The sequence below is a fragment of the Cibotium barometz genome, chromosome 19, assembly GCF_041138505.1.
Source record: "Cibotium barometz isolate CiBa-2024 chromosome 19, ASM4113850v1, whole genome shotgun sequence".
In the NCBI taxonomy this organism is placed as follows: Eukaryota; Viridiplantae; Streptophyta; class Polypodiopsida; order Cyatheales; family Cibotiaceae; genus Cibotium; species Cibotium barometz.
The window spans coordinates 27,963,971-28,077,169 of NC_141064.1; the positions used below are offsets into that span (position 1 = coordinate 27,963,971).

The 113,199-nt window shown below is 41.9% G+C and overlaps 3 protein-coding genes across 10 annotated transcripts; 2 read left to right on the forward strand and 1 right to left on the reverse strand.

The window, feature by feature from the left end:
- Nucleotides 1–21,772: 21,772 nt before the first annotated feature.
- On the reverse strand, nucleotides 21,773–78,103 carry LOC147628407 (protein CYTOSOLIC ABA RECEPTOR KINASE 7-like). 8 transcript variants are annotated; one of them, XM_086813530.1, is made up of 8 exons: nucleotides 77,684–78,103; nucleotides 77,185–77,330; nucleotides 53,070–53,323; nucleotides 52,810–52,936; nucleotides 52,392–52,665; nucleotides 51,677–51,809; nucleotides 51,493–51,579; nucleotides 21,773–22,161 (listed from the first exon to the last, which is right to left on the reverse strand). In XM_086813530.1, the coding sequence occupies exons 2-8, from the start codon at nucleotides 77,273–77,275 to the stop codon at nucleotides 22,033–22,035; spliced, it is 1,095 nt and encodes a 364-aa protein (XP_086669656.1). In that variant the 5' UTR covers nucleotides 77,276–77,330; nucleotides 77,684–78,103; the 3' UTR covers nucleotides 21,773–22,032. The 8 variants fall into 8 exon arrangements, with proteins under 8 accessions (XP_086669656.1, XP_086669655.1, XP_086669652.1 ...); XM_086813529.1 differs by having other exon boundaries at nucleotides 77,185–77,334; nucleotides 77,684–77,826; XM_086813526.1 differs by having other exon boundaries at nucleotides 77,185–77,334; nucleotides 77,596–77,813.
- Nucleotides 34,143–36,598, forward strand: LOC147628408 (uncharacterized). Its single transcript, XM_086813522.1, has one exon. It carries the CDS (start codon nucleotides 34,287–34,289, stop codon nucleotides 36,450–36,452), a length of 2,166 nt encoding a protein of 721 aa, XP_086669648.1. The 5' UTR covers nucleotides 34,143–34,286; the 3' UTR covers nucleotides 36,453–36,598.
- Nucleotides 78,104–97,271: 19,168 nt separating the features above from the next.
- On the forward strand, nucleotides 97,272–101,926 carry LOC147628409 (zinc finger CCCH domain-containing protein 30-like). The gene is made up of 2 exons (XM_086813533.1): nucleotides 97,272–97,554; nucleotides 98,575–101,926. The coding sequence occupies exon 2, from the start codon at nucleotides 98,621–98,623 to the stop codon at nucleotides 100,985–100,987; it is 2,367 nt and encodes a 788-aa protein (XP_086669659.1). The 5' UTR covers nucleotides 97,272–97,554; nucleotides 98,575–98,620; the 3' UTR covers nucleotides 100,988–101,926.
- The last annotated feature ends 11,273 nt before the right edge of the window (nucleotides 101,927–113,199 follow it).

Below are 113,199 nucleotides of genomic sequence, written 5' to 3' on the forward strand. Positions count from 1 at the left end.
TTTTGCCTCCTCTATTTCCCCCATGCCCCTTTAGTTGGGGCCCTACTAGTGGCCCAACAGGGAGGGGACCTACCCTCCTGACCAGATGGCTGGCCAGGAGGGAGAGGGGGTGTTTCCAGCCCTCCCACACCCCTCCTCTCAGAGTCCTACTACAGCAACAGCTATCAGTCCCCCAGAAGTAGGGAGGGAGGTCCCACCCTATCGATCGGCATCGCTTCCTCTCTCTCTCTCCCATGAAAGGGAGAGAGGCCTAGGGTGTGGTAGAGGAAAAGGAAGAGGGAGAGAGGCCTAGGTTGAGGCACAGAGAGAGAGAGAGAGAGAGAGAGAGAGAGAGAGAGAGAGAGGGAGGGAGGGAGGGAGCAGGAAGGGAGGGAGGGATATATATATATATACCTAGATTTGAGAGAGTATTGAATTCAAAAACACAAAGACCACTACAAACCACTATATAATAAGATTACATAACAGATTTAATATTTTTAAAAATTTATATTTAACAAATAAATAATAATTTATAATTAAAATTAAAATAATAATTTCATGAGAGTTATCTATGCATGAGAGTTAATTTATAAGTAAAATAATAAATGCATGAGAGTTATCTATGCATTTAATATCAAATATGCTCATTAAAAACGAACTATGGATTCTCATAACGATGATGACATCAAGTACAATTCTCCCCTTACAATTGTTGAAAGGTGTTTCTATTGTTGTTAGCTATAATATATTATTTTATACTTTTAAAATTTATTTATTTTTCTTTATTTCTTTACTTATTTATTTGAATATGTTCTTTTAAACCTAAATTCATTTTATATTTTTCATTGTGCACTCCTAGGTTCATGTTACTTTACAAATATACACATCTCCTTTTCCTCTCTTTTTTATTTTTGTTTTTGTTTATGAGGTCATATAGTATCTTACAAACACAGATCTCCTTCTCCTCTTTTTTTAAATTTGTGTTTTTTTTAAATTGAGATGGAGAACACAACATTTCACGTTGTTGTGGGGTTTAAAATCTAATCCTATTATTAGGACTATGCAAGGGCATTTTTATATTTATCAAATTAACAATTATGTTAGAATTTTATCTACTCAATCGGGTTTAGTTTTTATAAATCAAACCAAAGGAGGATGGTGTAGATCATCTTATACCAATCCAATCAGTGAGACCTCTTGGAGAGGAACCATATCATATCTTTAATAAGGATATAGCAGTATAATGCCTTATGATTCCATTAGTAGGGGAGTCAAGTGGCAATATAATGTGCACACGAAAGCAACTGATTATTGATCTCATAATAGAAGTATCCTACATTCTCTAAACCATGTATAGACACACCCTATTAGATGAGTGTGGTGAAATACTTACTCTCTAGGGAATCTCATGTAGGTGTTGTTTGCAAAATGATGCTAGCGTGCACACTTATTAAAAAAGTGGATGAGATTCCACAAATTTATAACGATAATATGGTTTTTGAGTTACCTAAGGTGCTTGACCCTTCATCCTTGTTGCCAATGCAAGAAATGGAGCAAGCACACAATGAGCGTTGTTGGGTGAAACCTATGGTTGGAGATTCATGTAAAGTTTCTCAAAATATTCCAAAAGAGTTGTTATGGAGGTTTGTTTAAGTGCGCTTATGCCTTTTGTGAAAGCAGGACTATGAATCGAACACCCAATAGAACATCATGAATTAGTAATCTTTATACCTTAGTTCAATTTCACAAGATTCAACCAATCCAAGCTTCCTACTAGGAGCATAGATATACAATATTCGTATGATCTTAGCATCAATTTAATGCAAAATCATCTTGGTATTAGTGGTATTACCATAACTTTAAGTCAATCTTTGTAAATATGTGGACAATCAGTCTAAAATCTCATCTATCCTAGGAATAGGATATTTATTTTTGATGGTTACTTGATTCAATCCTTGATAATCAATGCATATTCTCAAGGTTCCATCCTTATTTTTTTGAAAAAGTATAAGCACCCCCCCCCATGGGGATACACTCGTTTAAGCAAAGCCTTTCTCTAAAAGTTACCTCAACTTTTCCTTACATTAAATTGCTTCTGGAATGGCCATCTTATATACTCTCCTTGAAGCTGGCTGAGATCTAGGTATTAGCTTTATCTTATGATATACCTCACAAGTTGGGGGAGTTTTGAACAAGATATGTTAGCATACTTAGTTATCCATTCGGGTTTTTTAGTATTTAACTCCTGTCTCTAGGATTTAGCTTAACAGCATAAATTACCTTCTTCTTTCTAAGTCACTTAGTTATCCATTCGGGTTTTTTAGTATTTAACTCCTATCTCTAGGATTTAGCTTAACAGCATAAATTACCTTCTTCTTTCTAAGTCACTTCAATATTTTAAATGCCTTTACAAGTTTTAAGGTATGAGCTCTAGTAAATCCAATCCCTTGCACCTTCTTCCCATGAAGATCCATGAAGGAAATAGTCTCCTTATGTACGTTGGATGGATATGGTTCTCTATCTTGCTTCTATTATAAGATCAAACCTATAGGCAAAAGCATGTGTGACACTATAGTGTACTATTATATGCACGATGACCTGTATATAAATAGACTGATGATACATCATGGGAAAAATTTTCATAAGGTGTAAAGAGGCACATCAAGACAAGCACTGTAAAAGATAAGAATACTTGTGCAAGAGGCAGTGTTGCGGAGGTTGATACACATAGTCCAAGAGGAAGATTCAAATAGATATCACAAAACAATAAGTGTTGCGGAGGTTGCTACACGTAGTCCAAGGAAGATTCAAATGGATATCACAAAACAATAAGTATTGGATGCAGGTGTTAGAAACCATATAAGAGATGGATCAAATATTAGCAACATGGAGTTATCACAATTATTGAAACACATGTATCCCCTGATTCGATGTCAAAGGTAATTTTAACTCCATATACATTTTAATTGCATGATTATGATTCTTGATACGATTTTAAATAAATTTTTAAGTTATCCATTTCTCTTGTAGATTTAGAAGGATGTTACATGCTTCTAAAAATAACGGTGTAGTATAAGTACAGAGTCTAGTATTTTAGATTTGAAGAGATAATGTTCTTTTAAGTTATCCCATGGTAGCTATTTTTATGCCAAGTTGGTGATATGTATTTAAAATATCAATTCCACAATGCATGCCTTATGTTTAGACTTAGTGAACTGTATGAGTCAAATAGGAGACGTTGATTTAAAAAAGGCTTGGGTTTACTTTGATCACATCAGGCATATGCAACGATAGACAACAATGGCTATGCATGTGTATGATCCAAGGTACACTATGATCTTGTAAAACTCATAAAATTTGTTAACTTTCTTACAACTATTATATGATGGACTATACATAAGTTTTACTATGGTATATGATCAATGATGTTGTCGTGCACAAAGGCTTTCCCAAACTAGATTTTTATGGCTTTATGACCAATGATGTAGGAGCTAATTAGAGGGCAGTAAGGACAGTCGACAATAATGTAGGAGCTAATTAGAGGGCAATAAGGACAGTCGACAATAATGGGCCAAAAAATAAATTGGAAGGTCATGAGAGATCATGTCTTTTTCATTGGGAACAAAGCCTAAATATTAATATAGTTCAATATGTAGTGAAGAATTTTGAGGAGAAAACTTATACTTTGTTACATTCATTGATGACTATAGCAATTGATGACTAGCAAGTACACCTAGTCTTACCCTATGAAGAAAAAATAAGAAGTATTTTCTCATTTTCAACACTTTGTTGCTATGGTTGAAAACGAATCTAAGGAATGGCAAGTCCTTAATCACAAAAACACCATGTACATAGTGGCTCAAAAGAGAGATTTATGGGATATAACTACATATATCACTTGTCCACTGTTCCTCGACTACCCCAAGGATGAGTATCCAAAAGATGAAAGAAAAATATATCTACATGCATTACCAAAGAAACAGGCAAGTGATGAGTTGTATTTTAACGATTTGTTGTATATTAGTAAACAAGAAAAATTGCTATATGGGGTTTATATTCTTATATGAAAACAAGCATCAGTTGTGTATATTAAATTGGACATTGTTATTTTATGTGAAGGAAAAATGCCAAGGAGTCAGTCTACAGCTCTTAGAGACAAAGGCAAAGACAAGTTACCTTTGAGTGACGATGAAGAGAAAGAAGATGAGGAAGATGCCAAGGATCAAGACAAAGATGAGGAAGAAGTTGTTGCTAGCAAGTATGAATCAGATGAAGATGGTAGCGACGGTAACCCACCATCTCCCTCTCAGTGCATAACACATGGATCACATATCCCTACTCAGGCAAGAGAAAAAAATTCATGTTTATTTCTCATAGTTGCAATAACATTATTCTAAGTAAGAATGATACTTAATAATATTTTTTTGTAAGAAGTAATGTAGTAGGTGCACAAAGGGGTAAACCTCCTATGGATCCATTGTGAGTGAAGCTACTTTCATCATCCGAAGCCTTTGACACTAATCAAGTTCAAAATCCTAGGTATTCACATGTGAACTTTAGCAGTCGGTCTCTATGTAGAATTATATTATAGTACTGTGTGTGAACACTCTTAGGACCGTCGAGGCACTTTTTTCCTCACTAGGAGGTTTTTTGCCCTGTGCATTTATGAAAAGATGCAGGGGAGAAGAGAGCTTAAGCTCTTGCAAGCACACACACACTCCCAAAACCCTAAAAGATTACACACAAGGTGAGAGGCTGAAAATCTTCTTCTTCTTCACACAACACTCAACACACCATATACAAAGATAAGAGTACACACAATATGAAAAGGTACTCAACCAAATACATACTAGGGTTCTCTATAGTGTGAACCCAACTAAAATGAGCTGGCGCTATAACTCTACCAGTCTCTAGAATGGCTATCACACAGCCTGTCATCCCACTGGCCACATATCACCCATGATCTCACCAACCATGCCAGTGGTGTAAGTGTGGGGCCTATCCCCCAGGCGGATCATCAGTGTCATCACCTCACTAGTAGATGAGCTCAATATCTCAACACTCCCCCTCGAGCTCAACTCCATCTCATGTACACCAAGCAAAGCCCTGAATCTGCGGAGCTTCTCTGTACCCAATGCTTTGGTAAAGATGTCAGCGACCTGATCCTGTGTGCTGACACAAACAAGGTCAACATCTCCTGCCAAAACCTTCTCTCTGAGGAGTGAACCTCTATATGCTTCATGCGAGCATGAAAAACTAGGTTCCTAGCCAACTGTATGCTGCTAATGTTGTCACAAAAAATGACAACTTGTCTATCCCCCACTGATAGACCCAAATCTGCAAGTAGCTTTCTCAACCAAGCTACCTCACATGCTGCCATAGCAGCACCTCTGTATTCGGCCTCTGTACTAGATAGAGCAACCGTAGGCTGCTTCTTGCTGCTCCAAGTCACAGCAGCACTCCCCAAAGAAAACATGAAGCCACTAGTAGATCTTCTATCTGAGATACTACACCAGCCCAATCAGCATCTGTGTACCCATGTACACATATCTCTGTCCCAGTTTCATAAAATAGTCCACAATGCAAAGTAGACCTCACATACCTCAATATGCATCTCAATACATCCAAATGTGGCTTCCAAGGAACCTGCATAAATTGACTCACCAACCCAATAGCATAGCTCAAATCTGGTCTGGTGATCGTCATGTAGATCAAGCTTCCTAGTATGCACCTATACATAGTAGGATCCTCCAAAATCTCTCCTGAATCTGCACTCAACTTGCCATTCTGATCCAATGGCACTGAGATAGGCTTACAGCCTGTCATACCATACTTGGATAACATGTCCAAGCCATACTGTCTCTACAGTAATCCAATACCTGTGGTGACCTAATGACCTCAATGCCCAAGAAATATCTGAGCTCCCCCAGATCATGCATCTCAAACTTCTGTCTAAGCAAGATCTTTACATCAAAGATCTCTGCATCATGGTCCCCCGTAATGATCAGGTCATCTACATAGATGACAACAAGCACAACCCCTCTATCACTGTGTCTCACATATAGTGAGAAATCTGCATTGGCTACATGAAAGCCAATAGTGACAAGATATTCAAAAATATTGTCAGACCATGCTCTTGGTGCTTGTTTTAAGCCATACAAGGCTTTCTTCAACCTGTCAACCTGCAAACATGCTCGCGGTGACTCACACCCTCATAATAACCAGGTGGCTGCAACATATACACCTCTTCCTGCAAATCTCCATGCAAGAATGCATTCTTTACATCTATCTGATGTAAAGACCATTGATTTGACACAGCCACTGCTATCACAACTCTCACTGTTGCCATCTTGGCAACTGGGTTGAAAGTTTCCTCATAATCAATGCCATATGTCTGCGCATATCCTTTGGCTACCAATATAGCCTTGTACCTGCTTATGCTTCCAGCACTGTTATGTTTTACTTTGTACACCCACTTGCATCCAATGGCTTTCTTGCCTTCCGGCAATTGCACTAAATCCCAAGTCTCATTTCCATATAGTGCATCCATCTCCTCATCCATATCTTTCTCCCAACACACATTTCCAATAGCCTCATCAATGCATGTGGGCTCTACAACCTGTACAACTTTTGCCATGTATGCATAGTGATGTGCCACATAACCATCATAGGTAAACCTCTGCACAGGATTCTTCACTCTCCCAGATCTTCGTAGCTTTGCATTCATGGCTTCCATAGCCTTCTTTACACCAGGTATTCTCATAGCTGGTATCCCAAGATCCTCATCAAGGCTCATCTCTGAGTCACTAGACTCTCCATCAACATGAGAATGCCCTACAGAAATGTCAGGCATACTTAGGGGCTCAATCACTTTCTCTTTGCCTTTATTGCAGGACTGGTGTTATGACGCAGCCTGCCACTCCATGGTCTATAAACTGAACCACTAGATGAGGACTCTCCTGGTCCACTCAAAGACTGTGATTGCTGACTTGCATTCTGTGCAACCACATTTCCACTCACATCAGTCCCAACAACTTCTTTTTCAGCAGCATACCATACCAGCTGCTCATCTCATCAAAAACAAATCCCTGCTTACCCTCAACTCACGTGTAGCATGGTCATAACACCTGTATCCCTTTTGCTCAAGGGAATACCCAATAAACACACATTTTTGAGCTTTTGGATCCATCTTAGTTCTCAGCTCATCTGGCACATGCACATATGCAATGCATCCAAAGACTTTCAGATGAGACAAATCAGGTAATCTGCCCCAGTAAACCTCTCCTCTGGAGTTACATCATGTATCGCTGCAGTTGGAGTCTTGTTCATGATGTAAACTGCTGTAGAAATAGCCTCAGCCCAATAGCTATGTGACATATTCTTCTCTCCCATCAATGCTCGCGCAAATGTGCTTGTTTTTCTGCTCATCAGCAACTCCATTTTACTACGGAGTGTATCTGCATGTAAACTGTCTCCAAATACCATTCTTCTTCAAAAATTCAGAGAACTCATTGGAGAAGTACTCTCCCCCTCCATCATCTGACCTTAGGCACTTTACATATTTCCCTGTTTGCTTTTTAACCATAACTCTGAAATTCTGAAATGAGTGAACACCTCACCCTTCTCCTTCATGAAGTATACCCACACTTTCCTTGTGTGGTCCTCAATAAATGTCACATAATACTTGCAGCCTCCCATAGACATGGTCTTTGTAGGACCCCATACATCTGAATGCACAACATCTAGTGCATTTCTGCTCACATTTCTATTACGTGGAAATACATACTTTGTTTGCTTTCCAAATTGGCATGCTTCACATATTTTCTGCATACCTTCAACTTTAAACTTTGACAGCCCTGTCACAATTCCTTTAGTTTACATAGACTTCATTCTCTGCATTCACATGTCCAATTCTTTTATGCCAAATGTCTGTGTGGCTGCAATAATTCTTGAACCATTTGCAAACATCGCAACACTCACTTCAGCCATCTTTACATTCAATGTAAACATTCTGTCCACTTTGTTGCCTTTTGCAACCATTGTCTTTAAAGTCTTCAACATAACAACCATCAGGATTAAACCGAACCTGCAAACCCTGCTCAATCATCTGGCCAACTAAAACCAAATTCTTTGTTATGTTCAGAACATAAAGTACATCTATAAGGTACTTTACTTTGCCATCCTGCATAGACAATGGCACATCTCCAACATGGGCAATTGGATAAGCAGTGTCATCCCCTGTTTCCACAAAACCTGATCTTTCGAGGTTTTTCATCTCCTTGAACCACTCCCCATGACTTGTCATGTGGTTCGAGGCACCTGAATCAACGTACCATACATCATCTTTATGTGCTGCTTCAACATGTTCAGACATGGCATTAACGACATGCTGCATAACAAACAACCTTTCATTATCCTCATTGTTTCTGCTTGAGGATGCATAGTTGTTTTGCTGCAATTTCCCATTTTGCATGTTAGCCTACTTCTTATAACAATCTGCCTGCACATGTCCAGGCTTACCACAATAAAAGTATCCACGTGTATCATTATATTGCCTTTGCCGATTTCCACGACCTCTTTGACTCCCCCTGCCTCTAAATTGGCCTCTTCCACCTGCGTGTTGTTGTTGTTGTTGTGAATTCTGGGACTGTTGTTGCTGCTACTACTAGCCATAATTCTGATTACCTGTTCGGCCACCTCCTTGGTCGCGTCCATGGCCTCCTCTACCTCGTCCTCTTCTTGAACTTGTGTAGAAGGCCTGTTGCTCTGAGCTATTTTTGTTTTGTGAAGACTGTTGGTCTTCACCCAAGCTCTTCTCTTCTATAATTAACATAGACACCAAATCTCTGAAATTGGGAATGTTTTCCTGAGTCTGAATAGACGTTTTGAACGCCTTGTATTGTGGCCCAAGACCACGTAGACAGACTTCCACCTTATCATCAACTTCTACTGAAACGCCAATAGATGCAAGGGATTCCACAATACCCTTGATCTTCAATCCATAGTCATTCACAGACATACTCTTTTTCTCCACAGTATGAAGTTCATTCTTCAACTGTATCTTTCATGCCTTGGTATTCGTTTCATAGAGCTTTACCAAGGTGTCCCACGCCTCCTTGGGGGGGACTTGGCATCCTGTATGTGTCCAATCATGATGTCCTGTATACTGATAGAGAGCCAATACATAACTTTTCTGGCTCCTTGGTTCCAATCCTTGAACTCTTTCACATCTGCAGCAGTCGGATTGATCTCCGGTATCTTCGGTGCCTCCTCATGCTCACCTTCTATGTAGTCCCAGTAACCCTTTCCCATTAAAAAATTTATCAACCTGAACCTCCAAGCATGGAAGTTGTTCTTATCAAGCTTCTCAGCAAACAATCTGGTTTATGCCATCATTTGACATCTTGTGAGACACACAAATTTACCAGAAATAGCACTCTGGTTTGTCCTGCAGCACAAACTGCTGTATTTCTGCAGCGGTACTGTACTACACTCAAATGTCACAACCAGTGACATTAATGTGCATACATACACCCAATGGCAGCTGTTGACCTCCTTGCAGCACACAGAATGTCTGCACAACCAATCTGTCTTCCTGCAGTTCTTAAAACAGGGTTCTATATAGAAATGATGACTTACCCGCAGTGCTCAAAATCACCTGCTTTTTGAAAAACAGAGGTCCTAACGCATCCGAAACACGTTTTTGGTGCAAAAAAATTTATTCGATAGAACACTATACTTGCCCTATAGCTTTACTCCCGCGAAGCAAGCTTCTCAATCAGAGATCGTTTGCTGGTTCCTCCCGCTGACAAGGGTGTAGTCGCCAACACAAATAGGAAAGAGTAGTTAAAGCTCTTACCCTCGTACCGCTTCCTGTGCTTCAGCCCTTAGCATGAATCATGCTCTGATACCATGAAAAGATGCAGGGGAGAAGAGAGCTTGAGCTCTTGCAAGCACACACACAGTCCCAAAACCCTAAAAGAGAACACACAAGGTGAGAGGCTGAAAATCTTCTTCTTCTTCACACAACACTCAACACACAAGGTGAGAGGCTGAAAATCTTCTTCTTCTTCACACAACACTCAACACACCATATACAAAGATAAGAGTACACACAATATGAAAAGCTACTCAACCAAATACATACTAGGGTTCTCTATAGTGTGAACCCTACTAAAATGAGCTGGCGCTATAACTATTTTCTAGAATGGCTGTCACACAGCCTGTCATCCCACTGGCCGCATATCACCCATGATCTCACCAACCATGCCAGTGGTGTAAGTGTGGGGCCTATCTCCCAGGCGGGTCATCAGTGTCCACCGCCTCACTAGATGAGCTCAATATCTCAACAGTTTGTACACCCTCTTATCTACTTATTTTGGGGTGTGTACTTATCTTTTGTATCTAGCACACATTTGTTCATTCTAATCTAGTGAGTTTGTGTGCTCTCAAGCTTCTCTATCTTATGTGTGTGCATTGTTGCAACCCTAACCCTAATTCTAGCAATTGGTATCAGAGCTAGCTTCCTTGACACTTGATCTAGTAGTCTGCCTCTCTCCTCAAGACCTTTTTTTTTGTCTCCAATTGAGATACCCTCTTAGGAGAAGAAGGTATATACTGTAGTATGATGTATACGAAGTATATAAAATTTTTGAGGTCTGTGGTGCAATTTGGATGCGTTTTGGGCACTGCAAGGATTCTGCAGACACTCTAGAGAGGCATAATTTTGGATTGGTTCTGCTCGATTTTGGATGTTTGGGCTATGGAGGAGCAGCAAAGATTTAGTGTGCAACAGCATCTAAAATATCTTCAACAACATCAACCATCGTACTTTTGCCAGTAACACTCTATTTTCTACTCTATGTTATTTTTCATACACTTTGCAGGTGATTCAAATAGTTTTCATACACTTTGCAGGTGATTCAAATAGTTGGCAACCATCCGGGGTTGCATTCAGTGTGAATAGAGAGTACTTGAAGTGTGTTGAAAGATTTTGCATTTGGTAGAACAGTCATGGCTGGCAGTAGTGATGTATTCAACATATTGTCTAATGAGAATAAACTTGATGAGACTAACTACCCATTGTGGTCCTATCTGATAAGGCATGTACTGGTTGCTAAAGGCCTTTGGAATGTGGTCAGTAGTAGTGAAACTCATCCTGTTTCACAACTATCAGTGCAACTAGGTGTTGCAGGTACATCTGAAGTGGAATCTAATACAGATATGGCTCCTCCACATGCACCACCAGTACCTTCCACTATTGCTCAAACAAGATGGGATGGAAGAGATACACAGGCACATGCATTGCTTGCACTTTCTGTGAAAGCAAAGCATTATTCCTCATATTCGGTCATGTAAGACTTTAAAACAGGCATGGGATGCACTTGCTGCATTAAACCAGGTACGCAATGAAGCACGTGTTGCATATCTACACAAACAATTGGAGTCTGAGCACATGAACGAGGGAGATTCAATATAGACAGCTTCTTGACCAAGATCAAAGATTTTAAGAAGTAGCTCGCTAGTGTGGATGAGATATATCTTGATAGTACATTGGTGCCCACAGTTCTTAATGCATTGCCGGATTCTTATCAGAGTTTTGTCTCTATCCTTAGACTCATGATGAAGGGAAATCCAAATGCCCTTATATTTGATGAGCTAGATTCAGTACTCTTGCAAAAAGAGCAAAGCAAAATAGATTTGTTATGCGAGTTGGTAACCAATCTTTTGTTGCCAGTCAGAAAGGCAAAGGTAAAGCTTGTTCGCACGCGGTGGCTATAAGCCAAAATCAGAATCCTCGAGTAAGGATGCAGAGAAAGAAGGTGATAAGCCTAAAAAGAACGGCGAGTGTCACTATTGCAGAAAACCAGGGCACTACATAAATTAGTTCAAGAAAAGGCTAGAGAAGGATACAAAGAAAGAATCGGGCATGGTTGTGGGGCTGATGCATCTGCACCAAGTGTAGAGAGAAGAAGGAATCTGCAAGTTTTGCTCAAGATGATTGGGCATGGACTGTACATTGCAGTTATGACCCTTCTAGTCATGATGTATGCATGTTAGTGGTAAAATCGAATGCTTGGTACTTTGACAGTGGTGCTAGTAAGCACATTACTTCACAAAAAAAAAAAATGTTCTCATCTCTGGAATCTATCCCAAGTGCAAGAACCGTCACATGTGTAAATGGTTCCTCATATCCTATCAAAGGAGTTGGGGTAGAGTTGTACTCACTTCTACAACTTGGGGCACATTTACTCTTTCTAAAGTTTTATATGTGCCAGCCATTAAGAAGAACTTGCTGTCAGTTTCAGCCTTAGCCTTGTCAGGCTTGATGGTCAAATTTGTGGATGACAGATGTATAGTTCAGGATAGAAATAATGGTTATTCTATCATTACCTCAGGTACCTTGTTTCATGGCCTATATAAGATGGATGTATTTGTGAAGTTGCAGAGGATGATGCTTGCTCAGTTTGTACGACTCATATTATGAGTGATGCAGAATTATGGCATGCACGATTTGGCCATCTGAATTATGGCAGTTTATTATGCCTTCAAAGGCATGATATGGTGTCTTAGTTGCCAACTCTTGAGACCCTTCCTAGACATGTATGTGAGGGGTGTATTCTTGGAAAATGCATCAAGCATCATTTCCAAAGGATGGATCTGTCAGAGTTGTTAAGAAATTACAGCTTAGAGCATGGGTATGAGAAGATTCATGCATATTTGGTTGCAAATGATTTTTGCAACACTCCAACAAAGAGTACCCTCTATGTGAAGAGGAGTAAGGACACATTTTTTGTCATCATTCTATATGTTGATGACATGCTGTTCACAGGACCCAATATATATCAGATTTCACTCTTTAAGGCTATTTGCAGTCATTGTTTGAGATGTCAAATTTGGAACCCTTGCATTACTATTTGGGGATTCAATTTATACAGCACAATGATGGCATTGTTATTTTGCAGTAGTCTAAATATATACAGAAGCTATTGAAGAGGTTTAATCTTGAAAACTGTAAACCTGTGGGGCTACACCTATGGTGACAGGTACTTGACTTAGTCTTCAAGATGCAGGAGACTCTTTTGATACTAGTTTGTATCAGCAGGCTGTTGGGTCCCTTCTTTATGTGTGCAACACAAGGCCATATATACAACATGCGGTCTCATAGTTGAGCAGATTTATGCATAGCCCAGGTACGAAGCATTGGCAGGCTATTAAGTGGGTTTGGCGCTATTTACAGGGCACTCAGTATTTTGGATTATTTTATCCATAAGGGGGTGAGTCACAGCTGCATGCTTTTAGTGATTCAAATTGGGCTAGATATTATGCCACACGAGTGTCCACTAGTGGGTTTTGCTTTTGCCTTGGTGATTCATGTATATCATTGCTCAGCAAGAAGCAGCTTACAATGGCTACTTCTAGCTGTAAAGTTGAGTACAGGAGGGCAGCTTTTACACTTACAAGTTAGTGTATGTGGCTCAGACGTCTTATGGCTGATTTAGGTGTTGGACACTCATCTAGTACTATGATTTTCACTGACAGCCAGAACGCATTAGCAGTTGCAAGGAACCTAGTGTTTCATGTTCGCACTAAGCACATTGAGGTGCATTACCACCATGTCAGGGAAAGACTCTCTGTAGTAGTAGAGATCACCTTCCTCTATGTGCCTACACATGATAACATGGCAGATTTATTCACGAAGACTCTTCCTCGTGAAAAGTTTGAAGCTTTTCGTAAAGCTTTGGGCTTACTTCCTTTTTCAGGATTGATCAGCCATACCCTGTACATGTTCACATCATCACTCTAGGGGGGATTTGTAGCATTATATGGTAGCAATGTGTGTGAACACACTTAGGACCGCCGGGGTACTTTTTCCCTTACTAGGAGGTTTTTTCCCTGATGTGTATGTACACCCTCTTATCTACTCATTTTGGGTTGTGTACTTATCTTTTGTATCTAGCACACATTTGTTCATTCGAATCTAGTGAGTTTGTGTACTCTCAAGCTTATCTATCTTGTGTGTGTGCATTGTTGCAACCCTAACCCTAATTCCAACACTCTAATCTGTAAAAATATTTACTTAATAGTTTTTTTACAGGACGGATGTCAATAGGAGAGAAAAAAACGAGCAAAGTCAACAAATCAACAATTCTTGATATTGTAGAAGGTAATTAATCTTAACAAGTAATATCTAGATAATTGATATTTTTCTCTAAATTTTGTGTATGATGTCTAATATTTACTATACATTCAACATGTCCCTACCTCTCATCTAGAAAATATACCCATTTATGTAGAGGCTTAAACGTTCAAACTCTCAGTTCAGAAAGAGGGGAGGAATACATATCTAATGTATTCAAAGATTTTTGGGCATAAAATTCATAAAGGATCAATGTACATCTCCTTATACACCAAGGAAAAATGGTATTGTTGTTCAGGGGAGAAACATAAGTCTCATAGAGATGGTTAGATGCATGGTTAAAGGTTAGCAACTTCCACACAAGTTTTGGATGGAAGCTATTTTTACTGCATAGATGCCCCACTAAAGCTTTGAATACTATCACTCCTTATGAGACTTGGTTCAATCAAAAACCTAAGGTTGAACACATGCATGTTTTTGGTTTTTTGGCATATGCACATGTGCCAATACAAAGCAAAACTAAGCTTAATGAATGACTGAGTAGTGAAATGCATTTTTATTGGTGGTACTGTTAAAAGCAAAGATTATCATCTCTATGATCCTCTCACAAAGAAGATTATTATCAATAGTGTTGAAAGCAAAGTTTATCATCTCTATGATCCTCTCACAAAGAAGATTATTATCAGTAGGGATGTCATTTTTTGCAGAGGATTCTATCAATCCAATGATGGAATTCAATACGCATACCTATGCCAATTCTCCAGACATGTTTGATGGTTTATTACATGTGCCATTATTTGTTGCTTATTAGTAGATTTTGCCTATAATTGACCTTTGTTTGTTGCAAGGGAAAAATGCTCAAGGATTTGATGAACCAGCTTCAAATAAGCTAGAAGATGCAGTAGTAGATGCATCAACTTCAAGTAAGCTAGAAGATGCGCAGTAAATACTAAAAGATCGGTAGTCAATAAATCTAGACTTATGCCTAGATAGGTTAGAAGCACCTTGCAAGAGATAGTAAATTGTTTGCTTCTTTTGCAAAGCAGAACCAGATCCGGTGCTACTTGAACCACTTCTTTATCAACAAATATTCTTGATTTTTTATTTCTTAGTTCTCTACATGATGTAGAAAGAGGCTCAAGAAGATCCAACTTTGGGCAAATGCCATGCAAGATGAAATTCATGCCATTCAAAAAAATGGTACTTGGGATTTAGTGAATCTACCATTTGGCAAGAAAGCTATTGGTACTAAGTGGGGATTTAGTGGATCCACTACTTGGGAAGAAATCTATTGGAACTAAGTGGGGATTTAAAGTCAAGAGAAAGGAAGATCGATCTATTGAGATTCAAGGCCAGACTTGTTTACAAAAGGTTATGCCTAGCATTGCTTATCATGAAACTTTTGTTCCCACTTTACATATGACCACTATCCAATTTGTTATTTCTTTGGAAAGCCATCATGGATGGAAAGTGTACCAATTGGACATCAAAACAACGTTCTTAAATGGCGACTTGCAAAGGTGACTTGCAAAGAAGAAGTTTATGTGAGTCAACCATCTGGACTCGCCCAACCTGGTCAAGAACAGAAGGTATGCAAGCTTAATAAAGCTTTATATGGTTTGAAACAAGCTCCCGAGCTTGGTACCTGAGGATTCATGCCTATTGGACTAGACAAAGATTTCAAAAGTCTTATAAAATGCATTTTATATGTGAAAAGGAATATGCAAGATTTGCTTGTTGTCATTCTCTATGTAGATGACATGCTAGGCACAATGCGGATTTCATTATAGCTTTTAAGGCTAAACTTGCCTCAAATTTTATGATGCCATATCTTGGCCTTTTACACTACTACGTGGGTATGCAATTTATATAGCAAGATGATGATATAGTCATTAAGCAATCAAAGTGCATCAAGGCACTCCTCAAGAGGTTCAATATAGAAAGTTGCAAACTAATCTCTACATAGATATAACCTAGTCTAAAGCTTAGTTTGCAAGATGTCGGTGAACCATTCGACATAACCACTTATGATCAAGCTATTCGATGCCTAATCTATTTGTGTAACTCACGGCTAGACATCTAATATGGTGTGTCATAACTTTCATAGTTCATGCATTTCCCAGGCACTTACGCATTGGCAAGCAATTAAATGTATCTTAAGATACTTGCAAACAACAAGGGGAGTGATTTACAACTGCAAGCCTTCAACGATTATGATTGGGCAAGCAATTATGATACTCGACAATCCATATCTAGGAACTGCTTAGACCCTCTTGGGTCATCAACAAGAAGAAACCAACTATGGCAACATTATCCTATGAAGCTGAATATAGAGCAGCATTCAGTGTGACAGTTGAATGTGTATGGTTGAGAAGAGTGATTGAAGATCTTTGTGTCTCTTCAAACACACCTACTTGTATTCTCATTGATAGTTAGAGTGCAATGGCAGTTTCAAATAATAATTAAAATTAAGACCCATTTGTAAGGGTGGTTTCAATTACATCTAATGCAACCTTAAAAGTTGAGAATGAATAATGTAAGGATGGTTTTAATTACCTCTAATGAAGCCTTAAAAGTTGAGAATGAATCATGTAAGGATGGTTTAATTACCTCTAATGAAGCTTTAAAAGTTGAGAATGAATCACTTGGAGATATGGATATGATTGACGAATTCTTGGACGCTCTTGGTAATAGTTTCATGGACATTTCTTTCCAAAATGGATATGAGTATAGATCCTCCTATGGACCTTGTTATAGATGAAGATTTTGTTAAATTGAGGCACTTTGAGCTTGGGTGAGGTATTGATGGTGACACAACTGAAGAGGTGGATGAAGAATAGGAGTCTCCTCTTCCTAAAGTTTCCATTGATGTGATGGATGAGGACGATCTTCTCTCTTTGGCAACACATTTGTTTGAAGACCCATCGAGCAAAGACTTCCCTCAAGTTGGTGTTGGGCACAAATGGGCACTGATGGTTTTAAATGGGGCTAGATGATAGATCTATTGTGACGACAAGTATTAGCCAATGAAGTCAGATTGACTATACATATTAACTATGCCCCTACCATATAGTTATCATAAAGGGTCACCTAGATCATATATCAATTCACTATGCACCTACCATATAGTTATCACGAAGGGTCACCTAGATCACGTATAGTCCACACACAATATAAATGGAATTGCACTTCAACTCAAGATTTTACAAGAATAACTTAAGATTAACTCCGAGAATAACTCAAGATTCATTCCAACAAGTGACTGAAGTTCAAAGTCACCTAGGTCATAACCAAACAAGGAGTATGTATGTATGATGGTACCCCATCTATACAAGTAATCATATAATGAATTGACATTGGTTCTCAAGGATAACGAGATATCATGTATATATATATATATACATACATACATATATACATACATACGCACGTACGCACATATATATATATATATATATATATATATATATATATATAGGGTGGTTATGAGGCGTATAACTACATGTATGGAGCTGAATGGCAACCAAGTCCAATGGAAGGACCTCAACAATAAAAGCGAGAAATCGAAAAAGAGACATTACATGGGATGTTTATACTTTGATAACAAAGCTTTTTTAATTTAGCCACGTCATGGCTTTGGATATTGCTTAAAGATCTCTAGAGAGCTCTAAAATAACAAAGAGGATTTATCAATAATATGCAAGGGTTTCATTGAATAAAAGGTATGATATCACACGTGTGCACAACAAAAGATAATTTTGAGAAGAATGCATGGGAGAGGATGACCTTGAGCTCCTTACAAGCAAACTCTTCACACACACACACAAGAGTAGATAAGCACATGAGAGAGAGATTGTCTATATTTTATTCTTTCTACCATAAAGGTAAGAGTACATTCTATAAGGGAAAGTAATATACTATTATAATAAACAAGGTCCATAGTGTGAACTTAGCTATATGAGCAAGTGCTATAACTATGCCAAAACCATTAGGTGAAATATGGACTCTCATGTTTGCCCCTTAAGGATTTCCACACCTCTCTCTAAAAAAATGGGCTCATGGGGGGTGGTGAAATTTTTACAAATCAACTCAAAAGTGAGCAGAGTTTGGACATTTGGAATCTACTCTTCGAGACCTTTCCAATGATATATAGCATGATAAGCAATTTTGAATATTCAAGAAGTCTCCAAATTGGTGATGATGTCTAGTAAACTAAAGTGGCTATTTCACATAGCCTATTAACCACTAGTTTCATATCAACCCCATAATCTTACTGACCATGCTAGTGGCATAAGTGCGGAGCTTCATCTAGGTGTAGTATCATCCATATCGTACTAGTTGGGCTTGATATCTCAACAAATTTTTTAAGAAGGTCCTTTTACAATGGCCCTTGTTAAAATGTATGATATCACACATCACACATGCACCTGATATTTTTTTAAAAGAAGAATATTAAATTTATAGAAGGTAGTGTATTCAACTTATAGTAGGCATACACATTCATATGAAACAAAATGTATACATATAGAAAACAATGTGTATATTCGTACCATGTATATATACCTTTTTTTTAACTATTCTCTAATTTCTTAAGAGGGAGTTCTTGAGGTGAGCACATTAATTGGATGCATAAAAATAGTGGTGATAGCCTAAGCATCCATTACCATGAGATAGAAGAAATAAAATCGTCTAATAGTCAAATATGGAAGTATGCTTCCATGGAAATTGAAAATAACCACTACAATAGAAAACAATGTGTTGGAAAGAAGGATCCTTTATTGGGCTATAGCTTAGTGATAGTGCATATGGTACTTGGTTTGAATCTACCCCAGTAGCACCTATAATCTAGTACCATTGGTAATTAGACTAGATCAAGGTGTATCCACACTAGTTTGCCCATCAACTTGCCCATGTCTCCTAAAACTAATTCCACACACATATGTAAGATTGTTTCCACACATGTCCAACCTTTGTTAATGTATAAAGGTCCATAACCCCTAGTCAAGAAACATGAAAGACTCCAACTATCTTTGGAAGGAGTTCAAAACATGGAGATGTCTATCACACATTTGAGTACACTAAAGAATATATTCTTTAAGTTTAAGCTTTTTACCAAGGGCATCAATAGATTTGTGTTCCCAAAAGAAGGAAAGAATCTATAGGGAGCTATTGGGAACATCATTCAAATGTAATTTTAAACTCAATCAACAAGCAATCATTCTCTAAAGTCAAACCCTATGAGAGATCCACAAAAACACTTACCAAATGTGGTGAGTTACCATAAGAAACTATAAACTATGGGGTAAAATACATTAAAACGCCTGCTTTTAGAAGGTTAAGGATCCCATTAGAGAAAGACATAAATCTGTGAACTAGAAAAGGCATGGTACCACAAGAATTTAAAAAAAATGAGCCCACAAGTGAAAATCTCAACTCAACAACTTGATAAAGTGCAAAAACAACGTGGGAGAATCACCGGTAGCATGGTAAAAACGAACACAACACACGAGCTAGCCTCCCAAAATAATGGGTGGAGCACAAAAACAAAACACAACAGAGATTTGATGGTCATCTATGCAGTAGGTATCAATTTTCAAGAGTTTTAAATGACCAAACATAGTAGAATTCCAAGGTAGAGATGCATGGATTATGCAAGAGCAACAAGTTTGAAGATTTATTCAATCCCACGAAGTACAAAATAAAACTCAATGACCAAAATTTTTCTAAATCTATAATTGTACCTATATAAATCGCTTGATATGATAGATAATTCACATAACATACTAAATGGTTTAATGTATGCTTCCACTTGTATGTAAGATATAATGGTCGGATCTGTAAACGTTTTGGTGTATAACTCAAATTTTCCATTGTATGTGAGGTATGTGGGCTCACAGAATGGAGCTAGAGTTGGACTCACACATACACAATGCTCAAAGACAAGAACACACAGGTAGAGAGATTGGTAAGCTCAAAGGAGAGAGATGAGGCACTCTACAAGTATAAATGAGAAAGTATGAGGTTACTAAGTGCTTATATACCTAGCTAACCCTAAAGTATCCCTTCACACTTGGATGGCCATAGAAAAAAACCCAAGGGAGAAAAGTACCCATGGCATAAGTACATGACCTCACAATGTAGTAATACCAAATATCTAACAAAACTCCTTGTAATACAAATATGAGGTTTACAAAGATTGTAAATCAGTCTTTGAAAGAGAAGATACCCAAATCTTTATGAAGGGCCTCAAAATTTTCATGCAAAAGGCTTTAGTGAAAAGATCTGCCACATTATCATGTGTATTGAAATAGATCATATTGATCTCTCATGCATGGAGAGACCAATTGATCTCTTTAGCAAAAATATCTGCCACATTATCATGTGTATTGTAATAGATCAGATTGATCTCTCTTGCATGGAGCCTCTTTTTGACATAGTGGTGATGCACTTCAATGTGCTTTGTCTTGGCATGAAAGACAAAATAAATTGAACCTCATATCTCTACCATTCTAACTGGTTGCTATCCAAGCCATCCTATTGGCAACTCATGCTTTTTTCCTTGTGGAAGTGTCCTTAACATCATAATGGTGCAAAGAGATTAACCCCCACATTTTTATTAAAATTAAGGATAACCATTACACCTAATTAGATGAGACAAACACTAATGCGTCATGCTAGGTTCTAAACCAAATGTTTTATCATTTGATAGTAAACTTTCTCATTTGATAGTAAACTTTCTCATTTAGTAAGACAATATATTCGGCCCAAAATCATGCAATAAGATGAGTTTGAGATATTTTTAAGTTGTTAATTGGACTTGGAAATGATCAATTAAAGTTGAAACCCTCGATCACACTATACTCTAAGTCAAGATACATGCAAGTAAGTGATGGATACATGAGAAGAATATAAAGAGCTACTGTATTCCTATATTTAAATCATAACAAGAGCTGCATGATCAAATAATCTCTTGCATTGATGAGTTTGTTATCTTTCAAACCCAAACCTTTTTCACTTTACCCCCCCCCCCCCCCCCCCCAATTGAAATGAGGCATAAGTAGCATTGAATTGAATCGTAACCTACATGTGATAACCATAACATAACATAATCCAGACCTCTAACAAAGAATACATTCTTGGTTATGCAGAACTACACTGAATTGAAGCACCACTCTTGAGTGGACTTGCCAAGAGCACTTCATTAAAATTTACATGATTGTTAGTAAAAGAAGAAATAAGATAAATACAATCAAGACACCACATCAGCATATGCAGTCTTTGAAGGTTTACATCCTTGCCTTTACACACACACACGCACACACATGCATGCACACCCCTCAAATTGCAATAGTCGTGCTACACTGATGTCTATGTAAGAACTTGTCCCTCATTTTTTCACCTAAGTTGGTGGAAGCCAAAGTAAGTCAATCCAAATACGAAAGTATTAACTATATTTCAGGATTGATCCCCCATGGCCCAGACCATTAATTAATGTATTGAAGTTGAAGAACCAAGAATGGGTTTAAGCCATAAAAAGAAAATGGCCACCACCGCAACCATTGGTTGTAGCTTCTGGATAACCTAAATGCATAGCCAATCTTGGATGACATGTAGCAATAAGAGTTCTGGACAAAACCCTGGCAATCCAACTAGCACACGAACTTGGTAATATAATTATCCAAAACAAGAACAAATCAACACTAGCACAAAAGGAGCATCCAAACATTCCTCTTGGATGCGTACTTGGTGTACATAGATGTTAGTGTTCTCACAAATAGGTGAGGCAAGCTTTTAGAACCATAATCAATATGGGGACACGTGAGAAAACCAAAAAAAAATGGCTCAGGAAATTCTTGTGATTACATAATAGGAACAGAATTAAGTTAACAGTACACAATCTTGACTAGGCTTCAGGCTGGAGGAACACTCGCAGCTGCCGGCCTAGGAGTGAGCAATGCTTGTAAAGCCTTCACAACAATGCTCATATTCGGGCGAAAATCTGCTTCATACTGCACACAAAGTGCTGCCACTGCTGCCATCTACATCCACGTACACAACCTTGGTTAAGAGCAGTGTGCACCTAGCCTGTAATAATGCTTCACTTTTGTCATATGCTTGGCCATATGTTTATTTTCCTTCTATGGTCTTGTTATAACGGCTTCTAAGGGATGCTTCAATACTAAAACATTCTATACAGTTTGTCCTACTTTGATATCAGAGCCTTCTGCATAAGTTTTATCCACGAACTTGAGGAATGTGGCATTCCTCTCCAACAAAGAGAAAGACTTTCATCAAGGAGGTTCTTTGCTGCCTAGAGTGGGCCAACTGCAGACACACCTAGCCACTTTTCTCTGGTTCTTTTCTTTTAGTTTATTGTAAAGGCACGTAATTTTTCTCACTACATGTTTCAGCTACAACATGGATGTTCTGTTTCTTAGCTAGACTGTTTTATCTTTATTCCATGACACAATTACTTCACGAGTATTGTGAAATGTTGGGTCTTTTGTAACTCGTCCTCTGCCTGGAGGAGCCTCCTCCACTCCTTCAACCTCCTCCTATGCAACCTCAATAGGCTCCCCATCAGGTTGAGGGTGCTGCTCACGGTCCGATAGGTCGTCATCAAAGCAAAGTGGAGGCTCGATAAAGGTAGGAAAGAGAATGTAAAAGGTGGTGCTGCAATTGGAGAATTCATCGGATAGTGCATGTAGAAGTCAGCTTTAGCTATAGGTCTGTTGGGGTAAAGGCATTATACCCACCCTTATAGTGTGTACAAGCCCATAAGTTATAGTACATAGTACACTTAGTACTTTTAATGTACTAAGTGCACTATGTGTACTAGTGCAATATACATGTGTGATAGGGGAGTCACACACTCATCTTGATGAGTTGACTTATCCCCACAACTCTCTCTCTACCTTGTTCTCTCTGTGTATGTCTCCCACATGAATCTCTAACCTAATTATCTCTCCCATTCAACTGGTATCAGAGCTTGTAGTACTTCCATAGCTGGGTGCTGATTGGGTACTGCCATAGGTTGGTACCGTGCCGGTTGTGGCAAGGGCTTTGGGGAGATTGGGGGGTACTATAGCTTGATGCACTAGCACTAGTGCTGCCATAGGATGAGCCAGGGGCAGCAGCAGCTGTGCCATAGCGGCACCACTTCTACAACTGGTTCGGGCTAGAGGTACCAGTGCGGGTACCATAGCTGCCCTCAGATCTCCCAGGCGCACGTGGAGAAGAAGGCGAAGAGTCAACGTGTAACGCAGGGGTGTTAGCGCTGGGCGTTAGACGGCGTAGAGCTACCAGTCGGAGGCGGCGTCAACGAACGAACACGTGTCCCCATGAAGGCGAGCTCGTAGCGAACACACAAGGCTTTGGTCGACGCCTGGCTACGAGGGGAACCCAGGCGCAGCCACAAGGCGTCAACAGGCGGGCGGCGCTCAGCTCCACGTCACCTTCTCCAAGGCGCCGTCTACTGTGTTGCCCACGAGGAGAGCTACGCAGCCCACACGCTGCCTGCTGAGGAGAGCTACGCAGCCTAGCCATCCGTACACGCACAGCAACGAGCAGGCGCATCAACATCAACCTGCGTACTTCCCAATGCTTAACCGCACGAGCTGCTGCAAAGGAGTCCTTCATTTGCACAGCATCATCACCCCCTTTTCCTGCAACAAGAAAATCAGAAATTAAGAGGTATCTTGCTTCAATTTTTTTTTTTGGGGGACTTACAATTGAGCAGGTACAATCATCAATTGAGCAAGTACAGGTGCCAAATTGCTCAAATTTTGAGCGAAATTGGCAAAATTGGGTGACATTGGTCACAATCAGGATCAATTTGCAGGAAATTGGATGTCGAAATTTGGGGCTTTTGATGTATTTGTGCAATTAAGCATTCATACATGCTGTATGATGTGAGAAATCGCACATTCGGGCAAAATTGCAGCAAATTGCAGTGCAAATCAAGGGGCTTTTGTGCCGATTAAGTTGATTTGCATGCAGGCACTCGCAGTTGATGCTTTGGGCAATGTGTTGATGCCTGTCAAGCACTCAATGTGCCTGTAAATCAAGGGGCTTTCATGTATTAGATGTATATGTGGCCAGGGGGAAGCATCGCGAAGACTTTGGATGCCTTCATGTGCGTCAATGTACCATGTATCATCAGAAATTGATCTTAAATCAAGGGGCTTTTCAAGATTTTATGCTTGTTGAGCTTGGCAAAGCAGCAGGCAAGACTTTTATGCCTTGAATCCTCAGAAATCAGCTTGCAATCAAGGGGCTTTTGCCCAATTTCTGTTCGGGACTGTTGTATGCAGTGTTCGGGACTGTAAAAGTCTGATTTTCACTCTTTTGGACAGCCATGAGAGCATTTATTGCTACTGTACCTACTGGTACAGATTTAGTACAGCTTTGTACAAGTTTTGGCATGGCTGTACACTGATTTGAGTGAGGAAAAGGTTCAATTTCAGCTGCTGTACTTGCCGGTACAGGTTTGGTACATCTTTAGTGAGCACATATGTACTACTGTACAGTACTTTGGAAGGGCAACAGAGCACATTTAAGGTGCTGTACTAAATCTGCAGCAACCAGATTTTGGTGATTTCATCACATACAGTGGGAGAAAAGTTGCATTCTTGCTTCCGCAGTGGGAGATAAAGCTTGGGAGAATAACTGTGAGCACTTTGTATGCTTTTGGTGCAGTGTTTGCACACTTGCAGGGAGTCAGGCATTGACAGGTTGCATATTGCTATGGCAACCACCACAGGTGAGAGCTCTTCATTGCTTCACATCAAGAAGCTTGAAGGCTCACATAACTATGATATTTGGCAAACCCAGTGCTATAATGTGTTGCTCCAGAAGAAGCAGCACAAGCCCATCAAAGAAAGGGGTGTAAAGCCCGCTTCTCTTACTGCTGAAGAGTGGGAAGATATGGATGAGCTGGCAAGATCTACTATCATGTTGTCTGTGTCAGACTCTTTACTTTTCAGCATTCGTGAAGAGAAGACAGCTTGGGGAATGTGGCAGAGATTGCAGGACTTGTATGCCCAACAAAGTGCCTCAAGCAAAGTGTATTGGTTGAAGAAACTCATAGGTCTTCAGATGAAGGAAGGGGCGTCTATGACAGCCCACCTAAATGAGTTTAATGGTATTGTCAGCCAAGTTATAAATCAAAAGTTGGCAATGGACGATGAGTTCAAAGCCACTTTTCTCTTCTGCACTTTGCCAGAGAGTTGGGACACATTCAGGATAGCCACTAGCAATTCGAATGCTATGCTGTCATATGCAGATGTTGAGGGTGCTCTTCTTCAAGAAGAGATGAACAGGAAAAACAATTCTGTTGGAAAGTCCAATGCAATGAATGCACGTGGGAGATCCCAGCAAAGGGGTAAAAGCCAAGAACGGGGAAGGAGCAAGTCCCGCTCCAAAAAGGACTTGGAATGCCATTATTGTGGCAAGAAGGGACACATTAAAAAGCAATGCTACAAATGGAAAAATGATCAAAAAGAAAAGGAAAAAGGCAAAGACAAAGACAAAGATGAAGCCAAAGATGTAAAGCCAAAGGGCAAAAGTGGAGTCAAGATTGAAGAAATCAATGTGTCACATGCAGGTGACAGTGAGGATGAGGTCCTATTCACGTCTTCACTTGATGCCCATTCACTTCTTACAGGTGGTCATGGTATGCACTCATGGATCATTGATTCAGGTGCCTCCTTTCATGTCACAGGTTGCAGAGACTTGTTTGTCAGATATACTGCTGGCAATGAAGGAGTAGTTTATTTGGGTGATAACCATGCATGCAAGATTCTTGGCAGAGGTGATGTGAGGCTTGTGTTTTCAGATGGCTCATAGCTTATGCTCCATGATGTCAGGCATGTGCCTGAGATCAAGAAGAACCTGCTTTCTACTGGACAGCTTGATGATGCTGATTATGTTACCACATTTGGTCGTGGAAAGCGGAAAATTAGTAAGCGCTCATTGGTTGTTGCCAGAGGCTCTAAGGTGGACACTCTTTACTTCATGCATGCTGGTGTTTGTCACCATGCTAATGTAAATGCAACCGAGCTGCCGGAAATCTCTATGTGGCATAGCCGGTTGGGACACATGAGTCTCAAGGGAACGGAGCAATTGTCTCGTTTGGCTAACTTGCCTTCTCTAAAGTTTTCAAGTTTTCAGTTTTGTGAGCATTGTATATATGGCAGGCAACTCCAGTGCCCCCACAAGAAAGCTCTTGGACAGAAAGATGCTCAGTTAGAGCTTGTGCATACAGATGTATGTGAGATGCCTCAGCTTTCTTTGGGAGGGGCAAAATATTTTGTGTCTTTTATTGATGATGCCACACGCAAGGTGTGGGTTTATCCTCTTCGTCTGAAGAGTGATACATTCTCAGTGTTTCAGAAGTTTGTTGCTCATGTTGAGAATCAAACTCGCAAAACACTGAAGGCTTTGCGTTCCGACAATGGTGGAGAGTATATGTCCAAACAGTTTCAAGACTTTTGTGATGCTAAAGACATCAAGAGGGAGCTCTCTACTCCTTATGATCCTCCACAAAACGGGACAGCAGAGAGGATGAACAGGACCATTCAGGAGAAGGTCCGTTGATTGATACAGGTAATTTCCATACTTTACAATTTGAAAATTTTGGGACTTTTCTATTTGGGAGCCACATTAGTGCTCCATTGCATGCATTTAATATTGGGTTGTAAGCTTGGTGCCATTTGGGCGCAAAATCAGCACATTGGAAGGAGGTTATAGCCTCTATTTGCATTTTTGTGGGTAAATCTTTGCACGGGAACTTCTAGGTTGTGTGGCAGCATAGCACAGCAGTGCTTTTGGTTTTTGCCTACAGGTGTGTCTGGTCTACTTGCAGCTTGTGCATACAATCACTATGGCACAAAATGCAACTAATGTATTTAGTGTACTCACTCAAGAGGATAAGTTGGATGACACCAACTATTCACTTTGGAGCTTTATGGTCAAAAATCTTCTTGTGGCTAAAAGTCTGTGGGGTTATGTGAGCGGGGATGAACCTCATCTTGCAGACAGCACCTGCCACTCTAGGGCGAGGCGCTCAACAGGCTGCACAGTCTATAGTTGCCACTCCGGAGCAAAAAAGGTGGGATGCACGTGATGCCCAGGCCATGGCAGTAATCTCTTTATCAATGAAGAGATCAATTATCCCACACATTCGGTCATGTAAAACGTCACAGCGTGCATGGGAAGTCTTGGAGACCATGTATCATCATTGCCAGAGTCGTACCTCAACTTCCACACTTCTCTCACCTTGCCATCATTGAGGGGCAACCCTCAACCCCTATTGTTTGAGGAGTTGGTTGGTTTGCTATTACATGAGGAACAAACACGGAAGAATATGTCTTCCATGGCACATGGCAATGATCAAGCTTTAGTTGCTCACGATAAGGGCAAGGGAAAAGCAAAGAGTGGCTATTAGCCCAAGGCTAATTCTAGACAGCCATCAAACAAAGGCAAAAATAATGCAAATCAGCCCGAGAAGAAGAGCAAGTTTCACTACTGCAAGAAACCAAGGCACTACATTAGTAAGTGCAGGAAGAGACACGATAAAGAGAAGAAAAAGGAATGGAGTTTGTCAGTGGACTCTTCCAGTATGCCTGCAGCAAAGGCTCAGGATTTAGCTCACTTTGTGCAAGATGATTGGGCATTCTTGGTATGTAGTTATGATGCATCACAGGAGCACTTGCCTCTCAATGTGAATGAAAAACAAGTCATTTGGTACTTTGATAGAAGAGAGTAGAAGAAGAATCCTCATCACAAAACTCGGCCTTGAGACGGCCCTTCCTTTGTTCCTCTCTCTTCCCCTTCCTGCCCGCATAGTACTTAGACCGCATGTTTCATGGAGACGGAGTGATAGAGATGGGTAGGGGAAGCAAGGCTGAGCATAATCAAACCCTAAAACAACAATAAGCATCACCAAAATACCTCTTATGGATTCGGGAAGCCTCTTCCTTTGTTTCTCCCTCCTCACGCAAGCGTCTCGTGCGAGCTTACACGATGAAGATGACCTTCTCTACGACGGCACACCGGCAGAGTCTCCTTGTGTGTGCATGCAAAAGCTTGTGTGTGTGCGCTCCCACACTATGCACTCTCATATACACACAATCTCTATCATAATTGAGCAAGACACGTTACATCAAAGAAGGATTTCTTCATGTCATTGAGGGCTACCCCAAAAGGGAAGAAGGTCACATGTGCAAACAATTCTTCATATCTAATACAAGGCATTGGTGAGGTTATGCTCACAGTCGCAGATGGTTCAGACCTATGCATTTCAGATGTGTTGTATATGCCTAGAATCAAGAAGAATTTGGTGTCAATGTCCTCTTTTGCTCAAAGAGGCTATGCTGTGAACTTTGAGGATGACAGATGCACAGTGAGAAATAGAGAGGAAGACTATGCTATAGTCACTTCTCGCACATTGTACCAAGGCTTGTATCATTTGAACACATATGAGAAGAATGGACAGGATGCATGCTTGGCCACCACTTATACTTCTACCATGCAAGAGGCAGAGTTATGGCATGCCAAGTTTGGGCATGTAAATTTTGGGAGTTTGATGTTGCTCTTCTAGAGGCATAAAATGGTGCAAAGTATGCCACATGTTGAGTTGCCACCTAAACATGTATGTGAAGGGTGCATTTTGGACAAGATGCATAGAAATGCTTTCCCCGAGGATGGATCTGTAAGGCTTGTCCGAAAATTACAGCTCATACACTGGTCCCATGGGGACACCACCATTTTGGAAGCATCTATACTTTGTAACATTCATTGATGACTATTCGAGATTTGCTTGGGTTTACCCTTTGAGGGCAAAGTCTAAGTATTCATGTGTTTTAAGCATTTTGTTGCTAAAGCTGAAAATGAGATAGGTTGCAAAGTACAAAGCCTCCGCTCAGATCGAGGGAGGGAATACATGTCAAATGCATTTAAAGCATATTTGGCAGAAAGAGGCATAAAGCATCAATGTACTTTGCCTTACACACCATAGCAAAATGGTGTAGCAGAAAGGAAGAACGGGTCATTGATGGAGATGGCAAGATGTATGGTTAAGGGCAAGAATCTGCCTCACAAATTTTGGATGGAGGCAATTATGTGTACTACACAGGTACCCTATGAAGGCTTTGAAGACCATCACTCCTTTTGAGGCCCGGTATGATAGGAAACCTACGGTTGACTATCTCAGAATTTTTGGTTGCCTTGCATATGCTCATGTGCCTTCACAGCTTAGAGGCAAGTTAGATGACAAGGCAGTCAAATGCAGATTTGTGAGCTACAACAGTGGTAGCAAGGGATACCGTCTCTACAATCCATATAGTCAAGGGATTTTTGAAAGCAGAGATGTCGTATTTGCTGAAAATTCAGCACAGCCACTTGCAGAGTTTAGCAAACACTTTGAAAATGGTCCACAAGATATGTTTGAGGGGCTGATTCCATTGGGCATAGATGGAACATCAGACCAACTGCAAGAAATGCATATTGGACAGCCTATGGGTACTGAAAACCAGCCCCTAAATCAGCCTATTACTCCTCATTGTACAAGAAACTATTCAAGAAGAGCGGACAGCCATGCAAGAAGCTAGAACGCTGCCTTGTTGGCTGGTTCGTACTTTGCAAGAGAGCAAAATTTCAGCTCCTCTACCTGGGAGGACACGAGCTGGCTCTAGAAGTGCTCAAGAACAAGTAAATGTATTATGCATGAGTACTATTTGTGATGAAGATGAGCCATATTCATTTGAAGAGGCTCAAGAGAATGAGCATTGGATGGAAACCATGCAATCAGAGATGGATGCTATCCATAAGAACAACACTTGGGATTTGGTTGACTTGCCTCCAGGGAAGAAACCCATTGGCAAAATGGGTGTACAAAGTCAAACGGAAATCTGATGGTACTATTGACAGGTACAATGCCCGTCTTGTGACCAAAGGTTATGCCCAACAAAAAGGCATAGACTATGATAAGACTTTTGCACCTGCTTCTCGGCTTGTTGCATTGGCTGCCCATCATGGATGGAAAGTGCATCGATTGGATATAAAAACAGCTTTTCTTAATGGAGACTTGCAGGAAGAAGTTTATGTAAGTTAATCTATTGGATTTATGATGCATGGTCAAGAAGGCAAAGTATGCAAGCTCCACAAAGCACTTTGTGGCCTCAAACAAGCTCCAAGAGCTTGGTATGAGAAAATTCGTGCATACTTGACCAGCCACGGATTCAACAATAGTCCAACTGAAAGCACCCTTTATGTCAAAGAGGATCATGGTATTTTGATTATGCTCATACTCTACATGGATGACATGCTTTTGACTGGAAATAATGAGGATGCAATTTCAGCTTTCAAAGCTACATTAAAGACCTCATTTGAAATGTCAAATTTGGGTTTATTTGTTGGGGTAAAGGCACTATGCCCACCCTTGTAGTGTGTACAAGCCCATAAGTTTTATAGTAAATAGTACACTTAGTACTTTTAATGTACTAAGTGCACTATGTGTACTCGAGCAAATATACGTGTGTGATAGGGGAGTCACACACTCATACTGTGAGTTGACTTATCCCCACATGCCTCTCTCTCTCCCTCTCTCCCTTCTTCTCTGTGTATGTCTCCCACATGAAACCCTAACTCTCTCCCTTCAACTGGTATCAGAGCTCTGTGTGTGGTCTTGAGACAGCAAGACAGGCGTCTTCCAGTAGTACCCTTGCAGCCTTGTGTGTTGTCAGGTGTAGAGTCAACGCATGGTCTAGCACAGCAGTCCCATGAGAGAGGTTGCGTGTGTGTAAGGCGCAGTCTGTGTGTGCAGTGGGCAGCGACTGTGTGTCCCTGCGTTGAAACCAGTGTGTCCCTGCGTTGGGCAGCGACTGTGTGTCCCTGCGTTGAAACCAGTCTGTCCCCCTGCGTTGGGCAACGACTGTGTGTCCCTGCGTTGAACCAGTCGCAGGCAGGTGGGCGGATATGCGCATGCAAGCAGGCGGGTATGCACACTCAGGCGGACACGTAAAAGCAGTTCACCTCTTGCCGCCCTTGCCCAATCAAGTGTTTGCCAGCTGGAGCTTCCCTTGCACAGAGGCGATTCAGAATCCGACACGTTGGTCCTCATGTCTCTCCGCCAAGCTATATGGGCCGCCCCTCTCCAAGGCCTAAGATTCTGCATGGATTGCTCCTCGATGCATCCGTTGCCTGCAGATCACAACCGCGGCCACTCGGTGCTGGAACCACGCAACTGACATCGCCTTCCGATCCCGGAAGTACACAGCAGCTCTACATCTCTGACAAAATCGTTGAGGGAGTTCTCTCGTGTTTGGAGGAGCTCCTGCTTCGTTGCCCTCTGACGACTTCTTCTCAGACTGTCCATGATGGCTCACCTGTGTCCAACATCAATTTCCTGCCATTGCAACAGAAATCAGAAATTTTCAGAGGTATTTGCTTCAATTTTGGGATTTTGCATGTCCCAATTGAGCAGGTACAGGTCCAAATGGCTCAGATTTTGAGCAAAATTGGCAACATTAGGTGACATTGGTCACATTCCGGGTCAATTTGCAAGAAATTGGGTGTCAACATTTGGGGCTTTTGATGTAATTGTGCCATTGGGCATTCATACATGCTGTATGATGTGAGCAATCTCACATTCGGGGCTAAATTGCAGGAAATTGGAGTGCAAATCAAAGGGCTTTTGTGCCAATTGGGTTGATTTGCATGCAGGCCCTGGCATTTGATGTTTTGGGCAATGTGTTGATGCCTGTCAAGCACTCAATGTGCCAGTAAATCAAGGGGCATTTATGTATTGGATGTATATGTGGCCAGGGGGAAGCATTGTGAAGACTCTGGATGCCTTCATATTGGACGATGAGTTCAAAGCCACCTTTCTCTTATGCACTTTGCCAGAGAGTTGGGACACATTCAGGACAGCCACTAGCAATTCAAATGCTATGCTGTCATATGCAGATGTGGAGGGTGCTCTCCTTCAAGAGGAGATGAACAGGAAGAACAACTCTGTTGGAAAGTCCAATGCAATGAATGCACGTGGGAGATCCCAGCAAAGGGGTAAAAGCCAAGAACGGGGAAGGAGCAAGTCCCGCTACAAAAAGGACTTGGAATGCCATTATTGTGGCAAGAAGGGACATTTCAAAAAGCAATGCTACAAATGGAAGAATGACCAAAAGGAAAAGGGCAAAGGAAAAGACAAAGACAAAGATGAAGCCAAAGATATAAAGCCAAAGGGCAAAAGTGGAGTCAAGATTGAAGAAGTCAATGTGTCACATGCAGGTGACAGTGAGGATGAAGTCCTATTCATGTCTTCACTTGATGCCCATTCACTCCATGCAAGAGATGGTCATGATATGCACTCATGCATCATTGATTCAGGTGCCTCCTTTCATGTCACAGGTTGCAGAGACTTGTTTGTCAGGTATACCGCTGGCAATGAAGAAGTAGTTTATTTGGGTGACAACCATGCATGCCAGATTCTTGGCAGAGGTGATGTGAGGCTTGTGTTTTCAAATGGCTCACAGCTTATGCTCCATGATGTCAGGCATGTGCCTGAGATCAAGAAGAACTTGTTTTCTACTGGACAGCTTGATGATGCTGGTTATGTTACCACATTTGGTGGTGGAAAGTGGAAGATTAGTAAGGGCTCACTGGTTGTTGCCAGAGGCTCTAAGGTGGACACTCTTTACTTCATGTATGCTAATGTTTGTCACGACTCACCATGCTAATGTAAATGCAACCGAGCTGCCGGAAATCTCTATGTGGCATAGCCGGTTGGGACACATGAGTGTCAAAGGAATGGAGCAATTGTCTCGTTTTGGTTACTTGCCTTCTCTAAAGTTCTCGAGTTTTCAGTTTTGTGAGCATTGTATATATGGCAGGCAACTCCAGTGCCCCCACAAGAAAGCTCTTGGACAGAAAGATGCTCAGTTAGAGCTTGTGCATACAGATGTATGTGAGATGCCTCAGCTTTCTTTGGGAGGGGCAAAATATTTTGTGTCCTTTATTGATGATGCCACACGCAAGGTGTGGGTTTATCCTCTTCGTTTGAAGAGTGATACATTCTCAGTGTTTGAGAAGTTTGTTGCTCATGTTGAGAATCAAACTCGCAAAACACTGAAGGCTTTGCGTTCCGACAATGGTGGAGAGTATATGTCCAAACAGTTTCAGGACTTTTGTGATGCTAAAGGCATCAAGAGGGAGCTCTCTACTCCTTATGATCCTCCACAAAACGGGACAGCAGAGAGGATGAACAGGACCATTCAGGAGAAGGTCCGTTCTATGTTGTCACATGTTGCGTTACCTCATGGTTTTTGGGTTGAAGCTGTTATGACAGCCGTTCATCTTATAAACAAGTCACCTAACACGAGGCTTGGTGGGAAAGTGCCAGAGGAAGTATGGACAGGGAAGCCTCCGTCCTACAAGCACTTGAGAGTGTTTGGTTGTGTTGCGTACGTGCACATACGCAGGGAAATGCGCACCAAACTTGATCCTAAGCATAGTTGCATTCAAACGCGTTTGATACGCGAAGCAAACGTTTACAAACGTTTGAAAAAAAAACGTTTGAAAAAAATTTCAAACGTGGACTTTTTTGGGGGTTTTTTTTAACGCTTCGTCGCCCATCGCATCTCTTGCGCCCCCGCCCACCGTCTCTCTCTATTTCGCCCCGCCCATCGTGTCAAGGGAGTCGAGCGTATCTCTCTTGCAAGTTGCGCCCACTCTCTCTCGAGTGACGAATCTGCCCGCCCATCGTGTCTTGAGTCTAGACTCTCTCGAGTCTCTCTCTTGCTCGACTGTGCAGGCACAGCAGGTTGAGGCAGCCCTGCACAGTGCACACAGCCGGGCAGCCCATCTCTCTCTCTTGCGTGATTGTGCAGGCACAGCAGGCTGAGGCAGCCCTGCACAGTGCACACAGCCCATCTCTCTCTCTTGCGTGACTGTGCAGGCACAGCAGGCTGAGTCAGCCCTGCACACAGTGCACACAGCCCATCGATTCTCGAGCAGCAGTCTTTCTCTACTGAAATTTGAAGGCCCAGCACTGCCACTCGCCAGCAAGCAGCAGCAAGCACCTTCCACTGGTGGGACTCAGCAGGTGGGAGTCGGGACTCGGGACGAATATACAGGTAAGTTGGTAACAGGGTTTTAACTTGTGCAAATGGGACGAAAGCGCAAAGCTGAATGGGAGCATGTTTCCATTTTGAAAACAACTGAAAAAGGCCAGACTACATGTAGATGCAAATATTGTGGGCACACTTGGGATGGTGGTCCATCGCGAATAAGGGCACATATTCTTGGTTTATCAGGTCATGGTGTGGGAAAATGTAATGCTGCACCCCAAAATGTAAAAGATGTATGTCGCAGATTGCATGTGGGTGGAGTGCAAGACTCCATGGCAAACATTGATGCATGCGTATCTGATTTGGGAGAGGCTTCTCATGGTAGTGTCGATGTACATGCATCAAATGTTGCAAGTGGTATTGGGCCTTCTAGCTCTCAACAGCACGTGAGCAGAAAGAAGGTGTCAAAGACACAGGGTGCTCTAGCTAAAGCTTGGGATGTACAAGCACGAAAAGAGGCAAACATTGCTCTTCGTCGCTTCTTCTATGCGGAAGATGTTCCTTTTTGGAAAGTTAGAAGCCCATATTTTCTTGACATGGTGAAGGCAATTGGGCAAGTTGGGCCAAGCTATAAGCCTCCCTCATATAACAGCTTGCGTACAAAAGAGCTTGTGGATGAAGTCAAATGCGTTGATCGTGACTTGCTAGACATTAGAGAAAAGTGGAAGAGATATGGATGCAGCATTGTTTGTGATGGATGGTCAGATGCAAGGCGCAGGCCAATTATCAATGTAATGGCTACATCCATATATGGGTCTGTTTTCATAAAAGCAGTTGATACAAGTGGGGAGTTCAAATCTGGCGAGTATATTTTTGGCATCTTGAAAGATGTAATCCTTGATATTGGCCCTGATTATGTAGTGCAGGTGTGTATGGATAATGCCTCAAATTGTTTGCGGGCTGGTGATTTGATCGAGCAAGAGTGGCCTAACATCTTCTTCACTAGATGCACTTGTCATTGTTTGGATCTATTGTTGGAAGATATTGGCAAGCTTCAATGGATTGCTCCTATTTTGGCTCAAGCAAATCTAATTGTGACATTTGTTACACGGAAGCACACAATCTTGGCTTTGTATCGTCAATTTAGTAAAAAGGAATTATTGAAGCCATCGATGACGCGCTTTGCTTACTCTTTTATAATGCTGGTGAATTTATTGGATGACAGATGCTACAATGGGTTGCGTCGTATGGTTGTTAGTGAAGCTTGGACAAGGAAAAAGGTCTCACGTACCGTGAAAGGCTTGGATGTGGCTAACATTATATTGGGTGCAAGCTTTTGGCAGGAGGCTAAAGTGATTGTGAAAATTTGTGCACCTATTTTAAAGATCCTTCGTCTTGCAGATAGAGAAGGCGCCACCATGGGTCTCATGTATGAGATGACAGATCGCATGGTTGAGAAGCTGCAGGTTGTAGGAGGAGTGGATGCAAATAAACTGCAAGACATTAAGAATCTTAGTGTGGATAGGTGGGATATGATGCATTCACCTTTACATGCTGCAGCCTATGTTTTGCATCCTATTTGGAGAGCTAAGAATCCTGGTGGTGACAGAGAGGTGCATGAAGGTTGGATGACTGTCATGGAGAGATATACAAAATATGATGTGGATATGCAAGGTGTTCTATGTGATGAACTTGACACTTATAAGTCCGAAGCAGGTGCATTTGCTCGTGCTGTGGCTAGAGATGAGAAAAGAATGCATCAAGCTGTCAAATGGTGGGAAACATTTGGGGCCCAGACACCCAAATTGCAACAGCTGGCTATAAGGGTGCTCTCACAAGGGACTTGTGCCTCCCCATGTGAGAGAAATTGGAGCACATTCTCTCTTATCCAAACAAAGAGAAGGAACAAGTTGCTTCCAAAAAGAACAGAGCATCTTGTATACATTCACACCAACCTTCGCCTTATCAACAAGATCAAGCAAGGAGGCTACGAAAAGATGGAGGTCACATTGGAAATGATTAACAAGGAGAATGATGATGATAGATTTCTTGCATTGCAAGAGACACAAGAAGAGGAGCAAGAGGATGTTGTAGCCTCATTATCGCATACGGGGGCAAGCAGAAGTGATATCGTTGGCACCAGTTCCCTTGGTGAGCATGATGATGATGATGATGATGATGATGATGACGATGATGATGATGATGATGAGGAGGAGGAGGAAGAAGGGGAGGATGACTCTATTTCAGAGAATGATCTATCATGATTCATTTAGGTGAAGACTCGCGTAGAGTCTAGTTTGTATGAGTCATGACCATCTCCCCTTCCTTCCTTGTTGTTTAGTTCTGTAGTTGCCAGGGCACTTTTTACCTTCTTTAGGAGGGGTTTTTTCCCCTGGCTTTATCATTTTGTATCAGCTGGCTTTTGTTCTCTAGAGTCTAGACTCTACACTAGTCACTCTAGAGTCTACACTGCAGTTTGAACTTTGCGCAGTGCACAATGCGCATTTCAATTTTCAATTTTCATTTGCTTCAATTCAATTGCTAGTTTTGAGGTGCTTCATGTTATGATGTTTTAATGTTCAAGTACATATGGATTTGTTTAAAAAATGCTAAAAAATTAGGGTTGCGTTTGATTCAGGTCAAGGGTTTGAATCAAACTCGTATCATACTTTCATACTCGTTCGCGTTTGACGTTTGATTGACGTTTGAAAAAACTATGATCCTAAGTCTCACAAATGCATATTCCTAGGATATGGTGACAGAGGTGAAATGGGGTATAGACTTTGGGATCCACTAAATAGAAAGATTATACGCAGAAATGATGTCATTTTTTATGAAACATGCATGTATAAGGAGCCTGCAAGGCAACAGGAGCCTGGCAGAGTCATCTTTGATGATGATGGACATCATGGACAACAACCAAGGGCTGTAAATCAGCCATTACAGCAACAAAACCAGCCCTTAAATGGTGCTGGAAATGGTCCAAATGGACAGCCAGAGATGGCAGAAGATATCCCTATGGATATCCCACAGTTAGAGGTGATAACGGGCATGATCTTTCAACCTTATGGCATGGAACAGGAGCCACTAATAGATGATATGCAGGCTGGACAGCAACCTGCAAATGATGGTCATTGGGTACGGAGGTCCACAAGACCCTCCAGACACCCTGACAGGTTTGTTCCAGGGGTTGACTACTTGATGCTCACTGACTGTGGGGAGCCCTCTTGTTATAAGGAGGCTTTACAGAGGGCAGACAAGGCTCTTTGGGAGCGTGCTATGAAGTCAAAGATGGATTCTCTGCACAAAAATGGAACATGGAAGTTGGTGCATTTGCCTACAGGCAAGAAGGTTTTGCCATGCAAGTGGGTTTACAGGCTCAAAGTTGCACCTGATGCAAAGCCAAGATACAAAGCCAAGTTAGTGGCTAAGGGCTTCAAGCAGGAATATGGTGTGGACTTTGATGACATCTTCTCTCCAGTGGTCAAAATGACCACACTTAGAGCTATATTAGCTTTGGTTGCTCATGATGATCTGGATTTGATTCAGATGGATGTGAAGACTGCTTTTCTTCATGGTGATCTCCATGAGGAGATATATATGCAACAGCCAGAGGGTTATGCAGTGAATGGAAAGGAGAAGCTTGTATGCAAGCTGAAAAAGAGTCTTTATGGGCTCAAACAGGCACCAACGGAATGGTATCATAAATTTGATACATTCATGAAATCCCAAGATTTCAGGAGAAGTGACATAGATCACTGCTTATACACCAAGAAAGCTTTGGATGGCAGTCTATTGATCCTCATCTTGTATGTTGATGATATGTTGATTGCCGGGAAATCTCGTAAAGAGATGGATGCCTTGAAGAAGAGGCTGCATCAAACCTTTGATATGAAGGATTTGGGTGATGCAAATCACATTTTGGGTATGCGGATACTTCAGGACAGAAATCAGCATGTGTTGTATTTGTCTCAGAAGGAATACATTGGCAAAGTTTTGCAGAGGTTCAATATGGACGGGGGGAAGAAGACTAGTACTCCTTTGCCTCCATATGTGAAACTCAGTGCTATGGACAGCCCACGGTCGGATAGTAACAGGGCTGATATGGCCAAGATTCCATATGCTTCAGCTTGTGGCAGTCTCATGTATGCCATGGTCGCTACCAGGCCGGACATTGCATTTGCAGTGGGAGTGGTTACTAGATACATGGCCAAACCTGGCAAGAAGCATTGGGAAGCAGTGAAAGGTGTCATGAGATACCTGAAGGGCACACAAGATATGTGCATCTGCTTTGGCAAACAGGATGCATTAGTGCATGGTTACACGGATTCGGATTATGCCGGTCATCCAGATAACCGGAAGTCTACTACCGGTTATGTGTTTACATTCACAGGAGGTGCTGTGTCATGGATATCCAGGATGCAGAAGTGCACTGCCTTATCTACTACAGAGGCCGAGTATATTGCAGCCACAGACGCTTGCAAGGAGGCATTATGGCTATCTCGGTTAGTGGTTGATTTGGGTTATACAGGGGATATTCCATTGTTGCATTGTGACAGTCAGAGTGCCATCCAGTTGGCAAAGAACCCTGTCTTTCATGCAAATACGAAGCATGTGGATGTGAAGTATCACTTCATCAGAGAGGTGATAGAGAGCAAGCTGATTCAGCTTGTCAAGATTCATACAGATGACAACCCGGCTGATCTGTTGACAAAGAATTTGCCTCCAGAGCGGTTTGCTCATTGCAGACACTTGATGGGCATTGGATGAGGCCAGTTTCAGCCTTGATATGGCCTTGTATATTATCATGTACATGCTGATTTTTTCTTTTCCTTCACTTAAGGGCACTTTGCCTTTAAGTGGGAGGTTGTTGGGGTAAAGGCACTATGCCCACCCTTGTAGTGTGTACAAGCCCATAAGTTTTATAGTACATAGTACACTTAGTACTTTTAATGTACTAAGTGCACTATGTGTACTAGAGCAAATATACATGTGTGATAGGGGAGTCACACACTCATACTGTGAGTTGACTTATCCCCACATCTCTCTCTCTCTCTCTCTCTCTCTCCCTTCTTCTCTGTGTATGTCTCCCACATGAAACCGTAACTCTCTCCCTTCATTATTGCACTATTACTTGGGCATACAATTTGTGCAGATGGATGAAGACATTTTTATGCTTCAATCCAAATACATACAAAAACTCCTCCATAAGTTTGGCTTCCAGGATTGTAAGCCTATTTCTACACCTATAGAACCTGGGCTCAAATTGAACATGTATGATGCAGGAGAGCCTTATAACATGAGCCTGTCCAGCCAGGCAAAGGGCTTCCTCATATACTTGTGCAATACATGCCCAGATATTCAGTTTGGTGTGTCCCAATCAAGAAAATTCATGCACAGCCCAGGGACAAAGCATTGGCAAGTTGTGAAACACGTTTTTCGCTATATCTTCATGACAATCTGGATCTTGGATTGTTCTATCCCAGCGGGGACAGTTAGCAACTCCATGCATACAATGATTCAGACTAGGCTGGTGATTATGACACTCGGCAATCTACCAGTGAGAATTGTATTTTTATGGGCAATTCATGCATGTCATGGTTAACTAAAAAGCAACCCACTATTGCCACGTCTACCTGTGAAGCTAAGTACAAGGCAGCCTTTTCTACTACGGTAGATTGTGTATGGCTAAGAAGATTACTTGTAGATCTTCGTGAGTGTCAGCAAACACCCACTAGCATACTCAGTGACAATCAGAGTGCTATGGTCGAGGCACGGAATCCAGTTTTCCATGCTCGTACCAAGCACAGAGATACATTATCACTATGTCAAGGAGAGGCTTCATGCAGGGGAGATCACTTTGACCTACTGCTCTACACACGATAACATCGCAGATCTGTTTACAAAAGCATTATCTCGAGAGAAGTTTGAAGCTTTCCGCAAAGCTTTGGGCTTGCTCTCCTATAGAGAGTGATCTGCATCCTTATGCAGGTTCACATTACCACTACAAGGAGGATTTGAAGGCACTCTTTGCGTATGTGTAGTGCTACATGTGAACAGGCACTTACTAGGGGCACTTTTTATCCTACAGGTTTTTTTCCCCGAACATTTGGTGTGACAAGACACCTAGACTAGGTTTATCATTATCACTTGTGCTTGTCTATTTGATTATTATTGAGTGAACATACATGCAAGCTCTTCTGCCACTCTCTTTCCATCTCGTTTTTGCTTCCTGTGTGAGTGTGTGAGCTTTCTTTGCCCTGCAAACCCTAACATTAGCTTCTTGAAAGCCAACAATTTAATGCTGCGATTTGCTGTTTTAACAGCAGTAAATGCTGCGCTTTGTTGTCCCTAAGCCTAGCTGTCAGCACAGAGTCCAAGACAAGTTGCAAACTGTGTCCTATGGCTGCCCTTGCTGCTGGCCGACAGGAATATGTTGTCCCTGCTTGCTGTCGGCTGCCTCACATAGAGGGTCAGGGCTATGAACAGCCGTTGACCAGGCTACTAACAAGCCTTCCAGCTATGGGCTGGCCTTTGGCTAGCCCATCGGCATGCCATCTTGCCCTAAATGTTGTTACATGCTTCTAATGCAAGGCCTATTACTATGGCTGACTTCTCCATGCACCATCTGATGAAATCTCCAAGTGGGTTAAGAGGACTGACTCCAAACTGACCTCTATGGCTCGGAGACTGACCTACGTAGCTCGTGCCTGACTGTCCCTCGACACAATGGGGTCACGGCGTACGACAAATATTCCTAGAAAAAGGTACTACTTATGTACAAATGTTGCACTGATGATCATGAAAATGTGTCACTGTGAACCCCGGTGCAGGGCGCACGTGACAGTCTGCTTGCATGGAATGAGCATGCAAAACTTACTGAATCTATCCACAATTATCATACGCTGTGTGTTTCTAGATCCAGCTGTCCATACTGATGTCGTCAAAAGGTCCCTCTCGAATAGGCAAAGACTAAAGGAACCCTACCTATTTCGTATGTGAAACTTTCACCTTTTGACATATCTGACATGCTTGGACATGTTGATAGACATCCCGTCACATTTTGGGCCAACAGAATAACCATTCTAGCTTCTCCAAGGTACTGATGATACCCCTATGACCTCCGACAAGAGAATCATGGGCATCATGGAGAAGGACTTGGCACTTTTCTTTTAGTATACTTGAAAAACAACCAACCATCATGTATGCTGTAGTGGCCTGGTTCTGAACTGAGGACCAACTAATACTGAGCCCCCAATTCTTTCGAATCCGAATACTGTGCCTTCATGCTATCCAAGTCTTTGCCTTGAATTTCCACAACAGTGAACTCTAGTCTCCTGCAATGTTTGAATTGTGCCTTTTCGACTGAGAGTATCAACAACAAGAGTTCTTCTGACCATGGAACATATTCAATCATTCCCCCAAATTGTTGGAACAACTGACTCCATCCGGACTCCCTGTCACTCCATTGGGCACTGGACATGGTTTGCAACCATTTAAGTGCCTGATGATCCGTCTTAAATCTCTTCCATAAAGGAAGTGCTTCCAATGTTTATGCGCGGTCATCACCCCCAAAAGCTCTTTGTCATAAACCGAATAATTCTTTTCGGCATTATTCAACTTGCAGCTATAGTAAGCCACTGGTCTACCATCTTGCTGAAGGACAGCTCCAATGACACTTGTCCATGTGCGTATTATAGGCCTGACAAAGACCCACAAATGAGCTGATTTCCTTCAGCTATCTTGGGAATATCCCAATTGAGAAAAACCTCTTACCTTTTTAAGATTGAGGCTAATACCTGATGAACTAATAATGTATCCTAGGTAATGTATTTCCAATACTCCAAACTCACTCTTCTTGGCATTGATAAATAACTCGTTGTCTTGCAAGAGTTGCAAAACTTGTGCCACATCTCACTCCTACTGTTCTGCAGTCCTTGAGAAGATAAGGATGTCATCTAGAAAGATGAAGAAGCATTTGCCAATAAGATCCCGAAAAACCCGAGACATCATCTTGTTGAACATCGTTGGTGCATTGGTGAGTCCAAATGGCATCACCACAAATTCACAATGACCATGCTTGGTCCTAAAGGCAGTTTTTGAAATGATCCGAACCTGATGGTAGCCACTCTTAAGGTCTATCTTAGACAAAATTCTAGCACCTTGAGACATTCTAGGATGTACTCTGTTCTTGGCATGTGGAATCTATTCTTAATTGTTAGATTATTTAGCACCCTGTAATCCACGCATAAGCGTGCGGTCTTATCCTTCTTTTGGACAAATAGGATGGGAGTGGCAAATGGAGGAAGATCGGATAAATCCAAACTGGAGTAGCTGCGATAACTGCTACTCCAGCTTGCTCTCCAATGCCTTAGCAAGGCGGTAGGTGAACTTGCTGGGAGACTCTGATCCAAGAACCAGTCCTCAGGTCTACTAGGTTGGAGGTCATCTCGCAGCATAATGTTGATGTATTGAGACAAAAGACAAGCCATTCTCTCCTCCACTACGGGTGCTCTCTGAACTGCATTAGATGGAGAACGGACATATAGTAACGCACACTCTACTCCTTTTCTTATGGCTCGTTGGACCTGAATATGAAAAATGAGTGGTATTTCAAGAATGCTCCGATCCCCGCGAATCATGATGGGCTCAAGAAAACCTTCAACAATGGTGAAATTTTCCTGCCTCCAATCAAGAATAGGTGCATATTATCTAAACCACTATATCCCAAGGATCATGTCACATCCTAAGAGAGGGGTGCCTTCTGAACCTGAAACTCATACTGTTGAGCTTTATGAGAGAGGTGTGTACGTACACCAAGTGTAAAGCCATCCACATCTAAATGATAAGAACCAAGATACAGCTCATCTTGTTTGCTAACTGTTGAGAGATGGCATCCTCAAAACTGCCCATGTCGAAGAGGACCATGAACTGTTGTCCCCTTGCAGTGCCATAGGCACGGATGAGAGCCTTCTTCTATCCCTCAGCCTCACCCTCCTACTTATCATCAAATACCACTGGTGGTACTGAATTCAAAGCAATCAATACTTGAACGGCATAAGAGGCTAATGACAGAGGTGTGGATGGAAATGCTACCGTCGCTAATGTGGAAGTGGATGCGCTGGCAAACTTTTCAGCTTGAACTTAGTGCAATCTTCTTCTCGTGTCCCCCACTGTGACAAAAGAAACAACGGTTCTCTATCTTATACCATGTCTATTCATCCTGCTAGAGGTAACCTCCAAGCTTTGTGCCTCCATAACTTCCTGCTAGCTTTCTTCTTGATGTGATGTCTCTCCCAATATGGTGGAGGCCTCAGTGTTTTTTCCGGACCGCAGTGTTGCCATCCACCGGATGCTCTCACTTCTTTAGGTAGCCGAGTCGGATCACCAACCTGATACTCTGATACCAATGTTGAAGGGTTTGAGCTATTAGGGTTAGGGTTTGGAAGGCACTTCAACAGGAGGCGTGAGAGTCAGAGAGAGGAACACGACTGCTCATGTATTGATTGTTATAAAATGAAGTACAATAGCCACATAAAAGGATGTAACCTAATAGTGTGTTCACATGGTCCGGCCATAAATAGTGCTAGGTGGACCAAATCACTTATAAACCTTTATAAGTGAAACTAAGCTAAAACTGGGGGAAAAAACCTCCACTAACTGAAGTAAAAAGTGCCCCAGTAACCTACTGATGATCACTAGCACTCCCCTGGGTGCATACACAGCATAAAACCCAACAAACCCCCCTAGAGTGATATGTGATCACTGTACATCATCCACCAAAAGGAAACAAATTCAAAGCAATGCGGAATGCTTCGAATTTCGGACGTGGTAATGCCTTGGTGAAGATGTCTGCCACATTCTGATCTGTAGGGCAGTAAATCAGACTAATATCACCTGCCTGGAGTCTCTCCCGAACAAAGTGATAGTGAATGTTTCGTGAGAGCATGAAACACAGGATTCCTGGCTACGGCAATGGCACTCTGACTATCAATATAGATAGGTGTAGACTCCTCCACTGAAATATCCATATCAGTCATAAGACGACGTAGCCAGACACACTCAACGGTAGTAGTGTAAGCTGCTCTGTACTCTGCCTCACAAGACGAAGTGGCCACCTTGGTCTGTTTCTTGCTTAGCCAAGAAATACATGAAGAGCCAAGAAAGAAACAATTTCCACTAGTGGAATGTCTGGTATAAAATCACCAACCCAATCTGAATCGCTGTAAGCATATAGCTGCATGTCACCCCCCTCAGGATAAAGCAATCCAAGAGACAAGGTACCCTGCAAATACCGAAATACACGCTTCACAGCTTGCCAATGTGACAATCACGCGCTGTGCATGAATCTGCTCAACTGAGATACGGCATACTGAATATCTGGCCGTGTAGTACACAAGTAAATAAGGCACCCAACAGCCTGAGCATATGTAGTGGCATCAAATAAAATACTGTCATCTTGTAGTGACAGTTTCATTCCAGGCTCCATAGGAGTGCTAATAGGCTTGCAATCCTGAAATTTAAACTTCTCCAGAAGTTTAGCAACATATCGAGATTGCAACAACCCAATACCTCTGTTATCCTGCACAAACTGTATGCCCAAATAGTAGTGTATGAGCCCCAAATCAGACATGTCAAATGTCTGTTACAGTATCTCTTTAAAAGCTGCAATTTTGTCATCATTTGATCCCATGAGCAAAAGATCATCTACATAAAGACTGATGATGACCAGCAGATCTTTCTCTTCTTTCTTTACATACAAAGTGGCTTCTCATGGACTGTTCACAAAGCCTTGAGTATGCAAGAAAGCATCTACCTTTGCATACCAAGCTCGTGGAGCTTGTTTCAAACCATACAAGGCCTTTTTCAGCCTGCATACTTTCCCTTCATGACCATGTTCTGCAAAACCTATGGGCTGATGTACATAAACTTCCTCCTCGAGATCCCTATGTAGGAAAGCAGTCTTGATGTCCAACTGATGAACAACCCAACCACGATGTGCAGCCAATGCAATGGCACACCTAAGTGTCGACATACGGGATGTAGGAGCAAATGTCTCCTCATAATCAATGCCCTTCTTCTGTGCATAGCCCTTTGCAACTAGACCGACTTTGTACCTATCAATGGATCCATCTGCATGTCTTTTCAACTTATAAACCCACTTAGTACCAATGGCTTTCTTGCCTTTGGGCAGATCAACCAAATCCCATGTTTGATTCCTTTTAATAGAATCAAGTCATCCTGCATGGCTTTGTTCCAATGCACATTGTCTCGTGCATCCACAAATGAATCAGGCTCATCATCATCCTGTAAACTGGCTACCATAACCATACTTAAATCCATGATGTAAGCATGCTCATTGGTCCGTGTCTCCCTACGAGTACGGCCAGCAAGAGGACCCTCTAGATGGCTGTCCTGTAATGTCCTCAAATACCATCTAGGTATATGTCTGACCTGTGGAGCCTGTTGCCCCATATTGGGCTCAACTTCTGGCTCAACCTCCTGCTGAATTTCTGCACCATCTTCATGATTAGCTGGCTGTCCTACACCCTCATGGGTTGGATCACCAACTGTGGAATGAAACTCCATAGGTAGTAGACCTTCAAACACATCATTTTCAGCCTGATTTGCATCATAACCAGCCATGGATATTTCTGATTTTTCATCAAAAATCACATCCCGACTAGTGAATATCTTCTTGGACAGTGGGTCATATACAACAAAAATACATTTTGTGGCTTTATCATCCAACTTCCTCCTCAACTCTTTGGGTGTGTGTACATATGCAAGACACCCAAAAGTACGAAAGTGTGATATCGAAGGCTTGCGGCCATGCCAAGCCTCAAAAGGAGTAATGGAAACCAATGCCTTTGTGGAACATCGATTCAAAATATGACAAGCACACATAACAGCTTCCACCCAAAAGACATGTGGTAGCTTCTTTGCCTTTAACATACATCTGGCCATCTCCATGAGTGACCGATTCTTCCTTTTTGCAACCCCATTTTGCTGTGGAGTATAAGGAGTAGTATATTGATGCTTGATACCTCTACTCTCAAGAAAGGAATTCAACATGTGTGACACATATTCCCCCCCTCGGTCAGAACTGAGGGTCTTAACCTTGCATCCTGACTCTGTTTCAGCAAGTGGTACAAAGGCCAAAAATGCATCATATACCTGTGATTTCTGTGTCAACGGATAGACCCAGCATATACGAGAGAAGTCATCAATAAATGTAGCAAAATAGAAGCAACCTCCTAATGACTTCGTCTGCATGGGACCACAAAGATCACTGTGTATAAGCTGCAACTTTGCAGTTGCTCGTAGAGCCTGATCACGTGGAAAGGAAAACCGATGCATTTTTCCCAAAATACATCCTTCACATATGTGATCTGGAGGCTTCTCCATAAGAGGTAGGTCTGTTCATCACCACTAACAAAATCCCAAAGACCTTTTGCCACGAGCACATTTCTCCGCATAAAACTCCACAAGGAGTAATTCATGCCATCCAGCTTGTCTTCCTTAGACAAGTACGTGAACACATCACTCTGTTGTTGATTTGCCATTATGCCTGTGCACAATGCTGTACCTGTGTATCAAAAAACCCAAAAGCAACAACTCTGAAAGCAACTGTACTCCACTGAATACAGCTGACCAAAATATGCCTGCACTCTCAATCCTCTGAATGTGCAACACAATGCACCACTGACTGAGTAGAGCAACAAAAATGACACACAGTGCCAAAATGCCCAAAAAATGCCCAAAATTACTACACCCAAAGCCTTGCAAAAGCCTGTAGAAATTTCTTTGCAAGAAAACCTCCCTGTATCTGCCAGAAAAACTCTCACAGAGAAAATGCCCAAATTTCAAAACATGTAAAGATGTAAATTTTTACCCAAAAGATTTTGCAGGTACACTCGGCTGTAGGCACGGAACAGTAGTACGGAACAGCTCTCGGTGTAGAAGCGACTGTATGAGGCTGCAGGTACTGATCAACTGCTGTACGGAAATAGTCAGTAGCTACTATACGGAACCAGCTGTCGCCTGTATGGACAGACAGGTGCTGGTCTGCTGCAAGTATACGCAGCAGGTGCTGCTGGTCGCCTGCAGGTACTGTACGGAGCTGCAAGTACTAGGCGACTGTGTACGGAGCAAAGCAGTCTGATGGCGAACCAGTACGGACAGAGCAGGCGAACCAGTACAGGCAGCTTATGGCCTGTACGGACAACTGGTGGTGCACCTGTACGGGCAGCTGGTGGAGAACCTGCACAGACAGCTAGTGGCGAACTGGTTGTACGGGCGACTGTGTACAGAGCAGCTGCAAGGTACGGAACAGAACAGGCGAAGAGCTGTACGTGCCGCTGACGACGAGCTGTACGGACAGCTGCAGGGGAACTTGTACAGGCAGTTGATGGCGACTGACTGAGTGGCTGTAGCTGAACTGAATGCAGGCGAACTGATGGCTATGGCCTGTACGGACAGCTAGGCTAACCTGCTCTGATACCAAATGAAGGGTTTGAGCTGTTAGGGTTAGGGTTTGGAAGGCACTTCAACAGGAGGCGTGAGAGTCAGAGAGAGGAACACGACTGCTCATGTATTGATTGTTATAAAATGAAGTACAATAGCCACATAAAAGGATGTGACCTAATAATGTGTTCACATGGTCCGGCCATAAATAGTGCCAGGTGGACCAAATCACTTATAAACCTTTATAAGTGAAACTAAGCTAAAACTGGGGGAAAAAACCTCCACTAACTTAAGTAAAAAGTGCCCCAGTAACCTACTGATGATCACTAGCACTCCCCTGGGTGCATACACAGCATAAAACCCAACAAATGTTACATGCACTGAAGTTGATCGTGGTAACGCACAACAGAGTCTTCTTCATACCTTTATGTGGTGAGATCTTTAGCATCCAATTCACAAAGTAGAGAGAGAGAGAGAGAGAGAGAGAGAGAGAGAGAGGGGAGAAGAGAAGAGAAGTAGATGACACAGTATTTTACCCATTGAACGGCCCCCCTGCAAGCACGAGTATTAATTCTTTGGAGAACTGTTGTACAATGCTTGAGAACAAGTGATATGCTGCCTAACGCAAGGACAAGGAAGACCATACGTCAGCTGAGTATCCACCAATCTAAGGCACTACAGAAGACTCTTCGGGCCACTTATGCAAGTCCAGATAGCTATAGGACTGCACATATGCTAGTTGAGAATGAAAGGAGATTCAATATTTGCCTGGACAAAGTAGGACGCTTATCCGCTGATTTACTGTTGAATTCTGCTTGTGTCTTGCTAAAGACTTGCTGCATTTTCTGAATGATTGATGCTGAATTTAGGCGCCTGTTTATATAGTCCTAGGAGAAACTAGTCGGCCAACAAATGTCGGCCAGTTCCTGTTTGGACAAAAAAGCAACAAAATAGCATTAAATGTTATTTAAATCCTCGCCCCTGTTTGTTTAAAGCTGCCAGCTTGCTCGATAACTGCACAAAGCCCCAAGGCAAGCTGCTGCTTGTCTTATGGCTGCCCCTTCTGCTAGAGCCGACAAGGATATGTTGCCCCTGCTTGATGTCGACTGGTCAAATCTGTAATCAGCCCTTGACCAAACTGGTGACAGACTTATCAGCCATGGGCTGGGCATGCCATTCTGGCCTATATGTTGTTATGTGCTTCTAATGCAAGACCTAGGCTAAGGCTGACTACTACATGCACCTACCTGATGACTTCTCCAAGTGGGTAAACAGGACTCACTCTCGACTAGCCTCTATGGCTCAGAGACTGACCTACATAGCTCGTGCCTGAATGTCCCTAGACTGAGGGCTCACAATGGGATCACGGCGTACTACAAATATTCCTAGAAAAAGGTATTACTCCTGTACAAATGTTGCATTGATGATGATGCTAGTGTGTATTTGTGTACCCTAGTGTAGGGTGCACATGACAAAATGATTCAAATTCTTTCTTAATTACCATTGAGAAAAGTGCCTTTAAATAGCTCCATACATGCTACTAATACAGCTTATCATTTGTGATTATGTGTGAGTGGATGCTTCCATGGTTCTCTCCACTTTTTTCCCTAAAACACCTCCTTGGTTCTAGAAGAGGCAGATGCCTCTTTAACTTTTTCCTTGTGGTTACTTTCTAGATTTTATCCACTCTTTTTTACAAGAGTGTGTGCACAAGCGTTTACGCTTTTATACTTAGATAAGGCTTGTTTTCCAACACTCCCCCTCAAGTGTTACCCTAGTACACACTTCGTTTGGATTAATCTATGCTTATGACATAGTTTCACTAGAAGTTGTGTCTCTTTCTGACCTTGGAGTAGAGTTAATGGTAGTCAAGCCATCTTCTTTGTAGTAGACTTTTAAAAGCCCCATAAGTGTTCATACCCTGCAAAGTTTGCATCTCCTTTATAGTTTCTTCTTCCTATGTGACATTGGCCTATGCTTTCTTGTGAAAGCAATACTTCTCATTGTGGTTGTTTTTCCCACAATGTTTGCAAGGATTCTTGGCATGACAGTCCTTCTCAGTATGATTGTTCCTACCACAAAAAGAACACTTTTTACCTTTGAAGTTCTTTGTGAAAAAGTTGTCTCCCTCCGCTGCTTTATTCTTGCACCTTCCTTTCTTCTTCCTTGAAGGAGGTTATGACCCCTTCCAAGGTAAGGTTTAGTAGGTTCTTTAGTGTGGTGAGGAGATTTCCGTAAAGCTCTTCAGGCATACACTTTATAAGCACTATTACTAGGGCCACATTAGCTTTAAGACCTACAAGCTGGTTCATTAAGGACTTCGTCTTATTCACCTGAGCATCAAAGCTCTCATGTGGTTGCATTTACAAGGCCATATAACTCTATCTGCAAAGAAACTTTAGAGTTTCTTACATGAGCCCCGAAAAGCTTGTCCAACTTTTCATATGCTTCTTTGGAGGTTGGGAGATCAGCAACATGGTGTATAAAATTATCAAAAGAGTCCTAGGGCTATGAGGCCAAAGGCTCTTTGATCTCTCAGCTTCCATGCTTTCTCATCTTTATTCTCGAGCATCATCTCTTCCCCTTCAATGAAAGGCCAAAGGCCCTCCCTCATAAGACTAAACTTCAACTTAGTCTACCAGCTGTGGAAAATTTCTCCATTAATTTTTCAATGAACATGTGGGTAGCCATGGTATAGTATAAATCTGGAACGTCTTAACAAAGGAGAGCTTCCAATGCCACTATCTAATCCCTTACAGATAATGGCCAAGAAAAAATTAGGATTTTCAAAAATTAGGATTTCCTAAAATTAGGATTTCCAAACAAGGGGGTTTTGATTAATAATGCTTTAGCATACTATAGCAACACCTGAATGCTAGATTTGCACTCTCAATTGTGAAAATTAAAAAAGTAATTAAGACTAATTACTTGGATTAAGTAGGATTTACATAAATTAGAAAAAGGCACAAATCGACTTTACTTTCTTGAGATTCCTTCATGGATTGATGTGTGCGCTGATTTGTGCGCGTTGTTGGTTGCTACTCAAGATGCATGCACAAGACTGGGCCACCTTACTACTACCACTGACACAACACAAGAGGTTGTACAGACTATTTGCACCTGTACGGTCTGTTGTACGGATGGCGGCGTGGGTGTACGAGCATGTACTAAAAAAATCGGATTCAAGACACTATTGCTCGAGGCAGAATCAACTTATAGCTTTGATACCAAATGTAGGAAACAATGAAGTGGAGGCTATGGTGGATAATAGAGAAACATGGCTATGGCTATGGCAAAAAGAGAGAGAGAGAGAGAGAGAGAAATAAAACACACCTCAATATGAGAGTGACAAAATGATTCAAATGCTTTCTTAGTTATCATTGAGAAGAGTGCCTTTAAATAGGCTTCATACATGCTACTAATACCGCTTAGCTTTTGTGATTAGGTGAGTGATTAGGCATGAGTGGGTGGCTCCATGATTCTCTCTACCTTTTTCCCTGAATCAGCTCCTTGATTCTACGAGAGGTAGATGCCCCTTTGACTTTTGCCTTGTGGTTACTTTCTGTATTTTATCCACTCTCTTTTACAAGAGTGTGTGCACATGCCTTTATGCTTTTATACTTGGATAAGGCTTGTTCTCCCACACCATAACTTGGCTGAGTTAATGCTAGTTGTTGGGCTCTAATGATGGGTTCATAAGACTGTTTTAAGTATCAGTCAATTAAAAGTTAGTAACCCTAATCACTCTGTGCATGTTTTGGAGAACATACTACATGACCAAAGGATACCAAGATTTACAGTCCAAAAAATCAATGAAAACTGAAGAAGGTAAATCACCTTGGCCACTGCCTTGATTGGGTAATCTGCCTTAAGCTTGGGATCCACACACTGCTTAACTTTGTCTTCGCTTAGTCTTGGAGTTGCCTGCATTAACACATCCTCACTTCTCAAAAAGCACTGATAGTTATAATGATTGTCCAGTAGTGCTAATTTATGAACTAGCTGGGAATGCATGTCTCACCCATGTAACCAGACTTTGCTGTCCACGTGGTAGGGTATGATCGACTGGCTTTCTCCCTGTGAGCAGCTCCAATAAAACCACTCCAAAACTGTAAACATCACTCTTCTGTGTCAACTGTCCTGTCATCGCATACCTGAAGGTAAAGATTTGTCAGCCTGTAGAAAAGAGAACTTATGCAAACACACCTTGATCACTTGTGAGCATGGATCTGGCATCTATCTGTAATCAAAGTCTTGACACTTTCCAACCAAATCCTTGCTTTTTTCATATACAAAATCAGAAGACCCCACAATGTGAGCCAAGATGGCACAAGATGTCTTTCCACAATATACTTACTCTCTTTCACACAACCCTAGCTGGTAGCGCCATTTCCCTTCTCCCACTTACAAGTGATAACCTATCTAGCCAATCCTAAATCTTTGTTCCTTTGGGGGCTTGCATGTGAACCTTATTTATCATTTGTCTTGATCTTACAATCATTGCAAATAATCTAAAGCATAACATTTTTGTTTGGTTTTTGACCCAGGAATTTTAACTGTCCATGCATTAATTGGTCCGTTGCTAAAGTGACTGAGCACACAAAAGAATCCAGTGGACAGAAAGTAGTATCATCTACATAAAAAAAGGACAAAAAACATGTAGACAAATATGTGATCTATGAACGTCTAAAGCACTGCAAGCGAGGCATTTAAGTAAGAAAGCTCTGACCCCTTACTCTGGAGCATGATAACCAAAGGTCCCAAGAACACGGGTAGAATGGAGACGGGCTGCCATGTCAGGTGCTTGATTTGAGAGATTAAAATCGGCAATTTTTGCAGTGTAGTCATCAAAGAGTAGAACATTGCTAGATCTGATGTCACGATGGATTATGAGAGGCTGCACTTTCTCATGCAAGTATTCTAAGCCCCTTGCCGCTCCCACTGCAATCTTCACACGTTGCATCCAATCAAGGACAGGACCGGGCTGGGCACCTTGGACACCTTTTCGGCCTTTATAAATCAGCACATATTACCAAGTCAGTTGATATTATGAACAATTGGTACAAGCTTTAGAGTATTATTCTCCATACTTAGCAAAGGAGAACAATTAGTCAATGAAACTCACAGTGTGGACAATGTCAACAATTTTTTTACCGTGTAGGATATCATGTAGAGAACCCATCGTTGCAAATTCATATGCCAATACTCGCAGATTGCCATCAACGTAGTATCCAATAAGCTCCACGACGTTTTCATTCTTCAGCCTTGAAACCCTTGACACCTGTACAGCTCATTGTTTGGTGTACCAAATGTGATAGGACAGGTCTCAGTGTGACGGTCTTACCACTTCACCAATAGATAATATAGCAAGCAAAAAAAACATTTATGACCTCATGACTACAAGCAAAACCTACCTGAGCTAAAAACTCGTTATCAGGCTCCTGCTGATTGCTGACGTCAAGTTTTTTAACTGCTGCAGATCTGCCATTATTCAGCCTCGCCAAGTAAACCCGTCCATACGAACCCTCACCTATCAAAGTATTTGCTCCAAAATTTTCAGTCGCCTCTCTCAATTCATCCAATGATATAGCCGGTGCTTCTATAGGCTGGACAGTTTGTGTAACTGGGTTCCGAACTGCCGGATTAGCCTTTTGGGCACCCGGATAACCTGTGCCATAGAAAAATTCTCTGTATCATTATAGCTAGCATGTAAAAATTTGTTTTGTTTACCGTTCCTTTTCTTTACATTATGTAAAAATAGTGTGCACCATACACAAATCAAAGCATTTCTTGCAAAACTGTAACCAAATTTCAAATTGATTTAAAAAAATATATTTCACATAGAATAGGTTACCGGCTGTACCAACCATTGTACCTGCTGTACCGGCTGAATGGAGAGTTGTACTTGCTGTACCAGCTCTATTGCATGAAGACCCGTGGTTTTTGGGAAAGAATCGGTACCCACACGGAGGTATATGGATTATATTGTTGGCTCGGCATTTCTACAGCCTGTGTTCCGGCTTGGTTGCCTCGTGTTGGGCTGTGTTATGACATTTGTATATGGATAATCCGGCATCTCCCGTGGGGAGAGTAAGGCCCGCAAAGCTTGTACATGATATTATTCTCCTTGGGTAATAAAATACTCCAAGAGGGGGGTCGGCCCATTCCGGCCTCTATGCAGTGTCACACGTGCAAGCTCCATTTTTAGCATTTGTGGATGTTTTGTCTAGCTTTATGTTTTATGCAAAGTGATGATGGATATGTGTTAAAGCTGTGGCCATGTTTAAATGTTTTAATATGCATTGATGATATCAACAAGTGTGTCAAAGGACCTAGTCCCCCGGGCACCGCCGCGAGTTACAAAAATAGGTAACTGAATTATTGGACCGACGTTTAGTTTAGCCAAGCACCTCGCCATACTATTCGCCTATCTTGCTAGTGCAGAAGGACGGTTCTTTCTGCATGTGTGTGGATTACCGGGCTTTAAAGTTTAAACAAACTTACTATCAAGGACTGGTTTCCAATCCCACGCATAGATGACATCCTCAATAAACTTGAAGGGTTTGCATGTTTCAGCCGCATTGACCTAAAGAGTAGGTATCACCAAGTACGTGTGGCACCACAAGATGTACACAAGACGGCCTTGTTGGAAAATATATCATCTCCAAATGGTCTTCATGTACCCTAGCATGCTTGTACTGGTCATTTCTATGAAGCTCTGCATTAGCATAGCTAGCAGACATCATTTAGGTCTTTTTCTAGCATTCTTATGAGTCTTTTTAGGCTATTTATGGCATATTTATGGCTCACGACTGCTGTCAACCTGCTGCAACTGGCCGACTTACTCATATGAGAGATATATAAGGGTTCACACCCTTCTCCTCATATCTCATCTCACTTTTGCATATTTGCTAGAGGTCATTGGCTATTGCAACAGTCTCTTATACTTGTAAGCACCTGCGGGCTTCCCTCATGCTCATTTTCAGCAATAAACATCTACCTACAGCCTTCTACAATTTGTACTTGGGCCTACAACATGTGTTTTCTCTTTCTTTCATGGTATCAGAGACAAATCTGACCTACAAGCAAGAAAGTGCTGCGTTTTTTATCTTGGAGAAGAGGCTTCCTCAAGAGTGCTACGTTTTCTGTTGTGCAGGACACAGCCACCTTCTGTGGAGGAGGAGGCGTAGTTGTCTGGCAGCAAAGCCACAGCCACCAACTGAAGGAACAGCAGCCACCTTCTTGTGGGGAAGGAAGAGGAGTAGTAGCCGCCACTCTGAAGAGAAGCCGCCCGCAGAGGAGATGAAGCGCACAGTCGACAGCCGCCTGCTGGAGCTGGAGCGCAGCCTGCTGGTGGTGGACACACAGCCGGCTGCTGTGGTAGGCAACGCAGCCTGTTTGGCTGCCTGTCTGGAGGCACATACACACCCGCCTGCTATGATAGGCAGCGCAGCCTGTTTGGCTGCCTGTCTAGAGGCGCAAACACAACCGCCTGCTATGGTAGCGCAGCCTGTACAGGAGGAGGGGCAGCAACCACTGTGCAGAGGAAGCAGCCACTTGTATGGGAGGAGATGCCTGGCTGCAGCCTGAAGAGGTGTGGAGGAACAGAGTCGCCGGCTGCTAAGGTGGTGGAGATGGAAGCGCACGATTGTGTGTTGAGGTGGTCGTGGTGCTTTCTTTTGTAGAGGTAGGAGAGAAGTAAACGATTAGAGCTGGCTGGCTCCCCATGTTTGCATGTGGGTGGCCAGCTCCATGGTGGTGTGAGTAGGTGACCATGCACCCACCCCCACACACACACAAGCACAAGTTAAGTGTGGCTCCCCACCTTGGCCCCTAAGTGGGTGCCCAAAGGGGGTGCCCACTTTTAAGTGAATGTGAACATACAAGCTTATAAAATGAAAGGTTAGAAAATAAACTATTAAACCAACATGTGCAATACACTTACCACCTGTTCACACGCAACAAAACTCGTCAGAAGACAGAGCAAACTTCACGACTCACTGGCAAGCGTCCTCGCTCAGTAAGTGACACGTCAAACAGGCAAACACAAAAAAACAAGTCATGCGAAAACAGTTTCAAACATGCAAAACATGAGTGCATGTGCAAATAGTATCATGGACATATCTCCCGTTCATGGAACAAGTACAAAATATCTGTCGGGCACAAAAATGGCACGAAGTAAAACATAAATCCTGGTCTTCCTATGGAGTGACAGTCCCATAGGTAAGACAGTTCCAGGCACGAGCCTCCCTATGGAGTGACAGTCCCATAGGCAAGACACGGCACGAATATTGGCTCTTCCATGGCGTGACAATCCCATGGATAGAACACAGTCCAGGTCATACACGGGTGGCACCAGTCTGGCTCCCGTCCATGCGACACCTTCCTGCTAACACACGGGTGGCACCAGTCTAGCTCCTGTCAAATGGTCGACCAATTGGTGACATCCCCCCGGGCTTCTAAAGAGTTGTTCTCAACTGAAAAGCCTCAAGATATGCCTGCAACAACTGTGGGTAGTAAACAAAATAGTCCTCATTCACCCATTTTGCATCAATAGGCAAATAATTTTTAAACTTCACAAGGTATCTCCTGCAAAGCTTCCCTGCAGGTAGCTTTCGCTCCTTGTGAAAAACAATCTGTTCTGGCTGGAGGATCTCCTCAAAATCATCAATCTCTGGGGGATGTTCCGTGACAGACTCGTCAGGATCTGGCCCCACATATTTCCGAAATAGACTCACATGAAATGCATTGTGAATCTTCCAGTGACTAGGTAAAGCAAGCCTGTATGACACTTCATTGATCTTCTGAATCACCTTGAAGGGTCCATAATAGCGAGGAGAAAGCTTAGGATATGATCTTTCTCGTCCTGGCCTCTTCCGAAGCCTAGCCTTCTCAAATTTCAGCAAAACCCAATCACCTTCTTTGACTTGCATGTCCCTTCTATGCTTGTCAGCAGCCATTTTATGCTTATCTTGTGACCTTGCAATGGCTGTCCGTACCTGACCAAAGACTACATCCAAGTCACGAACATATTCATCAGCTGCAAAAATCTCATCCTTTGTACGAAGGATGGGTGGCAATACCACTTTGCCATAAATAATCTCAAACGGAGTCTTTCCCGTGGAGACATGGATCATATTGTTGTAGGCAAACTCAACAAGTGGAAGATACTTCTCCCATGCAGTCTTTTGATCTGCCACAAAACACTTCAACAAATCCAACACAGCTGAATTTGCAGCTTCACTTTGGCCATCCGCTTGGGGATGATAAGCTGATGAAAACTCAAGTTTAGTACCCATGTTATCAAATAAAGCCCTCCAAAAGAGGCTGGTAGTCCTGGGATCTCTATCCCCAACAATGGATTTAGGCATACCATGATGCTTGAAAATATTAGCAAGAAAAAGCTTTACCATGTGATCAACTTTAATGGTTTTCTTGACGGACAAGAAATGAGCTTGCTTGCTAAACCTGTCCACAATGGTCCAAATAGCATCATTCCCATGCTGGGATCTAGGCAAGTCCATAATAAAATCCATAGTAATACTTTCCCAACGTTGCGAGGGAATAGGCAATGGCTGAAGCAAACCTGGAGGTTTTTGCCTATCAAATTTCACCTTTTGGCAAGTAATACATGCACGCACATAAGCCTCAATGTCTTTACGCATACTTGGCCAAAAGAAATCTTTCTCAATCATGCGTGTAGTAGGCATGATACCTCTATGACCAGCATAAGGTGGAGCGTGACATTCCTCCATAACCTTTGGTCACAAATCCTTCACCACACATAGGCAATTATCCTTCATAAGATAACCCTCATTGATAACATAAGAGGCATGTGAATGACCAGCCATCAAATCAGTCCATATATGGCAAAAATCAGCATCCAAATGATACAAATCTCGCATAGCAGATAAGTCCCCATGAGAGGCCACTGAGACTGCAGCTACATAAGGCCTCCTGGATAATGCATCTGCCACCACATTTTTCTTTCCCGGAGTATGCACAATCTGAAAATGAAACATGAAAAGAAAGTTTGCCATTCTCATCTGCTTCTCTGAAAGCTTTGTTTGAGATAGAAAGTATCTCAAGCTTTGATGATCTGTCTTGACTACAAATTCAGTCCCAAGAAGATAATGTTTCCATATCTTGAAGACATGAATTACAGCCAAGAGCTCTTTCTCATAGATATCCATATGAAGCTCAGCATCATGTAAACGATGGCTCTCATATGCAACTGCATGCCCTTCTTGATTTAGGACAGCTCCTATACAATCACCACAAGCATCACATTCAACTACGAATGACTTGTGCAAATCGGGAACAATCAATACTCGACCACATATAATAGCATGCTTGAGCTGCAAGAAAGCATCTTGTTCTTTTGTTTTCTTTGTGAGATCATGTAGAGGGGTGGCTATCATAGCAAAATGCCTTATGAAACGCCTATAATACAAACATAATCCCAGAAAACTACGTACTTGATGTACGTTTTGCAATTCTGCCCAATTACGAATGGTCTCTATCTTTGCAGGATCCATTGTTACTCCATCTTTGGATACAATATGACCCAGATAATGTATCTCTGAAAAAAAAAAACTCACTTTTCTTGGCATTAATGAAAAGTTTATGCTTCCGCAACTCTTCGAAAAATGTGACCAAATGAGTTCTGTGTTCCTACTCATTCTTGGAGAAAACCAAGATATCATCAAAGAATACTCCTGTGAATTTGCGATGAGGTCGGAATATCCTATCCATCATACGATTAAACGTGGCACGAGCATTGGTGAGACCAAAAGGCATTACCAAAAATTCATATAATCCAAAGGCTGTCCTGAATGCAGTTTTATGGACATCATGTGGTACCACTCGTATTTGGTGATAACCACTCTTTAAATCAAGTCGGCTGAAACAAGCCGAACCATCAAGCTTATCCAAAATATCATCAATACGCCGAATTGGGAATCTGTTCTTGATGGTAAGCTTGTTTAAAGCTCTATAGTGCACACATGCGGAATGAGCCGTCCTTCTTTTGAACAAGAAGTACAGGAGAGCAATAAGGTGAGGAACTGGGCTGAACCAAGCCTTTCTCTAAAAGCTCATTTACCTGCTTCATGATCTCTTCTTGTTGTGCAGCACTCACTCGGTATGCGGGTTTGGTGGGTGGAGAACTACCTGGCACAAGATCTATGCGATGATCTTCGGGCCTTTGGAGAGGTAATTCACCTGGCAATGTATCAGCAAAACAGTCGTTGAATGCATGAAGAAAATTCAGCCTTTCATTAGTCATAGCATCCACATTTTGATGACTTGGTACAATGCTATCACGAACAAAAACCAAGTACGCAGAAAGACTCTTTTTCATTGCTTTATTAATTTGGATGTGTGATACAGGTGGGAAGGAATCCCCTTCTTTGCCAGCATCAATAAAATGCATGCAGCCTTTATGCATAAAAGAAATCATATTGGTCTTGTACTCTTTGCGGGGCTCAAGCCTATGATGCCACGGCTTGCCCAGCAATACATCACATCCATTTAGTGGTGCAACTAGGAAACGTTCATTATCAAGGTAGCCCTAGATATGTATGCGCAACTTCCCTATCAATGGAGTAGCCTGCACCTCTTTACTAACAAATGCAGCTTCGGCTTCAATCTGAGGTCCCATGTTCTCAACCTCAATACCCAAAGCAGCTGCCATTTGTATAGAGATGAAGTTATCGGTTGCACAGTCATCAAACATGAATAAGGCGGGCTGATCCTTGATTTGCCCCCAAGCCTTGCATACCATTCGCTCTTTTGCATCATGTTTTGTGTTTCCCTGCACATCGGGAATTGCATGTACATTAGCCTTGGTCTGCTTGTCCTCGTGCTTTGGTTTGCGGTTAGGGCATTGTCTAAACATGTGGTCTTTGCTACCACAAGAAAAACATTTTCCCTCCTTGGCATATTGCTCTCTTTGCTCCAGGTTCAAGCCGAATTTGTTCTTCTTTGGGCCCTGATCTTTAGATGTGGTATTTTCAGCTTTACCACCCTTGTGGGTCTCCCAGAAGTTCTTTTTAGGTGGCTGTCCACCTTTTTGCAGATTTGGGACAGCCTTGTCTTTCCCCTTTGAACTGCCTTGATCCTGCTTAATTTTGAGCACCAATTGCTCCGTAGCAAGAGCAGAAGCTGTGAGCTGTTGCAAAGTATGTTTCAGGTGCAATTCAATGCCCGAACGATATGCTGGTTGCAGTCCAGAGCGAAACTTCCTCTTTCTTTCATCCTCCGTGATTTGCATAAAAGGAGTTACTTCCAGCAACACTTTCCAAAACTTGTTAACATACTGTTGCACGCTTTCATTATCTCTTTGCTCAAGTCTATCCCACTTTTGGGTGAGAGTTTGCTCCGCATTTGGTGGCAAAAACTGAGCATAGAATCTATCCTTAAATTCCTTCCAGGTGCAAATGGGGTCCTTGGTGATCTTTTCAGTGATCCACCAATGAGCAGCGGTTCCTTTCAAAAACATGCTAGCATGGCGTACTTTTGACTTCTCAGTGAAGTCCTCATCGCTAAAGGCAATGTCAAACTGTGCCACAAATGCTAACACTTTGGAAGCATCATGCTCTCCATGAAAAACATCAAACTTAACAGATTTGTCACCTGCTTTAAATTCCTTGAGCTTTCTGGCATGAGGCTCATGGTCTTCTCTTTTTCTTTTCCCCTTATCCAACGGGGCAACCCTATCTGCATGGGCTCCATGGGCCATCATGGAAAAGTTTCATGAAGCACGGTGGCATGTGCTCCACGAACTTGAAAATCAGATGCATGTGACTTTCTTGCATAAGGCAATGTCTCTCCATGATGCCCAAAGAGGTGCGTGATTATTGTATCAAGACTCGAGTAATGAACATGTCACAGATGATAGAGAATGCTATGACAGCTAATGCATTTCTCACTGGAGGTTCATCTGGGTTTAAAGGAAGTAAGAACTCGAGCAAGAAAGCTGAAAAATCTGGGCATGCTTCACGTGATGCTAAAGGGTCTTCAGAGACGCAGTATAAGAAGTTGCCAATGCCCAAGAGATCTTCTAAGGAAAGACAGGCTTTGAGAGATGCTCGGAAATGTTTTTACTGTACTGAAGAGGGACATATGTCATTCAATTGTCCCAAGAGAAAGTCCCAAAAGGACTCTAACAATAAAGGAGAGCCCAAGTCAAAGAAACCAAAACCTTCTGCAGGGTTAGTTCCTGATCTTGTTGGGGAATAGCTAGGTGGTGAAGAGACAGAGTTGTGCAGGGCCTGGGGCAAAGTGAGAGATCAAAATGCCTTGATATTCTTTGACACAGGTGCTAGAGTCAACTTTATTTCACCGGATTTGGCTGGCCGATTGGGGATTCGTGCAGAGGAGATGGGGCCGTTATATAAGGCTAACATGGCTTGTCCAGGGTATGCAGAACCCGTTACTCCTATCATTCGGAAGCTAAGGCTTCATTTGCAGGGTTATGTGGACAACGAAGAGTTTTTCATCATGCCACTTGATGGCTGTAATGTTTTGTTGGATATGCCATGGTGCCACATGAAGGTGCTGAACAGTTAGGGTTAGGGTTTGGAGGTACTTCCAACAGAAACGTGAGAGGCAGAGAGAGAGGACACGACTAGCTCTTGTATTCAGTTATGATAAAGTGAAGTACAATAGCCACATAATGAAGTGACCTAAAAGATGTGTTCACATGTCCGGCCATAAAGTGTGCCAGGTGGACCAAATCACTTATAAACTATTATAAGTGAAACTAAGCTAAACTGGGGGAAAAAACCTCCACTAACTGAAGTAAAAAGTGCCCCAGTAATCTACTGATGATCACTAGCACTCCTCTGGGTGCATACACAGCACAAAACCCAACAAACCCCCCTGGAGTGATATGTGATCACTGTACATCATCCACCAAAAGGAAACAAATTCGAAGCAATGCGGAATGCTTCGAATTTCGGACGTGGTAATGCCTTGGTGAAGATGTCTGCCACATTCTCATCTGTAGGACAGTAGATCAGACTGATATCACCTGCCTGGAGTCTCTCCCAAACAAAATGATAGTGAATCTCAATGTGTTTCGTGCGAGCATGAAACACAGGATTCCTGGCCACAGCAATGGCACTCTGACTATCAGTATAGATAGGTGTAGGCTCCTCCACTGAAATATCCATATCAGTCATGAGACGACGCAGCCAGACACACTCAACAGTAGTAGTGTAGGCTGCTCTGTACTCTGCCTCACAAGACGAAGTGGCCACTCTGGTCTGTTTCTTGCTTAGCCAAGAAATACATAAAGAGCCAAGAAAGAAACAATTTCCACTAGTGGAATGTCTGGTATCAAAATCACCAGCCCAATCTGAATCGCTGTAAGCATATAACTGCAGGTCACTCCCCTCAAGATAAAGCAATCCAAGAGACAAGGTACCTTGCAAATACCGGAATACACGCGTCACAGCTTGCCAATGTGACAATCGCGAGCTGTGCATGAATCTGCTCAACTGAGATACGGCATACTGAATATCTGGCCGTGTAGTACACAAGTAAATAAGGCACCCAACAGCCTGAGCATATGTAGTGGCATCAAAGGAAATACTGTCATCTTGTAGAGACAGTTTCATCCCAGGCTCCATAGGAATGCTAATAGGCTTGCAATCCTGAAATTTAAACTTCTCCAGAAGTTTAGCAACATATCGAGATTGCAACAACCCAATGCCTCTGTTATCCTGCACAAACTGTATGCCCAAATAGTAGTGTACGAGCCCCAAATCAGAAATGTCAAATGTGTGTTACAGCATCTCTTTAAAAGCTGCAATTTTGTCATCATTTGATCCCATGAGCAAAAGATCATCTACATAAAGACTGATGACCAGCAGATCTTTCTCTTCTTTCTTTACATACAAAGTGGCTTCTGATGGACTGTTCACAAAGCCTTGAGTGAGTAGGAAAGCATCTATCTCTGCATACCCAGCTCATGGAGCTTGTTTCAAACCATGCAAGGCCTTTTTCAGCCTGCATACTTTACCTTCATGACCATGTTCTGCAAAACCTATGGGCCGATATACATAAACTTCCTCCTCGAGGTCCCCATGTAGAAAAGCAGTCTTGATGTCCAACTGGTGAACAACCCAACCACGATGTGCAGCCAATGCAATGACACACCTAAGTGTCGACATACGGGATGTAGGAGCAAATGTCTCCTCATAATCAATGCCCTTCTTCTGTGCATAGCCGTTTGCAACTAGACGGGCTTTGTACCTGTCAATGGATCCATCTGCATGTCTTTTCAACTTATAGACCCACTTAGTACCAATGGCTTTCTTGCCTTTGGGCAGATCAACCAAATCCCATGTTTGATTCCTTTTAATAGAATCAAGCTCATCCTGCATGGCTTTATTCCAATGCACATTGTCTCGTGCATCCACAAAGGAATCAGGCTCATCATCATCCTGTAAACTGGCTGCCATAACCATATTCAAATCCATGATGTGTGCATGCTCATTGGTCCTTGTCTCCCTACGAGTACGACCAACAAGAGGACCCTCTAGATGGCTGTCCTGTAATGTCCTCAAATACCATCTAGGTATGTGTCTGACCTGTGCCTGCTGCCCCATATTTGGCTCAACTTCTGGCTCAATTTGCTGCTGAATTTCTGCACCACCTTCATGATTGGCTGGCTGTCCTGTACCCTCATGAGTTGGATCACCAACTGTGGAATGAAACTCCATAGGTAGTAGACCTTCAAACACATCATTTTCAGCCTGATTTGCATCATAACCAGCCATGGATATTTCTGATTTTTCATCAAAAATCACATCCCGACTAGTGAATATCTTCTTGGACAGTGGGTCATATAACCGGTAGCCCTTGCTCTCACGGCTATACCCAACAAAAATGCATTTTGTGGCTTTATCATCCAACTTCCTCCTCAACTCTTTGGGTATATGTGCATATGCAAGACACCCAAAAGTACGAAAATGTGATACCGAAGGCTTGCGGCCATGCCAAGCCTCAAAAGGAGTAATGGAAACCAATGCCTTTGTGGGACATCGATTCAAAATATGACAAGCACACATAACAGCTTCCACCCAAAAGATATGTTGTAGCTTCTTTGCCTTTAACATACATCTGGCCATCTCCATGAGTGACCGATTCTTCCTTTCTACAACCCCATTTTGCTGTGGAGTATAAGGAGTAGTATACTGATGTTTGATACCTCTACTCTCAAGAAAGGAATTCAACATGTGTGACATATATTCCCCCCCTCGGTCAGAACGGAGAGTCTTAACCTTGCATCCTGACTCTGTTTCAACAAGTGCTACAAAGGCCAAAAATGCATCATATACCTGTGATTTCTGTGTCAACGGATAGACCCAGCATATATACGAGAGAAGTCATCAATAAATGTAGCAAAATAGAAGCAACCTCCTAATGACTTCGTCTGCATGGGACCACAAAGATCACTGTGTATAAGCTGCAACTTTGCAGTTGCTCGTAGAGCCTGATCACGTGGAAAGGAAAACCGATGCATTTTTCCCAAAATACATCCTTCACAAATGTGATCTGGAGGCTTCTCCATAAGAGGTAGGTCTGTGAACATGTTATGTCGCTGCATAAGCATAAGACTACCAAAATTTACATGCCCCATGCGAGCATGCCATAACTCCGCATCAACCATAGCTGGAGTAAGAGTGAATGCATTATAAGCAAACTGATCCACTGGCTGAAATGCATCCAACTGATAAAGTCCATGACATAATGTACCAGTAAGCATCGCATTAGCTTTGTCTCTGACCATGCATTTGTCATCATCAAAGTGGACTTGCATACCACAGTGTGCTAAAGAAGAAATGGACAACAAATTCTTCTTAATCCCTGGTACATATAAGGCATCTGTAAGGCGAAGAATAGAGCCATCAATGGCTGTGAGCTGAATCTCCCCAATGCCACGAACTGGATATGAAGCATTATTGGCACACTGAATAGTTTTGCCAACAGGGGCAGGGCCTACATGACAAAACAAATCCCTAGGAGATGTGATATGCTTTGAAGCACCACTATCAAAATACCAAGTACATGCATGCTCTGTCATACTGAGTGCTTGTGAAGACCAAGAGGCATCATAGCTGCATGTATAGAAACAGTAATCCCTGTCCTCAACAAAAGAAGCAGTCTCTAGAGGAGCTTTAGAGGCATCATTTACAGACATCCGAGATTCCTTTGCCTTCTCTTTGGCAATCCTTTTTCTACACTCTGTGATGTAGTGACCTGGCTTCTTACAGTAATGGCATTTGCCCTTCTTCTTGGGCTGTCCATCACCTTTCTTGGTATCCTGAGATGAACCACCATCACCTGAATTCTGATTTGAACTCTTTGGCTGAGATTTGCCTTTCCCTTTTTGACTTGTAGTAAATGCTTGTTCAGCACTTGTGTTCATATTCATATTCTTCCTGATTTGCTCTTCTTGTAGCAAGAGAGCAACAAGTTCCTGATACTTAAGGGGTTCAACAGCATTCCTCATGCTGAGGTTCAAAGAGGTATGAAAGGCCAAGTAAGATCTTGGCAAAGAGTTCAGGATGGTGGAGACAAGCTGTGTCTCAGGAATAATCTCATCCACATTGATGAGTTGCTCTCTCAAATCCTGCAACTTGTTTAAGTGGCTAGACATATCATCTCCTTCATGCATTTTCTGATTTTCCAGCTCTCTTTTCAAAAATGAGATCCGAGCCTCATTACGAGCAACATACATCTGCTCCAAAGTCACCCATGCATTCCGTGAAGAGCCAGCTGAACGAATATGAGGTATAATAGACCTCTGTACTGACAATGCAATGAGTGACAAGGCTTGTGCATCTCTGGCATCCCATGTCTTCTGAGCATTTGTTCTTTAAACAGGCAATGGCTGACCTGGTGCCTGCACCTGTTGTCCTCGTCCACGAGCACCCCCTTGGGGAGGAGTCTCTGGAGCCAATGGACCTGGACGTGGTTCATCACCACTAACAAAATCCCAAAGACCTTTTGCCACGAGCACATTTCTCAGCATAAAACTCCACAAGGAGTAGTTCATGCCGTCCAACTTGTCTTCCTTAGACAAATACGTGAATACATCACTCTGCTGTTGATTTGCCATTATGCCAATGCACAATGTTGTACCTGTGTATCAAGAAACCCAATAGCAAGAACCCTGAAAGCAATTGTACTCCACTGAATACAGCTAACCCAAATATGCCTGCACTCTCAATCCTCTGAATGTGCAACACAATGCACCACTGACTGAGTAGAGCAGCAAAAATGGCTTACACAGTGCCAAAATGCCCAAAAAAATGCCCAAAGTTACTGCACCCAAAACTTTGCAAGAAACATGTAGAGATTTCTTTGCAAGAAAATCTGCCTGTATCTGCCAAAAATTTTCATAGAGAAAAATGCCCAAATTTCAAAACTTGTAAAGCTTACCACAACTGTGATTTTTGCAGGTACAAGTTGACTGTAGGTGAACAGCAGTTCGAAGCAGGCGTAGCAGGTTCTGGTCTACTGTACGGAGCAGGTACAGTTGACTATACGACGACTGTACGGAACAGGTACACGCAGCAGATGCAGTACGGAAACTGCAGTCGACTGGTTGACTTCAGATATGCGCAGCAGGTACAGTCGACTGGTACTGAACTGTGCAGGGCGAGCAGGTACACAGCAGGTGTAGGTCGCCTATACGGACAGCTGTACGGCTGTCTGCGCAGTACTGTACTGCTGTCTGCGCTGAAGAAGCTGCAACTGATGGCGAGGACCAGCACGTACAGGGCAGGCACAGTGTACGAAACAGGGCAATAGCCTGTACGGAGTTGTGTAGCTGTCGGCGAATTGTACGGACAGCTGCAGGGTATGGGCAGTTGCAGGCGAACCAGCTCTGATAGTACGGACAGCTCATGGCGATGGCTTGTACAGATGGCTCTGATACCAAATGAAGGTCCATTGCCACTTTTTGATTGATGACTTGGCTGACAACACCATTAAACTCATTTAGATGGGCTGTCATAGACGCCCCTTCCTTCATTTGAAGACCTATGAGTTTCTTCAACCAATACACTTTGCTTGAGGCACTTTGCTGGACATACAAGTCCTGTAATCTTTGCCACATTCCCCAAGCTGTCTTCTCTTCACGTATGCTGAAAAGTAAAGTGTCTGACACAGACAACATGATAGTGGATCTTGCTAGCTCATCCATATCTTCCCATTCTTCAGCAGTAAGAGAAGCGAGCATTACACCCCTTTCTTTGATGGGCTTGTGCTGCTTCTTCTGGAGCAACACATTATAGCACTGGGTTTGCCAAATGTCATAATTATGTGAGCCTTCAAGCTTTTTGATGTGAAGCAATGAAGAGCTCTCATCGTGGTTGCCATAGCAATATGCAACCTTTGACACAGTCAATGCCTGACTCCCTGCAAGATGTGCAAACACTGCACCAAAGCACACAAAGTGCTCACTGTTGTTCTCCCAAAGTTTATCTCCCACTGCGGAAGCACGAATGCAACTCTCCTCCCACTGAATGTGATAAAAACACCAAAATCTGGTTGCTGCAGATTTATGACAGCACCTTAGATGTGCTCTGTTCCCCTTCCAAAGTACTATACAACAGTACTAAGTGCTCACCAATGATGTACCAAATCTGTACCGGCAAGTACAGCAGCTGAAAATGAACCTTTTCCTCACTCAAATCAATGTACAGCCATGCCAAAACTTGTACAAAGTTGTACCAAATCTGTACCAGCAAGTACAGCAACAATAAATGCTCTCCTGGCTGTCCAAATGAGTGAAAATCAGACCTTGACAGTCCCCACCACTGCATAAAACAGTCCCGGGCAGAAATTGGGCAAAAGCCCCTTGACTGCAAGTGGATTTCTGAGGATTCAAGGCATAAAAGTCTTCCCTGCTGCTTTGCCAAGCTCAACAAGCACAAAATCTTGAAAAGCCCCTTGATTCAAGATCAATTTCTAATCATGAATGGTACATTAATGCACATGAAGGCATCCAGAGTCTTCACAATGCTTCCCCCTGGCCACATATACAACCAATACATAAAAGCCCTTTGATTTACTGACACATTGAGTGCTTGACAGGCATCAACACATTGCCCAAAGCATCAAATGCCAGCGCCTGCATGCAAATCAATCCAATTGACACAAAAGCCCTTTGATTTGCACTCCAATTTCCTGCAATTTTGCCCCGAATGTGAGATTGCTCACATCATACAGCATGTATGAATGCCCAATGGCACAATTACATCAAAAGCCCCAAATGTTGACACCCAATTTCCTGCAAATTGACCCGGAATGTGACCAATGTCACGCAATGTTGCCAATTTTGCTCAAAATCTGAGCCATTTGGACCTGTACCTGCTCAATTGATGAAAATGGACATGCAAATCCCAAAAAAATTGAAGCAAATACCTCGTACAAATTGAAGCAAATACCTCGTACAAATTTCTGATTTCTTGCGATTTGCAGGTACTGATGCTGTATTCGTGCAGGTGGACGGTAGCGGAGGAGCTCTGCAGTGATCACGCCATGGCGGACCTCACACAACACCTTGACTTATGCCTGGTCGCTTCTGGCCAATGCACACACAGACTGCGCCCAGCACACACCTGGTCATATGCCTGGTCGCTTCTGGCCAATGCACACACAGACTGTGCCCAGCACACAAGAACCAGCACACACCTGGTCGTATGCCTTGTCGCTTTTTCTCCAGGTTCGAAACTCCCGTAGAAGCTCGCGGGTGAATCTCCCGAGAAGCAGGCGTATGCGTGCGATGTTGGCGTTGGTGCGTAGCTCTCCTCGTGGGCGACAGGACCTCCACAGGTGCAGAAGACGTCGGGTCCAAAGGCTTACGGCACGCTGGTGGGTCACCAGCCCCAACCCCTCCGCTCCGCACTCCTCCGGCCTCACCACGTTGCTGCTACGCACTCAGGTGTCGCAGTGATGTGCCTTGTAAATGAAGCGTTCGAATCCGCGTTCGTCTGAAGGGTACCCTTCTCCGCCATAACTGCACCTTGTCTAGACTCCTGCGAACAGGTGTAGTGCTGAAAAGCTAGGGTTCCCACAACCAGGGCTCTGCGCAAGACACAAGAGGAGGAGAGTGGGCGAGTAGCAGAAAACACACAGAAGAGCAAGCCGAGTTTCAAGACAGGGTGCCTTCACAGGTGGACACGAACACGAAAAACAGTAGGCTCTGATACCAGTTGAAGGGAGAGAGTTAGGGTTTCATGTGGGAGACATACACAGAGAAGAAGGGAGAGAGAGAGAGAGACATGTGGGGATAAGTCAACTCACAGTATAAGTGTGTGACTCCCCTATCACACATGTATATTTGCTCTAGTACACATAGTGCACTTAGTACATTAAAAGTACTAAGTGTACTATGTACTATAAAACTTATGGGCTAGTACACACTATAAGGGTGGGCATAATGCCTTTACCCCAACAGGGTTAGGGTTTGAAGGTACTTCCAACAGAAACGTGAGAGGCACAAAGAGAGGACACGACTAGCTCTTGTATTCAGTTATGATAAAGTGAAGTACAATAGCCACATAATGAAGTGACCTAAAAGATGTGTTCAGAATGGCGAAGGACTTTGCCAAAGCCTTTCGTCGAAAGTCCCGCCAAAGCCAGCTCCCTCATCCTTTAAAAGATTTCAGACACCGGGAAGTTCTTCCAACTTTCCGCCTCCAAAGAGACACCAAGGTCCTAATCAGAATGTGGAGACGGGAAGCTTCAGAAATGAAGGAAGACCTTTCCCCCGAAGTACATTCTTAGGAACTTCGGCTCTCTCATGTCCGGCCATAAAGTGTGCCAGGTGGACCAAATCACTTATAAACTATTATAAGTGAAACTAAGCTAAACTGGGAAAAAAAACCTCCACTAACTGAAGTAAAAAGTGTCCCAGACTCCCAGTAATCTACTGATGATCACTAGCACTCCTCTGTGTGCGTACACAGCATAAAACCCAACACCACAGAGTGCATGCGATGGTGGATACATACAATAGGAAAATTACTCTGACTCATAGAGGGAAAGAACATGTTTTGGATGTAAAACTTAAAGGGGAATCTGTTCCTATTGTATCAGCTTCGGCAATTTCATCAGTAATAAGAAAGCATCTTTCCGCGTACTTGATTTATGTAAAGGATGCACAAGATGATAAGCCTAAGTCTAATTTGTCTATGCTAGATAAGGACAAGACTGATTTCTTATGTGGGTCCCAAGATTGTTTTTCCGAGTCATTGACAGGAGAACTTCCTCCTGAGAGGCCAAAAGATCATGCCATTGATCTAATTCCTGGTAGTACTCCACCAAATAGACCGCCGTCCCGTGTTAGTGCAGCCCAACAGGAAGAAATTATGAGTCAGGTACAGGAGCTTTTGAATAAAGGGTTGATACAGCTTAGCTCATCACCCTTTTGCTCACCTGTACTCTTAGTGCAAAAGAAGGATGGTTCTTGGCGCATGTGTATTGATTACAGGGCGCTGAACAAGAACACCATCAAGAATCGATTCCCCATTCCGAGGATCGATGACATTTTGGACCGCTTACAGGGCTCCACAGTCTTTAGTCGCATTGACTTGAAAAGCGGGTATCATCAGATACGTATTAGACCCGAGGATGTGCATAAGACAGCATTTCGAACCACGTTTGGGTTGTATGAATTCTTGGTTATGCCCTTTGGTTTGACAAATGCACCTGCCACATTTAACAGAATGATGGACAGGATTTTCAGGCCTCATAGAGCGTTTGTGAGCACATTCTTTGATGATATGATTGTGCATTCCCAAACTGAGGAAGAGCATAGAAGGCATTTGGCCATTGTGTTTGCAGAACTCAGGATCCATAGGTTGATTGTTAATGGCAAGAAGAGTGAGTTTTTCTTGCAAGAGATACATTTCTTGGGGCATATTGTGTCTAAGCATGGAGTCCGTATGGATCCAGCGAAGGTGGAAGCAATTCTTAATTGGCCAGATTTGAGGACCGTGCATGATGTACGCAGCTTTCTAGGATTGTGTTCCTATTACAAGCGATACATACGGTATTTTGCTGAAATTGCTTCGCCTCTTCATGCCTTAACAAAGAAGGCAACTCCGTTTAGATGGGCTGATCGGGAAATTACAGCCTTCAAAAAGCTCAAAGCAAAGCTTACTTCGGATCCAGTATTGGTGTTACCGGACCTCCGAAAGGCTTTTGTTGTCCAGTGTGATGCATGTGGAAGTAGCATTGGGGCAGTTCTCATGCAGGAGGGACATGTGATAGCCTATGAGAGTAGAATATTGCAAGATGCCGAGAAGCATTTACAGGTTTATGAGAAAGAGATGTTGGCTGTAATTCATGCTCTTTCTACATGGAAACACTACTTGCTTGGGGCTGATTTCACTGTGCAGACAGATCATCAGACCTTGCGTTATTTCCTCACGCAAACTAAGCTTTCAGAGAAGCATATGCGTTGGGCAAACTTTTTGTCTATGTTTCACTTCCAAATTGTGCATGTGGAAGGCAACAAGAATGTAGTGGCAGATGCTTTGTCACGCAAGCCACAGGTCTCAGCAGTTTCACTTGCTTATCATCATGAGCTTGATGAAATGAAAGAGCAGTATGCCCATGATGCGGACTTTGAAAGGTTGTATGATCAGATGTCTGAGGGTCAGCGGCATGCGCATTATACTCTCAGAGATGGGTTTTTATTGATGCATGGCAGACTGTGTGTTACCAGGCCATTGCGACTCAAGGTTATGATTGAAAGTCATGCTCCACCGTATGTATGCAGGTCATAGAGGTATTGACGCCGCGGTAAAAGCAGTGGAGACTTTCTTTTATTGGCCAACCTTGAGAAGAGATGTTGATGCCTTTGTTAGGCGATGCATCGTATGTCAGAAGGTAAAGTTTAACCGTCAAAAGACACCAGGGTTACTACAGCCTTTACCTATTCCAGATAGACCTTGGGAGAGCATTGCCATGGATTTTATATTTGATCTTCCACGGACACAAACGGGTAATGATGGCATTTGGACTATCATATGCAGGTTCAGTAAGCAGGCTCATTTCATTCCCATGCGTAAGACGATCAAAGTGGATCATATGGTGAAGTTGTTCATGGCGAACATCTTCAAGTATCATGGCTTGCCTACGTCTATCATTAGTGACCGTGATCCACGGATGACGAGTTTGTTCTGGAGAGGGTTGTTTGACAACATGGGTACAACTCTCAAGTTTTCATCATCATTTCATCCACAAACAAATGGTCAGTCGGAAGAGGCTAACTCTACACTGTTAGATCTTCTCAAGTGTTATGTGTCAGAGCACAAGCAACAATGGGAAAAGTATCTTCCTTTGGTGGAGTTTGCATATAACAACATTGTCCATACCTCAACAGGCAAGGCGCCTTTTGAGATTATGGAAGGAGGGAAGAAGGTACCACCCATTTTGCATACAAAGGATAAGATCTTTGAGGCTGATCAATATGTGGAGAGTATGGATGAAGCTTATCGGAGAGTTAAGTTGGCACTCCAGAAAACTCAGCAGAAGCAAAAGAAAGCCGCAGACCGTCACAGACGTGCTTTAGAGTTTGCATTGGGTGATTGGGTTCTTTTGCGCTTTGAAAAGGCTAGACTCAAGAAGATGAAGGGTAAAGAGCGCTTATTCCCTAAGTTGAGCATGCATTATTATGGGCCTTTTCAGGTATTGGAAAAGATTGGTGAGGTAGCCTATCGTTTGAAGCTACCAGATCACTGGAAGATTCACAATGCTTTTCACGTGAGTCTCCTTAGACCTTTCCATGGGGATGTGCTGAGGATGTATTAGATGAGGCTCAGCCGAAAGTTGAGGAACTTGATGAGGTTCTTATTCCAGAGCAGATACTGGCACATAAGGAAAGAAAGGTACGAGGTAAAGTTTCCCGTCGCTATCTTGTGAACTTCAAGAACTATTAACCGATGGATGCGAAGTGGATGGAGGAAGGTGACTTAACAGATTCACCTCAGGTTTTGCAGCTTTATCTCGATGCCTTTGAGTTAGAGCCGACTCTTGTTGTGGCTCATTCAGGTTCAGCAGAGCATGGGTCTGGAGCATTACCTGATGCTCAAGAGGGGGGTAGTACCTCCACTCCCTTGATACAAACAGGATCAGATGACATCTAGAGGTCGCTTGGTGCAGTTTTTATCTCACCCGAACGTACTGATGGCTGACAGTACATCTGTTTATGGGACTTCTATGATATATGTGTACTAGTCACATGAGATATTGTGGTTGTGTATGGTTCACAGTGGTATACAACTTGGACTACTACTACGCCATTGGTTTGCAGTGAATGATGTTACATGTGCATGGCTTAGAGAGATTGGGACGCTAATCTTGCCATATTGTATATTTCACTTTGGATATTTTGCTGTATAACCAGAATGCAATCGAGGACGCTTGCCATTTTTCAAGAGGGGGGTATGTCATGGCCCTGTGAAAATGGAACAGCACAAGTGTGGGCATGGTGGTTGTTGAGCAAAAATATTAAATGATTCACATTTAGGGTGCCCAGACAGAGATAATGATGTGTGGACATCTCCACGTGTGAAGGGGGGAACAAGAACATTAATGTTTTAATGTTTTATTTATGGTTGCCCCTAGGCCTTAGTGGCCCCTAGGGAACTTTAATGTTTATTAAAGTTGGGGCCCTAGGATAAGTTTGGAGAGAGGCCACTCCACTTTTGGAGTTGCATGCCTCTCTCATCTCTCTCTCTCTCTCTAGCTTTTTGGGGAATCGTGCAAGCTCAAGCGTGGAGAAGAGGAGAAGCAACGTCGACTACTGTTTGCTGTGTTTTGTTGGAGTTTTTTGTGCAAAACAGGCCGTACAGTTAGGCCGTACAGCCCTGTACGGACAGCACGTACTGTGTACGATTGCTGTCTGCAGGTCAGGCGGCTGTTTTCTCTAGTACAGGCGGCGCTGATAGAGGCTGAGAGCAGGTAGAGGCTGCGCTGTAGGTTCTGGCGGCGACTGTGCTGCAGGTACAATCGTACGAACAGCAGGTACAAGTGGCTGTACGACTGGTGACAGGCGGCTGGTTGCAGGCACAGAACTGTACCATCAGGTACAGTCGAGTACAGCAGGCGAGGTTTTATTCTAATAGACATCGTTCACCCAGAGAGTTCTCTGAAGGAACGATGGTGTATTTGCGAGTTCCGAAAGATTCCGAGACTTTACGGACAGGTCAATCTCCGAAATTATCCCCTAGATACTGTGGACCATTTCGTATTACACGAAGGATTGGTTCAGTTGCATATGAACGGGAACGACACAGGTTATGGAACACATTCCCTCGTTCTCCCAAGGCTATGGAACGGTGTTCCATGTTACTATGGCCTGATGCCCAGTCGATGCACAGGCCTCAGCCCTACGACCCAGCCCAGCTTGCACTTGCCATTTCAGACAGCCAAGATGCTATGTACCACCAGACTGCTGAAAAAAGCACCGTCCAGCCTGATGCGCCCTTCCAAGCTCAGCCGCCATGTTGGCCTCAATGCTCCTTACAACCACACATCTGGCAGTCCCTGCAACGCTTGCAGCCGCACACCTGGCCGCCTTGCAATCATGCGCTAGCCCTAAGGCCTCTTGTGGTTCACACGCTGCCACTGTCAGCTTGACATGATCAGTTTTACCTTCTCCCTTTCCAGAAGACCTATGGCTTCCTAGCCATGCCCATGACCACCACGTCCACAGTTTCTATTCATGTCAAAACCAAGCTCTGATACCATGTAAGGTCCACCTAGACCCGGCCTTGGAACTATCTGACAAGAAACCACATAGGAGGGAAGCTTAAGGCTCACCTCCCAACCATAGAGTCCTCTAGACTCTCCCCCGAGCTGGAGGCCATATCTACATCCTTGGAGAAGTTCCCCTATAGTAAGACCTAGCATCCCATACCACCAAGCCACACCCTATAGGTGTCGCCGCGCGGTGAACATCCCCGATGGATCATGCTCAACGATATCAAACCAGACGATCATAATAACTTGTGAGCCTAGGTTTCACTTATATAGACCACTGGGCTTTATAATTAGCCCCAGTGCTTTTATAAGCTTTTAACCCTATAATTACTTATAATTGTGCCTCCACTTATAAGCCTCTTCCCACGTTGGGAATATTTCCCCACTAGGCGCCCCATGTCCGACCACCAACGGCTAGCCTTAAAACATGCTAGTGTGCACCTGTCCTGGACGTGAGAGGGGATGCCCTCTACTCTACCAGATTTAACCTGTAGACAATGTGATAATACTCTCAGCTCCGCTATACATGGCATGTGACATGTGCCAATGAAGGTCTCTATGGATCATAATTAATCCATTATCAAAAACTTATAGGAAATGCTTTGTGGAACTCGAGTTTCATAAGGAGCTTGTGTGGGGCCATCTATGTGCAACTTGTGTGTAGCCCTGTCTAAGTTTGTATGTAAGCGATGGTCTAGAGAGTGCATCTATGACTAAGGGAGACTCTGCATCTATGACCAAGGGAGACTCCAAACTCAATGAAGATAATGTCATGCGGCACTAATAGCGTACTCCAAATCATGTGTGAAAGCATCATCACCTGCAGTCTCTCTATCTTCCTCCAATCCTCCTCTCCTAGATCTGCCCCCAAAAAGGGGCACCATAAGTCAGCAAGGCGCACCGAAGTGTAAAAAAGCCAACACTTGTGCAAGGCTCTTAGGGCTCTTGAAAATGGGCTTGGAAGCATTGTCTCTCCATGCGGGCCAAAGCTACATATCCTCTAGTCAAGCGGGCCTACACGGCTAGTCTTATGATAAACATAAGATGAGACAATCTCCACTTGAGCTCGTCTCTATAGAAAGGACCTACGTGCTCTCTGTTGGTATGAAGTGTTAAAAGACCATGACCTTGGTTTTGCCAAGATTAACTATGAGGTCTCTCTCGTCACAAAACCGTTGCAATGCATCAAAATGTCTCTTTAGTCTCTCCATTAAGTCCGATCAAGACTATGTCATCCATACACTACAGAATGGGCACAACTACTTGAACCAGCCATGAGCCTATCCCTCCAAATCTATCCACGAATGATATGATCTCACCAATGTTGAACATTGTATGGTACATGCATTGCAGAAGCGTGTTCTTGATTAACGCTAAGCAAAGAAGATTAACACTAATCCTATGTTTAGCAAAGACACATAAGAGAAGGAGAGATAGACCTAATCTACTATATATTGCCAAAACATGCTATATATACAATGATCTTGCTGATTCACAGCTTCATGCAAATGATCTTGCTAATTCACAGCTTCATGATGCAGACCAAAGATCCCTGCAGCCCTCTACTTGCAACCGGACAAGAGAAGCTCATGTTGATCCACCATTGTGTCCTTGCTGCCTTGTAGACTCTGACAAATGGATCCTCTTGATCTTTGAATGATGATCCTAATAAATGCCTAATGGTCCTATTTATAGAAAAAAGGTATGAATTCGTAATCAAGTCGGTTTTGCCTATTTTTCCCACAAAACATTGTTCGAAAGGTCATATTTTGTGTCCAAACTATGCCCAAAAGGTGTCCCAACCATTTGGCTTTGTCTTAGGCACTTCCAGGAGCCTGTAGGGCTACAAAATACGCTCTACATCTGCCCATATATTTGCTAATGAGAATATACATGTCTATGAGCATCAGGATTAACGGATGCACATGACCCTGTAGAAGAGAGCGGTGCAGCCCTTTTTGACCCCAAAATGGCTACTGATAGTCTCTAAGAGCTCTCCTAGTGCCCGGACCTTGCCAATCACCATATAGGGCCATCACTCTGCATGTCATATCTGATGGAAATTGAAGTGCCTATAGGCGATCTAGGAGTCAGAATCGGGGACTGAATCAAAGGCCTTCTTGAAATCCATGAGACAGTAGTATACCTTTAGCTTCCATCCTCACCTCCTCGATAATGGGGCAGAGAGTAAAGATGTGAGCTAGAGTAGAGTAGTTTCTCTTGAAGCCTGCCTAGCCGCTGGCTCTTTGGCCTTGTCTTTCTGCTAAGAAACTGATCTCGGCCTCCAATACTGCCCCGTATATATGTGTGTGTGTGTGTGTGTGTGTGTGTGTGTGTGTGTGTGTGAGAGAGAGAGAGAGAGAGAGTCATATTAACATCAAGAGTAGAACAACAAATCCACGAGATACTGAGGCATGGAAAAGACTCACAAGAGACTAGCTATCTGTATAGCTCAGCATCACAGTGATCAAAGGTCGCTCTCAAATCAAATTTTAAATTTTTAAAAAAAACCTCATTGAGCTCTTTCTTTGGTACAGTAGGTGTGCAGCGTCTGGGAGACTAGTACAAAGCTGTCTCTTTCAGTACGCGCAAGGCTCTGGAGGACGAAGTTGCAACACAGGACCAAACAGCAGCTCTGGTACAACAAATTAATGTGCATGGTAACCACAAGGAACCCGATTAATTCATTTATTTGTTTAGTTAAAACTATTATTTTGTAAATAAAGAGAGAACCTGCTGGATTGCCATTGGGTGTATTACTGTAAAGATTGTCCGAATGCTTCACGTATTCTTCTTCAGCAGGACAGCAGAAACAATTGGCCATTTCACAGGTTGATAAAAGGCTTTGATCAATCTTGCATTTCACGAACAGAGCTTGCCTGCCTAAACCAGAGGGCGTCCAAATAAGGTGGAAAAAGCGAATCCACTTAACTTAAAATACAAACTTAACCATAATTCAAGGATAAAAGATATCAGAAAACAAGATGGACACAAGAGCACCAGATCCGAGAGCATTATGGTCAAAATAATAGATAAAATGGAATATTAATCCCTAATCGCTAAACCAACGATGGATTGACAGGATCTGAACTAATGATCTGGATTAAGAGAAAAATAATATGACCGATGATGGCTTGAGCATACCTGGTTATTTCGATACCAATGACAAAGGAGAGAGAGCGCGCCCCAAGGGTTCAGATTTTTAGCTTCAGACTGGTAGACGCGGGCATACCTGGTTATTTCGATACCAATGACAAAGGAGAGAGAGCGCGCCCCAAGGGTTCAGATATTTAGCTTCAGACTGGTAGACGCGGCAGCTTGCCAATGGCAGGGAAGCAGGTGCGCTGCCCGTGTTCCTTTTCACACTTGGCAATGCTCGTAGCATATCAAGTGGTCATGGGTTGGCAATGCTGCCTAGTTCCGTGGACTATCTTTCTTTCTTTCTTTTTGGGAATAAAAAGTCAAAGCTACGGTTGGAATACTTATCGAGAGAGACGAGACGAGACGAGACCGCTTAACGTCGACTTTTTTGATCTAAAGAGAGAGAGAGAGAGAGAGGATAAATTAATGTGACTCGTAGCAAATTGAATTGGCCTCCTATTTCATGGCAAATGATGAACAAGCAAGATCTGTAGGTCTAATCCTTACAAGCAAATTTATTTGCCTTCTTACAATACCTTTATAGGCTAATGTTATAACCTTAGCTCCCTCCTCAATGCCTTGCAATACCTTTATAGGTTAATGTGATGACCTTAGCTCCCTCCTAGCTCAACACACATGCCTTCCCCCCTTATCCACCATTGTGGTGTGGCCCAATCCCTCAAGCACCTTGCTATGATCCCTCCTTCATCGTTGACCTAGCCTGTCATCCATTTCCTAAACTTGGTACACAATGTCACATGCCCTTTTAGCTCCTAAACACCTCTCCCATAATACTCCATCCTCTTTAACGACACAATCAACCAAGGAAAGACACAACCAATAAAAAAATAAAAGAGCCCGAAAGAAAGAAAACACACAACAAAGAGCCTGAAGGTAAAAGTGAGGGCTTATCACAATCGCATACAACCAAACACAAACTCGGAGAGAAGGCTTGCCATGATAAATCGCACTATAGAGATAGATTAAATGATTACTGGAAAAAGCACACAAGCACATCCATGTATAAGCCCAAACATTAGTTAATGTATAAGAGTCTATTGGGCTAAAAGTAAACAAATAAAAATTTAAAAAAAGACTACTAATTGACAAGAGGAGATGAGCTTGTCAATTTTGGGATGTCTTGAATTCCTTCGAAAAGTACTGCCCATTTTCTTGCTTTGTGTGTTGCTCGCATCTTCTTTAAGTGACTCTAGGTAGTCCATACTATTACTAGGTTGGCCTTTGTCATATCTATGGTGGTTTGGAGGTTAGTCTTTGTATCTAGAAGTGACTCTAGGTAGTCCATAATATTACTAGGTTAGTGTTTGTCATATCTACAGTTTAGATGTTAGTCTTTCTTTATCTTATCTATCATTTGGAGGTTTGTCTTCTAGAAGTGACTCTAGGTCGTCCATAATATTACTAGGTTGGTGTTTGTCATATCTGTAGTTTGGAGGTTAGCCTTTATCTTATCTATCATTTGGAGGTTTGTCTTTATCTTATCTACCATCTAGTAATTTTATTCCAATGCTTGCTAGCTTACCACATGTATATCCTCCTCTATATCACATTGGATTTGCTTATTGTATTAACAAAAACCTTGAAGTAGTTATCTTGCTAAATGCATTACATTTTGGGAATATATAAAATCCTTAAAGGCAAAATGTCATTTGTCAAGCTGAGAAAGTAGCCATACATTTCATATTACTCATGAAGTACCCACCAACTCAAATGTATATTGGTAAGATAACCACACCATGCTTAAAAGTGTGTGATGGTTGGTGATGACACTTCCTCTTCACATGTAGACTTTGTTCATTGATGCCTCTAGATGTAATTATAGGTAATTGTTCAAGACGGCACCTAATAAACTATGAAAAAGTGGAATGCTTTGTAGTGTTAGATGTGGACTTCTTTAACCCATCAACAATGTGCTTGCATAGCTTTCCAAAAAAGGTCTTCAAGAACAAATACAAGTATTGAACCAAGAGGAATTTGGGCTCCTTCTATATTGCAAATCGGAAAGGTGATGAAGTAGGTGCAAAATATTTGATAATATTGGATGTCACCCAAGGGTTTTTGTCGTTGGAAGCATGACCAGGCCAAGGGGGAGCGAGTGAGAGTGGAAGGAGAGGTAGAGAGATTAAGCCATGGTGTGTAGAAGCATAGACATGGATATAGGAGAGAGAGAGAGAGAGAGAGAGAGAGAGAGAGAGATGCAATAGACACAAGGAAGTAAGATTGCAAGAACTCGAGTGATACTCATTACTTTAGCAAGAATGAAATATAACCCAAAACCTTGCTTTTATAGTAGGCACTTGGGCACCCTTATCTTTAATCTCTTAAATAAGAGGTGGTTCACACCTAATGTGTTCACACCAAGACTTAATAACCTTTCACACCACTAAGACTTCGATTATTCCAACCCCCCCCCCCAAAATGAAGGTGGTGTGAGACCCGAACGGAAAAGAAGCAACCAACCTCTAACTCCATCACATCATTGCAAAGAGGTGACCTAGCCATGTGCACCTCCTATGCCATATTATTCCCTCAATCAAAGTACTATTCGTGTAGACCGTGCCTCCTTAGAGGAAGCAAACATTGAAAGAAATATTGATCCATTGAACATCTTACCAGCGAGTCATCTAACAATTAACACATCTGTTGATGAAAACACACATGCTATAGATTAGTGTAGATGCCCCTTGTTGATAATGACTTTAGAAGGCATCCATATGTGAAAAACACACGGCTAAATGCATGTTATGGCTATAGGTTTATGTCATCTTGTGTAAACATGGCAGTACTTTATGCTAAGAAAAACGCTAATTATATGCTGGTCATAGTATGGATACTTCACGAGAAGAAAACATAGATTAAAGAGTTGTTATATGAGGAAAGAAGGCTAGTTACAACATATGAAAAAAAGTGCACCATATGTAGTTAACAAAAGGTGGATATAAGGTGGCTACATGAGCATGAGAAGGTGGCTGCATAGGCAGCTATATGGGTGAGAAAACGTAGCACATAAGGTGCTTGTATGAGCTGCATGTGAGCATCAGTTCAGAAAACACACGGAATATGGCTATGTGAGCTTCTACATGAGGAGAAAAATGCATCTCGTGAAGGTTGGTCAGCTGACTAAGAAAATGCATAAAAAGGGATGCTACATGGCAAGTAGAAAGAAGCTAAAATGCAAGTATGTAGGATAGTATATGGCAGATCGAAGGTCCTAAAAACACATCATGTGAAGGGAGAAAATAACATAGCATATAAAGGGGGGTGGTTCATGAAGAGAAAATGCACATATGCTCATAAAAGGTTGAAAATGCAAAAACCCTAAAAAAATATAAGCCCTAAAAACATAAAAGGAGAGAAGGTAAAGCATGGTGATTGAATGGAGCCTGGTAGGTCTAGGAGGGAGTGAGAGAGTGGAAGGAAAGGTAGAGAGATCAAGTCATGGTATGTGGAAGCATAGACATGGATTTGGAAGAGAGAGAGAGAGAGAGATACAATAGACACATGGAAGTAAGGTTGCAAGAACTCAAGTGATATTCATTACTTTGGCATGAATGAAATACAACCCAAGACCTTGCTTTATAGGCACTAGGTTCCCTTATCTTTAAATTCAAGCCACAAACTTGCTCATGATAAGTAATAGTAAACCTGATGGGAACATTTTTGGCACATGATCCTTCACACTATGCATAAATATTGTATCATGATAAAAATTGAATGTAAAAAGTTGGTAATACACTTTGCAAAATTGATATATTGTCATAGAATAGAAGCAAGATTGACTCCCTCTGCATAGCGTAGCGTTAGAAATTTTGAAGTCTCGTTGTGGCTTGAGTTTACACCAAGGGCAAACTCAAGCCACAAACTTGCTTATGCTAAGTGATAGCAAGCTTGAATGGAACATTTTGGCACATGGTCCTCCACACTATGCATAATTACTACATCATGACAAATATTAAATGTCAAAATTTGGAAATACACTTTGACATATTGCCATAAAATAGAAGCAAGATTGACTCCCTATGTATAGCCTAGAGATGGAAAATTTAAAGTCTCATTGCAAAGCTATAGGGTGCGATCGTCATCATGGGCTATGATCAACAGTGTTAATTTTTTAAGGTGGTGAGGGGAGGGCCTGTTGAAGTGTGCCCAAGTAAAATCTCTCTTTAATAAAAAACAAAGAAAGAATAGAAGCAAGCTCATTATACTTTTATGTTTAGAACCATGATGCTTGTCATCCCAACATAAAGGCATTACATCACATCACATATCTACATTAATACCTTAAAAGTAAGCATAATGAATTTCCATGAAAAATGCCTTATGTAATGCTTGCTACGACAATATATGTGTGTTAACACTTTTTTTATCTTGCATACTTATATGGACCTCTTTCTCTCTCTCTCTCTCTCTCTCCAACCATAGACAAGAATAGGAGAAGCTAGTGCTTCCTCCCATTCTCTTTCACACACTCTCCATTTTCAAAATCCACACACACATAATGATAAGTTCACACGATACTAATGTAACACCAATGTCCACACACTTGGCCATTGGGCATGGTTGATTATTGTCCACACACTCATACCGCTAATACACACCACACACTAACACTATTTAGATGAACTTGTTATCTTAACACTCCCCCTAAAGTTCATCATATCCATCTCTAGTACTCCAAGTATGTCTCTTTGAAATACTCATACTTCTCTTTCCCAAGTGACTTTGTGATGATGTTGGTCACCTGTTCTTGAGTCTTCACATATGCCAAATTAATATGTCCATCCAACACCTTCTCTATGTTAATATGACATGAACCTCTATGTGTTTGGTTCTCGCATGATATACCGAATTGCTGGCCATTAACTGAATATTGCTCATGTTATCATAATCTATGGCAATCACTCCATCATGACATGATGTCCCAAATCATTAAGTAGTTTTTGCAATCAAATCACTTCACATACAACCATAGCAGACTCCTTTATACTCAGCTTCTGTGCTAGATAATGCAACAATGGGTTTCTTCTTGTTGCTTCAACTCACAGTAGCAATTCCCAAGCTAAATTCACCTTATGTTATAAGCACTTCCAGCCCAATCTACACCGTGTAACCATAAACCATCACATCCTTTCCATGCGCATAAAATAGACCATAACCAGAAATGGTCTTTATATATCTCATGATCCTCTAGAGAGCATCCAAGTGTGGTTTCCTAGGACTCTTCATAAATTGGCTAACTAGTACCACCACATAACATAAATCTGGTCTAGTGATAGTCAAGTAAACTTGCATCTAGTCATACCATACTTTGCCAACATATTTAAGGCATATTATCTTTGCACCCAACCATATGCCTCACCGCGTCAATGCCAAGAAAGAATCTCAAAACTCTTGCAAGTCTTTCATGTTAAACTGGCTACCCAATGGTCCTTTCAAAACTCTTGCAAGTCTTTCATGTTAAACTGGCTACCCAATGGTCCTTTCACTTTAGCAATATCATTCCCATAATATGTTGAAATAGCAATGTGTGAGGGTGCAATAATGCACATTAGAAAGGAAGATTTATTTGTATGGTCACTTTGTAAAAAGTGAAGTCAATGGTAAAAAAGGTAGCACATAAAAAGCACAAGGTGGCACATGGAGTGTGAGCATTTATTGACACATGGATGCCACAAGGGTGCATATAGCTTGTGATTTGAGGGCTCCTTGTTGAGAGATATAAAAACATATAATCTCTCACTCATTTTAGAAAGCTTGATTAATATCAAGTGATGCCTTGATTAGTGATTTTAATTAAGAGTTAATTGCTCTCATCATTTTAATTATGAGTTGATGCCTTGATTAGTGATTTTAATGAAGAGTTAATAGCTCTCATCAATTCCCAATCATGATTTTCATTATTTTCCTTCATCCTTAGCTTAGGTAATTTCAACTTGGTATCAAAGCAAGGCATGCTTAGTCTATGGTGGACTTCTTAGCTAGTTACTTAGATGATTAGTAGTGAATTTGATCTAGTTTGAGTGATAAATTAGTGTTTATTTACTTTGCATTTTGATTAGGTCTAGGGACAGAAAGAGTGTAAGAGATGAAGTCTTCATTTTGAAGAGGGAGTGTCCATGCTAGGTAGCTTGCTTGCAAGAATCACCCCGCAAACAATAGAGAAACAACATCCACTCAAGTATTTACAACAACCACAGATAAACTGAAAGGTGAACTCTCACTAGTTTGGCATTTCTTCCCTATGATAGAGTGCTTGGTTTTGTAGTTACAAAACCAATGAATAGTGGTTGTGTCCATCTAGCAAAGCAATTGAATATCCAACAAGAAGCAGCTCTCCTAGTCACAAAGAGCTAGAGCTAGCAAGCTTAGACACCCATGCAGCAGCGTCGTCCATAAATGGGGGTGGAGTCTCGATTGTGTGAAGCTCTTTCATAGCTCCAAAAAAAAGAGAGGCTTCAACAGGATCATGCAGCAAGCCACACACGACAGTATCAACAAGGCATAGCAACGCGGGGTGTCCAACATAAAGAGAAAGAGAGAGTAATAACTATGACAACAACGATCGACGTGTCCACCATTGTACACCAACTTCGATGATGCCCGTCAATGCCACCACAAGCAGGACTAAGAAGAAAAAGAAAAGTTAAATCTCTTTTTTGTGTGTGTGTAAGGCTAAAACCCTCAGGGTTCAAAATCTTGGTGTACAGGGTCCTCCACAAGATCTTGTTCACATGATGAGAGAAGGATTTGTGTTCACAAGCATTTTTTTATTCTAAGCAAGAGGAATATAAACCTAGGCAGCATTGTACTTTTTCTATAAGACCAAGGAAAGCATTAGTAATAACTTCATTCAATTAATCATTAAACCTCTCTTATATCAGGACTACACAATGGCCTTGAGACATACTCAAGTGCAAAGACCTTCCCATTCACCTCACCTACATATAATGGCAACCCCATTTATGTTTGAAAAGTTTAGTAGTGAAGGCTTTCATACTTGGCAAGTCAAGTTCAAGTTCTTTTGCTAATGAAGGAATCACTTAAAGGGATTGTTAGTGGAAGAAAGAAGTGTCCAGAGGATGAAGTTACTGAAGAAAATATTTGGTTAAGCCAGGATGAAAAGGGTTGTAGCCCCCATTATATAGATGCTTCATCATTGTGAGGAACTCACTAGATTTGTTTAATATGTTTGTTTTACACAAGTAACATGATGTTGATTAGGGTTTAAAGGTCATATTTAGTCTTGATAACCAATAATATAATATCTCGCTCTCTCACCTATCACTTAGCCGAAAACATGACACTCCTATGCATGCTCCCTTAATCATATCCCCCATCACCACATCCTACCCCCACCACCAGATCCCCGCCCCACCACCTCCACCTTCTTCACAAAAAGGAATGGTCCTCAAGGCCATCCGTAGATTATGTAATGGGTGGGCCTAGGATCATGAGGGACTAACTGTCAATGACTACATCTCACATGCCAATGATGCCCTGATGCCCCTACTAGCCTACATGTTTAATAGATCCCTTTGTAAATGATTCCCACCATCTTGGTGTGCTAACACCATCACCCCCATCCTCAAAGCCAAAGATTCACTTGTTTTTAATAATTATAGGATGATCATAAATGGCCACACATCGGCCAAACTCTATGGATTAGTGCTAGAGGTGGTTCATTTGCAAAGAGAAGGTAGAGCCTCAGGATAGGCAGGCTTTCGAAGGAGCTACTCTACCCTTCACGTGATCTCTTCAGCCTCCGTGCCATCATCAAGGAGGATAGAGCACGATATCAAAGGATTTATTGCTACTTTGTGGATTTTTGCAAAGCTTTTGATACTACACCCCAAGGCCGCCTCCTACAGTGAGCTCGCCTTCTATAGTGAGCCCACCTCCTACAGTATTTACAGGAGATAGGAGTCCCATTAGAAGTACATCGTGCAAGAGATTTCTAGCACTATTGGGGTGAAACAAGGCTCCCCTCTATCACCCACTCTAGCACTATTGGGGTGAAACAAGGCTCCCCTCTATCACCCACTCCTTCTTGCCTCTACATTGATGAGATCTTGAGCTCAATTAATAGATTAGGTGGGATTGGTCTCACACTAGCAAGCATATTGATCCCCATACTATTTTATACAGATGACATTGGCCTCCTTTTAGAGATTTAGAGAGGCTTCATAGAAATTTGGATGCCTTACAAGATTTTTGCACTCAGTGGGACCTCACTGTTAAACCTTGGTAAAACCAAGGTAATGGTCTTCAATATTGTTAACCACATTGTATAACATTACTCAGAATGCGTGGGAACACTTTTTGAGCCAAATTTTTTATACTTTGCAAAGCTCTTCATGTAAATGATTATGGGAAATCTCCGAGCTTATGACTTGTGTAATGATAGAAGATAATCGAAACCGAGTGCTGACTTCACTAATCCATAGTTCGTTCTAGACATATAATAGGGTCTCTAGACAAACCTCATCTTTTTATATCTCTCCTCGTCTAGGTTACCTTATCTTGTATTATTTGGCTCTTTCCTTTAGTAGCCAAAACTACTGGACGAGGTCCTCCTCATCCGTTGGCTTGATCTTGATTTCTCCTTCTATAGAGGAAGCTTGAATAACTCTACGATATATGTTAGGGAGAACTTCATATTCTTACTAGATCGCAGCCTTATCATGCTTGATTTTTATAGCTTGGCCACCTGTCTCTCTACGTGTAGATTAAGCTGCACTTCCTCCCATGACATCTCATCAAACTCTATGAGGCATACTTTTTGTAGCCATTCTCTACATGCAAGTGTTCAAATTCCACTATCTTTCTAGGAAGGTTAATGATACAGAACATGATTATAGGGAGTACCAGTGCGCTCAATAGGCTTGACACAGTGCAGGGCACATGATGGTGGCAATGAACTAACTCAAGAAGGGACTATGGTTATTGACAATCATTGGCTGTGGGTGCATTTTTTAATAACCTAGAGCATAATCTTTGAATTTGCAGATTCTGTGAAAAAGGTATAAAAAACAATATAAATCATGAGGGTGTATGGGGTGCAAATTCATCGATGTGACCTCAATACCCTTTTTCTTATGCATGTTATTTATGGCCATTTCCTCCGGCATCATTGGCATCATGAATCTGACAATTGGCTCTTCCTCTTCCATACACACATCGAATATATGCACACCACTCAAGATCTAGACTGTCTCTTTGTACTTTACTACCAATCCTTACTCCATCTTCTTGATCTGGTTTCCTGAGACACTTTTTTGGGACAAGTCCATGGTACAGCTTCACCCTATACCCATTGATTAGCTTGGTTAGTGCCACTCCTTCCAAGATTGTGAGCTTAAAAGCTCCAGATCCAATTTTTCTTTGGATCCTATAAGGGCCTATCCACCTTATCTTTAGCTTTCTTAGATGTGAATTAAATAGAAAGGCTACATTGCTAGAGTGGAGATTATATTATTAGAGTAAAGACAAAGATAGCAGATACACACAGATGCAACAAGTAAGGGAGAGATAGAAAGAAGCACAACACTCAAATTAGATCGATGAGAATGATTGAAGTACAAATGAAGTGACATGATAAGGTCACTTACACACACTCATAAGAGTGTGTACACATGCTTGGGGGAAAAACTCTCCAGAGGGAAAAAGTACCTCAGCCCATTAATTGCCTACATCCACACACTATATAAATGGCTATGAAGCCCCCCTATAGTGTGAACATGTACATCGATCATATGGCTGATCAAACCCCAAATGGCAATAAGCCCAAAGCTTTGTAAAAAGCTTCAAACGTCTCTCATGAGAGAGTCTTCGTTGAATACATCTACCACATTATCATGTGCAAAGACCATGCGAGCCTCTCCCTGACATAATGATACTGCATCTCAACTTTCTTTATGTGAGCATGAAACACTGAGTTCTTGGTGATGGCTAATGCACTTTGGCTGCTATCAACGAAGATGGTGGGGGACTGTTGTCCAACACCAAGAACTACCAAAAGGTGTCAAAGATATACACACTTCACAGCAGCCACATAAAGTTTTCCATGTACTCAACTTCACAGCTCGAAGTGGCCACCATTGGCTACTTCTTGGTGAGCCATGATATACATGAATCACCGAGCTGAAAGTAAAAACCATTAGTGGACACTTGCGTGTGATAAATCCAGCCCAATATCAGAGTCACTGAAAGCATGCAGTTGAATATCAACCCCCTTAGCATAGAATAGCCCAAGGGATTGAGTGCCTTGTAAGTATTATAATACTCATTGCTTAGAAGGTTGCATAAACTTGCTCAACTAATTTCGAGACTATGCATAAACTTGCTCAACTAGGAGACCCCAAACTAAATGTATGGCCCCGTAATTCATAGATAGATGAGGCACCCAAATAAGTGATGCATCAAATAGTTCACGTGGATCCTGAAGATCGAGCCTAGTACCTGTCTCTACTAGTGTAGCAACATGCTTACAATATTCAAGACTAAACCATGTAAGTAGCATGTGTATGTACTTTGGCTATAATATCACAATACCGTCAGCATACTACATAAACTATATGCCTAACTAATAATGCAACAAGATCAAACTTGTCATATCAAATGACACATGTAATTCAGCCTTGAAGGCTAAAATCTTATCCTCATTGGGGCTTATGAGAAACATGTCATCAATGTAGAAAATCTTCTCCTCATTAGGGCTTGTGGGTAGCATGTCATTAACATATAAAATGATGACCAAAAAACAATATTTACTCCTCTTTACATAGAGGGTACTCTCAGTTAGATTGTTGCAAAAATTATTTACAACCAAGTATGTTTTTATCTTCTCATACCATGCTTTGGGAGCATGCTTAAGGCCAGATAAAGCTTTGGGAGCATGCTTAAGGCCAGATAACGCTTTTCTTAACTTGCATACCTTAGACTCATGTCCCTTCTCTATAAAACCAAGAGGTTGAGATACATAAGAGTGATATTTCCAACTGATGTATATTTCACACAATGTGCTGCCAATGTAATAATACCCCTGATTGTAGTTATATAAGTAAGATGTAGATACAAAGGTCTTATCATAATCTATGCTCTTCTCTTGAACATAATTGTTGGGTTGAGGGGGACCAAGATCACATGCATGCACACATAGCAGGAGAGCAAGAGAGTTGAAACAATTCTTCTAGATAAGAGATAAAGAGAAGTGTTAGTATAATAAGATCTAGGATACTTAAGTACTAGCACCGAAGAGAGGGTGGTCACACGAGGAAAAAAAGCATTCCCATAAAAAAGGTAAAAAATGTTTGTGTAGTACCACCACCTAAGAGGGTGGTCATATAAGGAAAAAACCCTACCCATCAAGAAGGTTAAAAGTGCTCGTTTGAACCAGAATGACCACGAGGTATATGTAAAACACATGTAACAAAACCCCCTAGAGAGAAATGATGTGAACGTAGATAGGGAATAGCATATCAATCCCCAAATGGTAGTAAGCCTAAAGCCTTGCGAAAGACTTCAAACTTTTTTCTCTGAAGAGATTTTGTAAACAGATCTACCATGTAGAGGTAGGTTGCCAAGAAGCTTATTCCTTAGGTAGCCCTCGCCATTTGATCAAGTACTCCACTAATGTACGGTTGCGAAGGACTCTTTCTCTTGTGCCCAAAATTGCTTCTAGCACATACTCAATCATTCCCTCCTCATCCACTAGAGGCAATTCATCTTGCACAAATACCTTCGGACCAAGGTAAGCTTTGAGGTGTGATGCATGGAACACATCATGAATCTTTGAGGTTGATGGAAGTGCCAATTGATAAGCAACTTCACCAACACGCCTCACCACCTTGTATGGCCCATAGTAGCGCGATGAGCTGACTTGGTATTTGTCGTGCCCTTTAGAGAACCATGTCTTGTCTTGGGAATCCTTTATGAGTGCTTGATTAAAAAATAGCCTTGCACATGGTGCATAACTGATCTTGTTCTACTAGATAGACGTGTTAATAAAACCAAACGGCATTAGTTTGTATGCGAATGTTCCCCATTCTATAACAAATGTTATGTTGATCCTTTGGGTCTATGGATACTTGGTTATAGCCAAAAGAACCATCACTAGGCTTCTTGTCCTACCACTCTTTCTAGCACATGTTTAGTGTATGGCAGTGAGTAATGATCTCTTACCATGGCTGCATTCACTTTCTTCAACTTTATGTAAACACATATCTTTCTATTCATCTTGGGCATAATCATGACTGATGACAACCAATTGGTGTGTTGAATATCATAAATGAAACCCACATTGATAAGCCTGTCGACTTCATCTTTGATAGCCTTGGCATAGGTCACATTATGTGTATGGTCTTTGTTTTATTGGCCTAGCACCATCCACACTAAAGGAATTGTGTGCTGGCATAGGTCTCATTGTATGTGTATGGTCTTTGTTTTATTGCCCTAGCACCATCCAGTGTTGGCAAACCTTTGGAGGGACACCTTTTAAATCTGTGTAGCTCCAAGTAAACACATCAATACATCTTTGTATTCCTTGAGCACTACTATAAGTTCTATCTCCTCCTCTTGATAGCTATATAAACCAATTTGGTTTCCTCCTTGGGTAGTACTAAATCCACTTGTTTACTAGCATAGCACCATCCACTAAAGGAATTGTGTGCTGGCAAACCTCTGGAGGTACTCCTTTCACATCTATGTAGCTCCAAGCAAACACATCTCTGTACTCATTAAGCACTGCTATAAGTTTTATGTCCTCCTCTTAGGCTAATTCAGTGGCTATCTAAACCAATTTGGTTTCCTCCCTAGGTAGTGCTAAATACACTGGTTTTGCATCTTCTGGTCTATCATAGAACACTCTTAGTTCCTCGAGTTTTTTCATTTTTGGTGGTTGGGCACACACCTTTCTGTTTTCCACCTTGTAGTTCTTGAATCAAGAAGGGACTTTTTTAGAGTCCTCTTTCTGATCACATCACTAGTTATCAAGCTTAAAGTCTTAGACTCCTTGAATCAAAGAGGGACTTGCTTAGAGTCCTCTTCCTAATCATCAATGGTTATTGAGCTTGAAGGCTTAGACTCCTTCTCGACTCTCCCTTCCTTTATGCCTTGTTTCATTTTCTCCTTCCAGACTTGGAAGTCTTTTAAGATTCTATTGAAACCGTATAATGGGAATAGTCATGAGCACACTTCAGCTATCTCAAGATCTATTTTCATGACATTTGCATTGGGTCTTTTCATATGATCCTTCCAACTAGAGTAGAACTCCTTGGTTGCCTTCAAGGATTCCACATATTACAAGTAACATTCTTCCCCCCTTGAGGCTTGGAAGGATTCTGGCTCTAATTTTAGATGGTTTCTTAGCTCTTTTGAGTAGAGCTTCTCTCCTTTCGAGGAATTCTTTGAGAAGGGCTTGGTGTTTTGGTGACACTTATCCTTCTTTGTCTTCATTATCTTCACTATCAAAGGAGCTCCTTGCTCTGCAAGACTTGTACGACGAAAGCTTCTGATTGTTACAATTTTTGGTTCCTCCTTTCTTAACAGAACTAGTGTCTCTGTTTTTGGGATCATGGTCCTGAGTGGAATTATGTCCCTATCATTCTCATCATAAAACTTTGTTCCCATGGGTGTTGGACATACATACATCGTAGCTAACACGTGCATCTAGATTTTTTTTCCTCTTCAAGGCCTGGTGATGAAGCTATGGAAGCTTTATCATCCAACTTGCATCTTTTTTTACTGTGTCCAGTGAAGTGGTGCATATGTATTAATTCTGAGCAAGTCATCATATCTGACCCCAAGTAATCGATAGGTGTTCTAATGACTTCTTTGTACATATGGTCCTTTAGGTTCACGTTAATGGTGTTTCCCTCTCTTGATGGAGATAAATAACATCATAACTCCAATCATGAATCATCAACAATTGGCACATGAATGGTTTTCCAAGAATTATGTCGTAATTGGTGAGCCTCCCGAATTCAACAATGGCAAATGCGTATTTGTAGGTCAGGTCACATGACGTTGCCTTGACATCCTTCAAGATTCCCATAAGGGTTCCTAAATTTCTGTCCGCTAACTTGAGGACTATTTTGGTTCTTTTGAGGGGGTTGCTTGCCCATCTTTGCCACATATCTTTGGTTGTAATGCTCACTCATGCTCCCGCGGGATCGTAGTTATGATCACTCCTTCCAATTTGATTGGAATTGTGGCATTTATATCGTCTCCTTCGAAGCCCTACCACAGTGTGATTGATAAATCTTGAATGTCCATCGTGGGTTCTCTTCTTTGGCTTGGTTGGTCTCCTCAATTTCTTTGACAGGTTTAAGCTTTTCTTTCATCCATTGACGACTTCATCTCCTAAGCTTTAGGCTTGCATGTCAAGTATTCACCATGGTTATAGTGACTAGGGTTGAGAGGATTACTCTTGAGGCTCCTGTTCCTCCTTTTAATGTAGGCCTTAGAGATGGCAGATTTGGCGATTTGTCATAAACTCATCATCTGTACCCATGTAGGATGGTGCAGTCCAGCAATAAGCTAGGCTTAGATTTACATGGTATACCCATGCCCATTTTGAAGGTTGCCTCTCTACGTACCCTTCCACTAGGGATTCTCCGAGGGCATATTGCCAAAAGATTAGACACTAACTATGCTAAAACTTACTGGTGTGGTTACGGTGTGACAATAAATGGATTTAGAGTTGTAGGCTTATGCAAGCAGTCATCATCATTACTGATCAAGTGATTTATGCCACATCTGGTACACCATCTATCCAAAGGTGGCAAGTTTGTCATTATCACTTAAGGATTTGCCTTTATGGAGCATTGTGCTACTTTGTGGGGTCCTTGACATCTAAAACAAACAAGAAGAGCTCCTCCGGCCATTAATATCCCGTGGCATATATGATGTCGATGCTATTTGCATTAATGTTATTTGCTACTATTGTGTATCCCACATCATTGGTCTTAGTTATCCTAAATGGTATTCACTTTTGGGTGGGCTCCCGCATGAACTGAATCTAGATGGTCAACTTATAATTTTGACATGCTAGGGGGTTCATCTGGAATGTGTTTAGTCTCATCGGCATGGTTCCTACTGGCATTAGCTATGATGGTAACACCGGAGGTGGAACATCCCGATGTTCTATATAGATTTCTTGCCAATGTTTGGGTTTATTGCTACATGAGTAGCATTTGGTCTAGCAGTATTAGGTGGGGTTGGGAAAAATAATGGCTCAACTGCTACGTTCAGTCATGTTGCCATTGTTGAGCCTTTGTAGCTAAAAAATGCTATTGCTATTAAAATTGCCATCGCCTACTGCATTCGGTCATGCTACCACCATCGCTAAGCCTTCATAATTGCCATTGATACACCGAAATTGCCATCGCTTGCTACATTCGGCCACGTTGCCCAAGTGAATGAAGTTCCTACAAATGAGGACTAATAAAAAAACATGTATGGTTTCTATGCTGAAGATGCCACATTGCGCCTATAAAAGATCTTGGCTTGGTCTAGATCATGTGTTGCCAAGGTGAATGAAACTGCTACACCTCAGCTGTTGCCACCTTTTGTGAGCTCTAAGATTGAGCAAGTAATATTGCTAGCTTAGTTGATACAATGCAACTTTTTGTTATGGCACTTTGTGCTTCCGCCCCTTCCTCTGTACGCCTGTTGCCTCATGGCTCCTACTAGGTCACTTGTAAAGATGATTCAAATGGTGGCCCCTTCACACGTTGACCAGTCACCTTTTACCATTAATCTTTACCTTCAAGCTCTTCATCTACACTCTCATTGTTCAAAAGTTTGTGGAATATCCATGGTTCCTAACCTCTCTTTTCTCGCGTAACACATAGGGTTGAGAAGGAAGCCATAGAACTAGGGTTTGAAGAGGGAAAACTGTCAAAATTCCAGATTTCAAGAAAACACAAAGAAATGGTTATTTTCAAACTCAAAAGTTGTGGGCTTTTAACAAGAATATGCTCATTTACCAAGCTAAAGCATACATCATGAAGAGGTATGATAAATGTGTTTTGAGACATTAGGATTTATAGGTGCAAGAAATAGGGTTTTCCAACACCAAAACTCACAAGAAATGGATCTAAAAACTATGCTCTGACCATTGCCAGAGAGTCGCTAGATGCACTCAACCCCGGTTGCACCTATAATGGAGTATACACATAGCTTCTCAAATGGGAGAGCTCACCATGAAAGCTTGCTCTAGGCAAGAAGATGACCAAAATTCGTAATATGTCAAATAGATCCATAAGTTACCTCGAAAGCGACTTATATAGTCATTTACTCCTAAGATCATTCGCACTAGGGTTGACCATAAACCCAAGTCCTATGTCCCAAAAGCATGTGCCCAGGCCCTCATCCCACATGTGCATGTGCAACCAAGCACATAATTCCCTTCATTACAAAGAATGAAGCTCCTTCACTCAAGCCTCTCTCTAGGCAATCATAGAGCTATTTGTTGAGCTACTCTTATCTATTCTCATGCAAACTCAATAACAATGACTTCAAAATGGACCTAATACACTATCAAACACAATGATCATAACCATAGAACCAAGAGCAAGAGGAAAATAAGGAAATACTACATAGTTTAAGATAATGCATGAGTGGTTCTTTAGAAAGTAGAGAAAATGTTTTATATCATATATACAAATGGATAATATAAGCGATAAGTGATGGGCATTTCACACTTGTCCTAGGCCCAAAACTCACTTATATTTTAGTATAGCTTCTACCCCTTTATTCTCTACAAAGTTAAGCCTATACACACACGGTCAGGCATATCCTAGTGCCAACGTCATGGGCTTCTATTGCTACATTTTACCTACTATTTGACATAAAGGCCAACTTGATTTCCTATCATGCAACCTAATTTATTGTTGGGAACTCATATTTGGCTAATGTAGAGATGTCAAATCCACCTTAATTGCATTTAAGTTAGGGCATGAAAAGTGTGAAAATAAAGAATGAGAAATTGACGATCATTAGCACAACCTACCATTTATAGATAAAATTGCTATTTTTAGCCAAAAGTTACATAACCTCGAAAATGAAGTACAAGCCCTAGATTTGTGTCGATTGGGTTTCATTTGGGTTATGAAACCAAGTATGTGGTATGAGGTGTTAGTACCAACACACAAGTTTTTTTGCATTGCATAGTAATTGTCACAAAATACAATGCACAACCTACCATTTATAGATAAAATTGCTATTTTTAGCCAAAAGTTACATAACCTCAAAAATGAAGTACAAGCCCTAGATTTGTGTCGATTGGGTTTCATTTGGGTTATGAAACCAAGTATGTGGTATGAGATGTTAGTACCAACACACAAGTTTTTTGCATTGCATAGTAATTGTCACAAAATACAATGCTTAATGAATGAAGAAAATATAAAAGAAAGTGGTCATTCTTGATTTGTTTGAAGGTGGAGACTATTAACTTGTTAACTATCATATCATCTACTTTATAGACATATGTTAGTACCAACACACAAGTTTTTTGCATTGCATAGTAATTGTCACAAAATACAATGCTTAATGAATGAAGAAAATATAAAAGAAAGTGGTCATTCTTGATTTGTTTGAAGGTGGAGACTATTAACTTGTTAACTATCATATCATCTACTTTATAGACATAAAATTATATTTGATAGTGTTAAGAATAATATTTGAGGACAAAACATCTATAAAATGTAAAAGAGCTGAGCTGTTACCATAGATAAGCATGCATATATGAGAAATGAATAGTTAGCTGGTCTAAATCAACCTAGTACATTTATGCTTACCTAAGATAAGCATGCATGTATGACTTGTCAAGGAATGAATAGTTAACTAGTCTAAATCATCCTAGTACATCTATGCTTCCACAAGGACTGGTCATCACAACTTTGACTTGTAAGTGATGATTTAAACATCACTTTAACTTTCAATAACAAATTTGCTTATACATAATGCATGTAATGCTTTGTTATAGTTGATATTTTGTGATTCTTTTACTGAGATGAAGATACAATGGAGTACCTTCACCTACTACCCTTTTAATTAGGTGACGATACATAGGAGTGCTTTCATACGTAACTTATCCTTTTTCTTAAAAAGTGTAGTATTTTGAAATAATAAAGCTATGTGTGCCCTTATATGGTTTGCACACATTACTTGCATATTATGCACTATTCTCTTACATAATCTACCACATTCTATTCAAAAGTTTGCTAGGTGGCATGACTTTATTTTTGTGGTTGATTTTCTCATTGCTTTTTTGATAAAAAAAATACATGTATTCTCATACATCCTTTCGGATTGTGGACTTTCTAAAAAAGGATGGTCTACTTTGTAGGGTTCTAAAATCATGCTTTGGGACAATCATTTTAGCTCTACTCCACCTTGAGCCATAAAAATTGAGTGATGCAAATTTGACATCACATTCCACACTAACCCTTATTGCTTTCAATTGCAGTTTTATATCAAAGATGGTTGTAGTTTCTCAATTCATTGTGGGTAGAATTAATATGAAATGAATGGTTCTTAGGGATGTTTAAAAGCTAGGTTCCTACTCTTGCTTACATGTTTTCAAAATAATGCAATACCCATACAAAATGCAACGAGGGCATTCAAAACCTTTGTGCCTAGCTAAGTGAGAATAGTGGTGATCAAGAAAGTGGCTACATAATGAGGGTAACCAATGGCTGGGGCGTGCACGTGGGATGGGAGAAATCTAAGGAGGTCGGGTGGAGTTCCCAAACCCTCTAGCCCTTCCTTTCTATGAAGCCCTCACCACAAATGGGATCGGCCTTCGAACTACATAAATATACTAATCCATAAATGGGAAAACCTCTTTTCTTTAAAATATAATTTTATTGCGATTGTTTTTACTCACTCTTTTTAAACCACCCCTTGGTGGTGTGGGGGGAAGGGATGAGGTAGGTTGGAACTTGCATCATGTCTGGTAGAGCTCCTATTTCTACTGCTAGGCTATTATCCCCACCTGTGGGACACATCCTCTTAGGTCATGTAGCTAGACATTTGCAAAACTTGATTGTATGTGACAATAGGTAAAAGGGTGTCGCGAGGCCCCAGTAGTAGTGGACAACTTTAATGGTGGGGTTGGAACTTTGAGGGTGGGGCCTTGGAATTGGATGAAGTTGGACAGTGAAAGGCTATTTAATGAATGAGAAGGCCAATTAGACTTTTGTTAATTGTCTATGGATTAGGGGTGGGTGGGGGCAATCGCAGAGTGGATAAGGTGGAGACCTTTCTCCTATATAGAGCACGGGTTAGCCCACCCTTCCCCCTCACTCCCAGAGAAAGGGGTGAAAGAAAGAGTGTGTATTCCTCCTCTTGCAAAAGAAGAAGTTTGTGGGTGAGGACAGGCCAAAGCAACTTAATTAGATAAATCTATATTTTGTTTAGGGCTGTAGTGTGCCGTTAGAGGGGGCCACAAACTTTTAGATATAATTTTCAAATAAAAAGATATTTCCGGGTTTGACTGATGGACCGGGAGTTAAAGATAACGGCAGGCGCAGGCCGCCCCGTTTGTCAGGTGTCAGGTAAAGCGTGGCCACGTGCGAGTTTGGCATGCATTTGCATTTGGGACACATTTCATTTGGATTCCATTTTTATTTGGTCAAGAGGGTCGTCTTCCTCTCAAGGACGTTAGGGCGGGTGGGAATTCAATATCAAAAGAAAAACAGACAAAAGGCGAAGAAGAAAACGAAGCAACAGTAGCGAGGAAAAACGAAGAAAAATTCCACTCAGCAAAACGTTAGGGTTACAAATGGGGTCCTTGTCCAGCTCGTCATAGCCGTAGCTTTTGCTTTGGCATCTCTCCTTGACACCAGCAGGCGCAGAGCGCAACGGCAGCATCAACAGTACCTGGCGGACGCAGCTTTCTTCTTCCGCCGCGGTTGTTGAGAGATCGCAGCACTACAGGTCGGTACTTTTCTCTCTTTCTTCTTTCTGTTTTTTTATGTTTCCTTGCCTCGTATTAAATCTTTTGAGCCGTTGCTGCCGCTTGGCCTGATAGAAATCTCTTTAGAAACACTTTTGCGTTATTCTGTTTTGTTTCTGTGTTCAGAGCGATCACCGGTGTTTGAGAAGCTTTATCATCGCCTTTCTCTGCGTTTTCCTTGCTGTGTTTTTGCTCTTTCTCTCTCCGGTTCATTATTTGGGTGACATTTCTTCCGTGTGCTAGTATATTCCGTCATTCTTGTAGCCGGCTGTAGTGTCTTTTAAGAGATGTGCACAAGAAAATCGCAGTTTTTGCAAGAAAATGGCCATGGATTGTTGCTGTTCAGTGTTCAGGGTCATCATTGTTTCCTGTTTTGGTGTTGAAGCTCTTCCTGTTTTTGTGTTGATTCTACAATTACATGAAAGGCTATGCCACGACTTGGGGTTTGGCGCACTGCTTTTGTCGTTCAGGGTTGTTTCTTCTCTATAGTAGCTCTGTGAGGTCTAAGATCTATGCGAGAAATGTTACAGCATCAATGTTTTTGCGTGAGAATTGCCATGGACGCTTGCGGTTTAGTGCGAGGTTTATCATCACTTGTTTAGTGTGAGGGTTCATCATCATCTGCTTCGTTTGAGGGCTCATCATTATATGCATTGCGTTAGGCGTTCACACTCGTTTTCCCTTTTATCGAAGCCAGTTTCTTTGCCATCGTTTATTTGTTCTGATTCTAGAAATATTTCAATCGTACTTCACAGCTTGAAGGAAATCAAGGTTAATTTCTTGCTTCGGACTTGCTTTTAGTAGGCGCAGGGCGTCATTTCCATGCCTTTTATTTTATTTTGTTTTCCTTTCTCTCCCCATGACAGTGAAGATGGATGGCATATGATGATGCAACACATTTCTGGGAATTTGATGGCTTCTTTCTTAAGTTGTCAGCTCATTTATATGCTTTGATGGCTTCTTTTCTTACCTCTGTTTTCTGTTGTCCCCTTTTACTGCAGCAAGCTGGCTGTTTCAAACCTGGAACAGCAGAAGGGAAACGGAAGGATGTGTGGAGGCCCTGAAAAGTCACACACACATCCCTCTCACGCTGGGATAAACTCTCCTTTCAAAGGGAAGCCGAGCTCTGATGTTGATGGCAAGACAGAAGTTTGGGATAGAGATTCAAGCGATTCTAGCTCCTACTTGTTGGAATTGGCTGCAAACAATGATTTGGATGGTTTTCAGAGATGTGTAGAGGAAGGGGTGGCCAAAGTAGATGTGGTGGGAACTTGGTATGTCAGACAGAATGGGACAAGACAGATGGTTATGGAACAGAGGACCCCAGCAATGATTGCAGCTCTATATGGAAGTCTGGATGTGCTGAAGTACATAGTGAACTGTTATGCCACATGTGGTGGAGATATTGACCAGGCTTGTGGCAGTGATCGTTGCACGGCTCTGCATTGTGCTGCTGCAGGTGGTTCTGAATGTGCAGTAGAGGCAGTCAAGGTGTTATTCGATTCTGGGGCAAATTTGAATGCAGTTGATGCTCTTGGGAGACGACCTGCTGATGTGATTGGTGTTTCACACCGACTTGGGGATGTGAAGGTAGCTTTGGAGGTTCTTTTGGACAAAAGGAAGCCAACAGATGCCCCTGTAGGAGTGGGCTCTGATTTGTCTTATGACTTTGATAATTATTTTCTGCCATCTTCTTTTGAGGAGATAGGTTTAATTTCAGCAGTAGATGGGGAAGGTGTTGAAAGTTCCTCATCATCTTCAGCACTATCTACTGCATCTGGGGGGTCAGGGCCATCATCATTTTCCACTTATTCACCTTCGTCTTCCCCAAAGTCCCCCCATTCAACCACAGCTAAGGTGTTTGGAGATGGAAGTGAGAGGGCCAGTGAGTATTCAATAGATCCAACTCTTCCTGACATCAAGAATAGTATTTACACCACTGATGAGTTCAGAATGTACTCTTTCAAAGTTCGGCCTTGTTCAAGGGCTTACTCACATGATTGGACAGAGTGCCCTTTTGTTCATCCAGGTGAGAATGCCCGGCGAAGGGATCCAAGAAGATATCATTATAGCTGTGTTCCTTGTCCAGATTTTCGGAGAGGTGCCTGCCGACGAGGTGATACATGTGAATATGCACATGGAGTGTTTGAATGCTGGTTGCACCCTGCACAGTATCGAACTCGGCTTTGCAAGGATGGTACAGGGTGCAATAGAAGAGTTTGCTTTTTCGCTCACACTGCTGAGGAACTTCGGCCACTGTATGTTTCTACTGGTTCTGCTGTTCCTTCTCCAAGGTCAACTGCCTTTCTGGACGTGTCTGCCATGAGTCCACCCCTTGCTCCAGGTTCTCCCTTGATGATGCCTCTGTTTTCCCCATCGCACCCTGTCCAAAATGCAATCCAGGGAAGCTTGGGGACACCGCCGATGTCCCCCTCATCATCCTCTGCAAATTCTTTGTCTGGGATATGGTCACAAGCAAATATACCTACTTTGCATCTTCCTGGAGCGAGTCTGCAGGCAAGTAGGTTGAGGGCTGCTTTGAGTGCCCGCGATGTTTCAGTGAATGATTCTATTATATCACCTGATTTTGAGGGACGGTTGTTGAGCGAGTTTCAATCTTTATCCGCTCAGTCTCTCTCTACACAAGCACGCCTAAATGCTGCTGTGGCAGCTTCTGGAAATGGGACATCTTCTCGAGCAGGGAAATACAGAAATCTGGGGCTTACTGTGGCGCCTACCAACCTTGAAGAGTTGTTTGCATCAGAAAGTGTTTCATCACCCAGGTCTGGGGTGCAAGATTCACCTTTGCTTTCACAATTAGAAACACATTTGCAGTCTCAGTCTCAATTCCAAAGACATCTGTTTCCACAGATCTCAGCTCAAATGCAGCTACAAGCCCAACAGGCTGCCCTGGAAGTGCAGTTACAAGGTTCTTCTCTTTTACAATCTCCAACAAAATCATCCTCTTTCAGCCTTGGATCCCTTTCCCGCATGTCCACATGTAGAGGTGTGGATGTAGAGAGACGGGGCATAAGTGAGGCTCCTTTATCTCCCGCATTGGTTGCTGCAAGAGCTGCTTTCGCTCAGAGAGACAAGCGCAGTCACAGCTCTCGAGATCTAGGAGCTGGTTTGGTGTGGTCTGATTGGGGTTCTCCCATGGGGAAGCCAGACTGGGGTGTGCAAGAAGATGATTTGTCAAAGTTGAGAAAGTCTGCGTCTTTTGGTTTCAGGGGCTCTGAGGAACCAGATTTGTCTTGGGTTCAGAAGTTGGTGAAGGAAGGGCCTTTGGATATTGATTCAACAACAGCTCAAAACTGTGATGATGGTGCTGGTAGTGTACAGAGAGAGGTTGCTGATATTTCTGGTTTGGGATCGTGGATTGACAAGTTGCACCTGGATGAGATTGCTGCATGAGAATCTGTTTGTGGGGTGCGTTTGGAAATTGGCTGTTGGGATTCTTCCAGTTCTATTCTTTCCTTTTGCGGGTGGAATTTCGGTGTTCTGCCTTCTCTATTGTTGCTTTTTATGTTCTCTTTCATTTCTTGTTTGACAGAATACAATTTGTAATCGCCAGGGTGGTGCTGTAAGGTGCACCCGATTCAGGATACTATGCCCAGTTTGGAAAGCCAACCTGGACCTTATGTAAGTTAGAGAGATATGAGTCTTAAGGAGTATGTTTCGAAGGGTTACAGTGCTGCTCATAGTTACTAATATCAAGTGAGCATTAAGTTTGTTCATCATCAGATTAGGCATTCTATTGGAGGTCAGTGGTTGTGCAAAGGTTTACCATAAAGGGTTTGGTATACTAACAGCTTAAAATTGGAAAATGAAGTCTATGAAGAATTCTGATCTGCCTCCTGAAGGGTACTAACAGCTTAAGATTGGAAAATGAAGACTATGAAGAATGCTGATCTGCCTCCTGAAGGGACAATATGATGACCAATTAGCCAGCTGGAATGTATGGATTCCTCCTCCTGTTTAAGCTAGTGACGCATTCACAGTATGGTTCATGGAGGATGGCCGCTTCTTCTCTATAGGTAGCTCTCAGTAGGCATGGTGGTTACCTAGATGGGTTCCTGTATCTGTTGGTGCCAGGCTCTATTGCTGGGGCAGATTTAGAACAAACATTCTTATTACAAGTGAAATCACTTGTGCATAATTTTGATTGTACCAGAAAGTGTTTACCTCTACTGATACAGGAATCGATACAGGATTTATCAAAGCCAAGAATGTTTGGGAAGTCATCCGAGTGGTCACACTTCAATTCGGCCCTCAACGATGTACCATTGTATCACGCTTATTATTTTATTTTATCGTAATGTTAAATATTTTGGATGTGTTTTCCTGTTAAAAGGCCAATCATTTTGTCACAAGTTGTATCGATTCATCAGTACGTGTCTGGATGATGTGTGTGGATCTTAATGCCTGAACAGGGTACTAAACTATTATACTCAACATTTGCTGTGTAGCAAGGCTGTTTCTTGGAGGCTACTGTTGATTTGCATGTCTGCATTTGTGAAGCAAAGCTGTTTTCTGGCAGTGATGTTATTGAATGTCAGGCCTTCAATATTCCTGTAGCTGATGCATTGACAAGAACTTTAAGGGAGTGCTTGGATGCTCTCAAGTAAGGACTGAGATCAGTGTTTGACAGGACGAGATTCTAGGAGTGAATCTCTTTTCATGAGATGCTTCTCGCTTTTGAATGTCCAATGTACGATTCTATTGAGTTCTTTACTGGGTAGGAGCTCCAGGAAGTTCTGGATTATTGAGTTCCATTTAACAAGATCAGGCAATTCTCTCTCTCTCTCTCTCTCTCTCTCACACACACACACACACACACACACACACACCCCTCCTCTTCCCTCTTTTCCCCTACCAAAAAACTGAAAGAAACGTGCATTGTCCTTGGTAAAATTGCACCAGGAAGATCTGGATTCTTGAATGCCATGTAGCTCAGGCACTCTCTCCCTGTCCCCCCCTCTCCCCGTCAGGCACTGCTCTCTCTCTCTCTCTCTCTCTCTCTCTCTCAAAAACAAAAGTGCAGAACTTGCTAAAGTTAGAGAAGCCCGCCAAACTGGAAAGTGGGCTGTCTACCGCAAAGGAAGAGCAATAATTGAAAGACTTCCGGAAGCCTAAACCCACGAACTGGCTCTCTCCTACGTACCACAAGCATTTCATATTATACACATGGTAGTTGGTTGACCCTTCGCTTTTTATTTTTATTTTCAATGTTCGTGCTTATGCACACTTGCGCCCAAGTGTACCCCGAAGTGGATTGTAATGATTGTGATGTCATGTCTTTTGGTCCCATATGCCTTAAAGGCATTTTGTGGACGTTAATATGACTTTCCTTCTTTCTTTCTTTCTCTACCGGATGTTAATGACTTTTTGGACGTTAATATGACTTTCTTTCTTTCTCTCCCTCTCTCCCGACCAACAGAAAAGCGCTTTTGTCCTTCGTAAAATCTTTTCAACCTCAAATACTTGCTTGCATCACAACTATAAAAGTTTGCACTGTCGTGTCTTATGTTACTTGACATACCTCTTCTAAATCATTGCACATTGGCAAGGCTCTTGAAAGAAGGCTTTTTTTCAGTGTTAGGCTATGTAAGTCACACTGACAGCTTATTGAACAAGTGGTGGTCCCAAATCGGTTATTTTGTCATCCACGTTCATGGTTTGCTAGGGGTAAAAGAGGGTAACAGTAAGATTCCAAAAGCCACCCTTGGTTTTCCATATCAGTGGGTTCAAAGGAAATCAGTTACTCTGTTCTTGTAAGAAAAGCATATCCTTACAAGACTGAGCAGGATTAGCTTGAGACACCTCTAATTGTGGCAACTTAGCTTGCAATCGGTTCAAGAGCTATAGGAAATGTGGTTGTCTATGAAAACATAGTTTGTTTTTATTGGTACTTGTCACATACCTGATTCTAAACATTTCAAAGTTAGCATATCTTGCAGTTTGAAAGGTGGTAATGAGGGTGACGGGTAAATCATATTCGTATTCCTACATTCCTCTACTCTTTCATGAATGCTTTTCATTTAAGGTTTTGCCAGGTTCAGTAATTTTGTGATCATGGTCATCCATGATCCTCCACTGACGATGACAGAAGTCTTAGAATTCCTTGTCCACGGTTGAGTTTTATGAAAGGTTCAAGGAATTACTCTCTGATGCCATTTAACTCAAGCTATTCATAACATATCATCTCGCCTGAGCTTAGGCTAGACGTGAGGCATGCTTAGATCACGACTCCTATGATCTAGATGGCTCAAAAACGTCATAGAAGCTCCTAGCTGGAAGCAGCTAGGACTAGACTCGACTGGTCTACAAGACAGGGGCACAGAGTAGCCAGCTCACAAGCTGCCAAGCAGGTTGATTTTTGGGTCTGGAGCCAACATTGTTGAACGGGCAAGCATGTCCACATCATCTCCCGAGTCCTGAGTCCCAACATTTAGCATAGGTTCAGTAGGCAAACCCCTGGCCGAACAATTGGTACAGGTGGTAAAACTTCAAAGTGTGGTCAAGCTGTCTCATCTAGTTGTAAAGACTTAGGTTTTAGGAGCAGGAAGGGTGATTGTTGAGCCTAACATATAATGGGTCTACATCAATGGTTATTTTTTTTCAGAAAGTTAAGTCAATAAAATTCTAACATGGTTCAGAAGCTGAAATTGTGGCGTTGAATATATGCACGAATTCCTGCACGGGCTTTGTTGGGTGGAACTCTCGTCCATCGTTTCGTCTATTTTGGAGGTTTTGGTGCACATGTACAACAGAGTAATTATGTAATCACCATGTAATCTTCTAAGGATATTGCAGGACAGAGAAAATGCACTAGGCTATGTTTGAGGAGATGGATGGCATAGATGACAACTAAACGTGGATGTGGAGAGAAAATGCACTAGGCTATGTTTGAGGTGATGGATGGAATAGATGACAACTAAACGTGGATGTGGGATTTGGTAGAATTTCATGGCACAAGCCTCGAGGCTTTATGTAACCTTAGGCAATCTTTCCGACCCACACCCCTGACTTTAAGAGGTTTAGGCCTGTTACACATACCCCACCGCCCATGTATGGGCATGGGAGATTGCCTGCCCATGAATTATGGGCGGTGGATACCCCACCACATCAGCATGGGAAGGCAGGGGTATGGCGACATGTAATGGGCCTAAGTAGGACTTTAGCCTTTGACCTTAATTTTGTCAAACATAAGCTGTACCACTAGGCTATATAACCACATTGTTTACAATTGCATATGACAAAGATATCAATTGTCCTTTTCCACTATCTTTCATAGCACGTGCTTTCTTATTAACTAAGTTGCTTTTTTGTTTGTTTGTTTGTTTGTTTTTGTTTTTTTTTGGTTTTTTTTTGCATTGCTTTTTTTAATGCTATGTGCGTAGCTTTAATAATACAAAAAACCTATGTATTACTAAGGTTATTTTCATTACTTACTCATTCTTTAATTAACTAAAATAGTAAATAATTTCATTGTAACACACATAATCTCAGCATTAAAATTCAATTCATTATTTGAGAAATGCCAAGGGCTCGTACCTTTAACAATTCCAAACAAACTAGTTCCAGATTGATCCTTTGCTCTTCAAATCACAATTGAATCTTCGTGGAAGGTTACTTTTGTTCTTGTGAACATAGAGCCTTGCATTTGTGAGTTTGAGAACCATAGATTTGATTGTAAACAACTAATATACATGGATTTAATAAATATATAGAAACTATAACCACAATTTCTTGGGGGTGGAGAGGGGCACACACTCTCTCCAAAAATTTCAAGATCCAGGGAAGGTGCCCTTCCTTGGAAAATTCCATTTGTTCTTGTAAAGCTAGAGCCTAGCATTTGTGAGTTTGATTTTTGTGTTCCCATATGGTATCAATCAATCACTTGCACATGGACTCCATAATGCCCAAAAGCACACTTACCAAAGTTAAGACACGAGGGAAGTTTGCATGCAATCACCATAACTTAGATGGAATAAACCTTAAAAAGGCATAAGAAACCCTCTAAGTTTAAACTTAGAATTGCTTTTCTAGATAGAAGAAACCCTAGATAATTGCATGAGGAGGACAAAAACCCTACCCTAAATAGGGAGATGAGAGAGAGAGAGAGAGAGAGAGAGAGAGAGAGAGAGAGAGAGAGAGAGAGAGAGAGAGAGAGAGAAGCAAACCTGCTGTTGTAATAGCCTGTGTTCTTTTTCCTCCTTGAATTCTTGTAGACAGAGTTTTCGCTTGAGGTTGGGAAGGGTTGGTGGAGGTGGGCAAACCAGGCGGCTTGAAGAAAGACTCTTGTCTCTTTCAAAAGGGGAGAAATACATTTTGGGCCTTCGTAGTAGTGTCCTCTTTCTTGGCCTGAGTGTCCGTGTAGGAAATATAGGTTCTAGGTCCCCTAAGGAAGAATCTTTGCAAGACAAGTCACTCCAACACCAGCTCGTTGTTCTTATCCTCATCTTCACTATCCAATAACTTGTTAGAAGATCCTAAGAGTCAGGATAGTTGTATTGGACTCGTCTCTGTACCCATTGGGTGAGTCTAACCTGTTTTTAAGTCGACGATTTTTAAGGCCTAGTTACCCTTACATATGTTAATGTGATTGGTGACAGTCCCAATTATGAACTAGCCTTCTCTTTGTTAAGGCATTCTTGAATGGATTCTTCTCTTCGTCAAGTGATGGCTTGAATGGGAGATTCTCACGGTATTCCCCGAAGTTGTTTCCCTTCGCAAAACAACTTTGGAGCTCTTGTCAATGGTTATATGACATGATCATCCTTGAAGATTGATTGCACGTTACGCTTCCACGTGCTCTTTGATGGCTTCTTTGGCCTCTGGTTCTGGTCCTTTAGCCTTTCTGGAGATACCTTAGCCTTTGGGACTTGCACCTTCGGCTTCTTAACTACTTGAAGGTTGAAGCTTAATCTTTACGCTTATTTATGGCCTTGGATGTTTCCTTGGATCTGTCGTCCTCGTCTTGGTTTAGAGCCTTGTGATGGCATTAAGGGGGATGTATGAATAAGTGCTCCTTATACACTCAAATTAAGGCTTGTCAAAGTGGTTGATGCTTCTTCCATTGGAGTAATTATCACCTTGTTGGGATAATCCTTGTAAGCATGTTCGAATCCACAATTGTAACATGTACCACCATAAGGAATGGCATTTGGGTGTGGCACTAGATTCAAAGTGCTTGGAGCACTTAGGGGGCTTGGGTGTAGGAGCTACTGTGCACCATTCCATATCTCTCTGTGGAATTAATAGAGGGTGTCTAGCTTACAAAATTGGCTAGGGTTGGCCTTGTGGCTGATGACCTTGGCAATGCTGGCCTAATTAGTTGATCACATTATCCCACCAACTTATCCATACTCATATCCTTGACTAAATCTCGTTCTTGTAATGGTTGAGCTCCTTTTATAGTGGAGGCTTTGTTCAGGTAGACAACCCTATATTGCTGATTGTCTACCAGGTTAACTGTCCCGATTGTCTACCAGGTCAACTACCTCAACAATAGAGATATGGCACACCTAGACTTATAGAGATGGTAATGAGGCCCCTTGCTCTTGAGACCAATCATGAATCAGTCAATGTGCGACATGTCATGCAGCCTTTCTCTAGGACTACATCTTATATGGAGATATTTGGCTTTGGCATTATTCTTCCTCTTACTACTTGAGGTTATATAGATTTGAGTAATAGGGTTGCATCTAGCTCTATTGCATGAGAATCTCGAAGGTGTGTCTCAAGACCTCATAAGTGGCCTTTTCAAGCGGGTTTAGTGCCATAAGCCATTGGCCTGCTCTACCTTTAAGGTATAGACCGAATGAGTATCGCATCATCAATCCCCTTCCCATGGCTTTGCATACTTGATGAAATATTATAGGTAGTACTAAATGGGATCTCCAATTCCATCAAATTCGGTTATTATCTTTGAGATGTGGCTTGGTTTTTTGCCCTGATATCTGGGCCTCTAGGTGCTACATTTATAGGAACCCCCCTTCCCATTTTCCATGCCACCCTTAGCATGTCTTTTGTATATAAATGTGGTGGCGGTGGAATGTAAGGGAATGGTTTTGCATAACCTTGTGTCTTTGGTTTTAGAGTTTCAAGCCTCACGGGGTTGGGTTGTATGGTTTCTAATGGCATTTAGATCCTGCATGTGCTTGCTAGCTTTGTAGTTTTGGTCTTGGAGTGCTTGAGGACCCAAGTTGGTTGCCCATGTGGAACACCAAGTCTATAAGTGGTTCTTGGAGGAGCTCTTATCCTTTCCCCACACTCCCATCTAAACGGAGAGAGGACTCGGGACTTGATATAACTTGATATAAGCTCCTTTGAGAGGTAGTTCTCTTGCTTCCATTGTGTATGCTTACAGACTATGGATTGGATTGTGGGTTGCCTACCCTTAATGGTGTTGTGTAAAGAGACTTGTGCAAAGAGACTCATCCCATTTGCCACAACAGTGGTATTAGGGTTGCTTTTGGCCGAGGCCAGATGGGGAATTCCCAACTCGGGATTAACACTGGTATAACAGGGTTGCTTGGCTGAGTCCAGATGGGGCATTCCCAACTCAAGATTAACGCCAAAAGTTTGGAAAAGTGTGTTGTCTAACATGGGGAGTACTTCTCGTTGGGGTAAATATTGTTTCACACCCTTACTAGAGCCCCCAATATTCATCTCCTCAAGTATGAGGAGAGAAATCAACGGAGTTTGAAACGAGTTGTATTTTTTACCAAGATTATTCAAGATCACCAAAACTATATCATCATCATGATTTAATAGAAGCAAGGGTATCTACAAGCCCTACCTTTAACCTTCACTGATGAGTAATCATTTATACTTAGTTTCCCTCTGGTCACATTATGTAGCTCCGACTTTAGATACACCTTCTAAGCTTGAGTGTTTGTGATGTACATCTTCACCAAGGTTTCCCGAGCCTCGTTAGGCATTTGTGCAGCTTGTATATGCATAATCACAGAGTTTGTCACATTGACAGACATCCAATACATCACCTTTCTGGCTCTCTTATGCCATACTTTATATGCTTGCACTTGCTGAGGGTGGCATTTTATTCACCAACTTCTAGCTCCTTTTCCAATAAGGAAATTGGGCATCCCAAATTTTATGCTTGGAAGTTATTCTTGTCTAGCTTTTCACTCACAATTCGAGATAGAATGTCAGACATGATTACCTGCAAATAGCAACTTACTAAATGGTGCTTTTAAAAAACTTATGCACTTGTAGCAAACTTGCAATCTCTAACATAGCGGTACTGTAAACTTGTTATACTAGAACTATGTGTGAACTAGTCACATAAACATACATCCACCAACACCTATTTGCAACAGGTTCTTTGCACAAATACTTTCCTACAACCAAATTTAAGCTGCAATTTTGCACTCAACGAGAAATTGGGCATTTATAGCCGAAATCGACACTTTCATACAATGCCTTCGAAAAAATTACAGAGCCAAAATGGGGCCCAAAATGTGCCCAAATCACATCCAAACATGCTAAATTTTAGTAAAGTTAATTGTATGAGTTAACAAGTTAATTGTTTGAGTTAACAAAGTTAACTGCACACAATATGGTCTTGTTCCTTCACCCACGAGGATGCCTCAATGTGAGACATTGACTTCCCTGTCTGTCTGTAGCTCTCACAACTAACAAAGAAGTTGCTCCAAAATCAAAGAGGGAAAGAGATAAAAATACCCTTTACCCATGTGCCACTTCCTACTTGCAGCCAGACAATGAGGAATTACTCGGACCCAACAATAGACCCGAATTGAATAGAAGACCCTATATAGGAAGAGGATGTGGTCTAGGTAGGGGGTAGTTCCTCAGAGGCCAATTGTGGATCCTAACGCAGACCTAAACACAGTCACAAGATTGTTCTTTCCTCTTACTTACCTCCTTAGTTCTCACATGAACCAGAGCTCTGATACTGCGAACAAAATGCGTGGGAGAGAGAGAGCTTGAGTTCCTTGCAAAGTAAACACACACACACAAGAGAGAGCAAGACATAAGAGAAAGAGATGAATGCTTGAATTTTCTTATATCTTCTTCTCTTTTTTACAACCATAAACTAAAGAGATAAGAGTACATACTATAAGGGAATTTACTCTCCTACTATAACATACAATGGTTGGTCCATAGTGTGAACTTGACTATATGAGCTGGTGTTATAACTATTCCATACTCTACTAATCCAAATATGGCTGTCACACAACCTAGCATCCACTTTGGTAGCATATTAACCATAATCTCACCAACCATGCCAGTGGCATGTGTGGAAGCTATCACCCAATCAGGTCATCAATGTTCGTAGCACTAGTTGAGCTTGATATCTCATCAGCTTTTCCATAGTGGAAGCCTATGTTTTGTAAGATAGCATTGGAACATAGGAAGGGGCCTTACTCTGTGCTTGATGCCAAATGGAGATGTATTGAATATGAGCAAACATTCAGCATGAGAACTCTCATTTCTATGGCAATATCAAACGGTTGGTCTTTACATTAGATGGATGTAAAGAATGATTTCATGCATGGTGATTTATAAGAAAAAGTATACATGATGCAGCCATCGGGTTATGAGAGTGATGCACACCCAGATTTTGTGGGTAGGTTATGCAAAGCCTTGTATGGCTTGAAGTAGGCACCCAAAGCACGATCAAACAAGATCGAAGAGTATCTTATTACCATTAGATATATAGAATGTAGATTTTTCACTTTATGTGAAAAGATAGATAGAGGGATCATGCTGATTATCACTGGTGATAATGATGCTAACAAACATGATGTCAAGATATTTTTGAAGTAGAAGTTTGAGATGAAGGATTTGGGTGATATTTCTTGGGTATACAGGTAGTGAGATCACCTCATGGGTGGTAGTTTATTGTTACAGAGGCAGTATAGCTTAGACATGTTGTCCAAGTATGGTATGATAGGCTATAAGCTAATTTCAATGCCATCACAAAGCTTTTCACAGGTATAGATGAGCTTTCGGAGGACCCCAATGTGTAGGTGCATAGTAGGTAGCTTGATGTACATGACCATTACTAGGCCAAACTTGAGCTGTGTTGTTAAACTTATGAGTTAGTTTATGTAGGCCCCTAGGAAACCACACTTGGATGTGGCTAGATGGATTCTTAGGTACATAAAGTCTATAGTTGATTTGATTGTGGACTTTTCTATGAGGCTAGCACCTAGATACAACTACATGGGTATACATACGATGACTGGGTTGGTAGTGTCACATATAGGAGATCTACGAGCGGCTTTATGTTTTCTTTTGGGAGTGCTGCTGAGTTGGAGCAGTTAGAAATAGCTGATAGTTGACTTATCGAGTACAAAGGTAGAATAAAAGGGTGCTATTCTATGGCAGCTTGTGAGGTAGAAGCTACTTGATGATATGGGTGAGCTCGTGGATAGGGCTATTGTCATTTAATGTGACAACGAGTAGCATATAGCTAGTCTAGTAACCAAGTCTATCATGCTAAGACGAAGCACATTTAGGTGCATTATTACTTTGTGAGGGAGAAGGTTCTAGCAGGTGATGTAGATATGGTAGATGCTAGCTAGAGGATTAGGTGGCTGACTTTTTATGAAGGCATTGGGTACAGAGCAGCTCCCCATGTTTAGGAGATTATTTAGAGTGCAAGGTGTGGAGTTAAGCTCAAGGGGGAGTGCTGCGATATATTGAGCTCAACTAGTACTGTAGACATTAATGACTTTTCATTCTACACTTATGCGATTGACATGGTTGGTGACATATGGGTAATATGCCACTAGTGGTGGATGGCATGTTGGTTAATAGCTCATTAATGGCCATGTTTGGATTACTAGAGTATGATCGACCATTGTATACTATAGTAGGAGAGTACTTTCCCTTATGGCATGTACTTTTCCTTATGGCATTGTATACTATAGTAGGAGAGTACTTTCCCTTATGGCATGTACTCATATCTCTTTAGTTTATGGTTGTAGAGAAGAGAAGAAGATAGAATAAAATTCAGTCATCCATCTCTCTTGTGTCTTGCTCTCTCTTGTATGTGTGTGTTTTTCTTGCAAAAGGAGCTTAAGTTCTTCCTCTCCCCCAAAGTAAGATGGAAAAGTGCCTATGATGGTTCCGAGCTTTTTTCCAATTTTTGCAAGCTTTTTTTGAACTCTCAAGACCATTACACCAAGGTTATATCATTAAGATCAACACGATAGCAATAATATATTTACCGATCACTCAAGATGTTTACACATAGCCTACATTATTTGAGAAGCTACAGTATTTAAGAGAAAAAAGAGGAATCTAAGGGGCTTAAATACATACATTAGATTGAAAACTTTTTTTAACTATAAAATTTGGCACTCTTAACATTAGAGTTGAGCATAAGAGGCCTAAAAATGGTAGAATCCGATTGTAAACATATATTTTGACTATCTTCCTCTGGCCAATATTCTAAAAAGAGGGGTGTTGCCAAATCCCTGGACCGTCACTGCCAAGGGGCTGGTAGCACCCCTCTTTCCTGGAACATAAAGATGGTTGAAACATAGGTATTTTTGCAGTCTATTCTACCATTTTTGGGCCTTTTGAGCTCATTTCTAAAGTCATAAGTGCCAAATTCTACACCTAAAAAAGTTTTAAATATAATGATGGGACTCCTTGAGCCCTCCTCTCTAAAAGTGTGCTTCTTCTTTCTTTTAAAAATTTCTCCCAATTATCTAGAGTTCAAAAGAAGCTCGTAAAGTTTTAAAAAAAGCTTGTAGAAGCTCGCAAAAAAATATTCCCCAAGTTAGACCATGTTAACCAAAGTGGTTAACACCATCTCAATGCCTACTTAACCCATGATGCCGCATCTTACTCTTTATAGGCCAAGGACCCTGCCATGCTCTTATCTCTCCACCACCATCTCCCACAACTACCTCTCCACCCTAACTATTTCTTAATACCACTCCATCACCATCGGTGAAGTCTTGAATGGGCTTAGAGATTTCCACTCCAGTATAACAAAACCTCCCCCCAATAGCCACCTCTTCCCACATCACAATCATATCATAATCATAGGGTCCAACTGACCAATGCAAGGAAGGAGAATTAGGAGATTATGCCATTCACAAACAATAAAGAAAAGATCAATCCACCCAACTGCTTTAACCCTTCTCCATTCAAGCATCAAGTCACCAAACAATGGGGATGACATAAGATAAGAAACTTCATTGAGCATTACAATGCTATTCTAGAAACCACCATTATAGCCATCATCAAGTTCTTTTGTCCCATTAATTCCTTGATCAAAGCCTTTTCATGATGGACCATATGCTATTATTTTCATTAACATCCTATATATCATGGATTGACTTTCAGCATTAACAATAATGGGCCCACACCCCAGCAGATCTTTGGATAGTACCAAAGATCATAGTAGTTTCCATAACGATGGCACTACATTGTTGAAGTTAACTTTAATTTTGATACAAGATTTTAGGCTCCTTATGTTGTCTTTTGACCCACTAACTCTTAATGGAAAGCATTGGTTTGTCACCCAACTAGACCAACTATATGGCATTCGACTTTAGACCTCACCGATGCCAAGGATGGAATCTATATTATGAATGGATCTTTCTTAACCACAT

Excerpts from the sequence above, each read along its gene's own strand:
- LOC147628408 (XM_086813522.1), top strand. The coding sequence starts at position 34,287 with ATGGGACGAAAGCGCAAAGCTGAATGGGAGCATGTTTCCATTTTGAAA.
- LOC147628407 (XM_086813525.1), bottom strand. The coding sequence starts at position 77,275 with ATGGCCAATTGTTTCTGCTGTCCTGCTGAAGAAGAATACGTGAAGCAT. Across the intron at positions 52,937-53,069 it reads ATAACGAGTTTTTAGCTCAG|GTGTCAAGGGTTTCAAGGCT; the intron begins GTAGGTTTTGCT and ends TGAGCTGTACAG. Across the intron at positions 51,810-52,391 it reads TTTGGTTATCATGCTCCAGA|GTATGCGATGACAGGACAGT; the intron begins GTAAGGGGTCAG and ends CTTTACCTTCAG.
- LOC147628409 (XM_086813533.1), top strand. The coding sequence starts at position 98,621 with ATGTGTGGAGGCCCTGAAAAGTCACACACACATCCCTCTCACGCTGGG.